General features: G+C 43.2%; 1 protein-coding gene across 1 annotated transcript; it reads left to right on the forward strand.

The window, feature by feature from the left end:
* The first annotated feature begins 8758 nt into the window (after positions 1-8758).
* On the forward strand, positions 8759-94660 carry LOC120915327 (kinesin-like protein KIF18B). Its single transcript, XM_040325732.1, has 16 exons — positions 8759-8918; positions 15674-16027; positions 18161-18318; positions 21943-22047; positions 25143-25253; positions 27500-27697; positions 31308-31484; positions 36018-36092; positions 36178-36290; positions 56322-56457; positions 71861-71949; positions 74958-75202; positions 85133-85727; positions 88031-88141; positions 92385-92488; positions 93056-94660. Exons 2-16 carry the CDS (start codon positions 15706-15708, stop codon positions 93181-93183), a joined length of 2667 nt encoding a protein of 888 aa, XP_040181666.1. The 5' UTR covers positions 8759-8918; positions 15674-15705; the 3' UTR covers positions 93184-94660.
* The last annotated feature ends 49519 nt before the right edge of the window (positions 94661-144179 follow it).

Below are 144179 nucleotides of genomic sequence, written 5' to 3' on the forward strand. Positions count from 1 at the left end.
AACATTACCATGTAATAGTGCTCTGGATCATATTACAAACTGCACTGTATAAGTCTGAACAGCTTTATCAGATTATTTTTTATTCAGTATGATGCGATTTATATGTGTATGGCCACTTGTTCTAAGGGAGAGATTTGAAACATATCAAAGTACCATATTTGCCGGTGTATAAGGCGACCGGGCGTATAAGACGACCCCCTAATTTGACAGTTTTTTACGATTTTTTGCCTGTACTCACCGTATAAGACGGCCCCCTTCCGAGGCTTCTGATGCTTCATATTTTTTCCTTCTGGAGCCATATTCTTCTTCCTTCTTGCTGGAGCCAATCACAGCGAGCGATGTATTCTATTAAAGAATACAAAGCCTGCTTGGATTGGCAGAGGCTGTAACATCATCAGCCCACGCCTCTTTGACTCTCAAAGCCAATCCGAGCAGGCTTCTGTATGTAGCCTGCTCAGATTGGCAGAGGTTGTTACTCCAAGGCTCTGTATTCATTTGAATACAACACTTACCGGGATCGGCTAAGCTACATACAGTATTACTGCACATCCAGCAGGCATCCGAGCAGCTGACCCGGCGTATAAGACGACCCCTGATTTTTGGCCAGTTTTTTTTAGTGTAAAAGGTAGTCTTATACGCCAGCAAATACAGTAGATAGGAAATGTGTAAAGAACGTCTAGGGTATGTGTGTTAACAAGCCAGAAAAACATCAGGAAACTATATTCACACACTGATGCTCTTTCATTAGATAGTTTGTGGCAATTAAGTATTAAAGCGGAGGTCCACCCACTGCTGCAAAAATTAAAAGCCTGCAGCTGCATACCTTTAATAATCGGACACTTACCTGTCCTGGAGTCCAGCACGGCAGCTGATGTTTCCATCAGCTGTCGGGTGCATGCCACCTTCCATTGCGACTAAGAGAATTCGGCGGTGAAGCCTTACGGCTTCACGCCGGGAACCCTACTGTGCATGTGCCCAGCGGCCGGGGAAGGAGGAGGGAGCCCAGGCGGCGACGTCAATAGCTGCGGCTTCTGGAAGTGGGAACGGGATACTTGTGAAAGACAGCTATCCTGCCCCACCTCCCCCCGAAAGGTGCCAAATGTGGCACCGGAGGGGGGAGGAGTACAACGAGTGGAAGTTAAAATTTTGGGTGGACCTCTGCTTTAAGTATAGAAAATCGAATTGCTAGAGTGTACATTTTATGTATAACCCAGAGATTTTTTAGGTTTTGTGTAAAGTACAGATCAGTAAAAGCCTCATCAGGATATCCTTTGCTATCTGTCTCCTGCTGAGCTTTCCATTAATCTTCTGTCTTGGAGATGTAACAGTAAAGGAGAAGAAAGCTCACCACTTGCTCCCTGTCAGAAACCATGAATCAGACCGAGACAGAAATACAGTTAAATCACACTTGTTTAATAATAAAAATTAAAAGGTAAACAGAGTAAGCGTAGTCAAAACAGAGTTCAGTAACCGGATCGGGTAGTTGGCCAAGCCAATGTCAGAGAGCCAGCGATAAATGTAGTAGTACAGCAAGCAGGATCAGTAGCCAGAAGGAACGTCAGCCGAGCAAGTCTTCAACAGGAACGCAGGAGAAAGTCTCTGTGATCTTGACAAAGGCGAAGGCAGAGATGAAGTGAGCTGGAAGGCTTTAAGTAGGCAAGACTGATAAGCAGATCATCAACAGGTGGGTCACTATGGAGAGAAAGGAGCTGGCAATTAGCCGACAGCTGAGCGGCCAGCTCAGAGCAGGAAAAGCTAAGCCCAGCCCTGACACTCCCATGGCAACTCTGAAATCTCCCATTACATTGTGTCTTGGTGACAATGGTATCCAGGACAAATACTGGGGTAAATCTCCCCAGTGGGGGAAAAAAATTCAATGAAAGCTTTTGCCTTTATAAATATGTAGCGGTACCCCCGTGGGGGCTGCTGATAGACACTATATCCCACTGGTTAACTCAACTCTGCAAATCCTCTCTGACACCTTGGGTTCCATTCTAAAACGTTGCGTTAGTAATGAGAAACTCACACAGTATCACTGAACCACTAAGATATGTTTACTGAGAAAAAGAATGAATACAAGAAATATTATAAGTAAAACACAACTAATTTATGTCAGAGAATATTACTTGACACTGATATAGAAAGGTGTGAACCTTAAAACCTCCACAAGACCTTTGTGAACAGGAACACAGAGAGACAAATATCCAACACCTTTAACACATGTATTGGATACCTTTCCTCTGAGGCCTCAGCACACAGACCAGCAAACAGTGTACAGCATATATATATATATATATATATATATATATATATATACATATATATATCTAGCAGGACTTCCTTTTCTGACTAAAGTTCAACTTTAAATACTAACAACGTCATCACCAAATGATAGGGCCTATAACTGATATGAAAAAAAAACTGCTCTGGTTCATTAACTACTTGCTGACTGCTGTATGTATATATACATTGGCAGAATGGCACAGCTGTGCAAAGGGATGTACCTGTAGGTCCTTTTGAATTTGCCGCTGTGCAGGCGTGTGCCCCTGCAGCATGCTCAGTGAGCGTGCCCACGAACACTATATCCACCGGGTGCCAGCGATCGTCTCACGGAGCGGCAGAACGGGGAGATGCCTATGTAAACAAGGCATTTCCCTGTTCTGCCTAGTGACAGGACAGTGATCTACTGCTCACTGTTATGTCACTCGTAGCCCAGCCCCACCACAGTTAGAATCACTGGTTAACCCCTTCCCTGCTAGTGTCATTTACACAGTAACCAGTGCATTTTTATAGCACTGATCGCTGTATAAATGACAATGGTTCCAAAATGGCGTCAAAAGTGCCCGATGTGTCCACCATACTGTCGCAGTCACGTTAAAAATATTAATAAAAATGCCATAAAACTATCCCCTATTTTGTAGACTCTATAACTTTTGCGCAAACCAATCAATATATGCTTATTGCTTTTTTTTTTTTTTTACCAATATGTAGAATACATATCGGCCTAAACTGAGGAAAAACATTTTTTTTTTATATATTTTTTGGGGATATTTATTATAGCAAACAGACAGCCGTTCAGGTGGCACCCCGATCACCTGACTCCACCCAAATAAATAGGCTTTCCCAGCATGCCAAGGGACTAAAAGAAACCCCCGACAATTGGATGAGACACCCCATCCATTTATGATCTCACCTTGCTAAGCCCCTGTCAATCTAATGTCACCAGCACAGTGCCATCTAGTGGCAGTGTTTAGACAGGGTTGTTCCTAAATTTACCTGCCAGGTGTAGTTACCTTGGCTCATTGTTGGGGATCAATTGAGTTCATCCTAAGTCTGGAATTGCTGCACTTCTCTCTTCTGCCACTGGGTGGCCGGGTTCCTGGCCACATTAGATAAGAGAATGGGCAAAGCAAGGACAGATTAGGAGTACTAGGGCAATCTCAGCCAATGGGCAGGGGTTTTCTCAAATCCGTTGGCCTGCTGGGAGAACCTATATATTTGTGTAGAGTCAGGTGATCAATGTTCTGTGCCACCTGGATGGCTGTCTGGGTGGATGTGTGTTGTACTGCCCAGGCTGCTGGGCCTATCCTGGGCACATCTGGCTGTTAGGCTGTGTGAGGGCCTATCCAGAAGCAAGAGAGCAGCGTAGGGTTTGGGATTGTGGCTTGCAGTCCAACCATAAGTGCTGGTTCTGCCGGCCGGAGAACCTGTCGTGGTCAGAGGTAGAGGGGAAGCTGCCGCCACTAATGGACCAACCACCCTATTATTAGGCACCATAGTGAGTAGCTGAGGCAAGTACCAGAGCAGTAATCTTACCAACCGGGGACAGTGAAGAATCAGAATCAGGTACCAAGCCAGGGACCCAGCCAGAGGAAGTGGAGCTTGCAGATCAGCCTTGTGTGTCAAGCCAGGGACTGAGCAGGCCAGTGGGGTGAAGCTTGAGAAGTATCTGGAGTGCCAAGCTAGGGACCCAGCAGAGAAGTGGGGGTGAAGCTTGAGGAACGTACTTAACCACTTGGGATCCGCCTGCCGTCAATTGACGGCTACAGTGCGGATCCCAAAAGCCAACAGGACGTCAATTGACGTCCGCCCCTTTGGGCGGTCCCCGCGCGCGCTCCAGAGCGCGCAGCGGGGAAAATCTGTGTTGGCCGTGTCCCTCGGACACAGCCAATTACAGATCGCCGCGAACGGCCAATTAGAGTGGCCGTTTGCGATGCGATCTGTGCGGCCAATGAGAGATGATCTCATATGTAAACATATGAGATCATCTCTCATTGCCGTTTTACACAGAGACAGCGGTGCTGTCTCTGGAGAGGAGACCGATCTGTGTCTCTTGTACATAGAGACACAGATCGGTCACCTCCCCCAGTCACCCCCCCTCCACCTACAGTTAGAACACTTGATAGGAAACACATTTAACCCCTTCCTCACCCCCTAGTGTTAACCCCTTCAATGCCAGTCACATTTATACTGTAATTAGTGCATATTTATAGCACTGATCGCAGTATAAATGTGAATGGCGCCAAAAATGTGTCCGATGTGTCCGCCATAACGTCGCAGTCCCAATAAAAATCGCAGATCGCCGCCATTTCTAGTAAAAAAATAAATAATAAAAAATAATAATTCTGTCCCCTATTTTGTAAGCGCTATAACTTTTGCGCAAACCAGTCGCTTATTGCGATTTTTTTTTTAACAAAAATATGTAGAAGAATACGTATCGGCCTAAACTGAGAAAACAATTTTTTTTTTTTTTTTAAATTGGGATATTTATTATAGCAAGAAGTAAAAAATATTGTATTTTTTTCAAAATTGTTGCACTTTTTTGTTTATAGCGCAAAAAATAAAAACCGCACAGGCGATCAAATACCACCAAAAGAAAGCTCTACTTGTGGGGAAAAAAGGACGTCAATTTTGTTTGGGAGCCACGTCGCACGACCGCGCAATTGTTAGTTAAAGCGATGCAGTGCCGAAAGCTGAAATTTCACCTGGGCAGGAGGGGGGTATATGTGCCCAGTAAGCAAGTGCTTAAAGGGGTGTTCCAGGCATTTATTTATGTTTATTAAAAGTCAGCAGCTACAAAAAGTGTAGCTGCTGGCTTTTAATAAACAGACACTTACCTGTTCCTCAGTCCAGCGACGTGCCGCTGGGAGCTTCGTTCCGGTCCCCCCCTTCACCGCCGGCGCCTCCACTGCAACTGTGGGCACCCGGCCATGACAGCTTTTGGCTTCACGGCCAGGCACCCACTGCGCATGCGCGAGCGGCACTGCGCCATCTGATTGGACAGGCGATCGCCTACAGGGAGGGGCTGCCAAAAGGCGATTAAGTTATGTAGCCCCTCGGTGGAAGGAGGAAGTGGGACAGGAAGTCCCACTCCTCCTGAAGCCCCCACTCCCCCCCAGAAAAAATTACATGCCAAATGTGGCATGTAAGGGGGCGAGGAGTGGATTAAGTGGAAGTTCAATTTTTGGGTGGAACTCCGCTTTAAGTGAAGATTGGAAGAGCTTAAGGGATTCGGTGGTAGTGAATCAGCAAGTCTAGTGAGAGAGACTGGGAGCTCAGTGGGATGAGAACCTACAAGAAGTGACTGTAGAGAAAGTAAAGGAAATTGTTACAATCTGTGTTAGGAACTGTTCTAAGACTGTTGCCATAGGAGACAGCATTTCTACGCACACAGATGCAGTGTTTTGTTGGATGCCTTTCCCTGCATTGCTGTCTACCGGTAGAAGTCTCAGAGTCTGCCAAATTAACATTGCAACTACCTAAGGGTGTCCTGGCCCTAACCCTCTCTCCCAAAGTTCTGTTCAAGAGAAATAAAATCTCTTTGCATTCAAGAAGTGTCTGGCGCCCATGAATCTACCTTGCATTACACATTATATGCCTTACAAGCCACTCTATACAGAAAGATGTCAGCAGCTCTTGGCTCTGGAGGTTCTTATTAGACTAAAGGAGGCCTGGGATCTTAGTACATATACAGTCCCATTAGTCCCTGCCCTCAAGGAGCATACAGTGTGCATGGCTGAATTTGCATTGCATGTGATCTGCACAGCAATGGCAAACGCAATGTCCGTCATCGCTCAAGTGTGAACCCAGTGTCTAAATAAGGACGTGTGTTCCAGGGCATCTTTGGTGCTTTTAGGTGCATTTTTTGATGTGTTCCTGTACAGAAAAAAAAATGCAGCATGTTCTATCTTTTTCTTGAGCTATAACCGCTTGCACTGGTGTGAACTATGCCATTGAAAACCATTTAGGGCTGGTTCACACCACAAAAACGCACTAGTGCTTATGACTAAGCACTAGTTTCAGTGCGAAACGCATCAGTCCAGGTTTTATTTTGCTGTGACTTGTAGTGCTGTCCTTCTTTTAATAAAAGGCTACAATTTGTGCCGGCTGTCCAGAGACTATCTTTGTTCCTGCTTTGCAAAAACGCACTCCAGATCTGTTCCGGATGTGTTTCTGCATGCACCTTTTTAATACGTTTCCATATGCATTCAGGTGCCTTTTATCTTGTTTTTTTTTTTTCTCACTGTACTGGGGTCCGGTGCATTTTTCTGGGTTCCAGTACAGGAAAAATGCAAGAGGAGCAAGCTTCCCATCTCTAAGAGGGACACGCGTCCCATCGCTATGAGGAACACGCGTCCCATCGCTATGAGGAACACGCGTCCCATCGCTATGACGAACACGCGTCCCATCGCTATGAGGAACACGCGTCCCATCGCTATGAGGAACACGCGTCCCATCGCTATGAGGAACACGCGTCCCATCGCTATGACGAACACGCGTCCCATCGCTATGAGGAACACATCCCCTCACTAAGAGGAACACGCGTCCCTTTGCTAAGAGGAGCAAGCTTCCCATCGCTAAGAGGGGCACGCGTCACCTCGCTATGAGGAACACGCGTCCCACCGCTATGAGGAACACGCGTCCCATCGCTATGAGGAACACGCGTCCCATCGCTATGAGGAACACGCGTCCCATCGCTATGAGGAACACGCGTCCCATCGCTATGAGGAACACGCGTCCCATCGCTATGAGGGACACGCGTCCCATCGCTATGAGGGACGCGCGTCCCATCGCTATGAGGGACACGCGTCCCATCGCTATGAGGAACACGCGTCCCATCGCCATGAGGGACACGCGTCCCACCGCTATGAGGGACACGCGTCCCACCGCTATGAGGAACACGCGTCCCACCGCTATGAGGAACACGCGTCCCATCGCTATGAGGGACACGCGTCCCATCGCTATGAGGAACACGCGTCCCACCGCTATGAGGAACACGCGTCCCACCGCTATGAGGAACACGCGTCCCATCGCTATGAGGGACACGCGTCCCATCGCTATGAGGAACACGCGTCCCATCGCTATGAGGAACACGCGTCCCATCGCTATGAGAAACACGCGTCCCATCGCTATGAGGAACACGCGTCCCACCGCTATGAGGAACACGCGTCCCACCGCTATGAGGAACACGCGTCCCATCGCTATGAGGAACACGCGTCCCACCGCTATGAGGGACACGCGTCCCATCGCTATGAGGAACACGCGTCCCACCGCTATGAGGGACACGCGTCCCACCGCTATGAGGAACACGCGTCCCACCGCTATGAGGAACACGCGTCCCATCGCTATGAGGAACACGCGTCCCACCGCTATGAGGGACACGCGTCCCACCGCTATGAGGAACACGCGTCCCATCGCTATGAGGAACACGCGTCCCATCGCTATGAGGAACACGCGTCCCACCGCTATGAGGAACACGCGTCCCAACGCTATGAGGAACACGCGTCCCACCGCTATGAGGAACACGCGTCCCACCGCTATGAGGAACGCATCCCCTCGCTATGAGGAACACGCGTCCCATCGCTACGAGGAACACGCGTCCCATCGCTATGAGGAACACGCGTCCCATCGCTATGAGGAACACGCGTCCCACCGCTATGAGGAACACGCGTCCCCTCGCTTTGAGAAATAAGGGGGCCCATCGCTATGAGGAACACATCCCCTCGCTAAGAGGAACACGCGTCCCACCGCTATGAGGAACACGCGTCCCACCGCTATGAGGAACACGCGTCCCACCGCTATGAGGAACACGCGTCCCACCGCTATGAGGAACACGCGTCCCATCGCTATGAGGAACACGCGTTCCACCGCTATGAGGAACACGCGTCCCACCGCTATGAGGAACACGCGTCCCCTCGCTATGAGGAACACGCGTCCCCTCGCTTTGAGAAATAAGGGGGCCCATCGCTATGAGGAACACATCCCCTCGCTAAGAGGAACACGCGTCCCATCGCTATGAGGAACACGCGTCCCATCGCTATGAGGGACACGCGTCCCACCGCTATGAGGAACACGCGTCCCATCGCTATGAGGAACACGCGTCCCACCGCTATGAGGAACACGCGTCCCACCGCTATGAGGAACACGTGTCCCATCGCTATGAGGAACACGCGTCCCACCGCTATGAGGAACACGCGTCCCATCGCTATGAGGAACACATCCCCTCGCTAAGAGGCGCAAGCTTCCCATCGCTAAGAGGGGCACGCGTCACCTCGCTATGAGGAACGCATCCCCTCGCTATAAGGAACGCATTCGCATCCCCTCGCTATGAGGAGCATGCGTCCCCTCAGCACAGGAGTCGAGTCGAGTGTCGAGTCACACACACACTATTAAGCCCGCCTCGAACACACAGCTCTCTCCACGCTGCCCTGCCTTACGCCCACCAATTAGAACGGTGAACCTCTGACCAATCAGTTTACACGCTCGGACGTGCCCGCGCGATTTGAACTTAGTCTGGCGGAAGTGTGGGAAGAAGTGGGCGGGGATGGAGGGGATCCTGAGGAATAATGAAAATAATAACAACACGGAGGAATATTAAGCCGTCTTCTTATAGTTCCTGATTGTCATCGGGCCGGCAGGTGAGTGGTCACGTGTCGCGGTGCGGGATTGCAGTGTGAGGAGAATGTACGCCGTGTGCAATGCTGGGGCGGCGTGCTGTACAGGAGAGGTGACCCCGGCATTTGTACCGTACGCTGATAACTGTATACAGTATAACAGTACATAGACTGGGGGCTATACTCTTCATGGGACTACACAGGACCTTCTTTACAATCTCCCCAGCCAATCAGTGTTTCCCTACCATGGCTGGATCCAATACCTTAGTTTATCCCTGAAGTGGAACTAGAGGCAAAGCTTTCCTTTATTTTTAGTTTTGTAGAGGAGTGGAGAGGGATTAGAACCCCCCGTCACCCCCCCTTTTTTTGTACCCCCATTAGGGAGACTCCTCCTCTATATTTGCCCTCTTTACTGTTCTCGTTGAAAGTAGAAAAATCCACATTTGGGTTGACTTGACACCAGAACAGGAATAGAGAGGAAGTCATCCAATGGGGACACTAGTGATTTCCTTTTTTTATTGTAGGGATTTCTTCTCACGTCCTGTTGTGACTATGGGACAGGAAGTGAGGGGAAATCTCAGATGGCAAAAATGAAACCCATTCACTATATCCAAAATTGGTATGCAGCGAGTGTCAATATTAAAGGGTAGCGCCACCTGAAAGCTGAAGAATTGGATCTTTTGAGGAGCGGTTCCCCTGCTTTTGACAGCTACCCAATCCCACTTCCATTCCAACCACCTAGACCAGTGATGGCGAACCTTGTCACCCCAGATGTTTTGGAACTACATTTCCCATGATGCTCCTGTACTCCGCAGTGTAGTTGAGCATCGTGGGAAATGTAATTCCAAAACATCTGGGGTGCCAAGGTTTGCCATCACTGGCCTAGGCAGTCTTAAACAGAAGTTCTCCTCCCTCCCTCCCCCTCACAGTATTCTGGGACACTGACAGATCCCATAAGACTGAATCCATTCATGCTCGCGCATGTGCAGTGGGACTCTCTCTCCTGATTGGCTGACACAGCAGGGGTGCCATTGGCTCCCGCTGCTGCCAATCAAAGTTGGTGAGCCAATAAGAGAGATGGGCCCGGGCTACGGCTCATGGTCTGAATGGACACACAGAGGCTCGGCTGCCCCCATAGCAAGTTGCTTGCTGTGGGGGCACTCAATAGGAGGGAGGGGCCAGGAGCGCCGGTGGGACCTGAGAAGGATTGGGGTTGCTCTGTGCAAAACCAACAGCACAGAGCAGGTAAGTATGACATGTTTGTAATTTTTAAACAAAAGACTTTAGTAACTCTTTCATTTAATGACGCCCCAAATGCAGGTCACAAACGCAATTCCCCCCCCCCAGATTTTGGATAGAGTAAGGAAGGGTTATAACCCCTGTCCACAGTCGTGGTGTCCCCTTGTGGAGATTTCCCTTCACTTTCTGTCCTATAGCCAAACGGGAAGTGAGAGGAAATCCCTGCAATGTAGGGAAATTCCTTAGGGACCCCCAGGTCACCAGAACTAGTGTCCCCATTGAAAGATTTCCCTTCTTATTTTTCTGGGGACAACCCAAAATTTCTGATTTTCTTTTAGTTTCAATGATGATGTTAAACAGGACAAATAGAATCTCCTTAATAGGAGGCGCAGACAGCAATACAAACTGTCAAGCGATCATATCCCACTTCGTGCTATCCAAAATGGCGACAAGAAAGCTTTGCTTTTTGTATGGAGGAGCGGTAAAAACATGACTCAACTGTGTGTTTTTACCACCTCCCCAATCGCAAGTGTAAATGAGCCTTAAAGGGGTTGTAAAGCTTTGCGTTTTTTCACCTAATGCATCCTATTAATTAATAGGGGTGCAACGGATCAAAAAACTCACGGTTCGGATCGTTCTTCGGATCAGGAGTCACGGATCGGATCATTTTTCGGATCGGCAAATAAAAAAATTCCCCCCCACTGTAATATACACATCTCCCCCCCACTGTAATATACACATCTCCCCCCCACTGTAATATACACATCTCCCCCCCACTGTAATATACGCATCTCCCCCCCCCCCCCCCACTGTAATATACACATCTCCCCCCACTGTTCACCTCCCCCCACCAACTATAGTACCCCCTCGGGGCAAGAGACCCCCCCTCCTCTCGGGGCAAGAGACCCCCCCCTCTCCTCTCGGGGCAAGAGACCCCCCTCGGGCAGTACAGACACTCCCAGCGTGTGCTTCTTCCCCACGAGTGTGGGCTCCTCCTCTGTGGGTGTAAACAGAGGAGGGCCGCCGCCAGGTGTACCAAGATGGCCGCGGCTCCGGAGCTAGGCCGAAGCAGCGGCCTTTCCTAATGTTGTTCCTGCGGCTCCGGAGCTAGGCCGAAGCCGCGGCCTTTCCTAGCATTATGGCCGCGGCTCCGGAGGTAGGCCGAAGCCGCGGTCATAACGTTAGGAAAGACAGCAACTTCGACCTAGCTCCGGAGCCGCGGACATAACATTAGGAAAGGCCGCGGCTTCGGCCTAGCCCTGGAGCCACGGCAATCTGCGGATCACAGTGTGTTCAGATCTGAAGGGGGTGACCCGTTCGGATCACGGATCAACTGTGATCCGTTGCACCCCTATGCATTAAGGTGAAAAAACATCCGATGCTTACAGGCCCCAGCCCCCCATTCACTTACCTGAGCCCTTGAAAGTCCCACGTCGTGAACATGCTGGCTTCTCGGCTCTTCATTGGATGATTGATAGCGCAGCCATTGGCTCCCGCTGCTGTCAATCAAATCAATGACACAGCGCGCCGGGGGGCGGGGCCGAGTGATACATAGCCACCGACTGTATCACAGGAGCACACCCACAAGCTAACCCCCTTGGGAGAGTGCTTACCAGAAGGGGGTTAGCTCTTGCGGGGAGGAGCCGAGACAGCCGCAGAGGGACCCCAGAAGACGTGGATCGGGGGGACACTCTGTGCAAAACGAGCTGCACAGTGGAGGTAAGTATGTTTGATATTTAAAAAAAATAAACCTTTACAACCCCTTTAAGCTGAATCCAGGTATGATGTGTATTGTGTGGTTACCATGGTCAAGATTTGCACAATGAGATGCAATATTGAATTGCTATGAGACAATCACCATGGTGATCAGCACTACATATTGTGATAGCTGTGATCTTCCAGGTCCTGTGTTGAGCAACGTCCCCTCTTCACACACAGGAGGTCGCTCACTTGCCACTGCCGGCATTCACAGAACACTGTATTTTTAATGAATGCAAGGATTTCTGTGATTGGACATGGTGGAGTTCATGACACCACCGCCCCTCCTCTCCACCAATCATACATCACATTGTATTGGAAAAAAAGAAGACATTTTGTGAATGGAGACAGTGTCAAGTGAGTGACCTTCTGTGGTTACTAGGCAAAAGGGCAGCCGTTCAGCGCAACGCCTGGATGGTAATGACAACCACTGCAGTGATTGTAAGTTTCCTCAGGTATGAGCTATTCATACTGGCATTGTGCCAGGCTGGACTGACATAAGTGTGCAATATGAATCATACCTGCAGCTTTAACCATTTCAGTACCGGGCACTTTCACCCCCTTCCTGCCTAGGCCAATTTTCAGCACTGTCACACTTTTAATGAGAACTGCACGGTCATGCAACACTGTACCCATACATTCCCTTCCCCCACAAATAGCGCGGGTTTCCTCCAACACTCCAAAGACATGCTGGTAGGTTTATTGTCTTCTGTCTAAATTGGTCCTAGTCATGGGCACAGTGAGGCATGCATATGGACACCCTAGGCTTATACTCGAGTCAATACGTTTCCCCTTTTTCTTTGTGGTAAAATTAGTTGCCTCGGCTTATACTCGAGTATATACGGTAATTAAATAAAATGATTTAGTCCTATAGGAGAGAGTCCACAAAATATGGTCTGTACTTTATATCTGAAAATTGATCAATCATGATGTACTGACTTTCTATCTAATTTCTTGAGACCTAAAATGTCAGGACAGTACAGATAACACCCACATGACCCCTTTTTTGGAAAGTAGACAGTCCAAGGTATTTAGTAAGAGGCATGGAGAGTTTTTTTAAGTTATTATTTGTCACATTTTTGGGGAAAACTTCATAGAATATCATACCAGGGCCAATTTTAAGACAGGAGCCAGTTGACCTACCAGAATGTATTTGGAGTCCTGGCACATGGTGACAATGCTTGTTCTTGGCTTTCTTTGCAGGAGAAGAGTTGTCACCTATCAAGCGCACTCCAGATCTGATCTACAGTCTAATGTGCAGACCCACACAGAGGTTCATTTACTAAAACTGGAGAGTGCAAAATCTGGTGCAGCTGTGCATGGTAGCCAATCGGCTTCCAATTTCAGCATGTTCAATTAGGGCCCGGTTCACACTGGTGCAATGCCAGACATCACGTGTGATTCGCACCGCACTGCTGCGCACATCATATGCGATGCGAAACTGTATGGCTGAAATCGCATTCGCACCAAAATGGTGCAAGATCCTTTTTTTGGTCCGCACTGAAGTTGGATCATGCAATCCGATTCCTGTACGATTTCAGTTTGTACTGCGATCTGTGAACCAGTTTGGAGGTGTCATTAACTTTACATTGACACCCACAGCAGTTTGCAGAGAGCAGTGTGAGATGTGATGCGGGAACCCGCACAGGAAGCACGTGGGTTCCTGCATCGCACCAGTGTGAACCAGGACTAGGCCTTAACAAAAAAACTTAGAAGCTGCTTAATTTCTGCACCAGATTTTGCACTCTCTAGTTTAACCCTTGGTTCACACCTATCTGTTTTTTTTTGGTGCATTTTGCAGAAAACGCACTACAGTCTATTTAACCTAGATCCCATGGTTTTAGTTCACACCTGTCCTTTGAGTCAGTGGGCCGGATTCAGATACAACGGCGTATCTCTGAGTGCGGGCCGTCGTATCTATGCGCCTGATTCAGAGAATCAGTTACGCATAGATTTCCCTAAGATCCGACCGGCGTAAGTGTCTTACACCGTCGTATCTTAGGCTGCATATTTACGCTGGCCGCTAGGTGGCGCTTCCGTATAGTTACGCAAGGAATATGCTAATTAGGTATTTACGCCGATTCAGAAACGTACGTCCGGCCGGCACATTTTTTTACGTCGTTTACGTTAGGCTTTTTCCGGCGTAAAGTTACCACTGCTATATGAGGCGTAGCTAATGTTAAGTATGGACGTCGTTCCCGCGCCGAGTTTTGAAAATTTTACGTTGTTTGCGTAAGTCGTTCGCGAATAGGGCTTTGCGTAAGTTACGTTCACGTCGAAACCAATGAGGCTTTGCGGCGTAATCTGGAGCATGCACACTGGGATTCTTTCACGAACGGCGCATGCGCTGTTCACAAACAACATAAAATATGCGGGGTCATCTTAAATTGTAAATAAAACACGGCCACAGCATCCCCATTTGAATTAGGCGGGCTTACGCCGCCACACATACGTTACGCTGCCGTAACTAATGGCGCAGGTTCTTTCTGCATACGGAACTTGCGCCCAAAGTTACAGCGGCGTACCGTATCTGACATACGTTACGCCGCGCCGGCAGATACTGCAATGTATCTGAATCCGGCCCAGTGTGTTTTGTGGGAAGGGTCAGGAACTTTTCCCCATGCAACAGATTGCTTTTTGCGTGTAATAGACTTCAATGAACCTGCAGCAAAAACACGTTTTGAGTTTTTTTTTTTTTTTTTTTTTTTATGCATTCGCATTTTTTTTTTTTGTCTTATAGGAAAGTATGACCGTTCTGTTCATGGAGGCTGACTTTGATGCTACTTGAGTTTCAGAGGGCCAGATTCTCAAAGGCGTTACGACGGCGCAACACCATTAGCGCCGTCGTAACTCCTCATCTGGCCCCGGGTATCTATGCGACTGATTCTTAGAATCAGTTGCGCATAGATATCCATTAGATCTGACATGCGTAAGGCTGTTGCGCTGTCAGATCTTAAAAGTAATTTTTTTTCCGCTGCTAGGTGTCGCATCGTCGTTTTCCCCGTCGTCTATGCAAATGAGGTAAGTACGTGAGATTCCCGAACCTACGCGTGTCCGACTCTGAGAATTTACGTCGTTTCCGTAGCGTACGTGACGCGTAAGGATGCCCCTGCTATTAGGGGCAACCAATGTTAACTATGGCCGTCGTTCCTGCGTCGAAGTTTAAAAAAAATACGTTGTTTGCGTAAGACGTCCGTGAATGGCGCTGGACGCCATTTACGTAAACGTCTAAGCTAATGACGTCGGGGCGACGTCATTTAGCGCAATGCACGTCGGGTAATTTACCCGACGGAGCATGCGCAGTACGCTCGGCGCGGGACCGCACCTAATTTAAATGGTGCCCGCCCCATTTGAATTGGGCGGGCTTGCGCCAAGCGAATTAACGATACAGGTAAGTGTTCTGAGAATCAGGATGTAAACCTGCGGCGGTGTAGCGTACAGCACATACGTTACGCTGCCCAGGAGCAACGTTAATGTATGAGAATCTGGCCCAGAGTGTGTAAAGTTGCACTTCATGAACAGAAATGTCATACTTTCTTATTAGCCCAAAAAAAACAAAGCATCAAAAACGGTCGAAAATGCAAACTGCTCCGGATAAACTCATCAAGTGCAACCTGCATAGATGTGAATCAACCCCACAGTGTTCCCACAGCTTGTCTTTTCACAGAACACAGTGGCAGAGTAAAGCTGGCTGGCTATACATGTCTTCCAATTAGGAGGCTGCAAAGAGATCCCAAATGATGTCATCAATTTTCTAAAAAGTATTTTATTTCCTTCCACAGAGATCTCGTGCTGTGCATCTTTTTCAGCTGCTATGACTGCTGCAGCAGCCCCTGAAGAGGGCAATGTGTCTGTTGTGGTTCGGGTTCGCCCCCCCAACACACGGGAAGAAGAAGGGAACCAGTATCCCGTTGTACAAGTAGTGGACCACAACATTCTAATATTTGACCCAGATGACGCTGAGACATCAAATGTCTTTTCTGGTTTGCGAGGTCACGAAGGAAACAGACGCAAAGGCAAAGACCTGAAGTTCATTTTTGACCGTGTTTTTGGCGAGGATAGCACGCAACAAGAGGTCTTTGAGCACACGACTAAGCCGATTATTGATGGTGTATTGAATGGCTACAATTGCTCCGGTAAATATGAAAAATAATTACCGTACATTAGTGCCTGTTTTTGAGGTTTCTGAAATTTGTCTTTTACTTTTAAAGTGGTTGTATACCCAGTGAAGTCACCTGACCTTAGGTGATACAAAAAGATGAAACAAATCCTCCTATATAAGTTGTACCTGTTTTAACTGCAGCCCTATTTTTCCTACATCTGAGTACTGAATTTTAAAGCTTGTCCAAGATGTCTTAAAGAAAGGGGGCAGAGAGTTGGAATTACACTCTGCAGAGCAAAGGGCTGACAGCTAATTGGAGGGAAGGGACACCCCCGTCACCATTTTTCTCTTGGTGGCAGGAAGTGATTCATGCTGATGGCAGAGGAAGCAAGCAGACAGAAATTACACTTGGTGCATAGTCCATTCAGACACAGACCTGCAGTTCTGCTTCATACCCCCCTCGTTCCTTATTAGTTTACTCACTTTGACAGCAGTGGCTCCCCACTGCTGTCTCAGCCAATGAGGAGGGAGAGTCCTGGGAAGCAGAGGCTCTCGTATAAATCGAGATGGGGCTTAGGTAAGAAGTATGATGGGGGCTGCTGCACACTAATAGCCAGATTCACGTACGCCGGCGTAACTTTGTGTGGGCGTCATTTACGTTACACCGCCGCAAGTTAGAGAGGCAAGTGCTGTATTCACAAAGCACCTGCATCCTAAGTTACGGCGGCGTAGCGTAAATGTGCTGGCGTAAGCGCGCCTAATTCAAATTGGGAAGAGGTGGGCGTATTTTATGCTAATAAGGCATGACCCCATGTAATTGACGTTTTGAACGTACGGCGCATGCGCCGTCCGTGCACGTAACCCAGTGCGCATGCTCCAAATTACGCCGCAAAGACTCATTGGTTTCGACGTGAACGAAAATTATGGCCAGCCCCATTCACGGACAACTTACGCAAATGACGTAAAAATTTCAAAATTCGACGCGGTTCCGACGTCCATACTTAACATTGGCTGCGCCATCTTTTTGGTGGTTTATCTTTACCCCTTGAAAACGCCTTACGTAAATGGCGTATCTTTACTGCGACGGGCAAGCGTACGTTCATGAATAGGCGTATCTCGCTGATTTACGCATTCTAGGAGTAAATCGGCGTACACGCCCCTAGCGGCCGGCGTAAATAGACAGCTAAGATACGACGGCGCCGGCGGTCGTATCTTGGCTACATTTAAGTGTATCTCAATTTGAGAATACACTTAAATATACGCAGGTGCAGATTCGGAGTTGCTATTGATACAACGTCGTATCTCTACGTGAATCTGGCTATAAGTTTTTTTTTTTTTTATGTTGATGCATAATATGCATTAGGATTAAAAACCTTCTGACTTTAGAACTGCTTTTAAAGCAAACATAAGCTAGCAGGTTATTTCAAGACTTTGTACCTTCAGGGGGTTGCTTCCATAATGTGCAAGTATGAGCAGCATATTTGTACATTATAGCAAACTTGCCTAAGAAATCAATTCTCCACAGCACTGTGATTTCAGCACTCTGCTCTGTCCCCGGAACTCCCTTCTCCCAGCCTCTTGATTGGATGCACACATGAGTTGCTTTGTCTCGGCACCGACTGTACACTGAGCTGAGTATGCATGGCTCGGCGTACATTTTTACAAGACGTTCCGACAGGCAGGTAGAAGCTTCTATGGCAGAAGTGACTAACTGTCTCTTTTGTTATAAAAACCCTACCTAGCATCACTTTTATATAACAAAGGCTTTATTTCCCCTTTAAAGGGGTTGTAAAGGTTCGTCTTTTTTTTTTCTAAATAGGTTCCTTTAAGCTAGTGCATTGTTGGTTCACTTACCTTTTCCTTCCATTTCCCTTCTAAATGTTTTTTTTCTTTGTCTGAATTTCTCACTTCCTGTTTCTCCTCAGTAAGCTTTCCACCATCATCAAACTGACAAATTTACTGCCTGCAGCATATTTGACCCTATATGTGTATGTCCATAGTAAACCATGTTCTGCACCTTGCTAAACATTCAGGCTGTATGGGTAAAAAATGATCTTGCTTTAATCAAATCTACAGCTACAAAACACAATTCTCTTTTAACCCAGTGATGTTTTCCTATTAAGGGCTATCCTTTTCACCATTTTATCTTCTTTCTTCTCATATTTAGTGTTTGCATATGGAGCTACAGGTGCCGGGAAAACGCACACAATGTTGGGAAGTGCAACTGATCCGGGAGTGATGTATCTAACCATGGTGGAGCTTTACCAGCGTATTGAAGCTATCAAAGAAGAGAAGTCATGTGAAGTAGGCATCTCTTATCTTGAGGTGTGTTCTGCTTGGTAATTGCTTGTGCTCAGAAACCAATTCCGTAATCTAGCCTAATAACGTGTACAGTAGTGATTCTGGGCCAGATTCACAAAAAAAATACGACAGCGTATCTCCTGATACGCCGTTGTATCTCTGTGTTAGGGCCGTCCTAACTATGCGACTGATTCATAGCATAGCTAGCCCTAAGATCCGACAGGTGTAATTGAATTACACTGTCGGATCTTAAGGATGCAATTCTAGGCCGTCCGCTATTGTGGCCGGCGTAGAATATGCAAATGAATACTTGCGGCGATCCCCGAACGGCCCGTCGATCTAACTGTACGTCGTTTCCATCTAGTTACGCCGCGTAAAATTAGGGCTGAGCCCTAGTTGTCCTAAGCCATGTTAAGTATGGCCGTCGTTCCCGCGTCGAAATTTAAAAATCAACGTCGTTTGCGTAAGACGTCCATGAATGGCGCTGGACGCCATTTACGTTAACGCCTAAGCAAATGACGTAGGTGCGACGTCATTTAGCGCAATGCACGTCGGGTAATTTACCCGACGGAGCATGCACAGTACGCTCGGCGCGGGAACGCGCCTAATTTAAATGGTATCCGCCCCATTTGAATTGGGCGGGCTTGCGCCGAGCGCATTTACGATACACCGCCGCAAGTTTACAGGTAAGTGTTCTGAGAATCAGGCACTTACGCTATAAACCTGCGGCGGTGTAACGTAAATCACATACGTTACGCTGCCCAGGAGCAACGTAATTATATGTGAATCTGGCCCTCTGTTTTTAACATAAATTTTTATGGCCAATTTGGTTGTTTTGCAGGTTGGCTGGTAAGTGTGTTGGCAAATTGTGATAAACTACAAGTCCCATCTTCCACACTGCAGGAGACGGACTGGTAGTTCCCAATGAGACATGAGTGCGATATTCAGCACACTTGTAGTCCACTGACAGCCAGGACAGCCAGCTGAAGGAAGAGTTTGCAGAAGCCTGACCTTGCACTTGTGATCCATTGATTGCGGGTGTAATGTTCTGCAAAAGCTTCACCTTTTAAAAATGAAAGCCTGGAGTTATTGTTGTTTCAAGTGCCTTGAAAAATGATTTGTACTCCTTTTTAAAATTTTCCACATTTTGTCATGTTACAACCACACATCTATTTTATTGGGATTTTATGTGATCTACCAACACAAAATGTCACATAATTAAGTGAATGGAAAATGATAAATGATTTTCCAATATTTTTACAAATAAATATGTGAAAAGTGTGGCGTGCATTTGTATTTGGCCCCATTTACTCTAATGCCACAGTCCATCTGTGTGTAATTTAATCTCAGTATAAATACTGCTGTTTTGTGAAGCCCTCAGAGGTTTGTTAGAGAATCTTATGCCGCGTACAGACGGACGTTTTTTGTGATGAAATAAAACGTCGTTATTAAAAACGTCATTTAAAATGACCGTGTGTGGGAAAAACGTTGTTTTATGTCTTCTGAAAAACGACAAAAAAAAAAATTCGAGCATGCTTCAATTTTTTATGTCGTTTTTCAAACCGTCGTTTTTTGTGTCATAAAAAATCACTGTGTGTAGCTAAAACGACATTTAAAATAACGTTTTTAAACCCGCGCATGCTCAGAAGCAAGGTATGAAGCGAGCTTCAATGGAAAAGAGTGCTGAACATAACCGCGCTTTGCTAGAGCATTTTGAAAAAACGATGGTGTGTAGGCAACGTCGTTTTTTAAAATTGAAGTTTGAAAAACGTTGTTTTGTTTCATGATATCAAACGTCGTTTTATTTCATCACAAAAAACGACCGTCTGTACGCGGCATTAGTGTACAAACCGCTTTATGAAGGCCAATAAACACACCAGACAGGTAAGGGATATAGTTGTGGAGAAGTTTAAAAAAAAATATCCCAAGCTTTGAGCATCTCACAGAGCACTGTTCAATCCATCATCCAAAAATGGAAAGAGTATGGCACAACTGCAAATCTACCAAGACATGGCTGTCCACCTAAACTGACAGGCCCGGCAAGGAGAGCATTAATCAGAGAAGCAGCCAAGAGGTCCATGGCAACTCTGGAGGAGTTTCAGAGATCCACAGCTCAGGTTGGAGAATCTGTCCACAGGTCAGTCGTAGACTCCACAAATCTGGCAGTTTGCGAGAAGCCATGTGGGGGACACGGCAAACATGTGGAAGAGTGTGCTCTGGTCAGATGAGACCAAAATGTAAATTTCTGGCCTAAAAGTAAAATGCTATGTGTGGCAGAATCATGTGGTTGCAATGCTTTTCTTCAGCAGGGACAAGGAAAGCTGGTCAGAGTTGATGGGAATATAGATGGAGCCAAATACAGGGCAATCTTAGAAGAAAACCTGTTATAATCTGCAAAAGACTTGAGACTGGGGCGGAGGGTCACCTTCCAGCAGGACAACGGCCCTATACATACAGCCAGAGCTACAATGGAATGGTTTAGATCAGAGAATATTCATGTGTTAGAATGGCCCAGTCAAAGTCCAGACTTAAATCCAATTGAGAATCTGTGGCAAGCCTTGAAAATTGCTCTTCACATACTCTCTCCATCCAATCTGACAGAGCTTGAGCTATTTTGCAAAAAAGAATGGGCAAAAATGTCACTCTGTAGATGTGCAAAGCTGGTAGAGACATCCCCAAAAAGACTTGCAGCTGTAATTGCAGTGAAAGGCGGTTCTACAAAGTATTGACTCCGGGGGGCTGAATACAAATGAACACAACACTTTTCACATATTTATTTGTAAAACAATTTGAAAAACATTTATCATTTCCTTCCACTTCACACTTTGTGTTGATCTATCACCTAAAATCCCAATAAAATACATTTACGTTTTGGTTGTAACATGACAGGGTATGTTATACTTTTTCAAGGCACTGTAGGTACACGACTTAATTTTCAGTGAAACTTACATTTGTTGAAGCCTTTTATCAAGTATTGGAGGTTCAAGATGGAGACTTTCTGACCATTTTAAGGGAACCATAGATTTGAAAGACATGTTTGCATATTCACTTTTCTCCAGACCAGTAGAGATATTTGGTTATTTCTGTAAGTCAGTTTGTACTATATCCACTTTGTCTTTGCCCTTCGGCCCCTGCAGTTCCTCACCTGTACATTGTTGGGCTGGTGGCACCCATGGTCATGGTGCAGAAGTGTATCCTATCTGTATCCTACTTTGAAAGTTTTTTTTTTTTTGGTAATGGCTAATGCATCTTCTCTTATGCCACTTTGCTCGGGGTTCTTTTCTACCCAATGGGAAGTATCAAACTGTGAGAAATGTGATATTGCGCTTTTTATATTGGTTGTTTTTTGAGGGACAGCACAGAGTGGTTAGAAGTCGGGGTTCACTGGAACTCTAGGCAAAGAATTAAAGCGCAAGGGGAGTGTGTTTTGTTGCCATAAATGATCCCATCCAGACGTGTTTGCATACTGTAGAGTTAAAAGAAAATACAAACACTTGGTTTTAAGTATATTCAACAATTTTTATAAGATGCATCATTTTTTAATTCATAATTGTTATTGCGTTTATTGCAGTATATTATTACTAACCGTCAAAAGATTTATGTATGCTCCATGTTGTGCATCATATTATAATTTTTTTTTGTCATTAGGTGTACAATGAACAGATTCAGGATTTGTTGGAACCCAAAGGTTCTCTTGCAATCAGAGAAGATCCTCAAAAGGGAGTTGTCGTTCAGGGTATCTCTTTTCATCAAGTAAGTTAAAATGCTGTTCAGCCTCATGTAATGACCTGCATGGCAACACTCAGACTGGGTAAATGAGGACAAATACTGGTGGATAATTTGATATTAAATGTTGTGTTTATTATATAGATTGATACCTGGGTTCCAGGCATGATGAGCACCGTTTTCCACTTCCTAGTCTCTATCTGGCACCATATGGTACAGTTATAGTGAAGCAGACTGGGAGAAGTCAATATTGAAAGCCCCTGTATATCTATCAGTACATGTTTAAAGCCGTATTAAAACCAAAAATGTAATACATTGTAGCTTAACAATCATTAGATGTGGTGGCTGTATTGGCTTTCTTTTTTTTTTTTGCCCCCCCCCCCCCACCCTGTATTCACCTGGTGATCTGGCCACTAATGCATCTCCTGTATTAGTGCCCCTACTCTGGATGAAGGAGCACAGAATGAGTGTACTTCTCTCCACCCCTCCCCAAATGATTGTTTACCTCAATTCCAAAGCCTCCGATGTATTTATATCCTATAGCAAAAATACCTGCACATTAGCTTCCCATAGGCCAGTGGTGGTGAACCTTGGCATCCCAGATGTTTTGGAACTACATTTCCCATGGTGCTCATGCACTCTGCAGTGTAGTGGAGCATCATGGGAAATGTAGTTCCAAAACATCTGGGGTGCCAAGGTTCGCCATCACTGCCATAGGCTTTCATGGGTCTGCCTGATTATACACAAAGCTAAATTACCCTGAGGTGGCACAAAGCTAAATTATCCTGAGGTGGCACCATCTCAGTCAATCTCTGCAGGCTGTCAACAAGCCGTGTGTATTTGTTTTTATATATTAGAAAGCTCAGATGCTTTACCAAATAAGTGCTTCAAAGGCTTTTGCAGGCGCTATTTTGAGCGTTATAGCACCTGCCAAGCACCTCAGTTTGAAAGTAGCCTTAACTATAAAATGTATCTAAAACCATTCGTTTCTCTTTAATATAATAGAAAACTGATATAAAACATTGGTCTATAAACTTGTAAAGTTTCAGACAAAAATATATTCTGAAATCTACCACAAGCCATTATACTTTTTCCTTTTTAAGACCCCTTTTTTGTGAGCCTTATCAAAGATAATTTTGGAAATAATGGCATGGTATGGGTGTTTTTCTAAGTCCTAGTACCCTACAGCTATCCTGAACCGAATTACCATAGATTTATCCACTGTGAAAATGTCCTTTTTCTTTATCTAGTATGGAACATAATTTATGCAATCAGATATCTTCCTGTAAACAAGTCTCATTCTGTAATTATTTATACACCATCTGCTTCAGTTCCTCCATGCCAGTTACACACTGCATTTATCTTCCTGTTGTGATTGGTTCTGCTCAGATGTATATCTATGAAGGCTTCATGGTAACTTCATATAGAGGAACACAGGAGGTTTTGCCCCTGGTCTTGTTCCATCTTATCATTGTGCTTCGATTCGTAGCCTCACTGCGACCTGTCAGATCCTCTTAAAGGGTCAGGCTAGCTAAAACTTGAATATGTGAATGAATGAGCTTGTCAAGGCCAGACAAACTACAGCCCTCAGGAGCGGTCTGATAAACTTGATATGCCAGTTGTTGGTAGATTCCGCAGCAGTTCTTACTAGATTTTCTCATGAGTAGGGGTGAGCCTGATGTTCGACTCAAACATCGGGTGTTTGCCGAATACCGAACAATATGGGGCGTTCGTGGAAAGTTTGAGCGCCCGCGAAACGCGCCATAATGAGCGGCATTGACGGCTGCTGATTGGTCAAAGCATGCACCTGACCTGCATGCTTTGGCCAATCACAGCACGCTCTGCTGTGAGAGCCATGATTGGCCAAAGGCAGGGAGGCTCGGGGAGTCCCCGCTTACATAGCAGCCATACATAGTTTTATGAATGAGAGCAGCAAAATGACATTTGTTAAAGAAAAAATGTAATGTATTGCCGGATCCCCGGAAATATAGATAAAAATCATTGGGGGGGGGGGGGAACGGCATGATTTTCGGACCAGAATGAATATTCAAACGAAAAATCTTTTTACTCGCTGAATGTAAGAGTGTAGTTTGAAAATTTCACTTGCTTTTAACATTCAGTTTTAAAATTAATCTAATTTCTGAACGAAAACCACACACTGTCTGAAAATTCCTTTGACCAAGACGTTTTCTATTCCGCTCCTTTTGAATTTTCCCGTCGATGTGATCGAAAATGAACGTCAATTTGACCCCACTAATGATTAGAAAATCGAATGAACGTTCTTACAATGAAAATAGTTTTGAAGGAAGACATTGTTTTTGTATGGACAACATAAGTGACGGCAGGCGCAGGGAGCTTTTATCAAGCCACCTGCCTATGACAAGGGAGTCTGTCATAAATAATATATTACAGTTCTGTCTGAATCGGCAAAACAGTCTTCAAATTTTTATTTTTCTCTTTTAAATTTGTTCTGAATCTGATATTTACCTTTTAATAGCATATATACAGTATATCTCTTCTGTCTGTTCTCAGTGGATTAGAGATTTTGCTCCCTAACCCAGTGTTTCTCAACTCCAGTCCTCAAGGCGCCCCAACGGGTCATGTTTTCAGGCTTTCCATTATTTTGCACAGGGGATTTAATCAGTTTCACTGCCTTAGTAATTACCACAGCCATTTCATCTGAGGGAAATCCTGAAAACATGACCTGTTGGTGCGCCTTGAGCACTAGAGTTGAGAAACACTGCCCTAACCATACAGTTATTTATATTTACCATTGCATACACATATTTAACTAATTTCATTTTGTTTTTTAAGTTTACGTATTAACTAAATTATACACCACACCTTTTTATTGAATATATGTTTTGCCTTTTATTTCTATTTTAAACTGAATGGTTTTTTTTTACAAAGTGAGGCTTTATATCTACATTAACTTCATCTCTATTTTCAAAGCAATACATAGTTGGCACAAGGTCTGGTATTTTATTAGTAGTTGCCCAAACAGATGTTACAAAAATACATTTATAGGAAGATAACGCATATTAATACGAACTTAGAATTTGCTAGAGATGCCAAATCTGAGATTTACCGGTATATCTTTTTTTTTTTTTATTATCATGAAGCCCAAATCTGCAGAACAGCTACTCCAAATGTTGGCAAATGGGAACCTTAACCGCACTCAGCATCCAACAGATGCCAACGCTTCATCGTCTCGATCACATGCTGTTTTTCAGGTAACATGCTTGTTTGGTTGTCCATGTGATGTTTTGACTGCAGACCAAATGCATTCTTCTTCTTTTTTTTTTTTTTTTTTTTTTTTTGTCTTTTTACAACAGTTTGGAGTACAGGTAGCCTATTGAGCTGATGGGTATGGTTTAATTCCTGTAAGCACATATTTCTAGTTCTAACAACGCTCACCTGTATTTTGATAGCCCACCCCCTCTGTTGCTGATACTTGCCTTCATGTTCCGCCTGTTTTTTTGGCAACAAAGCACTGGGTGCAGCCATTCGCCAGCCTGAGCACCCTCAGTGAAGGTTCTTGGCTATATGTAAGTTCCAACCATGACTGGAAACATGGCTTTTTCTCACTGCTTCAGTGGATAACTGAATGAGTGTCTGGAATGATGTATTAGTGGGGATGGGTTTTCAAGTGTATGTGTATATGTATATGTATATATATATATATATATATAAAATTTCTTTTAATCAAGGTTTTCTTTTGGCGATTGTTGTCTTACAAGAATGGTTTTGTGTTCTATGTATTTGATTGTAACCCTTTCCTTTCTCCAAACATACAGTTTGTGTTTTTCCTTGTGATGGTTCACCCTACATGTGCATGAATTTGTTAATTTTTAAAGAGATTATTTGCATTATCTGCATATTCTTCCTGGAAAAGGTGGACTTTTCTTCAAGAAACATGTTGGATGGAATAAATGTCTCCATATTTAGTGTTTATACTCACTAATTACACTGGATACCTAAAGGTGTTGCAAAGGCAGAAGGTTTTTTAGCTTAATGCATTCTATGCATTAAGCTAAAAAGCCTTCTGTGTGCAGTATCCCCCCTAACATTTACCCGAGGTCCCTCTCTGTCCATTGATGTCCACGAGTGTCTCAGCCGTCTAAAATTCTCCCTCCTGATTGGCTGAGACACAGCAGAGGCGTCATTGGCTGCTGTCAATCCGATTGGCTAGCCGACTTTGAAGAGAGTTGGGGTGGGACCGGGTCAGAGCTCTGTGTCTGAATAGACTCAGCTCGGGTGCCCCCATAGAAAGCTGCTTGCTGTGGGGGCTCTCAACAGGAGGGAGGGGCACAGATCATAGAGCGACCTGAGAATAGGAGCGTCCGGGTTGCTCTGTGCAAATCCACTGAGGTAAATATGTCACGTTATTTTTTATAGGAAAACAAGACTTTACAATCACTTTAAGCCTGGTATTCACTATATATGTTTTTATTTTGTTCAACCCAGGGGGCTGAATGAAAATATAACTTGCAGATCTCTGTACTAGCACATGTGATGTTAATGCAGCAATCTCCCCCTTGCTGAGCTATGGTGTTCCATCAGGGGGACTGCCAGTGCTAATTGGATACTGGCTTTCCAGCATGCTCGTTTAACCACTTCCCATCCCGCCTACAGTCAAATGACATCCACAAAGTGGCTCTGCCATCCTGGGTGAACGTCATATTGGGCCTCCCAATGTGCATGCCTGGCGGGCGCGATGCCTGCCAGGTGCCCGCGATCGGCAATGACAGAGCAGGGACGTGGATCTCTGTGTGTAAACACAGAGCTCCACGTCCTGTCAGGGAAAGAGGACACCGATGGTGTGTCACTTGTACATAGGGACTCCGATCGGTCACCTCCCCCAGTCAGTCCCCCCCCCCACAGTAAGAATCACTCCCTAGGGCACACATTTAACCCCTTAAACGCCCCCTAGTGTTAACGTCTTCCCTGCCAGTCACTTTTATACAGTAATCGGTGCATATTTATTTTATAACACTGTTCGCTGTATGAATGTAAATGGTCCCAAAATAGTGTCAAAAGTGTCCGATCTGTCTGACGCAATATCGCAGTCCTGACAAAAATTTCAGATCACTGTCATTACTAGTAAAAAAAAAAAAAAAAAATGTCATAAATCTATCCCCTATTTTGTAGGCGCTATAACGTTTGTGCAAACAAAAAAATTGCAATAAGCGTATATTGATTTTTTTTTTTTTTTTACCAAAAATATGTAGCAGAATACACATTGGCCCAAACCTGAAAAAAATTATATATATATATATATATATATATATATATATATTTATTATATATAAATTTTGTTTGGGAGCCACGTCGCATAACCGCCCATTGTCATTCAAAGTGTGACAGCGCTGAAAATTGTCCTGGGCAGGAAGGGGGTGAAAATGCCCAGTATTGAAGTGGTTAAAGAGCTCGAGAAATTCTATGAGCACCAACTACATTGCTTTGTCATCTCTTGCAGATCTATGTAAAACAACAAGACCGCACAGCAAGCATCAGTCAGGACATCCGCATTGCTAAGATGAGCCTTATTGACCTGGCTGGATCTGAAAGAGCTTCTTCCACAAATGCCAAAGGAGAGCGCCTCAGGGAAGGTGCCAACATCAATCGTTCTCTTCTCGCTCTCATAAACGTCATTAATGCGCTAGCTGATGCCAAGGTACCTTCTGTCCCCTGCACATACATGGCCGTACTGATTGTTGTCATATGGGTTGCATGTTTAATTAGTATCTTGTTATTTTGGGGCTTTATGAAAGGCCTCAAGTGTCTGTTCTGTGTTCATTTAATCTACGGTCCCTGGGCAAAAAGCAAACGCAAAATGATGTTTTCCTTGCCTGGGTTGCTCGGACACTGGGCACAGTCTAATTGTGTTTACGTTTCACAATAGTTTACAAACTTGGGATGTTCCACCAGAGCGGGCTTAAAGGACAGAATAACTTCCACTAAGACATGTGTTTTCTATTTTGAGATTTTTTTTTTTGTACAGTTTCAGGAAGAATGTCCTGATTTAAAAATGTCACTTATAAACTATAATCATGATATACTGGAGTTCTTCCTACAAGGATTTGCAGTAATTTTAGCTAGCAAAAAGCTAGTTTGATGCTGAAATCCAGGCAGATATTAAAGTGACGATAAACACACAATGTTTAATTTACATTGTCCCTTCTATCTCTGTATGTGGATGACATTGTAATTTTTTTTTAATAAAAAAAAAAACTAGCTTTTTTATTAATCGATATATAGCTGTCGCATGACCCAGATCTTCCCCAGCCTGTCTGCAGGGTGCTTGGGGCCAGTGCAGCACTTAGTGACGGAAATGGTTTGCTTGAATCGGCTTGGTCCAAAAAGTTTAGTGCCGGTTCACACTGATGCATTGTCAGAAATCGCATGTGATTCGCAGCACATTGCTGTGCAGCTCACATGCGATGTGATTTCAGCCATACAGACTGTATGGCTAAAATCGCATTGCATTTGGACCAAAATTGTGCAGGACCCTTCTTTTGGTTCGCACTGGAATCTAATCGCATGGCTGTTCACACCTATGCGATCTGATTCCTGCACCATTTCCCAGTTTGCACTGTGATCTGCGAACCAGTGTTAATTTTGGCAGCAACTTTCGAGTCTTGGGACTAAAATGGCTTTTTTGTTTTAGTCTCATTTTAGTCTTCTGAGATTTGTTTTACTCCTATTTAGTCGACTAAATCTCCAGTACGTTTTAGTTGACTAAAATCGAATGTGTTTCGTTTAAATAATGCATTATCCAAGCATTTTCTAGAATTCCATTATACAGTCCTGGAGTAATGTTTTTTTATATATATATATATATATATATATATATATATATATATATATATATATATATATATATATATATATATATATATATATATATAATTTTATATATGTATGGTATTAAGGTTTGAAATCACAGATTCAGATTTGGCCACTCTGGACGGTCTGAGGAGGCCTGTAATGCTGCATTGTAGAGCTGCACAATTAATTGTTTTTTCCTTCTCGGTCTTCAAAAAAGCATTTCACAAATCTTTCTAACAAGTGCAGAAAGTTCTCACAGCTGAAAAAAAAAAAAAAAATCCAGGCAGCCTGCCAAGTTTTATCACAGCATAGTGGAAAGGTATAAATAAAGTAACATCTCTTCTTAGATCAATGGAAGGAACTTCTGCCTGTATATGAAGGAAGTTTAACCACTTAAAAGACTTAGGCCCCTTTCACACGGGGCGGATCAGTTATGATCCGCCCCGTGAACCTCCGCTTGCTCAGCGGGGATCGCTCCATTGATCCCCGCTGAGCCGGCGGATGACAGGGCGGTCCCTGCACACTGTGCAGGGACCGCCCTGTCTTTACTCCGCTCTCCCCTATGGGGGGGATCGGATGAACACAGACCGTCTGTCAGTGTTCACCCGATCCGCCAGACGGATTGAAAAGTAGGGTTTTCCTCCGTCACACGTTGGCGGGTCGGATGTCACCGCTGACATCCGCGGCTCCATAGAGGAGCACGGAGCGCCCATTCAGGTCCGCCTAACAAAATGGCAGGCGGACCTGAACGGGCCGCTCGTGTGAAAGAGCCCTAAACCTTTTTCTGGCACTTGCTGCTTACAAGTTAAAATCAATTGCCTAGATTCAAGTACGTTGCCGCAACTTTGCGGAGGCGTAGCTTAAGGCATTTAAGCTACGCCGCCGTAAGTTAACGAGGCAAGTACATGATTTACAATGTACTTGCCTGCTATTTTACGGCGGCGTAGCCTAAAGCGGGCGGGCCTAATTCAAATCTGTGTAAGGGGGCGTGTTTTATGTCAATGGGGCTTGACCTTACGTTTTTGACTTTTTTTTTTTTACTGCGCATGCGCTGGGCACCTACATTTCCCAGTGTGCATTGTGGCTAAGTACGCCGCACGGGCCTATTGATTTCGACGTGGACGTAAATCCCGATTCACGGACGACTTGCGCAAACAACGTAAAAATTTCAGTACAGCGGCCATATTTAACTTTACTATTCCAACTAGGGCCTAGCTCTAACTTTAGGCGGCCTATCTCCAACGTAAACGGCGTAAAAGTACTGCGTCGGCCGGGCGTACGTTCGTGAATCGGCGTATCTACTAATTTACATATTCTACGCCGACCGCAATGGAAGCGCCACCTAGCGGCCATCCGAAATATTGCAACCTAAGATAGGACGGCGCAAGCCGTCGTATCTTAGATATGTTTAAGTGTATCTCTGAAAATTACTCAGAACCCCCAGATAGATAGATCAGTGTTTCTCAACTCCAGTCCTCGGGGCGCACCAACAGGTCATGTTTTCAGGATTTCCCTCAGATCAAACTGCTGTGGTAATTACTAAGGCAGTGAAACTGATAAAATCACCTGTGCACAATAATGGAAAGCCTGAAAACATGACCTGTTGGTGCGCCCCGAGGACTGGAGTTGAGAAACACTGAGATAGATAGATAGATAGATAGATAGATAGATAGATAGATAGATAGATAGATAGATAGATAGATAGATAGATAGATAGATAGATAGATAGATAGATAGATAGATAGATAGATAGATTGATTGTTTTTTTTTTTTCAGCAGAGACCCTAGAGAATTAAACGGTGGTTTTTGCAATATTTTATGTCACACTGTATTTGCGCAGCGGCCTTTAGCACACAATTTATTTTACACTTTAATGAATACAAAATAAATAAATGAAATGGTAGTTAGCCCAATTTTTTTTGGCATAACATGAAATATAATGTTACGCCACGAGAATCGTGCACTTTATTCTGAGCAAAAACAAAATTGTGAAAACTGCAGTCATTCTTTTGAAAGCTGAAAATTACTGAGTGTGTCACTTTATAGCTGACTTTCATTGAGAATCTCAGGATATCTGTAATATACGTTATGTAAATCCTGTCCTGGCAACTGTATAGCAAAGAAACTGTCAGCGGAGCGATTAGGTGATCTATCTTCTCTCCACGTCCATGGAAAGTGCAGAACAAAGCAAATGAGCTCTAGATTGGCTCACAGCACTAACCCCCTCGCTCTCCCAGTTAGTGCTGCTCCGCAGGGATTACAGGAGGCTGATATTGACACCCATTCCATCACTTCTTGTTTTTTGTAAAACCTGTTGTTGAATTTGTAAAACATAACTGGATTAGATTGTGATTAACATGACTTGTGTTAATTTTTAAGCTCTAGGTGGCAGTGCATGAACAAGCCAGGTGATTAAAAATGTCTTGACTTTTCTCTTTTTTTTTTTGCAAAACTAGAGCAAAAAGGCTCACATTCCCTACAGAGACAGTAAACTGACGCGGCTCCTTAAAGACTCCATTGGAGGAAACTGCAGGACGGTCATGATTGCTGCTATCAGCCCATCATCTCTGGGTTATGATGATACTTACAATACACTTAAATATGCCAATCGTGCCAAAGATATTAAACTTTCGGTGAGTAGCTATCAGGTCTATATAAAAAACACTGTTGCTTGTATAATAATTGCTGAATTGATTGAAACGCTAATAGTATCTTGTGAACTACCATATTTTCCGGCATATAAGACGACCTTTTGGATGCAAAAAAATGCATCCAAAGTCGGGGGTACGCTGGGACCTTTCTCCGTCAGGCTGCGGAACACTAATTTTCCCAGCAGGGCCTCTGTTCACGGATGTCCTCTCGTCCGAGGATTAGAAGGCATCAGTGATTGGCGGAACACTGAACAGAGGCCCTGCTGGGAAAATGAGTGTTCGCCTATCACGGAACAGTCTGAGGAGGAGGCGCGGCTTTTGAATCATGGATGCCCGCAGCCTGGAAGCTAAAATCTGAAAAGAAAGTAAGGTAGTGAGATCGTCTTGGCCGGCACAGTGGAGGCATGTGGTGGCACAGTGGAGGCATGTGGTGGCACAGTGAGGAATGTAATGTAATGGCACAGTGAGATCTGAAAAAAGCCTGTTTCTGTCAGCGGTTGTTCCGGCTACCCCTCCGCTTCCAGAAAGACTAGTAGGAAGGGGGTAGTCTTATACCGCGAGTATATCCCAAAACCAACATTTTCCTGTCTTATACGCCGGCAAATACGGTAAAAGACATATTTCCTTATTGGTGAAAGGTCGCCAGAATCATTTAATAAAGAGTTGTAGTTCCTCAATCCTGCCAGAAACCCATTAAATTCAAATAAACTGCATAAGCTCAGATCTACTTCACGGTAAACTATATTGCTACAATCATCAGATCTAGAAGAATAAAATACTGACATTTTTTGGTATATCTTGACTATGTAACAACTTAAAGTGTTTGTTAACCCCCCAAAAAATACAGATTCTGGTCCCTTAAAGTGGATTGCACAGCGCTTGTGCTATGTAATCTGCCCCCCTGAATCTGCCACTTCCTGTATGCCCTCTCTGTACATGCCACGATAACCAGGGCTACTCCGCATCACCATGGTCAAAGTGCGTCACTCTGTCCTACTCTTTCTTCCCCTGCCGCTACTATTAAAAATAAAAGTGTACAATGATGCATTCACAACTGAGCGTTTTGTCGCCTGAAGCGTGAAGCTCCAAAACGCTAAAGGGGGGAAAAAATACATTATTCTCAATGGAGATGGTTCACAGCTCCACTCCAAAACGCCTGACGCCGAACGCCTGAAGCTCAAACAAGTTCTGGACCCTTTTTTGTCGCTCGAATTGAGCGTATTTGGGTGTTTTTTTGTTTTTTAACATTGATGACCCTAGACCTGTGCAAAATTGCAGTAAAAAACGTTGCGACAAATCGCGGTAAAAAAACGCTGCAAAATCGTGGCAAAACGCTACGCTCAGGTGTAAATGCAGCCTTAGAGCTGTCTACAGGCCGGTCACATGACTCGCGGCTGCTTTACAATTAAGAGACGGAGCTTCTGTGGAGGAGACGAGCAGCCACATGGTCTCCCCGGCTGACGTCAGAGGGAGGTCATGGCTCCTCCCGCAGAAGACATCCATCGGATCTGTAAAGTGGCCGCGAGTCATGTGACCAGCCTGAAGACGGCTCAAATTCGGTATTTAGTTTTTTAAAACTACTTGCATAGTGTGCTATGCCAGCCTCTAATGGAGGGGCTGACTTAGTCTTATATAAATGGGTTAACAAACCCTTTAAACTTTGCTCCTCCTCTTTGTTTTCTGAACCTCCCTATTGGTGGTATAATTTGTTGCCTGGACGGTTCTAAGTGAACCTGTACTAGGAAAATCTGCCAGTTGCCCGACTGTCCAAAGATTGAAGTATAAAGACTTCCAGTATTTGAAGTAATTGACCCAGACCAAATATGCTGGTCAGACTTTTTGCTTGCTTGTTTTTGCACAGTAATTCAGATAGTCTGAGACAGAAATCTGATCACTGGTTCCCACAAAATGTTAGTGTGTGATTGTCTGCCGCAATATAGCAGTCATGCTATAAGTCACTGATCACATCCATTTATTAGTAAAAAAAATTCCAGTATACAGTGCCTTGAAAATATTAATTTCCCTTGACATTTTCCACATTTTGTCATGCTACAACCAAAAACATAAATGTATTTTATGTGACAGACCAACACAAAGTGGTACATAATTGAAGTGGAAGGAAAATGAGAAATGGTTTTAATTTTTTTTTACAAATATCTGAAAAGTGTGGCGTAGAGGTCAACCGATATGGGTTTTTCTCTGGCTAATGCCGATATTTAGAAATCGGGGAGGCCTATGGCCGATATATGATGCCAATTTTCACGGCCGATATTTTAGGCCTTTTTTTTTTTTTTGGCAGGTGGCACTGGCTTGTGGCACTGATTGGCAGGTTGCACTGGATGGCACTAATTGGCACTGAAAGATGGCACTGATTGGCAGGTGGCACTTATTGGCACTGGCAGGTTGCACTGGATGGTACTGAAAGATGGCACTGATTGGCACTGGCAGGTGACACTAATTGGCACTGGCAGGTGGCACTGATTGGCACTGGCAGATGGCACTGATTGGCAGGTGGCACTGGTTGGCACTGACTGGCAGGTGGTACTGGATGGCTTTATATATACGCAAAAAAAATCACTAGCGCTCTATGGGAAAGGACTAATATCCCAAAGTGTCAGCATAGAAGACTCTTATGTGGGGTATATCCACAATAATAAATCACCAAAAATAGTATTGAGGTAAAAAATAGTATTGAGATAAAAAAATATATATATATATATATATATATAATAAAAAAATGTTGAGAAAACAATCCTTTTTATTTAAGGTCAACTTCAGTATAACAGTATGCAGTCTAGAAACGATGAGATAGCAGACTTAGCAGGCTTGCATACATTAGGTATGGATTTCACCAGCAGCCCCCAACAGTTATATGGGATCAGAGCTCACGGGTTCAGTTATCATACCATCCGCAGATGGAACTCTCACAGTACCTTACGAGGGAGATGGAAAACGAGGCAATGGTGAGGGGATGGTCGTCACCCTGTCAGCAGGGACCTAATAGCAGAAGATCCGTGTTGCCTGTATGTGTCACTGCGGGCAGATGAACGCCGGATTCTCTGAAGAATCCAGCAGCCGGGGACACTGCTCAGTAAGGTCAGTGAGAGCGGGTGCTTGCTCCGTACGAGCGCGCTGACGTCACACGTCTGAGACGCCGCTCAGCATCGAGACTGATAAGCAGGAAAGTGTTGAGTGCCCTCTGGTGGGGAATCCGTAAGCTGCACGCTCCCATACACTACAATCGAAACTGCCAGTAAGAAGTAATTAAAAAATGAAGTTGATATGAACAAAAATTTAAAATAAGGATAGAACTTCCATAAATAAGGGGATGGAGGGATGTCTTTGACGACGCGTTTCGCGCTTTAAATCGCTTTTTCAAGGACTTTGAAAAAGCGCTTTGAAGCGCGAAACGCGTCGTCAAAGACATCCCTCCATCCCCTTATTTATGGAAGTTCTATCCTTATTTTAAATTTTTGTTCATATCAACTTCATTTTTTAATTACTTCTTACTGGCAGTTTCGATTGTAGTGTATGGGAGCGTGCAGCTTACGGATTCCCCACCAGAGGGCACTCAACCCTTTCCTGCTTATCAGTCTCGATGCTGAGCGGCGTCTCAGACGTGTGACGTCAGCGCGCTCGTACGGAGCAAGCACACGCTCTCACTGACCTTACTGAGCAGTGTCCCCGGCTGCTGGATTCGTCGGAGAATCCGGCGTTCATCTGCCCGCAGTGACACATACAGGCAACACGGATCTTCTGCTGTTAGGTCCCTGCTGACAGGGTGACGACCATCCCCTCACCATTGCCTCACCAGTGAATACAAATGCATGCCACATTTTTCATATATTTATTTGTAAAAAAAAAAATAGAAAACCATTCATTATTTTCCTTTCACTTCACAATTATGTGCAACTTTGTGTTGGTATATTACATAAAATCCCAATAAAATACATGTATGTTTTTGGATGTAACTTGACAAAATGTGGAAAATTTCAGGGGGGTATGAATACTTTTTCAAGGCCCTGTATATCCCATAGTTTGTAGGCACTATAACTTTTGCACATTGGGATTTTTTTTACCAAAAATATGTAGTAGAATTGGCCTAAATTTATGAAGACATTAGATTTATAAAACAAAAACATTGTATTGGATACATTTTATAGCAGACAATAACAATTATTATTTATTTTCAAAATTGGCAGTCTTTGTTTATAACCAAGTGGTGCTCAAATACCACCAAAAGAAAACTCTATTTGTGTAAAATAATAATAAAAATGTTGTTTGGGTACAGTACATGACTGCACAATTGTCAGTTAAAGTAATGCAGTGCTGTATCGCAAGAAATGGCCTGGTCATGAAGGGGGGGTAAATCTCCTGGAGGTCAAGTGGTTATTGCAGTTCAGTATGTATGGTTGGCCGAAATTTTTTTGGATGGAGTAGGGAAGAGTTGGCATCTTGGTGAAAGTTTTTATAACCATTTTCATTCCCACTGGGTAAATATTTGATTCTTTGTAGATGAAGAGCAACGTGATCAACCTAGACTGCCATATTGGCAAATATGCAGCAGTGTGCGAGGAGCTGAAAGCCGAGGTAAGTGTGTGTGGGTGGGTTTTTTTTTTTTTTTTTTTATTCTCTGAGGACTTTCATCAACATACTGTAGTTTTTCTCTAATTAGGTGGCTGAACTTAGAGCTAAACTACAATTTTATGAGAATAAGGAGTCCACACTGGAGCAAACCGATTCGTTACCTTTGTGTGAGAGCCCTGAGCGGAGGACGTCCTCATCCAGGTAACGGTTTTGATTTTTCTTCTCAAAGACATCTAACTTTTTTTTTTTTGCCTGTTTATAAACATTACATATCAAGATATAAAAAATTCCCCATTTATTGCATTATAGGTATTCAATACATTTTAAATTCACTTTTCAGTACTACTGGTATAAGCCAAAGTATATATTGGCTTCCTTGATCTGCTTCACAGCAATGTTGCGAACAGAGAGCAGAATCTAATGCCGCGTACACACGACCATTTTTCATGTCATGGGGAAAAAAACTATTTTTTTCTTGATGTGATTCCTCTCAAGCCTGCCTTGCATACACAGAATCGTGATAAAAAATGCTCGAGCAAAGCGCGGTGACGTACAATGGCACTATAAAGGGGACGTTTCATTCGAATGGCGCCACCCTTTGGTCTGATTATACTAATTTCCCATCTCATAACTTCTGAGGATGCGCGTTTTTTTCCCCGCAATAGAGCATGTTCATTCTTTTTGTTGTGAAAAATGCTCTGGAGGCTACACACGACCGTTTTTAACGACCAATTTAAAAAATGGCATTTTTCTCATCATGAAAAATGGTTGTGTGTCTACGCGGCATTACACTTAGAACTTGTTGATAGGAGGGGAGAGCAGAGTGATAATATGATTTAGGACCGGGGTCTCCAAACATTCTAAACAGGCTGGTTTATTGTCCTTCAGACTCTTGGAGGGCCAGACTTTGGCCAGCGGGGGGTGAAAATTTTCCTGGGGGTTATTGGCTACGTTGCCATGCTAACTTCCCTGAAGAAATGTGATGTAAATTTGTGTGCTGGGGGGGGGTTCAGTCAATTTTGTTATTTTGAAAGTTATCCCCTTGAATATTTGCAAAAAAGACAACCTTTCCTCAAACCTTATATTTTATGAAAGTATAGAATTGCTACATTCCATGACATGTTCCTTCCTTTCTTTTATAAAAAAAAAAAAAGATGTTTGGATAAAAATTCACTGAAACCTTTAGTAGCTCGTAGAAGCACAACAAAATGTAGGAGATGAAATTGGAATCAAACATTGAGTCCTGCTCCGTTTTGGTGCGCATGCGATGCAAATTTAGCCATACAATCTGTATGGCTGAATTTGCATCGCACAGACATCGCAGGTGATGTCTATCGTCGCGCAAGTGTGATACCATCCTGAAAGCATATTTTATTTTATTGTATGTATTTTACAATGAAATCATTTATTGCTCAATATATTTTGTATTGTACAAAAGGTGACCCTAAAATGTATTCCTAAATGTCTGACAGGTGTTGGAAAATGTATAGCACAATGGGGGGCTTACCCATGCTTGTGCCTCTTAAGTAGGGGGGGGGAGGTGTATATCGGTATACATTTTTCAAGACAGCGGGGACTTCGTTTTTTCCCTGATGTCTCTCCTGTACGTTTGCAGGAGATCAGCCGCAATTGCCTTTTCACCTGGTTCTGCAGGAAGTATATGAACCTGGAAGTGCTCAGAACTGAACATTTTCAGGTTCACAGATTTGTAAATATCAGTCTCTTGACTCCCTGCTTAACATCTGAGCACCAAGAATGGAGAAACTAGTGAGATCAGTCTTGTTAGAGAGGTTGTAAACCTCCATTTTCAAGTTGTGGCTATAATAATGCTTACCTATCGGTACAGTAAATATCTTCTAAACATGCACCGTTTAGAAGATATTTACTTTGTACTGTGCCGATGATTTCATTGGTGCATGCACTGTGAAGAAACGGCCCTCCATGCCATTTCTTTTCCAGTGAGTGCCGTGACTGGCAGCTCTTGCGGCCCCAGAAGAAAGAGGGGGTGAACATTGATGCGGGGACAGTGCGGGCTTCGCTTACAGGTAAGTGTTGCATAATGTGCTAGTATCCCCTCTGTACCATAATAACAAGTGTCCCTGTGTTATGTAAAAAAAAATCCGATATGTACCGAATATGAGCTCGGCGCTCAGCTGATTCCTTGGCTCCCCGTCTCGCAGCTCCAGTGGGCGGGGCCGAGCACTCCCGCTGACGTCAGTCGGGAAGGAGGGGAAGAGAGGAGAGAGCCGACAAGCAGCTAAACGCAGGGAGCAGAGCTCATATAGGTACAGATTGAAATGTTTTTTACATAGCACAGGGACTATTGTTATGGTACAGAGGGGAGAAGACGATTTAGTTGCAGTTATGAGAGCAGTAAGAATTAGTGGGCACTGTGCCTGTGTTAAGTAAAAAATCTTACGATCTGTACCTCTAATGAGCGGGTACTGGTACGAGCAGACAGGTAAAGGGGTAGAGGAAAGGAGACACGGGAGACCGATAGCAGGGCTGTGGATGACGGAATTGTGTAAACTGACCACGGTGTCAGGGCTCAGCAGCCAAGATAAACAGTGGTCAGTTTGCAGAGGGGAGGGCATAGCCAGGCAGGCTCAGCCAGGTATTTTAAGTGATACAGAGGTTCAAATGACACAGCACAAGCACTGTGCTGTATAACATGCTATAGAACATGCTTTAACCACTTCCCGCCTGCAGTACGTCATATGACATCCTTGACTTTCAGGGGGGATATCTGAATGATGACAAAGTTTGGCGCCATTCCATGAGTGTGCGCAATTTTAAAGCATGACATGTTGGGTATCTACTCTGCGTAACATCATCTTTCACATTATACAAAAAAAATGGGCTAACTTTACTTTAAGATTTATACATGTAGGAGAGGAGTGCCAAAATAGGCCCGGTATGGAAGTGGTTGAGGGAGCAGGATTTCTTTTTACTTTTTTGGGGGTTAACAAACACTTTAAGCACTCATTGGTTGAGTATGTAGACATAGTGCAAAGGCCACGGAATAAATCAATTTGATTTAAAAAAAAATCTGTATCCCTACTGAGGAGGACACCGGTTTCAAATACAAATTTCCTATATAAAACTAAAAAAACAAGGAAAAAAAACTTTTAAATGGAGTTGAAGTGGTTGTAAACCCTTACACACCACTTTTACCTACAGGTTAACCGATAATAAGGCTTACATGTAGGTACTGGAAATCTATCCTAAACCTGCTCGGTTTAGGAGATGTTTACCATATATGTTTGCGCTAATGTCATCCACGCATGCACACTATAGAAAGGGCACGATCGTGCCGTTTTTATAGGGCCCGTGCTGTGACAGCCGGCATGCACTGGAGTGACGACGTGCGACTTCGGCCAGTCACAGAGCCAGAGTCCGCAGCTCCAGTGTGAAGATGGATGTGGGTACATCGTGGGCTTCGTTGACAGGTAGGTGCAACACAATGGGCTAGTATGCGATCAGGGTTTACTTCCTCTTCAACTTGGGTAAGGAACACCCTCAAGGGTAAGGGGATAATGCTGTTTGTGTCAAGGCACCCACTAGCTGTCTAGATGGTTAAAAAAAATAAAAATAAACTTGGTGGACCATTTTTATTCCTTTACTACAAATTTAATGGTTACCGACATTTGTAGCATCGGTATAGTGGCCACTGTATTGACCACCATTTAATACAAAAGCCGCTGAAATACCATGCATTATGTTTCTATGTTTAAAGCCGGTGCTGAACTCCAATGCGTTATTCTTAATGACAATAACAGTCCATCCAGAGTAGCTGGGACCATTTAGCCTAAATGTGTTACATATGCACAAGCTGCAGAGCTTGGGGAAAAAAAAATTCCTTCAAGTTATGCGCCCCCCTTCACTTTTTATTCCTTGCTATTAAGATTGGATCTGGAACATGTAAAACAAAATACATAAAATAAAAATCACAGGGTAAGCAGAGGATGCTTAGCATTTTGCTTTGTTCTTCTAAAATGTTTCATTTTAGTTTGGCGTTTTTTTATTTATTTTTATTATGTTTACCATACGGAAAAATGGATTTCCAGCTGAGTAATATGTCTTGCCCCTTTTATGCCCTGCTTAAGTGTTGGCAAATTTATTTTCCTTCTTTTTTGAAGTTTGTTTTATAATGTCCACACATTGCGTTGTTTACGCTATTTCTTGGATGTTGCTTAACCTAATATTATTGCAGCATACAGTTCCCCCAAGGCATTTGTACTTAGATTAACGTTTGCTGCAGAAATATTCTCTCTTAGTTTGCAGTAATAGGACAAATGTACAACATAGAAACCTACTATGCAGATTTGGAGTTTGCATGATACAAGTGTTTTTGTTACAGCTCAACTCCTGGCAAAAACCTGAATATATTGAATTGAGATATGCGTACTGTCCTACACGTGCGCTGTCAGTTAAAATATATCAATAGTGACCACAGTTATAGTTAAATCAACAGTGAAATATCTTACTGAAACTAGCAAATTAGTAACGGTGAATAAAAAAAAAAAAATAATTCAACGAACATATGTCAACCACATAAAATGTGTCACTTCGTTTCCATATTGTTCATTACTCAAAGTCTACTGTGCAATATGTCTCAAAGAACCAATGTGATATATCAACATAAATGTCCAAAAACTAATTCCCCCCCAAAAAATGTGTCCAAACAATAAAAAAAAAAAAAGACAAACCGATGAGTAAAGGTGCACTGCTCCCACTTTTCCTTAAAGGGGGGGTTCACTCTATAAATGGGCATTCCTATCCAGAGGGAAGATGATTGACGGCCGGCTCTGGCGCGTCACGCTTCTCCGGAAATAGCCAAAATAGGACTTGGCTCTTCACGGCGCCTGCGCCTAGTCTGTGCGCAGGCGCCGTATAGTGCCGTGAAGAGCCGAGACCTACTCCGGCTATCTTCGGGGAGCGTGACGTGCCATAGCCGGCCTTCAATCATCTTCCCTCTGGATAGGAATGCCCATTCCCCGCGGGGAGTCTGAATCTTCACTATAGGATTAAACAGTGAGTACGGGGCAAAAAAAATAAATAAAGGCATACTGTAGCTCGCGCTACTAATTTAATGCTAGAATGTTGTTATTGAGGGTGAACCCCCCTAGACATCCAATAAAGTGCTTCTGTGTTCCACCAGTTCTCAAAATAGTAGCAACAGTGCCCTCTTCTCCAAATCTCCATGTTCTCCAGATTTTATGTGATTGACGTTTGTATGTTTACATTGTTGTTTTTTTTTTTTTTTTTTATATTATTATTATTCATTTTTTTTTTTTTTTTTTTTTAATTCACTGTTACTAATTTTGCTAATTTGAGCAAGATATTTCACTACATTGACTTTCACTACATTGATTTGACTATCACTGTGCTCACTATTGATAGAGTTTGATATCTTTTAACTGAAGGCACACTTTTTTTGATTTTTTTAATTCTTTCTATTTTTGCCTACTTTCCAGTATTCAGGAAATTTTTAGATGCAGCAGTTTGTTATTCAGTTGAACCTCAGATTACGAGCATAGTCCATTCCAGGAGTATGCCCGTGATCCAAAGTACTCGCATATCAAAGCGAGTTTTCCCATTGAAGTCAATGGAAACGAAAATAATTTGTTTCGCATTGACTTCAATGGCATGCAATGCCGAATGCGGCCAGAGGTGGGGGTGCGCCAGAGCGCCGAAAACGGCCAAAAAAGACTCGGGAACACTTCGGCTTGTTTCCTGCTCCCCCGTACCTCAGGCCAAATGAGGTACTGCAGGCCAATGTTCGGCTTTTCTCGGGTCCTGCGCCCTGTACCTCAGGCCAAATGAGGTACTGCAGGCCTATTTAGCTTGAATTCTGCTCGTCTTGCGAGTCAACACTCGCAAACGGTAAGAATAAAAAAAAAAAGTTGCTCGCAAATCAAAATGCTCTCAAACCAAGTTACTCTTAAACCGAGGTTCCACTGTAAATTATTTTAGCGCAAGGTTGTTCTTGTATATATTTTGTACTGTCTTACACGCCAAATAATTTTGTTCTGCCAATCTTGTGATTAGACAGGCAGCACATGTAGGTCCTGTGCGCTCTGTGACCTCTCCCTGCACTACTGCAGAGCAATTCAGCTTGGTCTACATTGATAAGGTGCTTGCTCTTTTTTCTCTCTGTCAGACAACACTTTGTCTTGAGTCAGGGCCAGTTCACACCATAGAAGCGCAGTCCGGATGCATTTATGCATGCACTTTTTTGACACATTTTTTATGCTTTCCAGTGCATTTTCCCCCTCCTTTTTTCTTCACCTTAAAGCGGAGCTCCACCCTAAAGTGGAACTTCCGCTGATCGGTACCCTCCCGTCCCCCCCGTTGTGTTCTGGAAACACTCGGCTCCCAGTACACAGCAGGAGCCAATCGGCAGGTGTAGCGCGACTCACGCATGCGCCGTAGGGAACCGGGCAGTGAAGCCGGAGCGCTTCACTTCCTGGTTCCCTCACCGAGGATGGCGGGGGGGGGGGGGCAGCAGAGTGACGAGCGATCGCTCGTCCTCTGCTGCCGACGGCGCTGGACTCCAGAACAGGTAAGTGTCCTACTATTAAAAGTTAAAAGTTTAATATTAATATTAAAAGTCAGCATCTGCAGTATTTGTAGCTGCTGGCTTTTAATATTTTTTTTTCAGCGGACATCCGCTTTAAATGGTGACGTGCGTTTTGGTGTATTCCAGTGCATTTTTTCATTTTCCAGTACAGTTCTACTTTTTTTTTTTCTTGGAATTGGAACTGACCACACTGGTGTGAACTATGCCATTGGAAACCATATAACCTACTTTCCGTACGTTTCTGATGCAAAAAAAAAAAAACACACTGGACTGCATGTGGTGTGAACCGGCCATCACCACCGCTCAGCAAGTACCAGGACTTGTTTCTGCTTATAGAGCCTGGGGAGGGTTTTTTTTTTTTTTTTTTTTTCTATGCATCCCCACTATTCCTGTTTGGTCATTTGAAAGCCCCAACACATTTAGGCTCCATGCACACTGAAGCTGATAAAAACTATAAAAAAACGCCAGTAGCTTTGCAGGGAGCCTTTCAACGTTTTTAGCGTCTTTGCAATAGCTTTAATCAGCGTTTTTCAGTGTTGCTTTTTTATTTATTTTTTTATTTTTCAATGGATTGAAAAACGCTGGCACCGGCGTTTTGCGTTTTTCAGCGTTTTTTCCCGCCAAGAAACGGCACTTTGAACGCAAATTTCGGGCGTTCAGAAAAAAGCCAATAAACTCCAAAGCTCATTAACACTAAAAAACGCCCAGGTGTGCATGGGCACATAGGCTAACATAGAGTTCAGCCAAAACGCCAATAAACTGCAGTTTATCAGCTTCAGTGTGCATGGAGCCTTAATCTGTTGCAAACACTATGTTGGTGCAGCAACACATTTAAAACTAAAGGGCTTCTTGCTGTGGCTGCGACAGCGACACACTGGGGGTTATTTACAAAAGGCAAATCCACTTTGCACTACAAGTGCAAAGTGCACTTGGAAGTGCAGTCGCTGTAAATCTGAGGGGTAGATCTGAAATGAGGGGATGCTCTGTTGAATTTATCATCCAATCATGTGCAAGCTAAAATTCTGCTTTTTATTTTCCTTGCATGTCCCCCTCAGATCTACAGCGACTGCACTTCCAAGTGCACTTTCAGTGCACTTGTAGTTTGCACTTGTAGTGCAAAGTGGATTTGCCTTTAATAAATAACCCCCACTGGGTGGTAGTCTAACCACGCTTCGTGCTGCAACATATTGCAGCTTTCGTGAGATTTTGAATGCAAACCTCCTCCCATCAGCAAAGGCATTAAAGATGAAACGTGGCTGGGTCTTTCAGCATGACAACGATCCCAAACGCACACCCCGGGCAACGAAGGAGTGGCTTCGTAAGAAGCAAATTTTAAGGTCCTGGAGTGGCCTAGCCAGTCTCCAGATCTCAACACCATAGAAAACCTTTGGAGGGAGTTGAAAGTATGTGTTGCCCAGCGACAGCCCCAAATCATCACTTCTCTAGAGGAGATCTGCATGGGGGAACGGGCCAACATACCAGCAACAGTGTGTGACAACCTTGTAAAGACTTACAGAAACGTTTGACCTCTGTCATTGCCAACAAAGGATATATAACAAAGTTTTGAGATGAACTTTTGATATTGACCAAATACCTATTTTCCACCATAATTTGCAAATAAATTCTTTCCAAATCAGACAATGTGATTGTCTGGATTTGTTTGTCTCTCATAGTTGAGGTATACCTACGATGACAATTACAGGCCTCTCTCATCTTTTTAAGTGGGAAAACTTGCACAATTGGTGGCTGACTAAATACTTTTTTGCCCCACTGTACATATAACACCAATACATCTGTATTTTTGTATCTGTGTACTAACTCTTGCATATCACTGGAGATTATATAGTATGATATAATATACTGTAATCATCTTGTAATGTTACAGGAGGCATATGGTGGTTCAGTTCACCAGAGGTTCTCTGAAAACTGGGCCCATTTATATATAAATAAATTGGCATCCCGCAATCTGTGAGCACGTCTTTGGTTTTTCAGCATCGGGCACCTGTTTCGCAGATATGTAATGCTGCAACCTAGTCCTCAGTTTACACCTTCTCCTAAGTCTGCCAAGTGGAAGTTTCTGCCTTATCTGATACCAGCTTCTGGCAACTGGTCCTGAAAACTGCTCTTTAGCCGCATGTATATGTACGTCCACAGAATGGCACGTACAGGCATATGGGCGTACATGTACGTCCCTGCCTTTCCTGGGGTCGGGGGTCCGATCGGGACCCCCCCGGTACATGTGGCGGTCGTAAACCTGCGGGGAGCGATCCGAGACGAGGCTATTTGTTTATAGCCGCCCCCTCGTGATCGCTCGCCGGAGCTGAAGAACAGGGAGAGCCGTATGTAAACACGGCTTCCCCGTGCTTCACTGTGGCGGCTGCATCGATCGAGTCATCCCTTTTATAGGGAGACTCGATCTATGACGTCAGACCTACAGCCACACCCCCCTAATGTTGTAAACACACACTAGGTCTACCCCAACTCCTTCAGCGCCCCCTGTGGTTAACTCCCAAACGGCAACTGTCATTTTCACAATAAACAATGCAATTGAAAGGCATTTTTTGCTGTGAAAATGACAATGGTCCCAAAAATGTGTCAAAATTGCTCCGAAGTGTCGACCATAGTGTAGCAGTCACGAAAAAAATCGCTGATCGCCGCCATTAGTAGTAAAAAAAATAAAATAATAAAACTATCCCCTATTTTGTAAACGCTATAAATTTTGCGCAAACCAATCGATAAACGCTTATTGCGTTTTTTTTTTTACCAAAAATAGGTAGAAGAATACGTATCGGCCTAAACTATGGGATTTTTTTTATATATATATATATATATATATATATATATATATATATATATATATATATATATATATATATATATATATATATATATGTGTTTTGGGGGATATTTCTTATAGCAAAAAGTAAAAAATATTGAATTTTTTTCAAAATTGTCGCTCTATTTTTGTTTATAGCGCAAAAAATAAAAACCGCAGAGGTGATCAAATACCACCAAAAGAAAGCTCTATTTGTGGGGGGAAAAAAGGACGTAAATTTTGTTTGGGAGCCACGTCGCATGTGCGCGCAATTGTCTGTTAAAGCGACGCAGTGCCAAATCGCAAAACCTGGCCTGGGCCTTTAGCTGCATAAAGGTCCGGGGCTTAAGTGGTTAAGCAGCAGGCTGCCCCCATTTCTTGTTTACATAGGGCCTGTCAGCATTTTGTTTGCTGTTGCCTACCCAGTTGGAGTTAGACTCCTGTGTCCCTCAATACACGAGACAGAAAATAAGGATTTTTTTGTAATCTCAGAAAAATCTTTTTTTTTTTTCCCCATCAAGGGACAACGGTTCCACACCACTGTGTTTTATGATCCTGCTCTCCTTACTGCTTTTCTACAGAACCAGAGGCATGCTGGCAGTGGGAGGGGTTATTTCCTGAGCTGATCTACAGGTTTTTTTTTTATTATTATTTATTTTTTGTCAGTGTCCAATCCTTCTATAGGTGGTAGTATAATCAAAAGGTTCTTTCTGTGTCCTTCATTGGACTCCAACAAAAGGATTTTGTGTTGAGCACAAAAAAACATTAATCAACCCAGATTGAAATCCATTTTTTTTATTTTTTTTTAGCAGGTACATTAACGCTGTTTTATCAGGTGCAGGCCATTTCTATAATTCCGCTAAAATATAGAGAAGCATATGGAGAGAAACATACACATCTGCTACAGTTCTGTAATATAAAATTCTGTAATAATAAAGGACAATTCTAAACCCATTCAATGCATATTATTGGGAAAGTGGACCATGGGGGTGCACAGAGGTGGCTGGAATTTATACATTTCACTCCTCCTCTCCTCTTTTGAATCGGCCATTGCATAGTTGCCCTGAAAGCTATGGAATATAATTTATTTTCTATGTTCTGAATTTTCCTGAAACTGATGCTTTTACATGGAATAATGCAAGATATGAATGTAAAAGTAAACTACCACTTGAGAGCCATTTGTTCAGTGATGTTGCCCTCCTCACTTTCTGTCCTCCTTTTTCTCTGTATAATAAACTATATGTTTGTACATTTGTTTGGTGCTACCACAAATAAAACCAGAATCAGATGGGCAAGGATAAAGACATTTGCTTTTTATCTGAATGGAGTCCCATAGTTTTATTTATTTGCATTGCTAAGGGAGATTTTAAACAGTTTCAATTATGGATTAAATGTGTCAGGAGGTGTCTTGGGAGTTCCAGCACTGCAGTGCCATTTTAGGGCTATGGTGCCACTGCATTTTGGATCTTCCTGTAAACCTTCGTTGTCAGTTCCTCTAACCCCTTCTTAAATGCTACAACAAATGACCATCTAATGCTGGCCATACAAACGGCTAACCACATTTTGTAAAACCAATTATTTAAAGTTTTTTTATAATCAGGAAAAGTTTGTGGTTAAAAGCGGATTGATTGGCATTAGTGATCTAAGGCTAGGTGGATTAACCACTTCAATACCAGGCCCTTTCGCACCCCTTCCTGCTCAGGACAATTTTCAGCTTATAGTGCTGCCGCATTTTGAATGACAATTCCGTGGTCATGCAACACTGTACCCAAACTCAATTTTTATCATTTTTTCCCCCACAAATAGAGCTTTCTTTTGGTGGTATTTGATCACCACTGGGGTTTAAGTTTTTCTTTGTTTCGGTTATAAAATGTTGTTTTCCCAGAGCGTCTTTCAGGACAGCACCTCGAGAGATAGTGGCTCCTCCCTCTCCAACAGGAAACACCTTCATTCCAAACTTTAAAGGGAGGCTCCTCCCAGCACACTTCAGTTTTTGTGTTTCCTCCGACCCGGAGGGAACATCTTCAAGGGAGTTCTTAGAGGCCAGGGAAGCCCTGGATTACTCCCGTTTTTTCATACCTTTTTCAGGCCAAGAGCCTGGGAGACTCCGCTCCCCGAGCTACCCGTTCGGCGACGGTAGTAGCCGGGCTTTCCCCTTCCAGGTATCCGGGGTCCGGGTGCTACAGGCAGGCGAGGTGTGCTCAGTGGAGCCGCAAACAGCAGGGGATGGCGTCCGGCGGCCGCGCGCGCGATTCGCGCCATTCTGTTTACAGCGCGGGCGCCGGCCGATGCGTCATTTCCGGCGCGCCGGCCAGGAAGGGGCGGAGCGGGAGCTGGTGCCGATTTCCGCTTCCGGTCCGGCGCAACGGCGCTATAGGTCTCCGGAAGCCGGTCAGTGAAGCCACGAGTGAAGCGCTGGTATTCTGCGATGGAGACAGCAGAGAATCCAGCGGTGGGGACAGGCACAGGCACCAGCAAGACCTCGGCGGGAAGCAGCACAGTGAGTGTTTTTCCTTCCTTATGAGTTCTGCCTGTTTTTTCCTTTTTTTACTGTCAGGTGGATGGTCAGTCTCAAAATCCTTTTTTCTCCCCCCCAGTGGTTTGGGGGCCTGTCGGGGCACTGGTTGGTCTTTATTTCTTTCCTAGTGCACCTATTATGGGGGTCCATAAGTGTGAACAGGGTTTCTCACTAAGGTCTCCCTGCCTTCCCTTCCCTGTTGTTTTTTTCCTTGCAGGCTAAGTCTGACTCTAAAAAGAGATGCCCATCATGTAAAACTAAGATGAGTGACAGCTGGAAGAAGGCACTTTGTAAACCATGCATTGATTCTTTGATACAGGAGGAGTCAGCCGCTATGCGGGATGAACTGATTTCCTCAGCAAAGAAAGAACTACTGTCCACATTTCAGTCCTTACGTGAGTCATTAGTTCCGCCTACCACCCCTCTAGCCTCCACTTCCCAATCCTCTCAGGATTCAGTGTCAGTACCGGAACTGATTTTGGGAGCAGGTGAAGCAGGTCCCGGGGAAGGGGGCTCTCAGGTACCAGACAGCGAGGACTCAGAGGAGTCAGAAGGGGAGTCTGTGGGGCACCCCTCAAAATTTAAACTATCCCTGGAGGAAGTGGACGGCTTAATCAGGGCTATTCATTTAACTCTAGGCCTGAGTGAGGAAAAAAGGGATCTAACCTTGCATGACCGCATGTATGCGGGTCTGGGTGAGTCAAAGGGGCGGGTCATTCCGGTCCATTCAGTGATTTCTGAGACCATAGTTAGAGAATGGCAGGACCCAGAGAAAAAACCCTTTTTCCCTAAAGCACATAAGAGGCGCTTTCCCTTTGAGGAGGATCAAACAGCAGTTTGGAATAAAGTTCCAAAACTCGATGCGGCTTTTTCGCAAGTATCTAGGTCCACGGACCTAGCCTTTGAGGACATGGGCGTTCTAAGGGACCCCATGGATAAGCGCATGGATCTCCTCCTCAAAAGATCTTGGCAGTCAATCATGAATGGTTTAAAGCCCGCCATGGCCACAACCTGTGTTGCCCGGAATCTAGAATTCTGGACAAATCAGCTGAAGAATCATATTTCGGCTGATTCGTCGAAGGAGGAGATTCTGGAATCGTTTTCTACTCTGACCGCGGCAGTAGCCTACATTGCAGATGCCTCAGTGGAGGCCATTAAAATGTCAGCAAGGTCAGCGGCCCTGGCTAATTCGGCCAGGAGGGCGCTTTGGCTAAAGACCTGGCCAGGGGATGCCGCATCAAAGAACAAACTTTGCGGTATCCCTTTCTCAGGAGATCTCTTATTTGGTCCAGACTTAGATAATATCCTGGACAGGACCGCAGATAGAAAGAAATCTTTCCCGGTCAAAAGGAAAAGGCAGCCCCCTAGACGTTTTTTTCGTCAGCAAAGGGCACAAGATAAGGGTAACAAACCCCAAGGGGACAGGAGAGGTTGGGCACAGAAAGCCAAAGAAAAGAAGGGAATCCTTTTCAATCCTCCTGCACAGCCCCAAAAAACGCAATGACTCGGCGTCCCGGGTTGGCGGAAGATTACAAAGGTTTCTTCCGCGATGGTCAGAGATAACCACCAATCAGTACATTCTGACCACCCTGTCCTGGGGTTACGAGATAGAGTTTTCAGAAACTCCACCCCAAAGATTTCTGGTGACAAATTTCCCGAAGGATCCAGCAAAATCCCTGGCCATGAAATCCTCTTTAAAGGAGTTGAGGCAGCAGGGGGTAATAATAGAGGTACCTCAGGCAGAACAAGGCCTGGGTTTCTACTCCCATATTTTCCTGGTAAGGAAACCGACAGGGAAATTCAGGATGATCTTAAACCTGAAACCCCTAAACAGGTCAGTCAGGTACAGGAGGTTCAAAATGGACTCTATTTTCTCGGTCCGAAATTTATTGACGCCAGGTTGCTTCATGGCGTCGATAGATTTAAGGGACGCCTACCTGCACATCCCGATCTCTCCGCAATCCCAAAGATACCTCAGGTTTGCGGTAAGGAGAGGGGGGATAGTTCAGCATCTGCAGTACAGGGCTCTGCCTTTCGGGCTCTCATCCTCACCCCGGGTGTTTACCAAGGTGATGGCGGAAGCCTTGGCCCCGCTGCGGTTACAGGGAGTAGCAGTGGTCCCATATCTAGACGACCTGCTATTTTTTGCCCCGTCAAGGGAAAAATTACTGATAGACGTGGCCACGGCTCAGACTCACCTGGAGTCCCTGGGATGGATCCTGAACCTCCAGAAATCCTCATTGGTACCTGCTCAGGATATTCTGTTTCTAGGATTTCAGGTGAACTCGCTGAGCCAAAGTATATTTCTGCCCCAAGAAAAAAAGATCAAGGTCCACGAGACAATCTCTCGACTTCAGTCCTATCAACCCATATCCATAAGGCAAATAATGGCGGCGTTAGGACTATTAACCTCAACCATGCCTGCAATCCAGTGGGCAAGGCTGCATTTTCGGTGCCTACAAAGTTTTCTGTTAAAGTCATGGGATCACAACCTCAATTCCCTGGACAGTCTAGTAAAGATTCCATCTCGGGTAAAAAGATCCCTATATTGGTGGAAGGACCAAAGGGTGCTCTCGAGAGGTCTGAGTTGGTCCTTTCCGGTGGGGGAAAGGATAACGACAGATGCCAGTGCCTGGGGATGGGGAGCCCATTTGGGAAAGAACTTTGTTCAGGGCCGATGGTCAAAGGAGGAATCAGCCCGATCCTCGAACTGGAGGGAGTTGAGAGCAGTCTCATTAGCTCTAGAGAGGTTTGCTCCGGGTCTTCTAGACCAACATGTCCAGGTGTTGACGGACAACGCTACGGCCGTAGCGTATTTGAACAGGCAGGGGGGCACCAGAAGCAAGTCCCTGCTGATGTTGGCCGAAAGCACTCTATTATGGGCAGAAAAAAATCTGCGATCCCTCTCGGCAATACACCTGAAGGGATCCCTGAATGGGGTGGCAGATTTTCTGAGCAGGCGTCAGGTTCAGGAGTCGGAGTGGTCTCTAAACCCCGAAGTCTTTGCAGAAATAGTCAGCAAGTGGGGTCAACCAGAGGTGGACTTATTTGCTTCGAGAGAAAACTCCCAGGTACCTCTGTTTTTTTCCCTAAACAGACTGGAGGGCTCCTTAGGGGTGGATGCCCTGGCGCATCCCTGGGGATTTCATCTCTCCTTCGCTTTCCCCCCGTTCCAACTGATTCCACTGGTCCTGAGAAAGATTCAGAAGGAAGGAGTCCCAGTAATCCTGATTGCTCCGTTTTGGCCCAAGAGACCATGGTTCTCGACACTCCTAAGCATGGCTACAAGACCATGTTGGCACCTACCTTGCAGGTCAGATCTTCTGAGTCAGGGTCCAGTGTGTCATCCGGACGTATCCAGGCTCTCCCTTTCAGCTTGGTTTCTGAAAGAAAGATCCTAGAGGATAAGGGGTTTTCGGATCGGTTAGTGTCTACCCTATTAAATAGCAGGAAGAAGGTCACAAGAGCCATCTACGCTAAAGTTTGGAGAGTATTTACGTCCTGGTGTCACACTGCTAACATGGAACCTAGCAGTTTGAGGGCCATTCTAGAATTTTTGCAAAACGGAGCAGATATGGGGTTAGCGGTCAGCACTCTGAAAGTGCAGGTATCCGCCTTAGCAGTCTTCCTAGAAAGATCAATAGCCTCCGAACCGTTGGTATCAAGGTTCTTTAGAGCCCTCTCGAGGGCTAGGCCGCCACAGGTCAGGGGTTTCCCGAAGTGGGATTTGTCAATTGTTTTGAAAGCTTTAGCTGGAAAGCCTTTTGAACCTTTGGGTGATGCTTCTCTTAGAGATGCTACCTTAAAGGTTCTTTTTTTGGTCGCTATCACCTCAGCCCGTAGGGTGAGCGAACTACAGGCCCTGTCAATAAGGGAACCGTATTTTTCTTTATTTTCGGATAGGGTTGTGCTTAGAACAGACCCAAAATTCTTACCCAAGGTAGCCTCAGCGGCCAATCGAGCTCAAGAGATTGTGCTACCTACGTTTTGTTCAAACCCCTCGGGGGAAAAAGAATCGTTTTTTCACATGCTAGATGTGAGAAGGGCTCTGGTATGCTACCTTAAAATAACAGAGTCCTTCAGACAATCAGATTCACTGTTTGTTTTATTTGGGGGCAAAAGAAGGGGCCATCCAGCCTCAAAGGGCACGATAGCCAGATGGTTAAAGCTAGCCGTCAGGGAGGCCTATTTGCATGCGAAGATTGTCCCACCAGATGGGATCTGTGCCCACTCTACAAGAGCGCTTGCGACCTCATGGGCAGAGAGAGCTGGTGCCACCCCGGAACAAATCTGCAGGGCGGCGACGTGGTCAAGCTTTAACACGTTTATACGGCATTATAGATTGGACCTGATTTCTGCCAAGGACCAAGCATTTGGCAGAAAGGTCCTACAAGCTGTTGTCCCGCCCTAAGGTGGTAAGTCTCTGGTATCCTCTCGAGGTGCTGTCCTGAAAGACGCTCTGGGAAAAAGCAAGTTAGGCTTACCGGTAACTTGTTTTCCAGAAGTCTTTCAGGACAGCAGCAACCCGCCCGTTTGAGATACTTGTTAAATGTGCCATGCTGTGACTAACCTATGTGTTTATATGTTCCAGCCGGGGCCGGAGGTTTCTCGGTAACAACTGAAGTGTGCTGGGAGGAGCCTCCCTTTAAAGTTTGGAATGAAGGTGTTTCCTGTTGGAGAGGGAGGAGCCACTATCTCTCGAGGTGCTGTCCTGAAAGACTTCTGGAAAACAAGTTACCGGTAAGCCTAACTTGCTTTTTCTCCTTCACTGATGGGCACTGATGAGTTGGCACTAATAAGGTGGCACGATAGGCAACACTGGGCACCAATAGGCAGGACTGACAGGCGGCTGTGGTGGGCACTGACAGGTGGCACTGAAGTTTTGACAGGTGTTACTGTAAGGCACTGATTGACAATGTGGTGGGCACTGACTGGCACTAATTGGCACTTGGGCACTGATAGGCCATCCTGAGGGGGCACTGACTGGGTAACTTTTTGGCACATCTGATGGGGCTGTGCAGATTATCAGCACAGACCCCCCCTCTGACAGGGAGAGCCGCCAATCGGCTCTCCCTGTCAGTGCGAACCGAGGAATGCCATTTACCAGCACTTGCTGGTTCACACGATGATCAGTTGTGAGTGGTCACAGATGATCATGTGGTAAGAAGCCTCTGACAGAGGCTTCTTTTCAAGATCAGAGATGTGGTCGCTGCGCGCCCTCTCAGACGTGCAACGGCATCTTGTCCTGCTGGACGTCATATGACGCCCAGTCAGGATAACGGAAACATTAAATTTAGATCAGATCTCGACAAACTTTAGGTTTCCATGGTGACAAGAGGTTTCGTCCTAGTGCCTGGACTGTTGCTAGATTTGCTCTTGTTGATCCGTGTGACGTCACTTTGGGTGCTAGTTTCCACGTTGACCGTTTTCCCGGCTATCAAGGAAAAGAATGTAATGCAGTGTGATGTGCACCAATTTAACTTTCAGGCCCCATTCACATCTAGCATAGTGGGAGCACACATTTTGTGTTTCGTTTTTCCTGTGACACGCATAGGGCAGCCTGTTGATTTCAATTGGCTGCACTACATGTGGTTAATGGGACATTTTTGTGGGTTGTGTAATTACTGTGCGTTTTGCAGCACTTACCCCTCATTTTTTCACATGGCAAAATGTGTGTTTGCTTCTGTGTTTGGTGTGTTAAGAATTAATGGCATTTAAAGCACAGCTAGAATCTTTAGGTGCATAAATGTGGCCATAAAATATGCAATTTGATTGTATATTGTGTATTTAGTGAAAAGGGTGATCACTGATTAAATGCATTTCATTTAAAAAACGTGCACCTGGGGGTGGGAGGGTGGGTGATGCAGTGTGTGTGTGTGTGCTAATGAGGTCAGCTGGTCAACTTCTTCCTTTGTCATGACCTAAAATCTGTTTAGAATGAGAACATTACTTAAGCGCCACCCACTTGTGGGGACCACGACTAAGATATGATCAGACCTTTTTACCCAGCTCCCCGACCTCCAGAGATTGCCCTCTTAGACCCATCATCGGACACCCACTCTTTGGCCCGGGCCTGCAAGATAGGAGGTTTCTGGACCTCGGGAAAGCAGGCCTGTATCAGGCCTCACACTTTAGTTCAGGGGGACGGTGGAAGTCAGCAACTGAACTAACAGACCCGGAGGGTATTTTCAGCCTTGACTTCCTGAGGGCAAACCAGCTGACTCATTTTTTGAACTCCATACCGGCCCCCTCAGGCGGACAGGCACCATTGACAGAGCTGGAGGTGCTGTGTGGAGACACGGGAGTGCTCCCACACGCTCTATCCTTGATGTACGCTATGCTGATCGCCCCCCCTGAGGGATATCAGATCCCGGCACTGGCAAAATGGGAGAGAGACCTGAACATACAGTTCTCGCCCACTAAAAAACAGACCATACTCCGCTTCGCGCACAAGTCATCTCTGTGCGCGAGAACTCAGGAGACGAACTATAAGGTTTTTACCCGCTGGTACAGAACCCCAGACCTCCTGCACAGACTATTCCCCCACACTACTGACACCTGCTGGAGATGCCAGCAGGACAAGGGCACCCTACTGCATGTGTTTTGGTCCTGCCCGCAGATCAGGGGCTTCTGGGGAGAGGTACGCCGGATCACCCAAAAGTTTACGGGGTATGCGGTACCGGATGACCCGGCGTATTTCCTCCTTCAGGCAACCAATATACCACCTGGAACTTATAAAAAGTCGGTGGTGCGTCACCTCCTGGATGCAGCCAAGGCCTGCGTGCCTCTCCGCTGGAAGTCCCCTCACCCCCCGACCGTAGCCCTGTGGCTGAATAGGGTAGATGAGATCAGTCGAATGGAAGACTTGATCCTCTCCAATCAACAGCGCCAGGAGACATACTCGGAGACATGGCAGCTGTACAATGTCTTCAAGTACTCAGAAGAAGGCCAAAAGCTCAGAGAGACCGATGGCCAAACGCTTACTCAGACACAGGTTTAATACCTGCTCTCCCTGGTAATTGGTATACCCGGACCTAGAAAAGTAATACCCCACGCCCGTTTAGGGCGCTTTATAATGACCTTGCTCGTGCAGCCCCCCCCCCCCACCTACTTTCCACTAAGCTTCTTCCTACTCTTTCTTACACTGCTCTTTAACCTTTGTTCTATCTTTCCTTACTATGCAAACGGAAAACGGATATGGAAGCCAGGCTGACCGGGCCCCACCACCGCGACATGAGACGCTAACTGGGGCCCCAGAGGGACACACCCGCACCGGGGCCTAGATGTACTTTAACCAGCAATGATGGAATGTGTTTGTGACAATAGTCTCATATATGCTGTCATACCTGCACACGAGAGCTGTTGTATCTACTGCTATGTTCTGTATGTTGAAGGTCCGGAAGGACTGGCTTTGTTTTTGGTGATAAATAATAAAAAAAAAAGAATGAGAACATTACTAATGGAAACGTGGATTAGGACACAAAGTAAGTGCCTGTAGATTTAATAAAAAGCTTTGAGATTTTTGCAAAAAAAAGTACTATGCTATATTGATGCATAGGGGAGCTGGACTTTAGAAAATAAAAAAAGTTTAAACGTGTGCAGAAAAATGCAAAAATGTCTCTGGCTGTGAAAGGGTTAAAGGATAAGTTCACCTTCAGGAACATATTACCTGTTCTACCCGTAAGCTTTGTTGGTTAAAATAAACTGGCTCCTAACTTTTTTAGCTGGCTCCTAGAATCAAAGAAAATGTTGTCAAGCCCTGATTTAGATTCACTGACTGTGTTTAACTTCTTGCTAAACGCCCCACGTACATTTACTGCACGGCGGTGACTCCACTGTGCAAAATCACGTACCTTTGACCCGCTCCCAATAACTAAAAATTCCATAAAAACATCCCAAAGTTTGTAGAAGCTATAACTTTTGCGCAAACCAATCAATATACAATTATTGGGATTTTACCAAAAATATGTAACAGAATACATATTGGCCAAAATTGATGACAAAATTTGATTTGTTTACATTTTTATGTTTTATAGCAGAAAGTAAAAAATATATATTTATTTATTGTATTTATTTATTTATTATGGTGGACAATCCAATAAAAGGTTCAAGGCACAGAAACACTCATTTTCTCCTGTACTTGGATTTATTTAATCTACAATCTTTCCCAGATAGGAATGTTTTAGGGAAACCGGGAAGCCTGTTAAGGGTTCAAACCCTGTCTTGCTCCACCCAGAAGAGAGAAATTCTGTTTTGGCATTTCTGTTCTATAAAGGTTATCTTGCAAACGTTCTTTCTTTGATTTTTTTTTTCCAGTTGCAACAGCCTAGATAAGCCCTTGGACACTTCCAGTCCTGAGCAAGGCACCAAGACTCATCTACAGTCATTGAACCGGCTGAGTTCTGGGCACCTAAATCACAAGCAGCCTTCTAAGAAGAACAGAGAGAAAGAGGTAAGTTTATGTACTATATGACTGTCAGATAGCAAGGCTACATTGACTAATGCCCTTGTGAAATGACGTGTCACTGTTGTTACAAATATTGTAGCAAATTTTATATCCAAGACTGGCCAGTAAGTCTCTTTCTCTTTTTTTTTTTTTTTTTTTTTTTTTTGATTTAAAAAATGTAAACACTTAATACATGGTGCACCCTTGATGCGGGATCCACAAAACATTATGGTTTTCCTTAAGAGAGCATAGCAGAAGATGCCTTTTTTGAAGACTCCTCTGATTGGAAAGTATGTAGGTTATGTTCTACCAAGCTTGTGCTATTGAACTTCTTAACCAGGCAAGTCTTTTCAGGGCAGCTAAGAACAGGAAAAATCTTTGTAGACCTAGCAAAATGAGAGCATAGGGGGATGCTAGCCCCTCTAGATGCCTGGAAGCCCATTTCATTTAGTTTCTGATCGGGTGTACAAAATGCATTTCAGGATATAAATTGAAACTCAACTCTGGCCAACAGGGAAGGGCTAGAGCCTCTGTCAGGTTTTTGTCATCCATATCCCTATTGGGGAGACGCTTCAGTGGGGCCACAGACAAAATAAAAGCACATTTTTAATAGAGGAGGGAAGAGTTAGAATCTCTGACAATGTCTAACAATTCCCCAATGAGCACTTTTTTACCCTGACAATAGAGGGTAAACTGTACCTGCGTGTTATATGCAGGGGGCTGTGGAAAGTTCCCCCCCCCCCCCCCCCGAAACTTCCCTCTTAAAATTAGGGTGCGTGTTATACGCTGATAAATACGGTAGTCATTTTAATCCTTGCCCACTCTATTCTCAACAACCAAAAATTCTGCTGGGGAAAAGGAGAAGTACAGCCAAAGCTAGTTTTAACTGTACTTCTGTGGAACACAGTAGTGAAGTTCCTGGCACCCGCCCCCCCGCGAGTGCCCCCATAGCAAGCCACTAGCTATGGGGAAATTCGTGCAGGCTCCATCACACCCACCTGCTCTATTCTCACTGACTGTGATGGACAGCAGTGGGAGCCAATGGTGAGAGAGTGAGGAGAGAGATAGCTACTGCTCTCGGGCACAGCGTTGGACCAAGATCGGGGCTCAGCAAAGTATATGGGGAGAGCCGCACTAGCTTAATGCAGAGCATTAAGGGAATAAAACTACTACCTTTTTAGAACCACTTTAAATATGGTTTAGTAATATTTCAGGTTTTTTTAAGATATGATTTATGACCTACAATATTGGTTCCGGCAGAGAAGGAAGTAAAGATAAAATATTTGTAACCTGGACAAAGCAGGGGTTGACTGTTTCCCTCCATTCCAGAGGAATCTCGATGTACGGATAGCATGTTGCTTTGACATATTTAAAATCTGTCTGCTTTACAAATTGTGCGCACAAATTACAAAGGCAGGTGGTGTCAGCCATCAAGGAATGTTTCTAAACGTGTGGATACATTTATGCTGTGTGTTAGGAGACTTCAGTCTACCTAGATTTGCAGAACCTATTGTAATTTATAGGGCTGAAGAATCCCTGAGTATTCTCTGAATGGCAGTCAATGTCTTTATCACAGCAACTACCTTGGACAGATCTTAATGTTTTACATATGATAAAAAGTTATGTACTCTGCATCACATGGATTACAATGTCAAAATCAATTTCTTTGTGTTGGGAATATATAGTGCATGAATAAATACAGCATCTTTTGGCCAGCCCAAACCTCACGTGGGGCTGAAATATTCCTCCATGACAGATTACAGATATGGTTCACTTAGTGTTATTGGCACATTGACTTAAGGGAAACCTGTAGTGATGGAAACACAGAGGCCGCCATTACTGTCATACTTCTAAGAGAATGTTGGTTGCCTTTTAGATGTTAGGCTCTCACAAGCAGGTCCCTCCTAATCCTCTTGTATTGAATTTTATTGTAACTGTACTGCCTCCTTTCACTTTGTAAAGCACTGCACAAGCGGTTGGCGCAATATAAACCATGTAGTATACTGTCCGAGTCAATCACCTGGAAAAGAAGCATGCAAATTAGAAGTCAGAGGTGTGTGCTTTCCTCAGGTTAGTGCCTCCAAAAGACCGAAGCTGCTGGATCAGCATGACAAGCAGGCAGTTGGCATTTTCAGGATGCAAGGTCAGAAATGGCACCTCAAAGTTCTCTTGTTGCACCTTTTTTTTTTTTTTATTCAGAAAGCTATGGCTTGTTTACGCCTTTTTGCCGCTGTTTAATAGATGTCCCCACCCCATTCTATCAGGCACACTGTGTCCCGGATCTGCTTTGACTTGGTACAGGGGGGGCATCAGGGATTCAAAGTTTGTTGCCGTTGCATGGGGGGGGCATAATTTGAAGCGTTGACATATTTCATATTTATTTACTTGACTTAACTTTGATAGTAGTGTTGGTATTAAATTCTCGTTGATCTTAAAAAGATTGCTTTTTTTCATTTGATACACCACAAAGTAAAGTTGTGAAAACATTCTTACAAGATTGTAAAGGAAAAGTTGAGGCCCCAGAAGATGGCCTAAACAATTGTTTCATTTATCACTTGATGTATTTAGCATCTGTGAGTTCTATTGGGTTTTTGAAGAAGTCATGTTTTCAGGGCCTCGTATTTTTTTTTTGTTCCTTTCTTGGGTACCTTTTTGGTACATGTGACTGTGATGAATTTAGGTAACTTGCAGATCTCAAATTATTTTTATCCCAAAACCATTGTTGGCCATTGTCCATATAAGAAGAAAAAACTGACTAGTGACATTAAGGCACTGTGACAGCCCAGACTTCAGAGATCAGTATTAACTATGCTGATCACCCGAGACAGACTTAACACCATGGCTGCTGGGGAATAAGTGTCAAAAAAAGTTTGGCTATAAAACTTGCTAAGAATTGAGAGACAAGAGGTTAATTGAGATTATATCAGGATTAATCAGGGTTAAATGTGAAAGCAACTATTTAAAGCCATATTTCCAATTTTTAAATGTGTAAGATTTATTTTTAAATATAGATGTAACTGATCATATTGTCTCACAGTAATGTTAAAAGAAACTTGTCGTTCTCTTGGATATTTATAGCTCCCAATGTACTTGTAACCCTCTCTGGGTCTCATAATCCCCAGCACTGGTGCTGTGTCTTTCCCCCCCTGTCTCTCCAATAGCAGGCAAAAAATTTCAAAACCCAGAAAAGTCACCACATGTTTACAATATTATTTTATAAAAGTCTTAGGCCCCATACACACCATAGAATCTATCCGCAGATAAATCCCATCAAATGGGTTTCAGCGGATAGATCCTATGGTGTGTACACGCCAGCGGATATTTATCCGCGGATAAATCTCCCCTGGGATGGATTTCCAGCAGATGGATATTCGCTGACATGCAGAACAAATCCATCTGCTGGAATCCATCCCAATGGATGGATCCGCTCGTCTGTACAGACTCACCGGATCCATCCGTCCAAAGGGATTCCCCGCACGCGTCGTAATGATTTGACGCATGCGTGGAATTCCTTATATGACAGCGTCGCGCCAGAGGATTTCCGCGCGGATTTTAATGCGATGGTGAGTACACTCCATCGCATAGAAATCTGCGGAAATCTTTGAGAGGATTTATCCGTGGAAACGGTCCGCTGGACCGTATCCGCGGATAAATTCTCTCGTGTGTATGGGGCCTTACAGGGGTTTTACCCTATGCACAACAGATATATATATATATAAATGAAAACAATATACATATACTAGTAGAATACAATATATATTCTTGCATATCTTCTTCACACCAACATAAGGAGAGGAAGAGGAAAAAAGAAACCAAGGGGTGCTACTCTTTAGCTTATAGTGCCGGTCGGGTGGCTATCCAGGCAAATAGAGGAAAAAAAAAAAAAAAACTTTCAAAAAAAGGAAGGGGAAAAAATTGCGATAATATTAATAATTATAATCGCTCCAACATGGCTAAACAATGGTAGGGTTCCCGTTAACCCATATTAGAAACTCGGCTGATTGTCTAAACTTGGACCAAACTGACCAAGTTCGGGAGAACTGTTCTTCTCTTCCCAGTTCCCGTGCCAACAGGCCTTCTAAAGTCCATTTCAATTGCCCATTCCTCCAGTGTCGTGGGATAACTGCTCTAGCTGCAGCGAGGAAGTGTCTAAGCACATCCTCCTTTGCTTTCTTTAAAGATCCTGGAATCATGGTTAAGAGAGCCACTCTGAGTGATGCGTGGATATTTATATCCACTAGTTTTCCATATAAATTAAAGATATGTTTCCAAAACCCTCTCACCGGGGGACACGCCCACCAGATATGGAACATATTTCCCTTTGACTCATGACAGCGCCAGCAGATATCGGATATATCCTGATTCATTTGATGGATAGTAGAGGGACACTTGTACCATCTGCTCATCAGTTTATATGCCTTCTCTTGCGTTCTTGTAGCTATCAACATTTTATGAGTCAAAATAAAGCTTTTTTGCCAATCCGATAAAGTTACAGTCTCTTGGAGGTCTTTTTCCCATTTACGTGTATACGGAGAGAGATCTGAATGGATTGATAGTAGAAGAATAGAGTATAATACAGAAATCGAATGTGATATTGGTTCTTCTTGCAGGAGCAAGGATTCAAATGCAGTTGGGTTAGCACAAATATCTTGTTTTGATGGGATCGATCGTATATAACATAAAGCTTGATGTCTCTGTAGCCACTGCGCAGGGTTATGAGAGATCATTGTAGATGAGGAGTCTACCATTAAAAATGAATCTGACTGGAGGACTTGAGCAATTCTTCGATGCTCCTGTTTGTATCAGGGGCCGAACGTAGTTGAGTGTAAGGCTAGTAAGAAGTCGGGCGTTCTAAAGAAGGGAGTCATGGGGCTCAATTGTTTTGATATCTTATAAATGTGTATCATACGATCCCATATGTGTAATGTTTGCCTAGTGAGATCTGCTGGAATTGAAAGGCCCTTTCGTAAAATAGGCGAAGTCCAAGGAAGGGCACAAAGATCTATAGGGTTTATGTGACCTTCCAGTTGTACCCATAACTTGGATGAGGAATGGTGGAACCAGTCAGTAATACGTGTTAGTATAGTTGCTTTATGATGGATGGAAACATCTGGTACCCCTACTCCTCCTTTGTTTTTCGGAAGGAATAATGTCCCAAAGCTAATTCTAGACTGGGCTGAGTTCCATATAAACTTAGAAACTAGCTGATGGATTTTACGAAAGTACACTGCCAGGAGATGTATTGGGATCGTTTGAAATGAGTATAAAAGACGAGGGAGTATATCCATCTTAAGGGTATTAATTCTACCAAATCATGAAAGTCTCTTAAATGTATAAGATGTCAAAGTCGTTTGGATTTTATGAAGCATCGGGAGAAAATTTTGAGAATATAATTGTGATGTTGAGACTGGGATGGTAATCCCTAAGTATCGAATCGACTCCGAACAGGTCCTAAAAGAAAAGTTCTTCGATATTTGCTTCAAATTTGTTTGCGCTAAAGATATATTAAGTTCTGATTTACTGTAATTAACTTTAAAATTGCGAACTTCATTAAATCTCTGGAATTCTAGGAGTATAGAAGGAAGTATCTGGTTTCGTTACAAATAATAGCAAATCATCTGCAAAAAGAGCCAATTTTGCATGTAGTTTTGTCGCAATGCGTTTGCCAGATGTTCCATCGTAATAACATAAAACAAGGGTGATAAGGGACAACCCTGCCGTGTTCCATTAAAAATGGAAAAAGCGGGGTATTAGGGATCCATTCATCCTAATTCTAGCTGATTGTGATAGATACAAGGACATAATCCGTGCTATTATATAGGGACCTATGCCTATCTGTTGGAGAGAGGATCGTAAAAACTTCCAACTAACACGGTCAAAAGCCTTTTAGCCAACCGTTAGCAGGCAAAGAGAGATATCTTGAGTACGGGCATAATCTGTCAGCAGGAGGGCTTTAATCACATTGGGCCAGATTCAGGTACAAATACGGCGGCGTAACGTATCGTCTTTACGTTACACCGCTGCAAGTTTTCCTCGTAAGTGCTTGATTCACAAAGCACTTGAGTATAAACTTGTGGCGGAGTAACGTACAGACGTCCGGCGCAAGCCCGCCTAATTCAAATGGGGCGTGTACCATTTAAATTAGGAGCGCTCCCGCGCCGAACATTCTGCGCATGCTCCGTTAGAAAATTTCCCGACGTGCTTTGCACAAAATTACGGTGCCCCGACGTGAAATGGCGACGTGCGTAACGTACTTACGCCGAAAAAAAATATTTAAAATTCGACGCGGGAACGACGGCCATACTTTAACATGGCTGGTGTAAAGTTAAGCCATGAAAAAGCAGGCTTAACTTTGCGACGGCAAAAAAACGACGTAACGCACGCGAGTAGCTTCGTGGATCGCCGTAAAAGCTAATTTGCATACCCGATGCTGGAAAATGACACAAACTCCACCCAGCGGCGGCCGAAGTATTGCAGCCTAAGATCCGAAGGCGTACGAAGCCGTAAGCCTGTCGGATCTTAGCCAAATGCCGTCGTATCTTGTTTGTGAATCACAAATTAAGATACAACGCTGCAAATTTGAAAATACGCCGGAGTATCAGTAGATACTCCGGCGTATTTCTTCTGTGGATCTGGCCCATTGTCTCTAGCCTCTCGCCTCTTGACCGCTGACAAAGCCAGCCTGGTCTAGATGTATTAATTGAGGCAATAATGGTTGTAGGCGACTAGCTAAAATCTTAGAATTTTTTTTTTACATCGACCCCAATTAAAGATATAGGTCTATAGTTTGCACATAACGAAAGATCTTTGTCTGGATTCGGAATGAGTGAGATATGTGCTTCTATCGTTTGTGTAGGAAAGGTAGACCCATTTGCTATAGAATTAAATACCTGGGTCAGAAAGGGAGTAAGAAGAGAGGCAAAATGCTTATAAAATTTAGGCGTAAGGGCCAGGACTTTTACCCTCCGGGGTGTTAGCGATAGCCTTGGCGACCTCTTCCTCAGCAATTGGGGTTTCTAATTCTTCTACCGTATCTTCATCCAAAGTAGGTAACGAAGTATCTGCTATATAGGATGCCACATTATCCTCTTCAGTATCGGGTGAGCTTAGAGATTGGTATGGAGGTACATTATATAGAGACTGGTAGAAATCGCTGAATGTTTTTATGATTAGAGAGGGTGAGGATATAATTTCTCCATTTGGTCCCTGAAGCTGTGAAATAAAAGTAGGGGTCTGATGTGGATTTAGGGACCTTGCCAACGACTTCCCACATTTATCACTAAATTTGTACTGATGCAGTGCCAATTTACCCGTATATGAGCGAGCCGAAGATTCATATAGATTGCGCAGGCATGTCCGGGATGAGTGTATATAGAGTTCAAATTCACCTTGCCTTACATGTCCGGGATGAGGCAACCTCCAGTAGAGTTTCTGTCGTATTTGAGAGCTTATGTTCTGTTTCTAAGGTTCTAAGCTTTTGGACCGCTGTTGTAATGGCTGCTAATTGCTTCTTTTTCAAGCGGGCACCTAGTTAGATAAAAGACCCTCTCAAGACTGCTTTCAGAGCCTCCCATTGAGTGGGAAGTGTAGTAGAGTCTAAAGCATGGTCTGCCAAAAAGTTTGAAATAGTTTCCGCCAAATATAAGTAGAGCATTCTGGATTTACCAATAAAGCATCATTCAGACGCCACGTCCATTCTCTGAATGGAACCGAAGGGATTTTAAACGTCAAAAAAAGAGGTGCTTGGTCTGACCAAACCATAGTGCCAATGTCACATATTGGTGACCCGAACAAGACCATTATGGTCCACAAAAAAATAGTCAATTCGACTATAAGATTGGTGGACCATAGAAAAGTAAGTGTAATCTCTTAATTTAGGATGCAATATCCTCCAGACATCTATTAAGTGATGGTTGTAAAGAATGCGCTTCAACATCTTCAACCTAGATAATGAGACCTCAGTTCTTGATGAAGAAGTATCCAACTGCGAGTCCATTGCAAGATTGAAGTCACCCCCCCATAATGAGTCTCCCTTCCATGAAACCAAACAGTGTTTCCAGATATCTCATCGCTGTTTGACTTTGATTAGTATTTGGCAGATATAGGTTAGCCACTGTAAATTTAATTCCCCACAAGGAAAACTTGACAAACGTACCTTCCCTGGGGGTCTGCTATACAGTCAATTAAATCAATAGGTAAGGTTTTGTGAAAAGCAATATAAACTCCTTTAGCCTTCTGGTCAGGATTAGTACTGTTCAGGATTCGTACTATGAGACCACCGATTAAAGTGTCTGGTAGGGCAGGTGGTAAGAGAATCAGCCTGGAAAGTGAGTTTCTTGTAAGAGAAGTAAATTAACTTTATATTTGTGCATTTGATATAGAATTTGCCCTCTCTTGGGAAGCTATATTTAAACCTTTGACATTATAGGAGCATATATTCAAGAGTGGTTGAGTCACCATTGTAGTAGCCATAGTGGAGAGAATAGGAACAAAAGAGGAAAAAAAAATTGAAGGGAAGAGGGAGGACACTCCAGAAAAAAAAAAAAAAAAAGATATATATATACTAGCTGAATACCCGGCGTTGCCCGGTCTTCCTATCTTAACCTTTTGGGGAGGAAAATCATAGTAATATAAATATACCCATCTTTTATATAAGGGTGTAGGTAAGGGTTAATTTAACTGTCATATATTTTTATTTGGCATATAAGTAATTATGTGTACCAGGTATTATTGAAATATCTCCAGGCGTACAGAAGTTATGTGGGAACATACATTTCCCATTGATTTGCATGGGACTTTAAACAAAAACCCTGACCCTCACAAATGGGGGTAGTTAAGGGATAAATTAACTATCCTATAGTTTAAGTGGACATATAAGTAACATGTGACCAAGTGTTATCGAAATATCTACAGCCGTTTGGAAGTTATGAAGTAACATGTATTTCCCATAGAGTTGAATGGGACTTTAAAGAAAAACCCTGACCATGGCAAATGGGGGTGGGTAAGGGTTAAACCACCTATCCTATGTTTGTTGCTGACATATAAGTAACATGTGGGCCAAGTTTCATGTTAATATCTTTAGCCGTTTGGACATGATGCTGGAACATACATACATACACACACACACGTTGAGTTTTTTATATATATATATATATATATATATATATATATATATATATATATATATATATATATATATATATATATATATATATATATATATATATATATATATATATAGTAAAAGAGTGTCACTAGGGGACCCTAATCTACCTGCAAAACGCAGTACACTGTGTGATACGTCACACAATAGGCACCAACTGTGCCTGTCCTAAGTAGGGGGTGAACAAAAAAATACAAAAACACAACAAACAAGGGGAAAAAAAGAGACAAAAAAACAGAAATTAACGGGACCACGAGATGTGTTCCCTGCAACACAACAGATATAGCAGCCTCATTAATTAATTAAAAAGTCACCACATGACTTCAGCATGCCCAATCATGCTGAAGTGTGTAGTAGCCAATCCTGTGAGAGCTGTAGAAGAAAGGAGGGGGATGAGAATTACACATAGTGCCTCTCTAATGGCCCGTACATACGATCCGAATATCGTTCGAAAACTGACGTCCGAGGAAGAATCGTACGATAATCAGATCGTTGGTACAAAGCTTTTCGAAAGCCGATCACGACATCCGATATTATTCAATTGGACAAGCGCAAACATTTTCCTTGTACGGTACCAGATCCTATGATTTTCGTTTAGTGAGTACAGTTGTCGTCGGAAAATACAATACAAATACATTACAACACATGACATGAATTCCGATATTTTTTTTTTTCCTGTCGTACAAGAATTTTCGGGACTTTAGTAACCTATTTAATTTGTACTTGAGACTATTACATGAAAAAAGTTGTACGATCTGTCGTACGATATGTGGATCATGTGTATGGGCCATTAGGCTCTTGCATGAGATGTAAATCACCTGTCACTCACCGCATGGGGGAAGAGCTGACTGATATTTCTGTGTCTGTCAGTTTTTATCTCACTGAAAAAACATAAGAGGATTGCTCAGAGCTGGAATAACTCTTTGTGGCAAGACTGGGCAAAGATGATATGAAAGTCCCCGGCTTCCCCGGCTTCGGCCTAGCTCCGGAGCGGCGGCCAGTCTGCTGCCAGAGCCCAGCGTGACACGCCTCCCCGGGGAGGCGTGTCACGCTGTGCACTGGGCTCTGGCAAGCCGACAAGGAGAGGGAATATTAGCAGAGAAGCACTGGTGTGAGAGGAGGGGGGGGGGGGGGGAGAGCACATTTCAGGGGTGGATTAAAGAGGAAGCAGGTGAGGCTGTTTGGGACTTGTTAAAAGTACAATCTTGATGTTTTTACAGAAAATATATATATATATATATATATAGCTGTAAAAACATCAAGATTGTACTTTTAACAAGTCCCAAACAGCCTCACCTGCTTCCTCTTTAATCCACCCCTGAAATGTATGTGTGTGTATATATATATATATATATATATATATATATATATATATAAATACATACATACATACATACATACATACATACATACATACATACATACATACATACATACATACATACATACATACATACACACACACACACACACACACACACACACACACACACACACACACACACACACATTTCAGGGGTGGATTAAAGAGGAAGCAGGTGAGGCTGTTTGGGACTTGTTAAAAGTACAATCTTGATGTTTTTACAGCTATATATATATATATATATCACACACATTTTTTTTTTTTTTTTTTGGACCAATGAAAACACCCTTTTTTTTTTTTTTTTTGCGCTCATCCGAAAATGATCCGATCCGTGACTCCTGATCCGAGGATCGATCCGATCCGTGAGTTTTTTGATCCGTTGCACCCCTAGTTTACATCCACTTTAAATCTATATACAGAGTTAAGAGATCTACTTGATCTTCATCTATACAGCCTTCATCTCTGAGCTGTGGAAATGCCTGACTGGTGTGGTAGGTGTGGAATGTTCAGCATAAATCTGCAATAAAAGAACACTCTGGCAACAGCATCTCAACACTTTTTTAGAGCAGAGTATCTTGGTACAGAAAAGATCAGTATGCAAGCAAAGATTGAACTGTAGGTATGTTTTATGCAAAGTTACACTGATCCAGCCTGGACCAATGCAAGTATGCATATTGTTCATACCTGTGAGGCATCACTGTAGTAGTCGGCTTTACTACAGTGATTGCAAGGGTCACTCACTCCATCACCACTATTCTTCTTTTTCTTTTTCCAAATAGGTGTTGTCTGATTGGATGAGGTGGGGATTGTGATGTCGCCACCCTGCCTTTCTGCTTCCATCTTCTGTGAATGGCATCCATGCCAAGCTTGGCACAGGTCCCAGAAGACCACTGTGATCACTGTAGTACAGGGATCGACAAATCCCGGTCGCCATGGCGACTAGAAATGGGGTCCTGGCGACTTGGCTTGGCGCCATCTGGTGGTGAGCCGTTGGTATTACAAGTTAAGCATTACAAGTTAAACAGCAATTCTAATGTAATTTTTCACTATTTTCACTGCCATCTTCTTCCCTCTAATTAGAACCCCCAAACAATTATATATATTTTTTATCCTAACACCCTAGAGAATAAAATGGCGATCGTTGCAATACTTTCTGTCACGCCGTATTTGCGCAGCGCTCTTACAAGCGCACTTTTTTGGGAAAAAATTACATTTTTTTTAATGTAAAAAATAAGACAACAGTAAAGTTATCCCCATTTTTTTTTTAATATTATGAAAGATAATGTTACGCCGAGTAAATTCATATTCAACATGTCACGCTTCAAAATTGCATCCGCTCGTGGAATGCCGACAAACTTTTACCCTTTAAAATCCCTTTTTACCCTTTAAAATCTCACGTATGTGTTTGCTTCTGCACGCAAGCTCGTCGGGACGGGGCGCGTTTTCTGGCTCCTAACTTTTTTTTAGCTGGCTCCTAGATTCCAAGCAAATTTGTCAAACCCTGCTGTAGTAGCACCGAAAGCTACAGTGATTTAATACCTAGAGCTCTTCATTGATCTTTGTGGTGAAAAATGAATGTCACAGAAAAGGAAAAATTTACACTTTGGCATGAAGGGCTTAAAAGAAACAGATTTTGCTTTAATTGGTTGTAGTGTCCATTAGGCGAGGCCTAAATTCCTTTTTTTGTTTGTTTTTTTGGAATATAATTATATGATTATAAATTCTATTTTTAATTCGTTTATGTAAATGTCTTCCTTGAAAATGAGAAAAACAATGCAATTAATAACCCATAAAACATCAAACTGGACCATGTTCTGAAGGTTTGGGATTTCCTTGTTATTTCAGACTTCTTTTGAAAAACGATTTGTTTAGCCTTTTTACACATGGGACCAATCATTGTGTATATAGTCAGCGATGTTTTAGCAGTAGGTGATCAACATGTTTTCTTTTAATTCTTTCAAAATCATAGGCCTCCTATGCAACCCCAAACAAATGATTCAATGGCAAAAAAAAAGCCCCCAAAAACTGGTGAAGGAGTTGTATGTTTAAAGATCATCCTTACATGCACTAAAACCTTTACCCCTGGAGGACCACATACTGCATCTACCTGTTTTCCATCACAGCAATTATGTATAGGGATTGTTAAGGGCCCCTTTACATCTGGCTTTGCAGTGCACACATGTAAACCTGCTGTATTTTTCATATTAACGTGTTGCGTTAAGACAGTCCTTTGTTTTATGGGCTGCCAACACACAGCAACAGGCTTTTTTTTTTTTTTCTTTCCTTTTTTCTTTTTTTTTTTCTATGAAGCAAAGCATATTGTGGTGTGCTGCAGTGAGGATTTGTCTGTGCTTCACTTGACTTTCATATTCATCTCTATAGGGCCTGTACATATGTCTGGTACAACAATCAGGAAGTAAGAAGTAAACACTACGCAGCAACATGCTGCATCAGACCCCTGTCATAACACAATAGCACAGCAGGGGACTAACATTGGATTTGTAGTACAGCGTCTCCCACCTAAACTGTCCAAGCCTAGTGGTGTGTACTAGGCTTTAGAGCCATCAACACAATAAAGATGCAGACGGTGCAGTAGGTGAATGGTAGGAAGATGATTGGAGCCACTTAATGGATAGGCTGACTCCCCATAGTTTGTATTTTTATATTTTACCAGAATGTACTTTTTAAACTCATTCCCCTTTGGCAATTGGCAGTACAATAAAGTTGTTCCACAGAAATAATCACAGAGGCGTGATCCAATCTCCAATTAAATTTTTTAGAACTTTTTTTTTTTTTTTTTTTTAATTCGTGGCAATCAAAAAGGATTTTATGTTTCAATCAAAAATGCCTCTTAATCATTGCTACAATTACAAGTTGTATTTTCTGGAAACACAATATCCTTTTGATTTTTTTTTTTTTTCTTCTGTTTTTCTTTTTAATTTACAAGTAAAGATTCAATTTAATTGCTATTGGATGCCATGTCTGCCTGCTGGATTTTTGTTTACTGGGAAGTGTGCTGCATTACCTATAGCAACCTACAAGACTCTAGCAGTAATTTTTATTTTATTTTTTTAACCCTTCTGCAATTTGGCATTCACAAAAACGCAGCTCTGTCACTTTCCACTCTGTAAAGCTAACCTGTCACTTATGAATAAACAGTGTTTTTTTTTTTTAAGCAAGTTGTAAGAGTGTAGGCGTTGTTTTGCTATTGTCTAAAAAGAAGCAGATTATGATTGGTTAGAAAAAAGTTCCAAATGCTACAGACAATTATTAAAACTGGTCACACCCAACGCTTTTGGTTAACAGGAGTGCACTTACTTGAGCTCTCCTGTGATCCAGAATCAGCCAACAGCTGCCTAAAGTCCGCTGTAGGCTCATGTCACAGAGGCACTCAAGGCTTCAGAAGGATCCTGACCATATTGTCAGGATCTACCCAGAGCCCTGATTTGCCAGCTGGTTTCAAAGTTGAGAGCCGAAGCCAGCTGCACCTGCCTCCCTCTCCAGCCTGGTCCTCCAGACAGGGAGAGTGGTGCCAGTCACTGCTCTCTGCTCAGAGGTGACCAACAACTGAGCAAACGGCCGTTATGACGCTCAATTCTCCCCCTTTTTTAATTTTTTTTTTACCCTAAACACTAGGCAAAGACCAGGCCTTTTGGAAGAAATTACTGGGTACTGGTGAATACATATGGAAGACAGCATGTCCCAAGCAATGGATAAAAACAAGAAATGGAGGGTTAGGGATGGACCTAGACAAAGCACTGATTTTGAAACCCATTCAAATGTTGGGGGGGGGGGGGGGCGGGGACTAGAATTGTGCATCGGGTGAGCAAATGTTACATGGCTGCCAACCATGTCATAGACAAGTGGGCAGCTATGTAAATGTTATAATGTAAATATTGCCAAATTCTGAAGCCAAGGCTTTGCATACTTTTTCCATATCGCACCATTACACCAATTATATACTGTATATATTCATTGTATTTTTAATCCTTGATTAGCAGTTGGAGGATGTCCGCCCACCCCTACAAAAATATAAAGCCAGCAGCTACACATGCTGCAGCTGCTGACTTTTAATAGGACACTTGCCTGTCCTGGAGTCCCGCAACGTCGACACCGCAGCTGATGTTTCCATCAGCTGTTGGGTGCTGTCGCCATTGTGGGTAAGGGAACCCAGCAGTGTAGCATTACGGCTTCATGCCAGGTCTCTACTGCGCATCGGAGGGGGGAGGAGACAAATGAGCGGAGGTTCCACTTTTGGGTGGAACGCTGCTTTAAGTTGGAACTAGACCGCTCGTGAATTGCCTTCCCCCCACCCCTCCTCTGCACTGCCGTTTAAGAAAAAAAACTTGCGTATGCATGTCTGGAATATTATTAGCATTTGTGTGAGAGACACAATAAGAAAACTGTTTTGAGTTTTGATCCGATTTTAAGAAAACCCCTCCTACAGACTCCTGGGATGTACAGTATGACCTAATTTGCCTAGGCTTGGAAAACCGAAGCGAAGAAATGCTATATAGTGGAACTTTACTCTCTGAATCAACATTGACCAATTTTAATCCTTATGCTGCTAGCATTGGTAAATACTGTAGATGGAAAAATATAATATATAATATATATATATATATATATATATATATATATATATATATATATATATATATATATATATATATATATATATATTATATTTTTCCATCTACAGTATTTACCAATGCTAGCAGCATAAGGATTAAAATTGGTCAATGTTGATTCAGAGAGTAAAGTTCCACTTTAAGACTACCGTTTACAAGAATGAGCCCATGTGAACCTATCGTGGCCTTAAGTCTGTATTTTTTATAACTATTTCTTGACATGACTTGCTGATTGCTCTCTTTCCAATGCAGGGTTCTCTATCGAACAGTTTTGAAAGGGAATCAGGAGAAGAGAACAGCCTGAGTATATTAAGTGCTCCACAAAACTACAGCACCAACAAGTAAGTGTTTTTGATATTTGTCTGTAGTTATGGAATATCTTAAAATTAAGACTACGGAGGGTGGTGCCTAAAGAAGGTGCAGTGTGAAAACAGAACTTTTTATAAATCTTAGCAATTCATAGAATATCTGTACTGAACTACCAATTAAAGGATAGTGTCACCTTTTTAACCCGTTCGCGCCAGCTCCTCCTGGCCCTTTAAGGGGTTTCAGATGCCATGGGGTTGGGGTATTTGGTCATGTGATTGCTATCACATAATCAGAAGGCTCCTGATCACAAGTAGAGATCGGGAGCTTTCCATTGGCCGACTGCAACTGTGCTCTGTTTTAAAGGCCCACCCGCCGAGAGGTTGCATATATGCATATGGCCCGTGGGAAGGAGTTAAAAAAAGAGTTTTTTTTATTGCAGGTAAAAAAAAGTGCCTTTTGTTTATTTTTATTAGGAGCCTGTTAAAAGGGTTGTAAAGGTAAAAAATGTGTTTCCTAAATAGCTTCATTTACCTTAGTGCAGTCCTCCTTTACTTACCTCATCCTTCGATTTTGATTTTAAATGTCCTTATTTCTTCTGAGAAATCCTCACTTCCTGTTCTTCTGTCTGTAACTCCACACAGTAATACAAGGCTTTCTCCCTGGTGTGGAGTGTCATGCTCGACCCCCTCCCCTGGAATACAGGAGAGTCAGGACGCTCTCTACGTTGCAGATAGACAAAGGAGCTGTGTGTTAGTGGGCTTCTTGACTCTCCTGTATTCCAGGGGAGGGGGTGAGCACGACACTCCACACCTGGGAGAAAACCTTGCATTACGGTGTGTAGTTACAGACAGAAGGACAGGAAGTGAGGTATTTCTCAGAAATAAGGACACTTAAAAGCAAAATCGAAGGATGAGGTAAGTGAAGGAAGACTGCAAAGGAAGCTATTTAGGATTTTTTTTTTTTTTTTACCTTTACAACCCCTTTAAGCATTTCACCCATGATCAGCAGATCACAGGTCGAATTTCAGGCTCCTGCAGACTGTCGGTGTAGCTGCCTGCCCATACCTCGAATGGGCAGGCAGTTACTAAATGACAGGAAAGCTCAATGAACTACTAAGAGTGCTCATCAGCGCTAATTCACAGAACTCATGGTGAGTGGAGCTTCTCCAAGGCTGCCTTTTTATTAAATTGTGACAGCGGGTGCAGGGAGAAGTCACAGCCCCCACTGCATGGGAGAAAAACCTTGCAGGTGAATCCATTTAACTGCTTGCTGACCACCTCACATATATATACACGTCAGCAGAATGGCACGCGCAGGCAAAGAAACGTGTGTATATATACGTTGCTTTGAACCTGCCCCCTAACGGACGCTCGCTCGCCTGCCCGCCATGGTCTTTGTGACCATGCCCGCGGGATCCGCAGATTCGATGTCCGCCAGCAATCTGCGATCGGGTCACGGAACGGCAGAACGGGGGGATGCCTTTTGTAAACAAGGAATCTCCCTGTTCTGCCTGGTGACACAGCACTGATCGTCTGCTTAATCTCATCAGAAGCAGCAATCGGTGATGTGTCACAGTAAGCCACGCCCCTAAAAGTTAGAATCACTCCCTAGGACGCACTTAACCCCTTCCTCGCCCCCTACTGGTTAACCCCTTCACTGCCAGTCACATTTATACAGTAATCAGTGCATTTTTATAGCACTGATCACTGTATAAATGTGAATGGTCTCAAAATAGTGTCCGATGTGTCCACCATAATGTCGCAATCACGAAAAAAAATGCAGATTGCTGCCATAACAAGTAAAAAAGAAATTTTATAATAAAAATGCCATAAAACTACCCCCTATTTTGTAGATGCTATAACTTTTGCGCAAACCAATCAATATGTATTCTTATAATCAATAAGCGTATATCGACCTGAACTGAAAAAAATTTGCTTTTAGAAAAATAAATAAAAAATTGATGATATTTATTATAGCAAAAAGTACAAAATATTGCTTTTTTTCAATTTTGTTTGGGAGCCATGTCGCACGACCGCGCAATTGTCCGTTAAAGCGACGTAGTGCCAAACGCAAAAAGTGGCCCGGTCATTTGGCAGCCAAATGGTCCGGGGCTGAAGTGGTCTAAAAGTGGTCTAAAAAAATGTTGTCCAATTCCTAAACAATGATTGCAGGGATTTATGAAATGGATAGTTCTTGGATGACTAAGAAAATTGGCATGCTTATATTCTGAAGAATTGATGTTCTCTAAAAAGATTTGTCTCATTTGAAGCAAATTATGAATAAATCATCTCAGCTGGGGAAGACCTTTAGGCAGAAAATCTTGGGCATGGGCTAAGATTAGAGGTCAACCGATATATCGGCCGATACTTGGCCATTTTGAAGAAATCTGCATCTGCGGATTATTGGCCAAATTAGGCCGATATTGAACAATGGCCCCACCTCTGCTAGCGTGGAGAAGGAACATATATGGGGTTCCTCTTTCCTTCTCCACACTCTGTTGGTAGAGCAGTGCCACAGTGTGTGAAACTGTATGGAGAGAAAGAGGAGCTGCCAAAATTGAGCCAATGTGATGGGATCTGGGCGGGCTGCTACGTGTATGTGACCCCACCCCTTTCTTAATCATTGGCTGGATAGATGCTGGGTCCTGCCCACCCCGGGTCTCGCCGGCCTCTGACATCACGCTGAATCTCAATCTCTCTCATCGGCTGTAGTGCCTGCCAGTGCCTCCTGCTGAAAGAAAAAAAAATCTGCCTAAAATATCGGTCGCAAAAATCAGCATCGTATATCGATTTCTAAATATCGGCATCAGCCTGGGACAAACCCATATCAATCGACCTCTAGACAAGATGCAAGATAAGGTTTCAAACATGGAGTCTCAATAAACAATAAAATGTATAGCATGGGGGACACTGATGGTATTGTGTGCTGATTGCATTTAAAGAGATTTAACTTTTGCAATGCATTAAATATACGTTTTACTTTTTAATAGTGTTCCTCCTTAAGATATTATTATATATATATTATTATTATTTTTTTTTAGGCTGGTTAGTGCTCTCCTCCGCATCGTGCAGAAGCAATATGCAATTCTAAAACTAGCTAATCTTCACACACCAGAGATAGATGCTGAAGTACAAGCAGTGGAGCTGCTGGCACAGGGAAGCCACAACACCCCTAATACGAGTCAGGATGGGTCAGGCTCTGATAAAGGAGAGAAGACTGAAGTTAGTGAGGCCAATACCAGTAAGAGCATGAAAGGAGAAGACGGTCAACTGTCATCAATGGAAGGTAAGTCTGTGTTCTAAAAGCCTGCTTTACCTTCAAGCTGTTACTCTGTGGTTCTTGGGGAGATAAAAGATGATGTGACTAGCAGATGCAGTCACATAAAGTCATAAATGAGAGGGGTCCCTCTCAGATTCTAGGAAAATGCTATGCAAAGTGCCACAGAAGACTGAGAGCAGACATGTACAGTATCTCACAAAAATGAGTGCACCCCTCACATTTTTGTAAATATTTTATTATATCTTTTGATGTGATAACACTGAAGAAATGACACTTTGCTACAATGTAAAGTAGTGAGTGTACTGCTTGTAGAACAGTGTACATTTGCTGTAACCTCAAAATAACTCAACACACAGCTATTAATGTATAAACCGCTGGCAACAAAAGTGAGTACACCCCTAAGTAAAAATGTCCTAATTGGGCCAGATTGGCTTTTTTCCCTCCCCAGTGTCATGTGACTCATTAGTATTACAAGATCTTAGGTGTTAATGGGGAGAAGGTGTGTTAAATTTGGTGTTATCGCTCTTAACTCTTACTAGTCACTGGAAGTTTAACATGGCACCTCATGGCAAAGAACTCTGAGGATCTGAAAAAAAGAATTGTTGCTCTACATAAAGATGGCATAGAATATAAGAAGTTGTCCGAGTTCCTGAAACTGAGCTGCAGCAGGGTGGCTGAGACTATACAGCAGTTTAATGGGACCAGTTACACTCAGAACAGGCGTCGCCATGGTCGACTAAAGAAGTTGAGTGCATGTGCTCGGCATCGTATCCACAGGTTGTATTTGTGAAATAAACGTATGAGTGCTGCCAGCATTGCTGCAGAGATTGAAGGGGTTGGGGGTCAGCCTGTCAGTGCTCAGACCATACGCCGCACAATGCATCAAATTGTTCTGCATGGCTGTTGTCCCAGAAGGAAGCCTCTTCTAAAGATGATGCACAAGAATCAAGCCTGCAAACAGTTTGCTGAAGACAAGCAGACTAAGGACATGGATTACTGGAACCATGTCCTGTGGTCCGATGAGACCAAGATGAACTTATTTGGTTCAGATGGTGTCAAGTGTGTGTGTGGCGGCAACCAGGTGAGGAGTACAAAGACAGGTGTGTCTTGCCCGGTGATGGGAGTGTCATAGTCTGGGGCTGCATGAGTGCTGCCAGCACTGGGGACCTACACTTCATTAGGGGAACCATGAATGCCAACATGTACTGTGACATACTGAAGCAGAGCATGATCCTCTCCCTTCAGAGACTGGGCCGCAGGGCAGTATTCCAACATAATGACCCCAAACACACCTTGAAGCGACCACTGTCTTGCTAAAGAAGCTGAGGGTAAAGGTGATGGACTGGCCAAGGATGTCTCCAAACCTAAACCCTATTGAACATCTGTGGGGTATTCTCAAACGGAAGGTGGAGGAGCGCTAGGTCTCCCAACATCCACCAGCTCTGTGACATCATCATGAAGGAGTGAAAGAGGACTGGCAACCTGTGAAGCTCTTCTTTTTTTTTTTTTTTTTTGCTTAGAATAAAGATCACGATTCTAAGAACGAAAAGTTACAATGTTTAGGCCTCATGCACACTGGACGTTTTTTCAGCAGCTGTTTTTGGCTGTAGACATTTTTTCTACAGTCCTTAAAGCGGCGGTTCACCATATTAATAAAAAAAAAACATTTTTTTTTCTTCTAGCATAACATGAGGCATAGTAGCGCGAGCTACAGTATGCCTGTCTTTATTTTTTTAGTCCCGTACTCACAGTGTAATCGTAGAGACAAGATTCCGACTCCCCGCGGGGAATGGGCGTTCCTATGGAGAGGCAGCATGATTGAGGGCCGGCTATGGCACGTCACGCTTCTCCGGAAATACCCGAAATAGGACTTGGCGCCTGCGCATAATCTGTGCGCAGGCGTCGTGAAGAGCCGAGACCTGTTCCGGCTGTCTTCGGGGAGCGTGACGTGCCAGAGCCGGCCGTCAATCACCTTCCCTCTCCATAGGAACGCCCAGTCGGAATCTTGTCTCTACGATTACACTGTTAGTACGGGACTAAAAAAATAAAGACAGGCATACTGTAGCTCGCACTACTATGCCTCATGTTATGCTAAAAAGATGTTAATAAGGGTGAACCACCGCTTTAAACTCTCCATGTTATCCTATGTCCATGCACACATAGGCTGTTATCAGCAGTTTTGGGCAGTGGCATTTTTGAGCAGTAAAAAAAAAAAAAAAAACTAGTGGGTTCTGAGAGATGTTTTTCAGCTGATAAACGCAGATAAATGCTCAAAAACTTTGCTCACCTTTGTTTTTTAGCATTTTTGATCCATTGAAAAAAAAGGAAAAACGTTAAACGCTATTGCAAAAACATTGAAAAACTCACTGCGTTATTTTAACATCCAGTGTGCATGAGGCTTTTTCATTTAGGGGTGTACTCACTTTTGTTGGCAGCAGTGTGCTGAGGTATTGAGGGGACAGCACATTTACACTGTTATACAAGCTGTACATTCACTACTTTACATTGTAGCAAAGTGTCATTTCTTCAGTGTTGTCACATGAAAAGAGATAAATATTTAAAAAAAATCTGGGGGGTGTACTTCTGTGAGATACTGTAGGTGTCTTTTTTATTGCATGTCTCTTCTGCAATAAATAGTCTGCCTACTTTTTTTTTTTTAATGCATTTTTAGTTCTGCTTTGACTATTGCTATGTCTTTCAGCAGCTGGCCATAGTGGCCTTAGTCATTAAAGCACAAAGTTCTCATTAGTAGCCCTGCTATGCCCCCAAAAGTGGAACCCAGCTTCCCCTGTGCTCTGTGGACATTGATTTACTAACGTCGGTATTCTATCATGTGATGGCAAAGCACGAAGGAAACTGTCCTACTTCCAGGCAGTGCACACTAGTCATCTGTACAAGCAGGACGTCTGTCTGGGAATTTTTATGATCAATGACTACTGATATGTCTGACTGGTGTAAAGCAATATTCATTAGACATAAAAATGTCACTTCACAAAGCTTATACATGAGGAGCAGGAGCCTTTTTTTCACTATAACTTAATATTTTTTTAGTTCCATTAAGATTTACCATGGTCATAGGACCGGAAAATTATTCTTTAGAGGTGGGAGGGAGGGGTTGGAATAGAACTGTATGTATGGCCACTGTGTGAATGGGGATACTGTATGTATTCTGTGCCAGGTGGTAACTGAATATGCGTACGATATGGGAGTTTTATAAGAAAAGGGCATATATTTTATTTTATTTTTTTAGATGGAGAGATAATATACAGATAAATATCTCCATCCATCTCTCTCTTTAGACATATATACTCACCAGCCACTTTATTGGGTAAACCTGTTCAATTGCTTGGTAACACATATTGCTAATCCGCCGATCACATCGCAGCAACTCAATGCATCTAGATGTAGTAAAGACGACTTGCTGAGGTTCATACCGAGCATCAGAATGTGGAAGAAAGGGGATTTAAGTGACTTTAAACGTGGTATTGTTGGTACCAGATGGGCTGGTCTGATTATTTCAAAAACTACTGATCTACTGGAATTTTCAAATGTAACCATCTCTGTGGTTTACAGAGAATGGTCTGAAAAAGATATCCAGTGAGTTGCAGTTGTGTGGACAAAAATGCCTTGTTGATGTCGGAGGAGAATGGGCAGACTGGTTATAGATGATAGAAAGGCAACAGTAACACAAATAAACACTCATTTACAACCAAGGTGTGCAGAATACCATCTCTGAACACCCAATACATCGAACCTTGAAGCAGATGGGCTACAGCAGCCGAAGACCACACCGGGTGCCACTCCTGTCAGCTTAGAACAGGAAACTGTGGCTACAATTGGCACAGAATCTCCAAAATTGAACAAAAGAAGATTGGAAAAATGTTGCGTGGTCTGATGAGTCTTAATTTTAGCTGTCACATTCAGATGGTAGGGGCAGAATTTGGTGTAAACATGAAGGCATGGATCCATGGGTCAGGCTAATGGTGTGGGGCATATTTTCTTGGCACACTTTGGGCTCCTTGGTACCAATTGAGCATTGTTTAAACACGACGGCCTACCTGAGTATTGTTGCTGACCATGTCTACCCCTTTATGACTACATTGTACCCATCCTCTGATGGCTCCTTCCAGCAGGATAATGCACCATTTCACAAAGCTAAATCGTCTCGCCACTGTTTTTTTTTTTTTTACATGACAATGAGTTCACTGTACTCCAATGTCCTCCACAGTTACTAGATCTCAATCCAATAGAGCACCTCTGGATTGTGGTGGAATGGGAGATTTACATCAAAGACATGCAGTCGACCAATCTGCAGCAACTGCCTGATGCTATCCTGTCAATATGGACCAAAATCTCTGAGGAATGTTTCCTACATCTTGTTGAATCTATGCCATAAAGAATTAAGGCAGTTCTGAAGGCAAAAGGGGTACAACCCGAAAATAGCAAGGTGTACCCAATAATAAAGTGGCCAGTGTGTGTGTGTGTGTGTGTGTGTGTGTGTGTGTGTGTGTGTGTATGTGTGTGTATATATATATATATATATATATAATTATATTTGAAATAAAATCTTTATTTTGTGGAAATAACATTGTTTGTTTTGGCCTGTGTCTTAGAATAACACGGAGGTGAAGCCTCCATTAATCTACATGTAATATCCCACCCCTATTGTGTTTAGCTGGTTAGTGGGCATGGAGGAGAGAGGGGGTGGGCGGTTATTTACCACTGTGTATACACCCACATGTGTTACTCTAATCATATGGTCTGCTCAGATGTCATGGGGAGGAAATGCTCAGCATAGAAACTCACTGAAAACTGAGCATGTGCAGAGTTGTAACCACAGCTGTAAAATCCCTGGCTGGATTGGGGACCTGAACAGAAAGTGGAGATGGAGAGCATCAGGATCAACCAGTTTTTTTGTAGAATGCAGAAAACGAATCTCGTAGTACTGAGTATGAAGAGCATATACACAAGACACAGGGCAGCTCTGAATTTCTGTCCAGGTCAACTGTTTTTTGTTTTCTGGAATTCTAAAACATATAAGAATGTTTTCAATGTTCAACAGCCCAAAAGGGAGCAACAAGAGTTAAATTATGGGATTTAGATGTTCAGTTCCTGAACTGTAAATGCTGAACCTCTGTCGATCTTTCCGTGTTTGTGTCATTGAATTACTATTGTCACAGGAATTGTCATTGTTGCTCAGTGTAATGTATTGTAAAGTGTGAGATTAATGTTGCTGTGGTAGTTTAAGACCGAGAATAAGCTGCTGAGAGATTGTTGCGTAAAATCACTGAATCGTGTGTTTGGGAATCCAGACAGGGAATCGGAGATGATGGATGGGGAGGAGATTAACCCGCAGCCATTCCTGGACATTTATAACCATTTCATAACATGCATAGTCGTTTTTTTGGGGGGCCATTGATCCTTTCTGTGCTATGGGGAGCTAAAAACCTGACATCACAAATTCTGTACACTGTAATGTAGCTGTATCTATTGTCTATATCTGATTTACATTGCATTCCTTCCAGGACATTTTGTTTACCTTGGTGCATTTCCTGCATTAATGTAAATAATTTTCCCAGTGGTTGTATCACCCCCTCCTTTTTATGCTTGCCCTGGTCCTATCTCGATCCAGCACTGTGCCCGAGTGCAGTGGAACTTCTCTCTGTTCCTCCCCTTACAGCAGGGGTTGACAAATTTGCTTGGAATCTAGGAGCCAGCTAAAAAAGTTAGGAGCCAGAAAACGCGCCCCGTCGCGACGAGCTTGCGCGCAGAAGCGAACACATACATGAGAAGCGACCGCATATGTAAACGGTGTTCAAACCACACATGTGAGGTATCGCCGCGATTGGTAGAGCGAGAGGAATAATTCTAGCCCTAGACCTCCTCTAACTCAAAACATGCAACCTGTAGAGTTTTTTTAAACGTCGCCTATGGAGATTTTAAAGGGTAAAAGTTTGTCGCCATTCCACGAGCGGACGTAATTTTGAAGCGTGACATGTTGGGTATCAATTTACTCGACGTAACATTATCTTTCATATTATAAAAAAAAATGGGTATAATTTTACTGTTGTCTTATTTTTTAATTAAAAAAAGTGTAATTTTTTCCCAAAAAATGTGCGCTTGCAAGACCGCTGCGCAAATACGGCATGACAGAAAGTATTGCAACGATCGCCATTTTATTCTCTAGGGTGGATAAAAAATATATATGTTTGGGGGTTCTAATAGAGGGAAGAATATGGCAGTGAAAATAGTGAAAAATTACATTAGAATTGCTGTTTAACTTGTAATGCTTAACTTGTAATACCAACGGCTCACCACCAGATGGTGCCAGCTCACCAAAAAAAATTTTTTTTTTTTTTGCCCCCCCTTCCAAGCCAAGTTGCCAGGACCCTATTTCTAGTCGCCATGGCGACCTGGCGCCCGGCATTTGTCGACCCCTGCCTTACAGGATTCTGTGAAAGCTGCGGGAGCCATTGGCTTCTGCTGCGGCCAATCAAATTCTGTGAGCGGGGGCGAGGCTTAGCTTCACTGTGTGTCCATGGTGCCCCACGTGTGCCCCCATTAGGAAACGGCTTCCTATGGTGATGCACAGAAAAGGACGAGCTTAGAGAATCGGTAGGAGACCCCATAAGAGGTTTGGGGTCGCACTGTGCAATACCATTGCAAAGAGCAGGTAAGCATATAACAGGTTTGTTATTTTACAAAAGAAAATAAGTCTTCACAATACTTTAACCACTTAAGGACCGCCTCCTGCACATTTACATTGGCAGAATGGCACAGCTGGGCACAGGCACGTACCTGTACGTTGCCTTTAAGAGCCCAGCCGTGGCTCCGAAGCTCCGTGACCGGACCCGCGGACCCGATCGCCGCCAGTGTCCCGCGATTGGTCACAGGAGCTGAAGAACGGGGAGAGGTGTGTGTAAACATACCTTCCCCGTTCTTTACTGTGACAGTGACAATGATCATCTGTTCCCTGATATAGGGAATGACGATCAGTGACGTGACGCCTACAACCACACCCCCCTACAGTAAGAATCACTCCCTTAGGGCACACATAGCCCCTTTAGTGCCCTCTAGTGGTTAACCACTTCACTGCCATTGTCATTTTCACAGTAATCGGTGCATTTTTATAGCACTTTTCGTTGTGAAAATGACAATGGTCCCAAAAATGTGTCAAAAGTGTCCGATGTGTCTGCCATAATGTCGCAGTCACGAAAAAAATCGTAGATCACCGCCATTAGCAGTAAAAAAAAAAAAATTATTAATAAAAATGCCAAAAACTATCCCCTATTTTGTAAACGCTATAATGTTTGCACAAACATAAACGCTTTTTTTTTTTTTTTAATACCAAAAATAGATAGAATATGTATCGGCCTAAACTGAGGAAAAATAGTTTTTTTTTTTTTATATCTTTTTTGGGGGATATTTATTATAGCAAAAAGTAAAAAATATTGCATTTTTTTTTCTTCAAAATTGTCGCTCTATTTTTGTTTATAGCGCAAAAAATAAAAACCGCAGAGGTGATCAAATACCACCAAAAGAAAGCTCTATTTGTGGGAAAAAAGGACGCCAATTTTGTTTGGGAGCCACGTCGCACGACCGCGCAATTGTCAGTTAAAGCGACGCAGTGCCGAATCGCAAAAAGGGGCAAGGTCCTTAACCTGCATAATGGTCCGGGTCTTAAGTGGTTAATTGGCTTTTCATGCCACTGCACTGTGATATTTTTCTTCTTGCCTTTCCTTAAAATAAAATGTGTAATAAATTGCAGTGAAGGGGTTAGGGGTTAAATGGCGACCGGCTTTAAAGCATATTTCCACTTTTGCAGCCCAAATGGGATAACACCAACTTTATATTTGTTATATGTTCCCATTCACATAGCATAACAAAATACCTAAAGCCCAACTCCCAGGCAGAGAAAACGTATACCACGCAATGGGGTGCCAACTAGGGTTGTCCCGATACCACTTTTTTTAGGACCGAGTACAAGTACCGATACTTCTTTTCATGTACTCGCCGATACCGATTATCAGCCTTCTGCTCTGCCCCTCCAGCACTCACTGCAGCATGGGGCTGGAGAGGGATGGGTGCAGCCGGCTTCAGCTCTTAGTTGTGTTCTGGGATCTGGAGCCATTTGCCAATCAGGAAGCTGGGTAGATCCCAACAACATGGTTGGGATTCTTCCAGAACCTGAAACAGCTCCGACAGCAGCCTACAGTGGAGTTCAGCCATCTGTTCTAAAAATAGATCCAACAGTTCAGAGCAGGATCTAAAAATAGATCCAACAGTTCAGAGCAGGATCTAAAAATAGTTCCAACAGTTCAGAGCAGGATCTAAAAATAGTTCCAACAGTTCAGAGCAGGATCTAAAAATAGTTCCAACAGTTCAGAGCAGGATCTAAAAATAGTTCCAACAGTTCAGAGCAGGATCTAAAAATAGATCCAACAGTTCAGAGCAGGATCTAGAAGGATCCTGACCTCTCACACAGAAGCACAGTGAGGGTAAGGAGCATCCATAAAGCATTGAGGGCCGGTATAAACAATGTGCACCCCCTTCTCCATGTGCACAACATATCTCCATGATATGGAGCACACTGTAGGCCGCCCTGCCTCCCCCCCCGTGATATGGCGCACACCGCCCCCCAGTAGTGCAGGCCGCCCTCACCTCTCCTATCCTCCGCCTCCCGCTTTATTCTCCTCGCCGCGCTCATCTTTCTCTACACAACGGTACTGCGTACCGAGCCTCGCTATGGCTAGAACCCCGCCCCTTCTGGGACACAGCTACTGATTGGTGGCCGCGCCACAAGAACGAGGCTTCACTCGAAATCATGACTGTGATTGGGGGGGCGCTCTGTGAAAGGCTTGGTTCACAAGTAACCAATCACCAGGAAGACTGGTGGCCGCAACCAATCACCGCCAGGTGTGTGTGCCGCCTCGTAGCCAATTAACGAGTGCGGTATGGGACACGGGAGCGAATCACGGGAGGCGGACACTTGGAGACGCGGGGGGGAGTGGTAGCATGGAGGAGGAAGCGGAGCTGCGGGCCACTCTCGGCGGGGGGGGTGTATCGGGGGAAGCATCGGGAGCATTTGCACGAGTACAAGTACTTGTGCAAATGCTCAGTATCGGTCCCGATACCGATACTAGTATCGGTACAACCCTAGTGCCAACACTTCAAGGGTAATGACTTGTTTTGTCCAAGGAAGAGGAGAAACTGTTTTACTTACCAGCGCAAAGTGCATGAAAAGCAAATTGCTATGCGTTCTGAATTTTCTTACATAAATATACTGCAGATGGACAATGGCTACAACTTATTTACAGAATTTGAGGATTTCTTTTAGGGTACATTCACATGTGAGTTTGTCATGATGCAAATCCCAGCTACAGGAATCCATTGATTTCTGCTTCTGGGTTTGGCAGCTACAAGTATTTTCCGCAGCTATAGGCTTTGGCCTCAGATATTCGGCAAGCAAAGCATGACTGGACACACACTGCAGATAATCACTGGCTGTGTAAACCGCCACAAGTAGCTGCGGCAGCTGACAGCCTGTCATTACAGTGTATGGGCTCAGAGGCCACAGGTAGCCGCTCGCAGCTGTGGAACCCAGCAACAGGATCTATAGATTCCTGCCACTAGGATTCACACTGTGGCAAACGCCCATGCGAATGTACCCATGAACTTGGGCAACTTAGACTAAAGAGATGAAACACTCACGTAAGTGCATGCACCTGTGTACTATCCTATATCTGTGGCTCTTTCTTATATAAAAGCAATTTGTAAAAGTTTAAAAAGGGGGGAAAATAAAAAGTCACAAGAAAAACAAAATGCCTTTTTATGTTGAACATTGATCGTTCTTTTCCACCATATTAATATTGAACAAATCTACACAAGCTTCAAATGAATAAATGTAAATTCATTTAAGTGCTTTCTCTCTCTTAGATATTATTACAGATTTTCAAGAGGAGGAGCCTATAACCCAAGCCCCACCTTCCAAGAAAAGAAAGCCACTAAAACGCTGCAGGAGAGAGCTTCTGCCAGATATCAGCCCCAGCCTTCGTAGTCCAGTAGTGCCAGTAAAGAGAAGAAGGCAAGCTAACACACCATGTAAAGCAGAAGAAGTCATTCCTAACACCCCAGAGGTCCATGTCAAGAGGCCCAGAAAATCTTCCATTCCCAGCCGACCAAACCTGCGTTCTGCCGTGAATCTCTTTTCTCACAAAAGCACCGAATCATCTGCTTTTTCTCATCCACCAAAACGATTTTCTCTGTGCACTCCCAAGAAGGTCGCAAAGACGGCATCAAACCCAATATCTCAGACTGTGACAAAAAGCAGATTCCCGCTGGGGACCTCTGCTCTCCAGAACAATGCCTCTCTCCTGGCTCCAGCTGTCAGGGACATGAATACCACATTTGACCTTTCAGAGGAGGCCTGGCTGATGTCAGAAATGGACAAAACTGTCACTTTTGGTTCCTCTGATTATCCTGGCTGGGAAAATGTGGGTGTACCACAGATTGATTGCACTTTCGTAAAAAGGTTGGTAACCCCACCGTGCTTGTAAACCAGAGATATAGTTCTCCATGCATTAAGTATTGTAGCACGGACTGTGTTTATAATGTCGTTAATGACATTTTCTTGCTTGCAATCTGATTATCTAACTCATTTAGAAAAAAAATGGGGTAGCCTCGATGGACTACTTGGCTTTTTTTTTTTTTTTTCTGTCACTCTTCTATGTTTCAGCAGTCACTGAGACTCTGGGGGTAATTTACAAAAGGCAAATCCACTTTGCACTACAAGTGCACTTGAAAGTGCATTTGGAAGTGCAGTCGCTGTAGATCCAAAGGAGACATGCAAGGAAAATAAAAAACAACATTTTAGCTTGCACATGATTGGATGATAAAATTAGCAGAGCTTCTCCTCATTTCAGATCTACCCTGCAGATTTACAGCGACTGCACATTTAAGTGCACTGCCAGTGCACTTTCAAGTGCACTTGTAGTGCAAAGTGCATTTGCCTTTCGTAAATAACCCCCTCTGTTCTATGATAAAAAAAATACATTCCGATTGGCTGCAGTTTAATATATATTGCTTTTATTGGGGGTTATTTTAAAGCAGACCTGTACTCAAATTTTTATATAGGCTGCAAAAATAGTTTTGTGTTGATGGATAACTGAAGATTGATGGGCTGAATTACTTTTCCTGGAGAATTTTCTGCTCATGCTCCTTTCAGTGGCGTAAAAGCCTGGACACTTACAGGATCTCAGCTGAAGGAGTGATTGTTCAGCATATATCCCATGTCTAAGTGGTTTCATTGGGAATTTTCACTAATTTAAGTTAAAGGGTTTGTAAAGGAATTTTTTTATTTCTTTTAAAATAACAAACATGTTATACTTGCCTCCACTGTGCAGCTCGTCTTGCACAGTGTGGCCTCGATCCATTCTGGGGTCCCTCGGCGGCTGTCTCTGGTCCTCCCCGCAAGAACTTCACAGATTCATGTGAGAGAGCTTGCATGGGGTGGAGTACTTGTGGGCGCACTCCCGCCCCCCGGCTCACTGCGTCATTAGCTGTGATTGACAGCAGCGCAAGTCAATGGCCGCGCTGCTTCTATCGACTAATGAATGAGCTGGGAAGCCGGCCAAGATGCCAGCGTGTTCACGGCGTGGGACTTTCGAGGGGTCAGGTAAGTAAGGGGGGGGGGCTGGGAAGGCCGGTATTGTCGACGTTTTTTTAACTTAAAGCGGAGGTTCCACGGTCCCTCGTGTTTGTACTCGCGTGTTTGGCGCTTTTAATCATCCCCTGTCTGATTTCTTAGTAAATAATACGTTTTAAAAAACGATGCAGGAATTTGCCATTTTGCCTGTAGGCATTGTGAAGCCCACAAGCGCATACATCTGGGAAGCGGTGAATGCCCTCATCACGTGACCCGCTTGAGTCGCTCGGCGAGTGAAATCCCACAAGATTTCGATGGTCGGCGTTGCGACTTGTCTCCTGGGAAGCATGACACTGTGCTCCCAGGAGACATTGCGGACACCTCCCAGCAAACACTGGGGCGAAAAACGAATCCTGCAAGAGAAAGGCATAGCATACTAGCATAGCATACAGGCATGCATAGCATACTAGCTCATTATGTGTCACTTACCTGAAATCAAAGCCCCCGAAGTTTTCCTCGTTCCCCGCCGCTGCTCTGTCCCCTCGCAGATCAAAGCACTTGGCACTTACCTGAAATCAAAGCCCCCGAAGTTTTCCTCTTTCCCCGCCACCGCCATGTCCCCTTGCAGATTCTTCCTGTTTTTCGTCTCTCTGATGCTGTGATTGGCCGGAGCGGCAATGAAGTCACTCCCGCGCATGCGCGTGGGACCGGCAGATCCCCCACGCATGCGCGAGAATACGCCATTAACCCCAATTATGCCGTTCACTAAAACGGCACGCTCAGTAGACATCGGCGCCTGTCATTATTGTAAATATCTCCTAAACCGTGCAGGTTTGAGATATTTCTTGCACCTACAGGTAAGCCTTAATCTAGGCTTACCTGTAGGTGCAAGTTGTGTGGTTGGGTTTACAACCACTTTAACACAATAACAAGAGGGGGGTGTGGGATGCAGCTGATATAGGGAGTTTCATTACATTATCCCAATACCATTTTGTCCAGATCAGCTACTTAAAGTGACACTATGCCTATGTGTATGATGGCACTGTAATTATTAAAAATAAATAAAAAATCTAGTTATCTTTTTACTAATCGATATACAGCTGTCACATGACCCAGATCTTTCCCAGCCTGTCTGCAGAGAAACGAGCAGGAGGAGGAAACTGATAAAGGTTTTGCATTTCTCTCCCCAGTTCCGTGGTTCCTGTATTCACCACAAGTGGCCTTTCTGAGAGGGTTCCAAATACTGCTTCAGTTACCAAATCTACAAAAGCCTACTCTCAGCGCAGAAGACGCTCTATAAGGTAAGGCCGTAGCCTAGGCATTCAGGAACTGAGTTGGGGCTCTTTGTACAGATTTTTTACATTTTAGAATCACACTTTTTTTTACCTAACTTTATATTCGCTGTGTTGGCATTGCCTGGGCAAGTATAAATAGTCGCTTTAGGTAAAAAATCTTTAAAAATGCAATACCTATAAAATACCGTAAGTGTACACGCTTACTTTTCTGCTGCCTGTGCTTCTTAATGCCTTGCTGACTCTGGGTAACTTTCTGAAGTCCGCAAGGTAGCAGACCGCTCCCCAGGTCTCTTGGGTTTGGCAGCAGGCAAGATAAATATATACAGTCTTCTTTTTCTTTTTTTTTTTTACATTTTACTATAAGGAAAGGGTTACTTTAAGTTTGTGATCAGAATTTTTCTAAAGAGCATGCACAGAAAACTTCCTAATACTTCCTTGCAATGCTGATATCCTGGGATCATTTCCCATCCTATGCCTGAAAGTTGAACTCAGGAATAAGACACAATTTACCCTTGCAGTGACAACCCCCCCCCCTTTCTTCCTGCACTGCAAGGGCTAAATGATTGTTAAACCTGGGGGTGCGGAGAGAAGGTGTCTTGGCTACATTATTCCAGGTATCTGTGGTGTCCCTCAATTCATGCAATCGGTTCCTTACAGCCTCCTCTCCGAAGCACCGTGGGCCGCGCTCTCAGGCTTGCCTCCTCATTTGCAATGCAGGGTTAATAGCTGAGGGACAGCCCAGAAGAACAAAGTAAGTAATGCAGCTAATCCCCGCACCCCTAGACGAAACCAGTATTTCAGATGCTCAGCTTTTTGCGTTTGCCTTATATTATTTGTGTGTATTTTGTCTCAAAATGTAAAATATATGTGAAGATTGACTAGTGTGTGTGTGTATGGTATGTATTCCTCAGGGTGGATACAAATCTATTTAAAAAAAAATATCAAGAGGCAATAGCGGGGGGGGCGAGACTGACGGGGGACCGCCATTCCCTGTTGTATCATTACAGAAGGGTGTGGAGTGTGGTTTCAGACAGGCTGGGCATCTCGACCCCGCACGTTTACACCTCCCTGTGGCACAACACTGCCCTACCGGAGCTAGAGCGCATTCGCAACACTGAAATGTGGAGTTCTAGGGGGATATACTACCTGTCACACGTCCCCAGAGGTGGAAAACTTAAACCCTTTAATATACTGCAAGTTGAGTACGACCTGCCCGACCATATGCTATTCCGCTACGTCCAACTGCGACACGCCTTTCGGGCTCAGTTTCCGCAGGACGACCTGGCTCTGGCCGACAATCCCCTGATGGCCGCAATTAAGTACCAAAAAATTAATCACCCAATTTCACACCATGATCACGCTCCCGAGCGCGACGGTGTCTGCCTACGCCCTGAAGTCCAGGTGAGTGGGTCCAATGGAAGATGATGAATGGAGCGATGCCCTAGATGCATGCAAACTGGTTTCCCCTAAGCTGACAGACCGCCTCACACAAACCTTCATTCTGAACAGAGCCTATCTTACACCCCTCAGAATCTCTAAATACAGAAGGGACTTGCCCAATGTGTGCCCGGGATACGGGTACTTTCTTCCATTTGATATGGCAGTGCGTTAAGATCCAGGCCTTCTGGGAACAGGTGGTGAAGTTCCTACATAACAAGATGGGATCCCCCATAACTTTGCAGCCAAAACCATGCCTGCTGGGTATATTCCCAGATGCAGAGATGAATAAGTTTCTAAAGATATTCCTGCATGAGACACTCTTTACAGCTAGAAAGGTTATAGCACGGGTGTGGATGCGTTCGGACCCCCCAGAGTTCTCCCACTGGCTGGCAGAGGTCAACAGTGTACTACCGTATAAAAAAACTGGTCTATTCCCACAGGGGCTGCCCGGCCAAATATGAAAAGATATGGGACAAGTGGCTGAATTCATCCTTAACCTGTTCCTAGACATCTAAGTATATTCATTGCTGCATGTCATGCTCCTTCTTACTGTATGGCCCATTTTTTGCATTCTATTACCACCTGATGCTTACTGTACCTGAACGCTTTTTGTATACCATGTGAATTGTTGTTTTGCTCAATAAAAGCTTTTTTGATGGGGAAAAAAAAAAAAAAATATCAAAACAATCTAACTTTTTTTTTTTTTTTTTTTTTTTTTTTAATCAAATTTATTTTTATAAAATGCTTTGGGAGTAAAAATCTGTCAAATATAGTTTTCTATTTAAGATGCATTAATAATTTAGTTTATTCAGCATGAAATGGAGCTTAGTTATGTAGCATGGAGCTGTATATTCTGCAATATTTACATTTTTGGTAAACTCATTCAAGCTGAAGTAACATGCACTGCATTGATGCATTCACACAATTTCACAGTAACCATGAGATAAAACAAAGTTCAGGAATATTCCTTCCATTGTTTTTTCCAAATCTGTGTACACCACAAACTGTATGATTAAATCGGTTCTGATTTTGCTGTTTTACTAACCTGACAGCTTTTTTTTTTTTTCTCTAAATTGGAAACCTTTATTTTGTTTGCAAATATTGAGTCTAACTACCAGCAAGAATGAGTCCTTACATTTAAAGAGCACCTGTCATTTCAGGATCCCACATGGCAGTGCCCGTTAGCGGACATCCACTTACTACCGCCATGTCCCTCGCCTTATTGTGTCACTGCTGAATCACCAAGCGTCCCATTATAGTGAATAGGACTGTCGGTGAGTGAACAGCGGGTCAGAGGAGGAGCCGCTGCGGGACAGATGACAGTTGCTCTTTAAAAATTATGATTTAAATCATGATTTAACCACTTGCCGACCAGTCGCCGGCATTGTACTGTGGCAAGTTGGCTCTATTGCGCAAATCACCGTAGCTGTACATCGGTGCGTGCAATAAATACAGTGGGCTCGCACCCGAAGCCGATGCGCGTGGCCACCCGCGATCGCTCCACATTAATCTGCAACGGTCAATTTAAACAAACAGATCCCCGTTCTGATGGAAGTAGAGAGAGATCGTCAGGATCGTCTCCTCCAGTCAGTACAACCGGGAACACATTTAACCCCTTGATCACCACTAGTGTTAACCCCTTCCCTGCCAATGTCATTTATACAGTAATCTCTGCATTTTTATAGCACTGATCACTGTATTAATGTCACTGGTCCCAAAAAAGTGTCCAATCTGGCCACCGCAATGTTGTAGTCACGTTAAAAAATCGCAGATCACCGCTATTGCTAGTTTAAAAAAAAAAAATCATAAATCTATTTCCTATTTTGTAGAAACTCTAACTTGCACAAACCAATAAATATACAGTTTATTGTTTTGTTTTGTTTTTTAAAACCAAAAAGATGTAGAAGAATGCATATTGGCCTAAACTGAGGAACACTATTATATTTATATATATATATATATATATATATATATATATATATATATATATATATATATATATATATATATATATATATATTATAAATTTTTTGAGGATATTTAGAAAAAAAGGTTAAAAATATTTCGCTTTTTTTGTTTATAGCGCAAAAAATAAAAACTGCAGAGGTGATCAAATACCACCAAAAGAAAGCTCTATTTATGGGGAAAAAATACATAAATATTGTTTGGGTACAATGTTGCACGATTGTCAGTTAAATTGACAGAGTGCCGTATTGCAAAAAATGGCCTGGTCATTAAGAGGGCAAATCCTTCCAAGGCTGAAGTGGTTAAATCACGATATAAATTGACTTGATTTAAAACAAATACACCCTGGTATTCCTGCAGTGAGAATATTATGTTGGAAGATCCTCTGGGACAGGACCAGTGTGAATGACGACATGTGCTCTGTATAGCTCTGTGGAATGTGACTGTATTCAGATCTGGAAATACATAAAATAATTTGTCACGGCCTTTTTACACTAGATTTTTATTTTATTTTTTTATAAAAATTGATGGCATCTTAAAGTTGCCAGTAGGGATGAGGTCCGGCGTGTTCGCACAGTCCACGTGCAGAGCCTGCCAGGAAGTCTGCATGGCGCTGTGCTAACCACAGGCAGGGAGACATTGTCTGCAGAGACCGGGAAATGTCTCCCTGCCTGTGATTAGCGCAGCGCCATGCAGACTTCCTGGCGGGCTCTGCACATGAACTGTGCGAACACACCTGAGCTCATCCCTAGTTACCAGTATTTATATTGGATTGATTGTTTTTGTGGGAAGCTAAATGAAGCTGTACCTCATATTTGACCCCTGTTTTCTTCTACTCCTCCAGTTCATCCTCATCACGTGTGGGAAGTGGTACAGCCAGCCAAAGCAGAATTGGCAGGTTACAGCTCAGCACAGCAAAAAAGCTACAGCGTCCACCTACCATTTCAGGTAAGTTGCACTAGGGCTGAATTTGTACTTTCAGAATTACAAGTAGTAAAGGTGTGTTTAATATCCTGCAATAACGAGACTGTGATTTACAATAATAGCAGCACTCTGGACCTAGCATACTCCATAAAAGACAACTTGATTCACTTGTGATCTACCAAAAAAAAAAAAAAAAAAAAAATTGCATTTATGATCATATTCTTGGCACTGCTTATCTAAAAAAAATAAAAAAAAATAAAAAAAAATAAAGCAGCATGCTAGTAGTGGGGAGGGGGTTATACCTTGGGCTGGGCTACATTTTCTTTTTGTTTGCCTGTGCCCAATCGTTCTGTAGATGACGGTATAAACTGGAGGTTTAGGATTTCCTGTGTCCATCAATAAACTGCAAGGAAAAAATGTTATTGTGAGTACAAATATTCTATGTTTAATGAATTAGAAGTCCGCAATAGCAGCCTCCATGCCGCTTTTAAAGCTCCTACAGTTGGCTGGTTGCACTTGAGCATGGACGTCTATAATTTTGCTGCATCAGCTTTTGAATGGATCTTCTGATTTTACATGCTTTGTCCTCAGAAAACAATCCCAGCAGCCCGAGGGGGCAGAGCACGAAGAAGACAGGAAGAGGGACAATGGTAACTGGCAGGTCATTTGGAGGAGCTCCGGTCACCCAATTAATGCGTCTTGCAGCAACCAAGTCTTGACGTGGCTCCAGGTACCTTGGTGCTTGGACTTTTCTCTCTGCCACCGTCTTCAGTTCTAAACCCACCCACCTGGAGCTGGATCTTCATATCTTCCTGCAGGATCACTTGTACTCTATATTGACGTTCATGCTGACATTTTCTGTAAAATTTTGTAGTAGTATATATAATGCACTGTTATTACATTAATGGCAGTATAGTCCGTACATTCCTGACTGGACAAAATTACGTTTTGTTTGCTTGGCAGGGTTTTGCTTTTATGAGAAGTGTGAATCTGGTCCATTTACCCACCAGTGTTTCCCCAATGGGAACCTCAGAACTACAGACAGTAAAGCCAAATTAGTCACAATTTTTTCTCTTTAAGTCCTCAATTGCTGTACATTTTTATTTGTAACTGATTTTTAATTTTTTAAATGCTTTTAAATACTGGCTTGCCATTAGTGGAAATATCCTCCTTGCCCTCTGCTGGCATAGATGAGTACAACAAAACCCCTCAACCCAGTGTCCTTTCACAGCTTTATGATGCTGAGTAATCCATGCCCATTGTGCCATTCCTATGAGACCCCCCTTCTCACGGGTGGATAGAATTCAGCTTTTAGCTGCGGATAGATAGTTATCTACCACAGCTAAACTTACACAATGCTTTCCTATGACCCCATTCACGCACTGCATTTAGTAACGGTTTTGTTACATGGGGTTTGGTGCTGTTAGAAAAAACACATTTTGACGGCGTCCAGGACCGATTTATTGCAGCTATCTGTACAGAACTGCATGTAATCGCAGTGTACTATTTCACCTGCAGATAGCAGCAAAGAAAGTAAAATAGGAAGCACATCAGAAATGGCAAGAATGTTCCAATGCAGCCGCATGTAATCGCAATGTACAACTGCAAGTGATCGCTGTGCCTTGAGTCTTGGAATTTTAAAATAACAAAACCTGCTTTTAACAGCAGAACAGCCGCCCGTGTGAAAGGGGCCTAAGAAAAAAAAAAAAAGAAAGGGGCCTAAGAGAAATGTGGGGGTGGGGGGGTATCTCTGACTGAACATGTATTTCTGTGACTTCACTTGAGCAAGAAAACTGAACTCCAGACAGATATAACGTACATAGGTTAGTGCAGCTTTATATTCATTACTACATAATTATATTTTTATTTATTTTATATCTTTTTTTTTTTTCAAACAGTAACCTCCCTGAATTTAACATAATATCAGCCTCTTGCAATCCCCTGTACAGTAAAGCTCAGACTGGAAGAGAAAGAAGCTGCACAATTTGCCAATAACTTTTTAGCTGTTGTGGTTATGAGCCAATGAAGAGCATGCTGATAGGAGGAGAAAAAGTGACAGATGAGCTCATCAGTTTGCTGCTTCTCCTTACAATGTAGTCATAGTGTGAGGAGGGGGAAGGCCTGAAAGTGTCGCCAAATTGCAAAAGAGAAAAATGAGTTTGCCTGTCCAGCCAGGCAGGTCTATGCTGTGAGATAGAGCTGTGTAAATCTTATCTCGATCTCTAATCTTTTTTTACCTTAATGCATTTTTTGCATTAAAGTGATATAATAAAATCTTTTTTTTTTTTTGTTTAAAAATGACAAACACGTTATACTTACCTGCTCTGTGTAGTGGTTTTGCACAGAGCAGCCCCGATCCTCCTCTTCTCAGGGTCCTCGCTGGTGCTCCTAGCCCCTCCCTCCTGCCGAGTCCCCCCCACAGCAAGCGGCTTGCTATGGGGGTACCCAAGTCGCTGTTCTGTGTTTATTCAGACATGGATCCGCGTCTTGGCCCTCGCCCCCTCTCATCTCATTGGCTCACTGACTTTGACAGCAGCGGGAGCCAATGCCGCCTCCTGCTGTGTCTCAGCCAGTCAGGAGGGAGGGTCCCAGGATTTCATGGCTCTCGTGCAACATCGCTGGATCGAGATGGGGCTCAAGTAAGGATGAGGGAGGCTGCTGCACACTGAAGGTTTTTTATCTCATACAAAATGCATGAGAGCGGCAGCTCTCTCCCTCATTGGCTCAGAAACAGCAGCCATTGGGACTCCAGAAGAGGAGAATCAGGACTGCTCTGTGCAATACAGGTAAATATGACACGTTTGCTATTTAAAAAAAAAAAAATCTTTAGGTATCTTTCCTAGAGTTCAGCTTTAAATATGCAACATCTAGCCTGCTGAAGTGCATGCAACTACTTGGCCTTTATAAAGTAAACCTCTCCCAAAAACCGATTAGTAGATTCAGAAGTAAAGGCAGCTGAAGGTATATGCACATTTTGCTCTTCCATGTTCCTCCTCCTATTGAATGAATGAATGAAAAACTTATATAGCGCGGCACATGCGAACTGAATCGCCTCTGGGCGCCTATTGGTCCTTTTTATGTGATGAGCAGCCTTGCCCAATAAATAGAGACTGGAGCTGGGGAAAATAAGCAACGCAAGATTTGCATAGACTCCCTTTAGCAGCTTTTTTCAAGTTCAAGGAAAGTTTATTTTAAGCTCAAGACTGCTAGTCTGCATTGGGGACAAGTGACACCTTCATGTTGAAAACGCCATTTCTGTCATTTTCCCCACCAAGGTCTAACCATACCACAGATCTTTATTAGTAAAATGATTGGTCACTTCTGGAAGACCTTTTATTTAGGCAGCTCATCTTTTATTAAGAGATTTGAAAACGTATGTTTATATGCTATAATGAATGTGTTCAAGGTTCCTTTTTAAATGTATTTTCTTTTTGTAAACAATGTTTATGGACAATATTCTCTTTTAAGCCCAAAACCAACATTTGTATATATTGCAGCTTACCAATCATTAGATGTGGCGGCTGCATTTGTGCCAATTACACGTCTCCTGTATCTCTGGATGAAGGAGAACAGGCACACCTTTGGACAACAGCACAGTCTGTCTGGGGAGAGGCTTGTGTTAAATGTACTAGCAGATTTACATACACTAACAAATTGAAGCCAAACTCTTCACATGTAGCCTCCCTTTTTTCTAAACTATCAGTTTGGGGTGCATGTAGCCTCCTTTAGAAAACAAGATCATAAGAGTGTTTTATAGATAAAATTCAATGAATAGGATTCTATCATTTAGTAACCACTATCTGTACTTCTGCTGTATAACACCACATGGACAAATCACTTCTTTTAAGTAGCATCGTGTTCCCAATAATATTGGGAAACACTGTGTGTTGGAGGAATCCAGGCAGCATCTTATGGTCAGAAGCCTACTTGTCTGACATGCTTTCATTAGTAGAATATCTAAAGAATGTGGTGTACTATTTAATTAAGACAGTGTAGAGTTTAAAGTCAAGATGAGAATATTGGTCTCGTCTGACTTTTGAACCAGTTAACACATGATTTCTATACAATTTCTGGTATGTTCAAATTGAGGTATCTGTCACAATTCAATCATCTCTAGATATAATGGACCTGTGTCCAATTATATGTTTCTGTGTCTGTGCCAGAATAATCTGCTTAAATGGCTCTTGCATGAATTGCATATCAAAGAAATTAAAGTGGATGTAAAGCCACTCTCATCCTTTCTAAACTACTGCCATAGTGCTGATCTATAAGGATATAGATGCCTCCTGCATGTATCCTTACTTGTCAAATGTTTCCCCTCGATCTGTTATAAGAACTGAAAAACTGCAGATTCTGTGGGTGGATCTGTTGTCTGGAGCTCGGTGGGTGGAGTCGTGATGTCAGTACACTCTCCGCCCTCCTCTACACTCCCCTTGTCAACATGCATTTTTTCCTGTGTATTCCTTGCACTAAATTCTGCTATGATCACTAACGTCCAGTCAAAATCCAGAAAAGTAGCCACATGACTTCAGAAAAGGAGTGGGGGTGGAAATGAAAAAATAATGCCTGTCTCCAGGCTAGTGCATGAGATATGTAAATAACCTGTCATTCACACCAAGGGGGTGGAACGGACTAAGGTTTTTCTCTGTAAGTCCGTTTTCTTTCACTGAACCATAAAAGAGGATTTCTCAGAGCTGGATTAACTCTGTGTGGCAAGACTGGGCACAGATGATAGGAAATCTTATACTCTACATTGTGACCTCAAAAAATAAATTAAAAAAAACACCTTTCCCTTTACATTCACTTTAAAGTGGATGCAAACCTGAATTTTTTTTTGTTTGTTCCCCCCCCCCCCCCCTACAAAAACATGTTGTTGTACTTGCCTGCTTTGTGCATTGTTTTTCTCAGTGTATTCTGGCGATGAGGAAGCCCCATGTCGGAATACAGTGACACACCTGTTAGGATAGGGAAATTCAGTTGTGTGTTTTTTATTCTTAATTTTTGTTCAGACAGAAAAAAACGAATAATGTACATTTAAAAATTGTGATTAAGTAGGGCTTTGCCATCCTAGTGAGCAAACAGGCCTTAGAAGGAGAATCCATCGTGTTTGCCCATGTCCAGTACTGCAGGCTGACTCTTCTGAACTCTAGGCTAGAAAGGCCAAAAAGCTGATCTGACCATTTTCATCTCAGATCAAGTGTTTTAACAAGAAAGCTTCTCTTTCCATGCATGCTTGGCTACAGTGATCTTCATCTCGTTTGCCTTACTTGTGGCATGACGTTAGTTTGGGACCAGACACACACACAGTTATCTGGGCAATTTGCCAGCATGACCAGCTTAGGTCAGCATGTTTGTAGTAAACTATATACAGAAATATAATTGAGAATGTTGGTAATTATTTCCTAGTGATTGCAGCAAAGTATCCCATGTATTTGTAATGGTGATACTTCAAAACGGATCACAATGTTTAGGCCTGGAGCTTATATAATCACTGTTCAAGAAGTAGTGTTACACAGGAGAGCAGACTGATAAATGAAAGCTGAATTCTGATTGGTGGATATATATTACTTACATCCTCCTATATAGCCACGATTTTAAAGGGTTTACCATACTATCTGGCACCCTGGTACCTCTTCTGAACAATTGAGCTTAGTCTGTTTTCAGAAGGCTGTGATTTGCTCACCTATATTAAAACGTGATTTTTTTTTTTTTTTTACGGAGGCGTTAAAATAGTGCAAAGTAACTTGATCAAATCCATCTACTACAAAGACAGACTGGCCTTGTTTAGTGAAAATAAATACCAAAATATATTTTTTGTGTTTGTTTTTGCATCCTTAACAATCTGTGTTTTGGCTGTGGTTTTGATTAATTCAAAATCTGGCCCAATTGTAGGCCTTGCGGATGTGTAATCACAGCAGTGACCATTACAATTTTTAGGGTGAATTCTCATTAAAGGTGGTAGCAGGAAAAAAAATGTTTCCTGTGTATTCCTGCAATAAATGTTGTACACTTCAAATAAAGTTTGTGCAAAATAAAAAAGGAGCCATGTGATGCACTGAATCATGCACCACACTGCCCCCTACCACAGCTGGAAACTAAAGAGCTTTCAGTAAAGCGCTGCGGCAGCTCTCTGTTGTATGGGGATTTAGCCTTAAGGAATTTCTTGCAAAATATTGTAATACATTTGGACTAAAAGCCCCCTAGGTAGGGTCTTGGGATGCGGGAGCAAAAATTTCAGGTTTTAAATGTGTTTTTTTTTTTTAATATCATTACAAATAGTAAATCCTTTTCTATGTCTGGAACCCCAGTCTGCTGGGCTATGAATCAATTGGCGCTCTTAAAGCAGGAAAGTCAGCAGTATTGCACTGTGTTGAGTTGCGCAAATGGAAATTCGTGGCAGTGGCTTTAATATTCCTATTTTGACTTAAAAGCTTCCTTCGTAGGGCTGAAACATGAAAAGACTTTAGTGCTAAATGGTGAAGAAAACGCGCTGCCAAAAACAAATACAACTATTAAAGATGGTAAAAAAAGCTGCTGGCAGCAAAACAGACACACTGTAAAAAACGAATTCATAAAGGCGATGCAGCGCTTAAATTGAACAAATAAAGAAAAAAAGTTTGCAACAAGAAAATTATGAAAAAAGTCCAAGCAGACAAAAAGATGAATTATAATAACCAGAGAAATGGTTCATAAAATTGTGAAGAATCCAAATATTCAGAATATGCACAAATTCCACCACCTAGTGCAAAATTGACTTTTGTCAGAAATGTAGGACTCTATTACGGAGTCCGATGCGTTCAATGTTGTATATCAGCGTGATGCCAACATTGCATGTCACACATTGGCATGAAGTATCTAGAGCTTTCAGTATAACTCAGTGGATATAGAGAAGATGCTGTGCATCGTGGATATAAATGAAAAAACATCCATATAGTGTCAATCCGTACATATGCTCATTACTTTTTATGGAATGGGAGTACCTTTTTTGACATGCGAGTTTTAATCAATCCAAGGAAGATAATCCATGCATGGTAACAAACAGGTTTGTGTATACAAGAGAAACAGCGTGGCGACGGCATGTACGTAGGCTCCACCCGTGTGGAGCCTACGTATGTGCCATTGCCGTGTAATGGAATCCTAGTAAGAGTCCATTGTGCACTAGATGGTGGATCATGTGGTGGAATTTGTATAACTTCATAATGTTTTTTGATTTTTCACTATTTTATGAACTGTTTCTCTGGTTATAATTCATCTTTTTGGATATCTGCTTGGACTTTTTTCATAATTTTTTTTTTTTTTTTTTTTTAAACATGTTCTCTTTATTTATGGTCTTTATTTGTTCAATTTAAGCGCTGCATCATCTTTATATGAAGACTTTAGTACCTGATCAGAAATGTTACCATGCTGCTAAACCATTACAAGCATTGGGCAAAGGCTATAATGAACATTGTTTACTGTGTCTGTCCCAAGAAAACCAGCCAATCCACTTGGTATTCCTGGAAGAATCTCTAGTTATGGACAAGCAACATTTCTTTTAAGACAACCCTTTATACATAAGGCCAGGTTGCTTTATGACTCTTAATGTAAATATTTCAGGGATGAAAGAGTATGTTCACCTAAAGCTAGTATTTTAAATTTGCCGGCCAGAAGATTCATCATCATCTTGTAGCTCATGATTCGGCTACTCAAAATTTTCAAGCACTAGTCCCCCACCACTCAAATAAGTCTGATTCTCCTGGCTGGTTTCTTAATTTTTTCATTGTGTTTACATTTGACAGTGTAACAGGAATGAGATTTCCCTGCATCCCAACTGTCAGTGTTGAAGGTTCAGGATTATGGTAGGGCCTGCAAAGAACTCTAGGGTGTTATGAGGTTCATTTGGGATTTAGCTTGTGGAGGTCTATTTAAAACTCAACTATCACTTTTATGAAGAACTGTCCTGTAAATTTCTGCCTTAAAAGCAGATGTGTGTGTGTGTGTGTGTGTGTGTGTGTGTGTAATATAATACAGATATAGACAATACCACTTTTAGATATGTACAGTTTGTTTTATATGACTAAAAGAAAGATATTTCTAATTTTATTGATGCTTTGTTGCTTTACTTCTGTCTCAGATGTGCATTAATGCATTGTATGTTTTTATAAAGTATCTGTTTAGTAAAAGAAAACCATGTACCGAAGATAAATCTGCGCTTGTTTTTATACCCTGTGGTGTGTGTGTGGTTTATTTATTTTATTTTATTTTTAATTTACATTTTATTTTAATCTGCTCTGAAAACCTGTAAATATGTTGTTGGTCACTCATGGCTGATTTTTATGAAAACTTTTTTTTGTTTTATATATGTTTGTACACTAGTTCATATCGTTTTGTCAATCTATCTTGTTTTTGAGGATTCTTAGAAGCATGATTTATTGTGAAAATACCAAATTATTGTTGAAGCAATGAGTTTGAGAGAGCTGATTTTAAAAATACAATATAGTTCTTTTTTTTTTTAATGAATTCTTACAAGTTCAACCTATTTGGAGACAACCCTGTGAAATTTGCACTGTGTCAGACAGTTTGAAAAGTTTTTACCTAAAGAAGCCGCAGTAGCTAAACACTTGACACAAATATCATTTCTGCCTCGTCTGCATGTACAGTCTGAAAAAAAACACTGCAAAGTAGCTCATGGGGCATTTTTGGTGCATTGTGGTTTGCTAATTTTTTACTTTTTGCTTTCTTTGTGTTTTTTGCACTTGAGAAAATGTGCCTTTGCTTACGCTTTTGGAATGCCGTTAACAAGGACACAAAGAAAGAAAGCGCAACTAGTTAATTTTGTAAAAAGGTAACCATACACTCTACACTTTGATTTTTACAATCTCCTTTAGACTTACCAAAACAATATCGGGATGTACTGATCTATTCAATCACCATGTAAGCAGTCTGTTCTACATAGTTGATAGTAGATCCAAGGGAGATTTTACAATTGTGACAGAAAGCTGGGCATCTCGATTGGGTGCTCCCGACAAACGGTGCCTCCTGCCCTCCAAAACCTTTCAGCAGACCTAGAGCTAATACCAGCCTTTTTACCCCAAGCATCATACACAGACAATATGTTTGGATAAGAACCAAAGGGCTGATGGTTAATTAAACAAATACAAGTTTCTTTATCGTTACATCACGGGACACAGAGCGGCATTCATTACTATATGGGTTATATGGAGTACCTTCAGGTGTAGACACTGGCAATCTTCAAACAGGAAATGCCCCTCCCTATATAACCCCCTCCCATAGGAGGAGTACCTCAGTTTTTACGCCAGTGTCTTAGGTGTTAGTCATGGTTTAGCTTGCCTCCGCATCCTTGGGATTAGGTGAGCTACCGGTTCTGTCCAAAAAAGCCTGCGCGCTAAAGTGGTCAGTAACTGGACCCCAAACCCTTGGGGTATAGCCCATAATGCTTTCTTTTTAAGAGAGCTGGACCCTGGGCCCAGAACTTAGAAAACCTTTGGGGCGCCTAATGTTTTCTGTTTGCCAGGGTGCTGTATGGGCCCAGGACAGTGGATCCTTCATGGAAGAAGAAGGTTCCCAGGGCCTGAAGGTCTAGACATCCCCACGGAGATGGGGGAAGATTGGACCTCTTGCTTGGCAAAGTCCTGCGGCATGGAGCAGGTAAGTAAGGGGAAAAAACCTGCGGGGCTTGGCTCTTAGCAAGTTTTTTCTGGGAGGTCACAGGGGACATGCCTAAAGGTTATGCATTGCATCTGGCAAACCAGTCACATATCATGAAGATAGGATGGCTCTATATGTTATATTTCCCCATAAAAAGTGACCTCCCTGGTAGTGTTGCAAAAGCTGTGAGTGGGGCCTTTTATGTACAAGTGTATGTGTGTGTCAGAGAGCTATGCTTACCTGCAAGCCTCCAGGCGATGCTCTATCCAGTCCTCTCCCTCATGCCTGCAAGGCAGGCAAAACGCTGACCTCCTCGTGTGTTCCAGGCCTGCGGCTGCAGGAACAGAGAGGCCCTTCCTCCAACCCCCCCCCCCCCCGTCGGCGGGCGCGCGCGCGGTGCGCGTGCACGTGTTATAGACGCATTTGGCGCCGTTTTAGCTGGGGGGGAAGGGCGGGTCAGTGGTTTAAAGGAAGGGGCGGCCCTTCCTTAGATGCCACAGCTCATTCATTTCTCTGGCTTAAGGGAGGAAGGACTGGAGTGAAGCACGGGGCGCTGAGGACACACAGTGGCCAGAAAGAATACTACAGTCTTCAGAAGATTGTGGTTTAGCCTAGGAATAGGCTGGTTTTCTTTTCCATCTCATAGTCTTTTCTTTGGCAATACTACTCAGGGGGATAGAATGTTTTTTCTTGCCTAGATTGAAAAAAAAAAAAAAAAAAAGAAGAAAAGTTTTTCTTTGAAAAAAAAAAAAAAAAGAAGGTGTCATCTAGGGTAGAGGAAACATTTTTTATTCCCCAAACAGGTGTTTGGGCATTTAACTATTATAAGTCCCAGGTACCAATAAGTAGCAGGTGTACCTCGGTATTGTACCATGGCATCAAGAGCAGAGGGTACAAAAGGTGGGGATTCCCCCGCAGAATCTGAGGTCTCGGATAGAGCTATGCCGCTGCTTTCCCCACAGGGAGCCTTTGGGCCATCGGGGTCTGGGGCTAGAGCTGACGCGAGTCAACCCAACCCTAAGGTGGTCACGGAGGAGGTGTTACTCGCCTCTTTAAATGAGATGCGGAGAAGCATGGGAGAAATGATAGCCGCAGCCATGCGGGGTAGTAAGCGGAATAGATCTCCGTCACCCGTGCGCGGACCCTCGGAAGAGGAGGTCCTTTCCTCTGGGGAATTGGACCTCTTGGACAGAGACCAGGTAGGTTCAGGGATCGAAGATCCGGATACAGAGGAGTCTGGGGCAGTCTCCCTGAGGGAGAGCTGGTGGATTCAGGGCTTGACGGACTTGGTCCATAAGGCATTCAACCTACCTGTACCAGATCTCCAGGTATCCACGGTTTCAGCTTTGGGCTCACTGAGGGCGCCTCAAAGCAGTGCTGTGTTTCCGATCCATCCTCTATTGGAGGAAGTCTTGTTCCAAGAGTGGAACAAACCAGACAAGGTTTTCTTTCCACCTAAGAAATTTTCTGTCTTATATCCTATGGAAGAAAAGTTTTCCAAGAGATGGGCTTCTCCTGCAGTAGACGCAGCCATCTCATGTGTTAACAAATCGTTAACATGTCCTGTAGAAAACGTACAGGTTTTCAAAGATCCAGTTGATAGACGCTTGGAAGCCCTACTTAAGAACTCCTTCACTTCTGCAGGGGCAGTAGTACAGCCAGCCGTGGCTGCGATTGGAGTCGCTCAAGCTTTATCGGATCAATTTAAGCAAATGCTTGAACTTATTCCTGCCGAGCAGGCAGAAGAATTTTCGGATGTCCCTAAGGCCATATGTTTTACGGTAGACGCAATCAAGGATTCTATCCAACAAGCGTCACGTTTATCATTATCCCTTATCCATATGAGAAGACTCTTATGGTTAAAAAGCTGGGAGGCTGAGCCCCCATGCAAGAAGCTCCTGGCAGGGTTTCCCTTCCATGGAGGACGGCTCTTCGGAGAGGACTTAGATAAATACATTCAGACCATTTCAAGCGGCAAGAGTACTCTCTTGCCAACTAAGAAGAGGGTTCAGGGACCTGCGTTTAAACGACAGTCCTCCCCTGGGCAGGGGCCCTCTAATGCCAAGCAGTATCGACGGCCTCCTGCAAGAACAAACTTCGGCTTCAACAGCAGATCACGAGGACAGGCTGTTAGGGGCAAGAGGCAGTGGTTTCGCAAGCCAGCAAAACCAGCCCCCAAGTCTACCTCATGAAGGGGCGCCCCCACCCACGAAGGTGGGGGAAGGCTGCGACTCTTTTCGGAGATTTGGGAAGCCAACATTCCCGACGAGTGGGTACGGTCTTCCGTGGCCACAGGCTACAAGCTAGAGTTCCTAAGGTTTCCTCCTCCTCATTTCCAGGAGTCGAGGATTCCAAACGATCTGGAGAAAAGAGCCGCATTAAGGTCGGCTCTAGATCATCTACTTTCCCAGGAAGTAATAGTAGAGGTACCAGTCCTGGAACAGGGGCTGGGTTTCTACTCCAACCTATTCATCATCCTAAAGCCCAATGGAGATGTCAGGCCAATTTTGGACCTAAAGATGGTAAATGCATACTTAAAGGTCCGCTCATTTCGGATGGAATCCGTGCGGTCAGCAGCTGCCACACTCCAAAAGGACGACTTCATGGCGTCCATAGACATAAAGGATGCCTACCTTCATGTTCCAATTTATCAGCCACATCAAAGATATCTACGCTTTATGGTGGCTTCGCGTCATTTCCAATTCGTGGCGCTTCCCTTCGGGTTGGCTACGGCCCCCCGGGTGTTCACGAAGGTTCTAGCTCCAATCCTAGCCAAGCTAAGGATCCAAGGGGTCACGATCCTAGCATACCTGGACGACCTCCTAGTCATAGACCACTCATCTCCCGGCTTGGAACGAGCAGTGGCCCTCACGGTCCAATACCTCGAGAGGTTCGGCTGGGTCCTAAATCAAGAAAAGTCAACATTCCAGCCCACAAGGCAGTTGGAATATCTCGGCATGAGATTAGACACGGAACAACAAGGGGTGTTCCTACCTCTGAGGAAGGTCAAAGCCATCAAGGAATTAATCCTACTGGTTCTAAGCAAGAAAAAACCGACTATTCGCCTATGTATGAGATTACTAGGCAAGATGGTGGCTACTTTCGAGGCGGTGCCATACGCCCAGAGCCACACTCGCATCCTGCAGGCAGCCATCCTGTCAGCATGGAGCAGAAGGCCACAGGCCTTGGATATCCCGTTGCCTCTCTCATCAAGAGTCCGGCAAAGTCTGTGTTGGTGGTTAGACCCTCAGAATCTACTGAAGGGAAAATCTTTCAGCCCAGTGGCTTGGAAGATAGTGACCACAGACGCCAGCCTGACGGGCTGGGGAGCGATTGTGGATGGTTCCACTCGCCAAGGTATTTGGGCAAAGCCAGAGAAGCTTTTACCCATCAACATCTTGGAGCTCAGAGCTGTTCGACTAGCCCTCAGGGCTTGGACGTCGAAATTGCAGGGGCTCCCGGTGAGAATTCAATCAGACAATGCCACGGCAGTGGCATACATAAATCACCAAGGGGGGACCAGGAGTCAGGCCGCTCAGAGAGAAGTGAGCTTGATTCTCTTATGGGCAGAGGCTCATGTGCCCTGCATATCGGCAGTATTCATTCCCGGAGTGGACAACTTTCAGGCGGACTTCTTAAGCCGCCAGACTCTATGGCCGGGGGAATGGTCTCTGCATCCACAAGTCTTTCAAGCACTCTGCCAAAGATGGGGAGTGCCGGACGTGGATATCATGGCATCGAGACTCAACAAGAAGCTAGACAGGTTCATGTCCCGCTCAAGGGATCCGATGGCCTGCGGAACCGATGCTCTGGTTTGCCCTTGGCATCAGTTCAAGCTTCTTTATGCGTTTCCCCCGCTCCAGTTACTACCCCGCCTGCTGCGCAGGATCCGGGTGGAGCACATACCAGTTATCCTGGTAGCTCCAGCATGGCCCAGAAGGGCTTGGTACTCACTAATCCTAAGGATGGTAGTGGGAAACCCTTGGACTCTGCCTCTAAGGCCAGACCTGCTATCGCAAGGTCCGATCCTCCACCCTGCCTTACGGCATCTAAATTTGACGGCCTGGAAGCTGAATCCTTGATTCTCAGGGGTAGAGGTCTGTCTCAGAAGGTAATCTCTACCCTAATCAGAGCCAGGAAACCGGTCTCTAGGGTGATTTATCACAGGGTCTGGAAGGCCTATATAGGCTGGTGCGAGTCCAAGCTATGGCTTCCTCGCAAGTTCACCATAGATAGAGTTTTAAGTTTTCTCCAGCTAGGAGTGGATAAAGGATTGGCATTAAGCACAATCAAAGGACAGATTTCTGCCCTGTCAGTGTGGTTTCAGCGGCCACTGGCCACCCACTCGCTGGTTAAGACCTTCCTTCAAGGGGTCTTACGTATTAAACCTCCAGTTAAATCCCCGCTTTGTCCGTGGGATTTAAATCTTGTTCTGTCGAGTTTACAGAAACAACCGTTTGAGCCGTTGGCTGAAGTTCCTTTGGTTCTACTGACAAGGAAGTTGGTGTTTTTGGTTGCCATAGTTTCCGCAAGAAGAGTTTCGGAACTGGCAGCCTTATCCTGTAAGGAACCATATCTTATATTTCATAAGGACAAGGTCGTTCTCCGCCCTCATCCTTCCTTCTTACCGAAGGTCATATCCAGTTTTCATTTGAACCAGGATTTGGTATTACCATCCTTCTTCCCTAAACCTACTTCCAGAAAGGAAGGGTTGCTGCATACCTTGGATATTGTCAGGGCCATGAAGGCCTATCTTAAAGCTACAGAGAAGATCCGGAAAACAGATGTCCTGTTTATTCTACCGGATGGGCCCAAGAAGGGGCAGGCAGCTGCAAAGTCCACCATTTCTAGGTGGATTAAGCAATTGATCACTCAGGCCTACGGCTTGAAAGGGTTGCCTCCTCCAGTATCATTAAGGGCTCATTCTACTAGAGCCATGGGCGCCTCCTGGGCAGCGCACCACCAGATCTCTATGGCTCAAGTTTGCAAGGCGGCAACCTGGTCTTCTGTCCACACATTTACAAAATTCTACAAGTTGGACGTAAGAAGGAATACTGATACTGCCTTCGGGCAGGCAGTGCTGCAGGCTGCAGTTTGAGACCCTCGGATTCCGGGGGCTCCTCTTTTTTTGAGTTAAATTTAAAATTTAAGATTATTTTTCTCAAATAAGTTGGATTTATTATGATTTGAGTATATCTCTAAATTAAATCCTTTTGTCTTGGAGATGTTCTCCCTCCCCTCATTGTAAACATTGCTTTGGGACATCCCATATAGTAATGAATGCCGCTCTGTGTCCCGTGATGTAACGATAAAGAAAAAGAGATTTTTAATACAGCTTACCTGTAAAATCTTTTTCTTGGAGTACATCACGGGACACAGAGCTCCCACCCCTCTTTTGAGGACCATTTTGGGAGGCATACTGCTTGCTACAAAACTGAGGTACTCCTCCTATGGGAGGGGGTTATATAGGGAGGGGCATTTCCTGTTTGAAGATTGCCAGTGTCTACACCTGAAGGTACTCCATATAACCCATATAGTAATGAATGCCGCTCTGTGTCCCGTGATGTACTCCAAGAAAAAGATTTTACAGGTAAGCTGTATTAAAAATCTCTTTTTTTGTACACTTCAAAAAGTCGGTCAGTCACCACATGAACAATAAAACCAAATGGTACCCAACATCACACAATATTTAGATAACAAGGTAGAGTTGACACAAGGCTAATCCCATCATAAAGAACCTCCTAGAGTTGGTCAAATTAGCCAACAGGCAGAAACAATAGGTGACTCCATCGACAATGGGAATACACAAATAGGAGGCATACAATGGGAGAGACACACTTGTGTATTCTGTCCACTAGACAAATCAACCGAAAACGAACAATGTTCCGGCAGTCTGATAAAGTGGAATTAATTTATCTTCATAGATTTCTTGAGGGATCTTGTTAATAAATATTTCTGTCCTAAGTGAAGGAGCCTCTCCAACCCAGTCTGGAGGGTCACTATATTCCCTCTTGGCCATTAACCTGTGCAAGATTAATGTTACACCTTTCCATCCACTTCAGAAGGGAAGCTTTATTGCCATTATTTAGAGAAGTAATCCAAGTCTCGCTCTCTGCATCCATTGTGGAGATTGCGCTTTACTTCCAGGCTCTCGAAAATTAAACTGGAGTTTTGAAGAAATCTAAAAAAAAAGAAAATGTTCCTATTGGAAGATTTTAGCTCAGCTCCTGCTCTGGTTGCAATAGATGGGTGAAACTCTTGACCATTCTGTCCAAAGCTAGAAAATAAATGAGCTTGCTATATATAATATATATATATATATATATATATATATATTACACACAATTGATATTTTTTCTCTATTATAAAATGTGCTGCATATTTAGTCAGTTGTAAGTCATAACTTCTAATGTGATTGTAAAAAGAAAGACTTATAAAGTAAAACCTTGGATTGCGAGCATAATTCGTGTCGGAAGCATGCTTGTAATCCAAAGCACAAATTTTCCCATAAGAAATAATGGAAACTCGGATGATTCGTTCCACAACCATTTATTCATAAATCCTTCAGTTCATAGTCCATATAAAAAGATTATAGCAATGTGACCAGGTTGTGTAACCATAAAATGTCAATCTACAAGGGGATTAGAAGCAAAATGCAGCAGGAGCTACAGAGTATAAAAGAGAAGAGAGGCGTCTCCAAGTGTAGCAATATGGTTACTTTTAATGAAGGTACAACATTTAGCAACTCACATGGCTGATGATTAAAAGAGGAACATCTAAGTATGCAGGCATCCGGGGTAAAGCTGTCTACATAGACCGCCCTCCATACTGCTGGCTCTCACTGCTGTCATTCTACCATCATGACCGGGAAGATTACCCTGCAGTAGAGCAATCTGAAAGCGAGACTTGAACCACTCATGGAGCGCAGTGTGGAAGGGATGGCGTTGATGGCGGTGTGATGGATGGTCATTGTGGACAGCTTTACCCTAAATACCTGCATACGTAGATGTGCCTATGTTAGCCATCAACCATGTGAGTTATTAAATGTTGTACCTTCATGAAATGTCACCATATTACTACACTTGGAGGCACCTCTCTTTTTTTCTTTTTTTTTTTTTTTATACAGTTGTGACTTAATGCTACTCTTATATCAAGACATTGCCTGTATATCAAGGCAAAATGTTGCTTGTCTTGCAAAATGCTCTCAAACCAAGGTTTTACTACTGTACTTCAACCCATATCAGCTGCTAGGGAACAGGCTAAAGATCAGCATACTGCATGAATCAAATATTCAAGGCATAAGTAAATTATTTTTCCATTTACATTTGCATGCTCTTTTGTGTTCAGTGTTGATTGGAATTTTAATCTTGATGTGTTTAACATGGGAAAAGAGGGTACATTTTTGTCAGACCCTTTGGCATAACCTGTAACAGATTTCCCTTCATTAAATACTTGTTTGCCTCATGTTCGGCCTCAAATTTGATTTTACAGCGGCAGGTACACTCAAGCTAAATTGGCTAATACGCTCACATGGGTCTGGACGTGCCTGCCCCTTCCCTTTCCAGAGCTGCTGGCATTAATATTGCCATCTGGGTTTGTGAACTGTGGAGCAGTGTCTTCCATTATGACCTGCCTTACATTCATAACCAAAGTGTGATTTCTGTTTTATCAAAAGTCAAATTAAACAGGACAATGTCTGTGTGGGGTTGTTCAATAATGTTACGTGCTGCTGTATTTCTCAAATGGTTTTATGTCTGTTCCTAGTTTCCCCCAACGGTATCTCTGTAATGCTCTAATGCAAAACAGCTGTTGGTGATTGCAAGACATTTTTAGACCTAGTTTTGGGCTGGTTTATTCCCAGCGTGCATTTCTTATTTATCATGGGAACTGCTGCATGAGATGCATGTTCACATCTTTTACAGGCCTTACTACAAAAATATATTGGTTGTTTCAGCCTTTAGGGTTTCTTGATGGCTCTTACTCAAATTTAATGTTGCATCACAAAACCTTGGCTGGATTCTTTTTTTGTAGGTTTTATAGTTTACTATTAAGAGTATAATTGAATAAGGTGTACAGCCTAGTATATTTTACTGGGAGACCTGTAACCATATCACTTGGCTAACTTGCCTAGAGTCTAGAACCAGGTACACACTGGCCAAAAATGGTTGCATCTGCAATTGAGAAGGCATTTTTGTGTTCTTAAACTGAGCAAAACTGAATCTAACTATTGTGCAATGGCATTTTCAATCACGATTCGGGAAAGTACCTCCAACCAGAAAATCTACAGTATATTTTAAGCCTTTGGTTAATGCCACTGTTGCAGGATGACAGTGACAACTTTATTCTCCAATTGGATGGTGCACCGCCTCACTGATCAGGCAATGTGTGAGATTACCGCTATGAACATCTTCCTCACCAATGGATTGGACGAGCCGCGGACTACAACATGCCACTGACAAAATGAGCACCCAGAAGTCCTGACTTAACACCTTGGGGGTACATAACGCACAAGGTATTTGTCCGTCCCCTTCCTGTTGATCTAGCGCAGCTGAAACAGCCTATCACGCCCACTATCTCTGCACTTTAATCAAATATGTTAACTTGTGTTTGAGCGGAAATAGACTACCATCTCCATGTGTGTTGTGTGACTAATGCTGGCTATACACTATACGAAAATTCGTCCGAAATTCGGTCGTTCAGACAGTTCTTTCGTTTTTCGACCAGTTAATGGGCACAAAATCGATAATCGTTGGGATTTATCGGTCATTACATGATGGTACTATCGTTTCCTCTCACGACCGAATGTTCGTTTTTCGAAAGTTCGTTCGGACGATTTTTTGTGGAGTGTATGGCCAGCATTAGGGTGCACACATAGAATGTCTGTGACTGTCTCTAAAAAAACTTGAAATATTCCCCTACATTTCTGTAACAGGTAACATAAAATATCTTATATTGTTCTTGTTTTATAGTGCGTTGAAACTATACTTCCTTATGAATCACCCTGTGTATTTATTGGCATTTTAACATTTATATAACAACAGGTTCAAAAGAATTAGATTCTGATGAGACCCGTGCCTGCAGATCCCCACAACCACCACTCATGGTTGTGGCAAAGAGGCCCTTGTCCTTATCAATATGGGGACAAGGTGCCTTTACATTAAGCTGTCAGTGGGGAAAAGCTGATGAGTCATCTCTTGTTAAGGATGCAGCGGCCGGCTTTCTGGCCAGCTCCTTGACAACATCACAGAATTTGAATCAGTCTATCAATTTTCAACCAATTCAAATTCAAATAATTCTGAAAATTTGGAATTAGTTAGAAAATATTCTAGTGACATTGTGGAGCACAAACAAAAGTATCACAAAGTCGTAACAAAGTCGCACACATCCAAAGCGACAAAGGGTAACGTCGCACTGGAAATCGAACAATCTAAGTGTGAATGCAGCCTTAAGCTGGATACACAATATACAATTTTCTTTTGATTTTCTTCTTTTTTTTTTTCTTTTAGATTTGCCAAAACCATATAATATGAGGTCAAACCTAAACACTTTCAATTTGTATGCAATCAGGTAGGCCCTTGCACTACATAGTTGAAGGTAACTCTAAAGGAAATCGAACAACAAAAGTTGTATAGGTTGTATCCAGTCTTTCGGAATAAAAGGGTTTGTTGAGTGAGATCTGGTAACAATCCTCCACTGCTACCAAGGTCAGGAGGGACTGGTGTGATGTGACCCCTCTGTAGCAGGAAGAGAGTAGAGTGAGAAAAAAGTCTGTGAAGACAAATTCTCTTGGACCATCTTTGATCCCTGGGCTGCAGAGGAGCAGGTTGTTTGAGTAACAAAAAAATTAAATTTTACCTGCTTTGGCTCTGGAAGGAGTTTCATGTTGGTTGCGCACTTTTACTGGAGGTCCATGTGAGTTGGGCAGATGAGGGGGTACAGGGATTGGAGCTGAGCCCAAAAGCTGCTCACTGTGCCATAGCAAGCCACTCCTCCTCGTGTTCATACAGTTTAAATTTGAGGTAAATAGTGATGTATTTTCTGGAGGCCTGTGCTGTGTAGCCTCATTTCTCTCTATATGCCTATACATAACCGATAACAACCAAGCTTCCATGGTAAGCTTCAATATGGTTTGTGGGCCTTAAACAGTTTAGTATATTTGTGTGTGAGAGACAGAAAGAAAGGAGTTCCAGCATCACTAAGGCCTTGTACACACGACCGAACATGTCCGCTGAAACTGATCCATCGGACCAGTTTCCGCGGACATGTCCGACCGTGTGTAGAGCCTACCGGACAGTTTTCCAGCCTAGCGGACAGGTTTCCAGAGGACAAAAGTTTCTTAGCATGCTAAGAAACTTGTCCGCTTGAAGCCTGTCCGTTGGACATGTCCGATGGTTAGTACGACTCATCGGACATGTCCGCTGGCCCGAAATCCCGCGCATGCGTCGAATTGATTCGACGCATGCGTGGAAGCATTGAACTTCCTGGGTCGCGCACGTCGCCGCGTCATCACCGCGTTTTCTGTCCGCAGGGAATTTGGTCTGATGGTGTGTACACACATCAGACCAAATCCTCCCAGCAGACATGTCGGATCGTTTTCATTGGACATGTCTGGCCGTGTTTACAAGGCCTAACAGGTGTTTTCAGGGTCACCAGACTTTAGACAAAATAGTGTACTGGCGCAGATAGCAATGCCTGGATGAAAAAAAAAAGTGTGAAGGCTGGTTTCTCGCTATGCATCTTTAAGTTATCTATATATTGTTGACTAGAGTGTAGTTTTAATCAACTGTGTTTTTTTTTTATTATAACGTGCAAGGCATGATGGAGGGAAGAGCTAAATAATTATTGGGCTCTTTAACAATGGCATGTCAAATAAAATTCTATAGTTTCAAGGCTGCTGAAGGAAAGGTGTGTTTCTGTCCAATCCCGGTGGTGCATGAATGAAATTGCTGCCCTACAGACCTCACACTCTTACTTCAGACACATTTGCTCTTACTTGTAGAGCAATGTGTGAAAAAGCCCTCTAGCAGCTAGGGATTAGAGAAGAAAATGCTACAAAGTTTTCTTTGCTAAATGCTGCTTAGCTAAGAAATACACTGCCCAGACTTATAAAGAATGTATAAGGTAGCAATAATAATCATAACAAACCTAAACAGAGCTGGATTTCAGCTAGTATCTTTACACCAAGGATATGACCACAGCCTAGTTGCCAATACATTACTACAACTTCCAGACATATACTGTACTTCAGTAACTGCATCTAGGCTTGTCGCACACAACGCTGTTGCCTAGGACCACAAGTCATCAAAAACACCCTACCGATTTTTTTTTTTCCTTTTTACAATTTAAATATTAATGTTTTTTATTGCATCCAGCGGTACTCTTCTACATACAGTAATCTAACGTAATAGCCCACATTTGGATAATTCATAATGTTGATTATCGAATGGGGATAAAACACCCTTAAAAACACCTCTATCTTTTAGTTAGCAATGAAGCATTCTTAAAGATAGAATTTTACCTTCGCTATATTGTTCCGTACCACCCCCATTAAAAAGAAAAGAGTTACATCTCAGATGACAAGTTTGCTTGAGCAGGGGGACTGAGTGAATGCGGTTTCTCTGACATTTTCGGGTCTGCACCTTGATGGCAGGGGGGTGAAGCAGAGGCACTGATGGGTCCGACTGGAGAGCCAAGGGGAAGAGGCAGGTGTAAAGTAATCCACTATAATTTTGAGTTTTTTACAAGGCGCATATGGAGGAAAGCAGAAAATTAAGCCATTGCAGGTGCAGACAAGATGATGGCAACTCAAAGATATGAGGGGGATCAGGCTGCAATATTTATTACCCCATTGATTTCTAGGTTTGATTCAGCTGATGTGGCAAACTAGATAGAAGTCCCGTACTCCCACACGGCTCCATGTGCATCCCTCCCAAAACTCCACTCTTGGTTGAAGAGGATAGCCATCCCTGGTAGATGAAGCACTAATCTTCAGTCAAGTGTTTACGAGTAGCTGCGCTCCCCTGGTAGAGCCTCCAAACAAGATCCAAGGTCCCATTTTAGGCAAAAGTAGTCCAGGCTCCTCCAGGCTTTTTCACTGGAAAATTGGGGATCAGTGGAGAACTCCCTTACACTGGTGGTCAGTAGGGATGGGATCTCTTACAGGGCTGGATCTAGCCTGTCTGATGTGGGGGTGCAGTGACAAAAATGCCAGGTGGGCAGAGGATAGGGTGAGCAGTTTGTAGGCCCGTGTACCAGGGCTATTCGTTTTTTTTAGGACAGCATACAGGGTCAGCTGGGCAGTGTACAGTGGGTCACCTGAGGAGTGTACTGGGAATCGGTAACTCAAAGGACAGGGGTCACCGCTGGTAGTAGAGGGGGCAGGGGTCACCGCTGAAAAGAAAAAGAGGACAGGGGTCACAGCTGGAAGGATAGAGAACAGGGGTCACCGATGACAGGGCACTCAGTATAGCTCCCATTCCTGCACTATACATACACAGCCTGATCACAGGCAGCAAGATCTCCTCTGCTCTTCCCCACACAACCCAGAGCTAAAATCTGATTCTCTTTCACACAGCTACGATCTGCACTGTGTGTAGCTGGTGACTATGTTGCACTTCTGACCTGTGAAATCCCCTGATCAGAACAGCACTGCGGCTGTAGTAACCAGCTGCACACAGTGCAGCTCGTAGCTGTGTGAAATAAAATTCAGCTGTGTTGTGTGGGGAACAGCCGAGGAGGAATTCTTGCTGTCTGTGTATGTACAGTGTGGGGATGGGAGATGGCCAGGCACAGCATCAGCTGTGAGTGGGAAGATTTACAGGGGGGGGTGCAGCTGAAATCTGAGGGGACACAGCCCAGCACCCCCTTAGATCCAGCCATGATCCCTTATATCAGTGCTCAGAAGAGAAGGTTTTCTAACACAAGATCCGTGGAGAAGGACCCTTTAAACTTGGTGCTTTATGGTCAGCTGGATGGAATTAATAAACAGTGGCGAAAGTGTGCAAATCAATAATTTAAAGAGTAAGGTCTTGAGGTGAAGCATTGCGAAATACCTGGATGATCAGTCATTCTGGCACAGGCAGGTACAAAAGTAACAAATGCTGCTGCTCTGGTAAGAGTTGTTTCCAAGCAATCTGTAGCAATCCAATAACATAGTGTAACGAGTAAAAAAACACAAGTGAGTTCAAGGTGATCATTGTAAGCCATCTTGTCAGTGGCAAATGGTTTGTCTCAACCCGGTAACTGCTACTGCTGCAGGGTAGCTTGTTCTGTTGAAAAAACAACAGATCTACTGGTTAGATCTCCGGATGACAATAGAAGAAAAAAAGCCTAAAAAGAAAATGAATGTAGCCATCACATCTAAAAATTCTCTCTTTAATATAATAAATATTAGATTTTGGGTTTAATATTAGCAGGGACATATAAAACTAGAATATGAAATAAAAGATGAAGGAATTAAAGGGGTTGTAAAGGTTTGTGTTTTTTATTTTCTAAATAGGTTTCTTTAAGCTAGTGCATTGTTGGTTCACTTACCTTTTCCTTCAATTTCCCTTCTAAATGTTTTTTTTTTGTCTGAATTTCTCACTTCCTGTTTCTCCTCAGTAAGCTTGCCACCATCATCCGAGCGGTGGGTTGTCAGCCAGAACAGCTTACTGAGGAGGAACAGGAAGTGAGAAATTCAGACAAAGAAAACAAAGAAAAAAAACATTTGGAAGGGAAATGGAAGGAAAAGGTAAGTGAACCAACAATGCACTAGCTTAAAGGAACCTATTTAGAAAATAAAAAACAAACCTTTACAACCCTTTTAATGTTTCCTTTCTCTTTGATGTCAAAGGGCCTTGTCCTGCTGCAGCTTGCTTAGCCCTGCAATTGTTATGCTGTAGGCATCAGTCTGTTTGACTTCTCCACATATATCTAAAGCCTTTAGTAAACATTTTTATGATAGTGGTTCTTACATTAGTTTTCACTTCTAGAATTTCTCATCATCTTTTATCAAACAATCTCTATATATCAATAATGCACCCCACCCACCCAGAGATAGAGAGCAAGCTTGGTTAGCCAATACCACCACGTGTATCTGTGGATGAGTCTACAGTGTGTGATTTGTGCCAGTCTGGAATGCTAATAATCATAGTAGGAATTACTAAGTTACGGGTGCTGCCCAAAGGCTGTTTGGCAATCATCCAGTTTTCAGCAATATGGCAACAAAACCTGTAATTAATCTGTTCTTTTTAAACACCACAAAGTATGGGAAAAATTGTGTGCTTAAGGCAATATGGATTCACAGAGGTTTAAGTTTTTTATATTAGATAACATTTCCACTTTGTGATTTTTATGTGTATACTTTGCTCACTGGCGGTAGTATTAGCCATTAGGTGGGTCAAACAAACATGTCCTTGAATTTGTAGATGGTAAGAATGGCCCTTTTTTCCCCTCCAGGGAACAGTTTTCATCCAAGACCATTAGACAGTGAAGTGGGTCCTGCATGGTCTGCTGAGGATAATTGAGAGACATTGATTAAAGTGGTTGTTAACCCATATAAGTAAGTCTATGCCAGCCCCTCTATTAGACCCTGGTATAGCACACTGTGTAAGTCTTCTATAAAAACAAGGGGGCAGATCCACAGAGATCTGCACCCGCGCAGCGTATCAGAGATGCGCTACGCCGCCGTACCTTACCTGGCTTTAGTTTGAATCCTGGAAGAATTTGCGCCGTAAGTTACGGCGGCGTAGTCTATCTCTGGTGGATTAGGGGGCGTGTTTCATTTAAATGAAGGGCGTCCCCGCGCCGAATGAACTGCGCATGCGCCGCCCCTAAATTTCCCACCGTGCATTACGCTAAATGACGTCACAAAGACGTCATTTTTTTTAACATAGACGTGAATTACGTCCATCCCGATTCACGGACGACTTACGCAAAAAAAAATAAAAAATTCAAAATAAACGTGGGAACGACGGCCATACTTAACATGGCAAGTCTAACTATACGCCGCAAAACACCAGCCAGAAAAAAGCCGACTGGAGACGACGTAAGAGAATGCGACGGCCGCGCATAAGTTCGTGGATCGTCGGAAATAGCTAATTTGCATACTCGATGAGGAAAACGACATGAACTCCACCCAGCGGACGCCGAAGTATTGCATCTTAGATCCGAAGGCGTACGAAGCCATACGCCTGTCGGATCTAACCCAGATGCCGTCGTATCTTGGTTTGAGGATTCAAACTAAAGATACGACGCGGGTAATTTGAAAGTACGCCGGCGTATCAGCAGATACGCCGGCGTACTCGCTCTGTGGATCTGCCCCAAGGCTTGTAAATACCTGTTTACAGCTGTGAGTGAGTGAGTGCGTGAGAAACTTATATAGCACAACACATGCGAACTGAATCGCCTCTGGGCGCTTAGTATCCTTTCCCTACTGTACTTTTGCCCTCAGAAAAGAAGAGCTGTCTTCAGGCCGGTCACATGGTTGGCTACCGCTGTACAGCTCCAATAGATGGCTTCTGCAGGAGGGGCCAAGATCTCCCTCTGATGATCAGGTCTATATTGGAGCTCTCCTGTGTTCTGTGTTACCCCAAGAAGGCTGTTTGCTTGCTTCTATCTAGTAAGGTTACTTTGCAGTATAAGCAAGGAATCAGAGACCCCTGCAGTGTATAAATGTACTGTTACTAAACAAAAATGCTGTACATAGAAAACTATTTCAATATTAGGAATTCCATACAAGACTGACAGATACAGTATATGAAACAAGATTCTTAGCAAATAAGCAGAAACTATGGTCTGTAAACAGTAGAAATACACTTAAAAGTTACTTAAAGCGGAAGTAAACCCATCCATAAAACAGTTTTATTTATGGCACGTGCCGAAAACGTAACACCCCCATTGGTTGTGCTCTCAACCAAACTGTCAAACCATCCAATGGCTGGTGTCATAACTGATCACATGTGCAGCATCATGGCAGGTGTAGATTAAACAGAGGTAAAGATGGCAGCTTCCTGGGCTGAAAAACTGATAGGGGGGTTTACTGACACTTAGGTTACTAAGTAACTAACTTTGTCTCCATAGCCAATGAGGGCTCTATAATGCCTTAACATCAAGGAAGGTCTGTACCAGCCAGAACCTGAAGATGCTTTAACCTGATCTCCAGCAACTGCTTAGAAGCCTGAGTTAAAGCGGAGTTCCCCCCCCCCCCCCCCCCCCCTCCAGAAAAAAATTACTGTTCCAGCTGACCTTTGATATTAGGACACTTACCTGCCCTGTAATCCAGCCATGTTTCCATCGGCTCTTGGTGTTAAGAGCCGATGGAATGGTAAGGGAAATCTGAATGGTAAGGGAAACCGGCAGTGAAGCCTTATGGCTTCACAGCCAGTTTTCTACTGCTCATGTGCCAAGCGCACTGCGCTTTCTGAATGGCACGGCAGCGGGAGGAAGGAGGACTGGGGCCAAACTTCTGAGTATTCTTGCCACGGTGGGGATGGGTACTTGTCAAAAACATGTACCCGCTCTAAAAGGTGGCAAATGTGGCACCGGAAGGGGGGAGGAGGCAGATAAGCAGAGCTTCCACTTTTGGGTGGAACTCCACTTTAAGTAACATTTCAGCCTATTTCTACTGTTTACAGACCATAGTTCCTGCTCATTTGCTAGGCATCTTGCTTGATATATCTGTCAGTCTTGTATTGTACTCCTAATATTGTAATAGTTTTGTATGTACAGCATTTTTGTTTAGTAAATGCACATTTATACACTGCAGAGGTCTGGGCTTCCTTGCTTATACCGCAAAGTAACCTTACTAGAAACAAAGGCTTTCTACTCATCCAAGTTAAAGAATAACTAAAGGCAAAACTTTTTTTGTTTTGGATAGAGTGGAGAGAGATTGGAACACCTGCCAGGTTCTTATTGCTGTCTATATCCCAGTTGGGTAGATTCCCCCCCCCCTTATTTGCCCTGTTTACCGTTATCATCAAAAGTGAAAGAAAATCCCACATTTTGGATGTCCCCAGAAAAGTAATACAGGGGAAATTTTCCAATGGGGACACTAGTTCTGATGACATGGGGGTCCCCAAGGAATTCCCTTAAAGCGGTAGTTCACCCCCCCGACACGATTTTACCATCGAGACAGGCATTGTAGCGCGAGCTACAGTATGCCTGTCCCGATTTTTTTAACCCCGGACTCACCTTGTAATCGGACATCGTAGATTTCGGCTCCCGCGGGGAATGGGCGTGCCTATGGAGAGGGAGGATGATTGACGGCCGGCCCTGGCACGTCACTCTCCCCGAAGACAGCCGGAGTAGGTCTCGGCTCTTTACGGCGCCTGCGCACAGGCTATGCGCACGCGTCGTGAAGACCAAGCCTATTTCGGCTATTTCCGGAGAAGCGTGACGCGCCAGAGCCGGCCGTCAATCATCCTCCGTCTCCATAGGCACGCCCATTCCCCGGTATCTTCGATCTACGCGTACAAGGTGAGTACGGGGGTAAAAAATTCGGGACAGGCATACTGTAGCTCGCGCTACAATGCCTGATTTTATGGTAAAAGAAAAAAAAAAATTTTTTTTTTCGTCGATAGGGTGAACCCCCGCTTTAATTTGTAGGGAGTATCTCTCACTTCTTGTTTGGCTTTGAGACAAGAAGTGAAGGGAAATCTACCCAATGGGACACAGATGGCAAAAGTTTTTACTGACAAGGGTTATAACCTTTCCTTACTCTATCCAAAATGGAAAAAAGAATGACTACAGAATGATTAGTGTCTTTATTGTAGAGAATAGAATAGGGGGAGGGTCCTGGACAGAAACCTGGACAGGGCCAGTGTTGCCAACCTACCAGATTGAAATTTACTGGCACGACACCCGAAATTTACTGGCGCTGCCACATTTTTACTGGCATTTCACAAAAGTTACAAAATTACATTTTTAGGTGCAAATTTCAGTATTTAGGCTACAAACAAGTATGCTAGGCAAATAGCAATGTGATTTAAGAAAGATATTAAGGTAAAAAAACATATTTTTGTTATTTTCGATATAATAAGGGCAAATTATTTAGTCACATCACCCCATGCCTCCATCCCCCTCTGCCACCAACACCCTCTGCCTTCATCCCCCTCTGCGGTGCCGCAATCTGCCCCTGCCTCCAATCTCCCCTGCCTCTAATCTCCCTCTGCTTCCAATCTCCCCCAGGCCCCCTGCCTCCATCGTCCCCTGCCTCCATCCCCCTCTGCGGTGCCACCAACAACCCCTGTCTCCATCCCCCACCCTCTGCCGTGTCACCATCCCCCTCTGTGGTGCCACTAACACCCCCTGCCACTAACACCCCCTGCCTCCAATCTCCCCCTGCCTCCATTGCCCCCTGCCTCCATCCCCCTCTGCGGTGCCACAGCAGCCACCATCACCCCCTGCCTCCAATCACCCCCTGCCTCGAATCTCTATGCGCAGTTCCAAGCCAAACCGATCTCGGCTATTTTTACTGGCACATTCCCGCAACCACGGACATTTACGAACGGGGGGAAAAAGTGCCCGTTTTTACGAAATGTCTGTAAAAATACGGACGGTTGGCAACACTGGACAGGGCTGATACCACTTAGTTTACAAAAATGCAATGTTGTCAGCCCTTAACAGCAATTAGGAGCAGAGCATGCACTATAGGGGTAAACAACCACTATAAATAACAGTTTTATTGTGATTGAATGATTCACACGTAGAAGCAAAAAGAACAGCGCCCTCTTCTGTATGTGAACATTCTAAAACTCTGCTCTCCAGTATTTGGAAGCCCTGGCACATTCTTTGTTCATCAAATAAATGGTTGGGTCTTATATATGATTGTTGGGTATTAGCTGTGATTATGGGGTATTAGGTATGAGTCCTACAGTAGCTGTTATAAAAGAGTGACATACAGTATGTGTCTATGGAATATGCCCCTGTGGCTTTTGGATTAACATGTTATTTAGCTGTAAAACAAGCATTAAAGGTATTAGACAAGGTGTTACATGTAGTACTTATCTAGGTTACATTGTGTAAAACAAGATATTGTAATTCAGTGGTATGGGTAACAGGGGAAGAGAAAACGCACATTTAGAGACGAATGCAAGCATACACACCCATTATATGAACACAGAAAGATTGAATAAAAAGTAGTTCCTCAGTCATCTAGTCCCGAACAGGTGAGAATATTTTAATGCATTAAACAGAGATAATTAAAAAAACATCTTCATTATGTATATACATTTTTCTACATAGTTACTCGATACCTGGATACTTTTTTGTCAGTGATAAACAAGTTGATAGAAGTAGAAGTCTACAGCGATACAGTGATTCAGCAACCATGTCCTCACAGCATTTTCAGCAGATTCATAAAATACAGTACATAGTAAATTTAATTTAGGTATTCTTTTAAAAGCAGAAAGCAAAAGCTCCATGCACACAGAAGCTGATAAACTGCAGTTTATTTTCTTTTTTTTAAAAAGCCCATAAAACTCTATGTTAGCCTATGTGCACACATGGGCGTTTTTTAGTGTTAATGAGCTTTGGAGTTTATTGGCTTTTTTCTGAACGCCCAAAATTTGCTTTCAAAGTTCCGTTTTCGGCGGGAAAAAACGCAAAACGCTGAAAAACGCAAAAAAAGCTCAAAAAATATACACTGAAAAAAACGCTAATAAACGATATTGCAAAAACGCTTAAACGTTGAAAGGCTCCCGGCAAAGCTACTGGCGTTTTTAATAGCTTTTTTTTTTTAGCTTCTGTGTGCATGGAGCTTTAAACTCAAAACCCCAAATTTTATATAATGCAGCTTTCATTAGATGTGGTGGCTGATTTCTTTTTTTCTTTTTTTTTTGTGTGTGTTTTTTCCCTCTGTATTTCTCTGGTGATTTAGCCTGTAACACACCAACTGTATTAGAGTGCCCCCACTCTGGAGGAATGAGCACAGGGGACACCTTTGGACTGCAGCATTGTAAGGCTGGTGGAGGGGAGTGTGAGGCCTCGTACAGACGACCGGATCTATCCGCTGGGATTGATCCGCGGATCAGTTCTAGCAGATAGATCCGGTCGTGTGTACGTCCGAGCGGACATTTCCCAGCGGATAAAAATTTTGTAGCATGCTACAAAATCTATCCGCTGGAATCCAGTCCAGCGGACTGATCCGGTCGTCTGTACAGACTCACCGGATCAGTCCATCCGCTCCCCTCCCTCGCATGCGTCGTAATGATTTGACGCATGAGTGGAAGTATTTACCTTCCAGCGTCGCGCACGTCGCCGCGGATGTATTCCTCGCGGATTTCGATCTGATGGTATGTACAGCCATCAGATCCAAATCCGCCAGAGGATTTATCCGCTGGAAACGGTCCGGCGGACCGTTTCCAGCGGATATCCTCTCGTGTGTACGGGGCCTTAGATGTACAGTACTAGCAGATTTAAATACACATAAACAAACTGAAGTCAAACCCCAGCTAATACTTTATAAGCATGTAGCACCCTCTAGTGTGCTAGAAGTGTATAGAGATTGTAAGAGTAGGTAAACCAACTGAAGTTGACCAAACCAGGGAACTATACTTCCACCATTATTGAGGGATTGAACCCGGGAAGGATTTGTGTGCTCTGCCTTCTTTCAGTACTGCAGCATTAAGTGCTGTTGCTAATCACCAACCAGCAGGAGCTGCCTGTCAAGTTATTGCTACCTTCTTACCCAGTTGCCCCAACAATTCAGTAATTACTTTACCATGTGCTGTCACCCGTGGCAACCACGGTTGCCTATCGCGCCCATGGATTACAAATATGTCCAGCGACCTGCAAATGCTGGACATCTTGGACTTTTACTTCAAACTCCTGCTTTAAACAGTAAAGGGTGCCTGGAGATGTCTACTGTTGCCTGGGGTGATCAGAGTGTGCCTGCGGGCCTGGACTGTGCTAACAATATTTCTTTCAGTGAGACATGGGCAATTTTTCTTATTGTTGCTACCGGCAACCACTGGAAAAGTCAGCGGACATTTGCTCTCAGTTGCTCTGGCACAGTCAGTGTTGAGCAACATGCCCAAAACAAATTGCACTCCTGTGACCCAAAGAAGAAGCCCAGCCTAAAAAGCCCAGGCTGGAATTCTCCTTTAAATGTTGGAAAAAATATAGATGTCTGGACTGTGTGGTGAATGCAGTAGGGTGGTAAGATTGAGCCTTTCGCTTGCTTCGTTAAAGTGATATTGAAGGGCAATTTTTTTTAATAAAAAACATGTTATACTTAGCTGTGTTTTGTAATGGTTTTGCACAGAGCAGCCCTGATCCTCCTTTTCTCTGGTTCCCCGATGGCTCTTCTGGCCCCTCCCTCCGGCCGAGTGTACCCATAGAAAGCAGACAGTTTTGGTACATCACTGCCTTCTCCCGGGTTAAGGGCGCTGGACAGTGGGAGCCTGTCGGCAGATCTCAGCCAATGATTCATGGTCAGGACCTGCTTATTGGCTATGTCCAATCACGTCCCAGGGCCATGTGTTGGCAATCAGGGATCGATCTCTTCGTTTCTTTAGTAAAAAGCAGCAAACATTACACATTGTTAGACACATTTGCGCACATTAGTACAGTGGCAGGGTATAGTATTATCACTGATCACTGCATTATTGTCACTGGCGATGTCAGTGGCAGTTAGTGTCAGATTGTCCACCGCACTATCCCAGACCCTTTATAAGTCGCTGATCACTGCCATTATTAGTATACCATATAAAAAATCCAATATATATACGCTAGGTTGTAGCTGCTCTAAATTTCATGCAAACCAATCAATATACACTTTTTAGGATTTTGTTTACCAAAATCATGTAGCAGAATACATTTGGCCAAAAGTTATGAAGAAATTTAATTTTTACATTTTTTTATTTGATATGTTTTATAACAGAAACTATTGTTTTTTTCTCAAAGTATTTGGTATTTTTTCGTTTATTTAACCACTTACCCACCGCCGGCCGTCATATGACCTCCTTGACTTTGTGTGGGTATATCTGAATAATGCCTGCAGCTACAGACATCATTCAGATATTGTCTTTTTCACCTGGAAATTCCCTGCACCAAAAGAATGATCATAGCAGCTGGTCAGTCGCTTGACGTCCCCTCTCCCACCGCCCTCTGGTGCTTCTACCAACTCACCGATGCAATCGGTGAGTGGAAGAATGGATCCGCCTGCCCCAGATGTTTACTATAGAGATTTCCGGTGGACCAGATGTTTGCCGGAGTCTCTATGATCGTTCGGAGGCCGGGCAGGATGTTATGACGTCACGCCCGGCCCTCTGCATTCAAACAAACGGCGCTGCCTCGGCTGGGAAGATGAGATCGCCGCGCAGTGAAGCCAAGATCGGCGTGCAGCGCGCCCCTGCGGCCGCACGACTGCATTTTATCCTGCTGGATGTCATATGACGCCCAGTCAGGATAACTGAACCACTGCCCTGCCATCATTCTGATATAGGCTGGGCGGGAAGTGGTTAATAAAAAAAAAACAGTGGTGATCAAATACCACCAAAAGAAAGCTCTATTTGTGTGAAAACAATGATATAAATTTCACTTGGGTACAGCTTTCCATGACCACACAATTACCAGTTAAATTAGCACAGTGCTAATTGGCAAGAAATGCCATGGTCATGAAGGGGGTAAAACCTTCCAGAGATGAAGTGGTTAAGCTTTGACAAAAAAAACTTGAAGCCGATTGGTTTCTATGCAGAGCTACGCCAGTGCATGCACTCACATGCCTAACCCCACTCTCGTTCATTGATGTACATTTCTTTGTTCGCCACCTGCATATAAGGTGTTCTCTGATTGGACAAGGGGTGCCTGAATGTCACCCTTTGTCCAATCATAGAACGCCATATATTCTTTAAACAGAATACAAGCCATTTTATGAATGAAGGAGCTCTAGAGTGAGCAACGCACTGTGATTGGTGTTTTTCAGCTCTGATTGTCAGGTTCAGCACTTAGATGGCTGTCTGGGGGTGCATGAACAGTTTTCAGGAATGAGGCAGTAACCACATCATTAGAGGTACGTCATTAGTACTTAGCTAATGCCCCGATATTGTTTTTGCCCAGAGTTCAGTTTTCATTCATTTAGAATGGAATTCCTCCCCATGACATTGTGCTTAGCCCTCATGGGTTTAGTTAAACTACTGGATTTAAATTACCAACTTAAAAAATTGTGATATTGGATTTGAAGGAACTTACCATTTTATCCAATTTATCTCTGAAGCTTCCGTCGCAGACAGAGACATTTGCAAGAACCTTTAAAGACAAGGCAAGTCACCACCCTCTAATTTTACAGAGCATCAGGTATTCCAGGAAAAGCAGATTTTACAGGTAACATAGTTGTTTAAAATGAAACTGGGCATGAATTATAGAATGGGCTTGGCTAAGAGAGCTATGAAACTTGTCCTTTTCTGGCAAGTAGTACAAGGAAACTGGAGAATGCCTACCTAAGTGCTCCATCATATCAATAATACAGCAGCTTTTTAAATAATGAATTCTCTGGCTGGCCGGTTAACGAGCGTCTGGCTGGAGGCCGCTCAGGAAGAGCGTAGCAGTGAGTCTCTGGACCCGACCTGTATTCTGATAAGGCCATAGGGTCAGTGATTCTCTACAAGTTCAATGGTGTGGTACAACTCAAGCCCTCCTAGACATAGTCTGGCTACCTATCTAAACTGGGAAAGAAAAAAAAGAAACCTGCAAAACCAATTTACCTGTAAGCAACCCGAACACTTTTTTTTTTAACTATTAAATGTCCGTCTGCTGTTCCTTGTCCTCCAGCACTGTCTTGCTATGTGGATTGTGCACTGTTGTGGCCCACAGTTGTTGCCGACCAATTCATTATCTGTTGCCTTTCTAATTCAGAAAAGTTGAAGCCACAGCCTTGTTCAAAGCACAATAAGGGGAACTCTCACCTCTCCTTATATTTATTTTTCTGCTGCATCTTCATGGCAATGTGTTATGGCTCCGCCACCCCAACCTTATAGGACTGGTTAACTATAAATCAAAGACAGGCCTGGTTCTCAGCATTCTCTAACTCTCACCATTTGGGTGGTCTATATGCTGCCATAAGGATGCACCAGGAAAGGAAAATTACAGAAAGAGGAGAATACAATTTTACGTTTTCCTGGCGCATCATGTCAGCATACAATGGGAACTGACTCACCATATGGGAGTGTGAAAGAAAAATGTACGGTAGTAATGGTCAGTAGCATAAGTATGCACAACAAATTTTCCAAATTTTACTGTCGTTAGGTGGGCCAGCTTCACCTAATAAAGTGTAATGAAGGTGTCCTGGGAGGACCATATTGCTTACTTGCCAATAACCTCAGGAGAAAATGTAACAAGGTAACAGGGCCACAGAATAATCTTGATCTAAAGTGAGCGTGATTTCCTAGTGTCGGGTAGGCACTCAGAACATGTGAGTGAAATGTTTATAACTTTTCATAAAGCCTGTTGATACATTTTTACACTAGGGGAGCCTCCTTCCTTCTTTTTATCTTTTACATTGGACGTTATGACTTGTTAGATGGGATTCTGATCGATGCCTATAAAGAGAAAGAAATATATTTGATGATCACTGGGAGAGATTGGGCTTATTTGCTGGTTTATAATTTTACCAGCTGATTGATCTGGTGAGTTAGATTTAGTGAGAGTGGTGAAGGACTCACACTGTGGTGGAGCACTTTGGTGGGAATTCATCATTATAATGGACATTTCTTTGAACACTATTACTATAATTGTTTTTTGAACACTATTCACGTTTTCTAATATTTTTCATATATTTTTCATTTTTGTTTTTGGAGTCTATGGACTACTATATAAGCACTTGAGCAATGGTATTGTAAATTTTGCACAAATGTCTCTGCATGAACAATTTTGCATTATTTGCACAAATATTATTTTTATGTATTATATGCAACTGGTTTAAGTGTGTATATCATTTTTTATTTGATTCACTTGCAGATATATTGTCACTTTAGATTCAGATTGGTGTGTGGACATGCGCTACTCTTTCCATAATAACTTCAGGAGACACTCTGTCCACAGAGCTGGCATTGTCCTGTTTGAATGTGCTCTTACATTTTCCGGAACAGAAAGGTCTTGTGAAGAGTAGGCTCTTTTAATTATCTAACAATCTAGAAAGTGACTATTATGCCGCGTAAACACGATCGGTCAAACCAATGAGAATGGTCTGATGGACCAGTTTCATCAGACCAAACCGATCGTGTGTAGGCCCCATCGGTTATTTATCCATCGGTTAAAAAAATTCAATCTTGTTTTAAATTTAACCGATGGATACCTAACTGATAGAAAAAAAACGATTGTTTGTAGGCACGTCCATCGGTTAAAAATACACGCCTGCTCAGACTAATTTAGGGGACGGGAGCACTCGTTCTGGTAAAACTAGCGTTCATCACGCTGTAACAGACAGAAAAGCGCGAATCGGCTCTAACCAAACTTTTACTAACATGCGGTAACACGGAATCAGCAAAAGCAGCCTCAAGGGTGGCGCCATTGGATTTGAACTTCCCCTTTATAGTGCTGTCGTATGTGGTTTACGTGACCGCGTTCTGACACAATCGTTTTTTTAACCGATGGTGTGTAGGCACGACTGACCATCAGTCAGCTTCATCGGTTAACCGATTGAAAAATCCATCAGACCGTTTTCATCGGATAGACCGATTGTGTGTACGCGGCATAAGTGTTAATGCTGACTGACCCTGTCTTAAGCCATCCTGAAACCAAGCACAGATTTCAAATTTCCTGAATGAAAAGGTAGCTGCCAAGCAGGCTTTTAGAGTTAGATCAACATCCAGGGGATGTGGTTCTCCCGCTTCACCAAAGAAAGACGGTAAATTGACTTCTTGGTTAAAGTGGAAGGAGAAAGACACCTTAGAGGTAAAAGTGGTCTGAGGGTTTTAGGACTCTTCTGTCAGGGTAGAATGTTAGGTGAGGCTTCTTGAGTACAAAGCCTTCAGCTATGATACCCTTGTCACAGAAGTTGCAGCAACCACAAATACAGTCTTCAGGGTGAGATTGCAGAGTGTAGCCAATTCTGTAGGAAAGAAATGAGGCCTTGATAAAGCTAAGGACCATAAGCAAGTCCCAGGGAACAATGGTTTCCGGGCAAGTTTTTAACTTCATGCAAGCCTTTTAAGTAATGCATTACTTAAGGGTTAAGGGCTCCTTAAACCCCTGTAAGTATGGATAAAGCTGAACTTTGAATCTTATTATATTTGAACCTATGCCCCTGTCCAGCCCCAGTTGTAAGAACTGCAGAACTCTGGCTGGTTTTGGTGGTAAAGGATTCCAGCTTTTGCTGTGTGAGATCTGCAAATTTTACCCATATGCTCTGTTAAGTTTTATTCATGGAGACCTCTCTGGCTTGACACAAGGTAGCCACTACCTGCAATGAGCACCCTTGACTTGGTAGCCTCCGTTTCTCAACTTCCATGCCATTGCCATCAAAGTAGTCTCTTGGGGAAAAACTGGCCATGAGAGTGCAGATCCATTGTCACTGGCAGAGGCAGTGGTGACTCAACTGTAAGAGAAACATATGCCAGAGCCTTCTCTGCCAAAATGGTATAATTGCAATTATCGATAATGGAACTTATCTGACAGCAAAATAATTCTACCCTTCCACTGCTTTCTACACACAGTACAACTCTTGTTGTAGTGAAGGCCAGAAGGGCTTTGAACACTGCTCCCAGTTCGAGAGCATTTAATACTGTGCCTCGTAAGCTAAAAATAATTTTAAATGTGTCCCCCAACCTGTCTGGTTGGAGTCTCATGTGATAATGTTCCATTTGGAAAAAAATGGTCAATTAAGAAGAACCAAGGTTACTCAGGCACTGTTCTGCTGAAAGATCCCAAAGCACCTTTGACTTTCTCTATCAGAGGACGGATCTTCACTCATGAAAGTTCTACTGAATTTCTCTGTGCATCCAAAAATGCCCACAAGAACCTCATTCTTTGGGCTGGGCAGAGCCGAGGAAGCTCTTCTTCCAATTAATTCGCTATCAAAATTATGTAAATTGTGTAGCGGAGCATTCTGATGCTGGATAAGCATCTCCTAATTGCTGGCTAGAAGAAGGATAGCATCCAAGTAGTAGTGTATTCTCATTCCCCTTGCTACTGCAGACAGTAGAACCTTTGTGAATGTCTTGGTGAAGGTAGACAGCTGAAGGGGAGACACCAAAGCTGGCAGTGGAACTGAAATGCAGGATGAATTTGAAAAATTTGAGGTTCTCTATCTTGCACAACTCCAACTTTCTGTGCTTGTTGAGTTGTTTCAAGTATAGCACTGGGCACAATTCGTCTAATTTTGAGTTGCTTTTTTTACAAGGAACTAAGGTTAGCTGAATGTCTCACTGATGAAGCTGCTATGGCCCACTAATCCTGAATATTTTCCATCCGGGTGTGTGCACAATGCTTCATCTGGCTCCCACAGGCACTCCCTGGATGAGTGCACCCTTAAAGAACTTCTGCTGTTCTCCCAAGACAGGTGCCTTAGATTTTTAAGGCTTCAACAATGAAGATTGGGTACTTTTCCAGTTCACTCTGTAATCTTTTCCCGATCTGTAGGATTTAGCCTCTTCGTATCTTCCTGGGAGATGCCACCTGTATGCTGGACCTTTTTCTGGTTTTGTGAGATGATATCTGTCTTGACCTTCCAGTGGTCATCCCTGAGATGGCTGCCAAAAAGATTGGAGCCATTTCCTGGTATCTTGCACCAGTTTGATTTTAAGGTGGGTTATGCCAACCATGGGTTAAGCCATAAGATGAGACCAAAATTGAGCTTTGTGGCCACAACCATAAACACTACATTTGGAGTGGAGTCATCAAGGCCTATGATGAAATGTACACCATTCCTACTGTGAAACATGGAGGTGGATTGCTGATGTTTTGGGGATGTGTGAGCTACAAAGGCACAGGAAATTTGGTCAAAATTGATGGCAAGATGAATGCAGTATGTTATCAAAAAATACCAGAGGAACATTTGCATTCATCAGCCAGAAAGCTGCGCATGGGACCTACTTGGACATTCTAACATGACAATGATCCAAAACACAAAGCTAAGTCAACCTGTCATTGGCTACAGCAGAATAAAGTGAAGGTTCTGGAGTGGCCATCTCAGTCTCCTGACCTCAATATCATTGAGCCACTCTGGGGAGATCTCAGATGTGCAGTTCATGCAAGACAGCCCAAGAATTTACAGGAACTGAAATCTTTTTGCCAAGAGGAATGGGCAGCTGTACCATCTTGGAAGATAAAGAGCCTCATCCACAAATACCACAAAAGACTTCAAGCTGTCATTGATGTTAAAGGGGGCAATATATGGTATTAGTAACTGGGGTATGTAAACTTTTGATCAGGGTCATTTGGGTAGTTTCTGTTGCCATTATGATTTAAAAAGAGTAAACACAGTTGATCGATAATAAATGGCATCAGACAAACACTAACCATGAGTGAAAGAACACTTGGCCAAGAAATCATAAATTCTGCCAGGGTATGTAAACTTATGAGCACAACTGTACTTTTGCTGATAGGTGTTCCTCCTTCCCATCTCAAAAAACTGAGAGGTATGCTCTTCCTAGGTCCAGACAAATTTCAGCAAATTTTGGATGGTAACTTGATGCCATCTGTGAAAAAGCTGAAGTTAAAGAGAGGATGGCTTCTACAAATGGATACAGATCCTAATCACACCTCAAAATTCACGGGGGTTTACATCAAGAGGCGTAAAATGAAGGTTTTGCCATGGCCTTCACAATCTCCTGATCTCAACATAATTGAAAATCTATGGATAGACCTTAAAAGAGCAGTGCGTGACAGACAGCCCAGAAATCTCAAAGAACTGGAAGACTTTTGTAAGGAAGAATGGGCAAAGATACCTCAAACAAGAACTGAAAGACTCTTGGCTGGCTACAAAAAGCGTTTACAGACTGTGATACTTGCCAAAGGGGGCAGTACAAGATATTAACTCTGCAGGGTGCCCAAACTTTTGCAGACGCCATTTTTTTGTTTTCTGTCATTTTGAAAGTGTAAATGATGGAAATAAAATCTAACTTTTTTTGACATATTATAAGAATGTCTAATCTGTAATTTGATGCCTTTTGGAGATTTTTCCATCTTTCCTTGGCTTCATTATGCACATTAATGCAAATTTTTACCTGGGGTGCCCAAACTTTCGATCCCCACTGTATGATGCCATCATTCACATACACAAAGAGAAGGGATTGCTTGCAACAATCAAACAGTGCAAGGATGAACGTATATGCACTAGCAAGCAACCAAAGTGCTTACTGTATATCACTAGTAGACTTACAGACATGTTGGGAAACTTTAACAAATCTCTTTTTATTATAAAAAAAAAAGAAAGGATTCCTTTAACACTGTGCCTGTGGGCATCCCTACACAAGCAAGATAACTACCTAATTGCTTACTACAAGTTGCCAGTCAAAAAACAATTGGATATCAAATGTTTTAAAGTCCCTAAACTCAAAGCAATTATGTGTAGATTTTATCACTTCCATAGAACTCATAACAAGGCTAAAAAAAGCATTTAACTTCCCTGCTGGCTATATATGATCAAGCACATACCTTCACGAGAAGCACAAATTCAAAGAACACTGTTTACACATAGTATATGATTTAAGATACTTACACAAGAGCAACAACTCCCTCACCTATCTTTATGAATTCCTCATTTTATAACAAGGCAGAAGGAAGTTTGCTTATGTAGGGACCCTGCTGTAAGCTGGAGTGTCCCTTGATAACCAAACAGAGCTTTGTTTATATTTTTTGTGCTTGGTAAGCTTCTCCTAAGCTTGGAACATTAATTATTTCTTCTTACTGTTGAGTTTTCTGCATTAATTTGTGTGAGTTATGAATTTGTATCTACCTCCGCAGCTTAGGGGTTTGGTCCATTAGGGTGGGCTGAGAAAAGCTGATAAATGTTTGGCAAAAACCTTCCCGAAAAGTCTATTTTCTGGGCCTTGCCCCAGTTTAGAGCCTGTGCTAAAGTCTGGGAATATCAGCTGTCATACTGAAAGGTATAGGAAGAAAGCTGGCCGTTGCAATACAATCTCACTACTTATCGACTAAGGTACCTGTGATTGCCCACATAGGATCAAGGGCCTAGGACAGGGATGCCCAACTTTTGAGGAGTGAGGGCCACTTAAGCGACTTGGTAAACGGTTGTGGGCCACAATGAGCAGAGCAGGCAGAGTACAGGCCCATGTCCACTCCGCATATGCAGAGAAGACGGGACACAGCCCACTGTACTCTATAGGCCCTCCAATCCGATCTTCCCAGGTGGAAGGGGACGGGTCTCTCCCCCACTGTTTTTTGTGTGGATCAAATTAGAGGTAGGTGTGTGTAAACGGCCACAAATCTGTTTACATCAATAGAGGTGAACGAAGGGTCCCATTGGGTCAGACTGATCGTGTCAAAGGGGCCTAAGGCTGCTTTCACACTGATGCAGCGCAGTGCACCTGTGACTTTCCTGCGGGTTAGCTGCACTTTGCCATAGACTTCTATTATATCCTGCAAGTGTGGTGCACTTTCTGAGGTGCACCAACCCACAGGTTATAACAGAATTTTATGGCACCTGTGAATCAGTTTGAAAGCAGCCCAGTAACCACTGCAGAACAGATATGCCCATATACTGTAATTTTAGTATTAAAAGTACCTTTAATGACAGTCTTCTATTCAGGTATCGCCAGCTGTTGCTGTCCCAGGCAATTTGGTATCACGCCACCCGTGACAGGAGTTGGCGCCATACATGTAGTATCAGCTTATGCCAACCCGCTATTCCAGAGCAGGAGGACGCGGGCCACATCAGAGGGCTTCGCGGGCCACATGTGGCCCCCGGGCCACTGGTTGGGCACCCCTGGCCTAGGATCTACTTAGAGAAAGAGGAAGATCTATCGACCTTTCACAACAGACAGTAACTGCTTCCCGAGTCAGAGATCTAAGACTCATTCCAATCTGCTTGACTGATCTGAAAGGGCCAACAACAACCTTAAAGGGGTTGTAAAGGAAAAAAATGTTTTCCCTAAATAGCTTCCTCTACCTTAGTGCAATCCTCCTTCACTTACCTCATCCTTCCATTTTGCTTTTAAATGTCCTTATTTCTTCTGAGAAATCCTCTCTTCCTGTTCTTCTGTCTGTAACTCCACACAGTAATGCAAGGCTTTCTCCCTGGTGTGGAGAAAGCCTCTTGAGGCGGGAGGGTGAGAGCAGGAGGGTCAGGACGCCCACCAAACACACAGCTCCTTTCTCTATCTGCAAAGTAGAGAGTGTCCTGACTTGCCTGCTCGCCCCCTCCCCCCTCAAGAGGCTTTCTCCACACCAGGGAGAAAGCCTTGCATTACTGTGTGTAGTTACAGACAGAAGAACAGGAAGTGAGGATTTCTCAGAAGAAATAAGGACATTTAAAAGCAAAATGGAAGGATGAGGTAAGTGAAGGAAGACTGCACTAAGGTAAAGGAAGCTATTTAGGGAAAAAAAATGTTTCCTTTACAACCCCTTTAACTGCTACTAGAAGACCTATCTTGTTATTTTTAGTTATCTCTCTCCTTTCAAAGTTTACAGAGCATTTAAAGCCAAAAAAATACTTTTGTTTTCTCCATCCCTAATTTCCCCCCCTCTTCTCCCCCGTCCCCGTTCTCCCGCCTTTTTTTGTTTGTTCTCCCTCTCTTATTTTCCGTTGACTGTATTTAATTCTATGTGTTTGGTAGGTTTTGGCCCCCTCACTCATAATTCTTGTATACACACGACTATGTGATCTGCTGGATATATACAAACCTCTTTAATATTGTTCTGATCGCTAGTACTAGTCAAGCTTTTTTGCACCATGTGGTGAGTATATAGCACACCATTTTTCTTTTTTTCTTTTTCTTTTTTTTGTAGTCTACACTATGGGCCAGATTCACAGAACAGATACGACGGTGTATCTCCTGATACACCGTCGTATCTCTTGTCCTATCTATGCGGCTGATTCATAGAATCAGTTCCGCATAGATAGCCCTAAGATCCGACAGGTGTAATTGACTTACACTGTCGGATCTTAGGATGCAATACTAAGACGGCTGTAGTGTCAGCAGCTCACCTCATATTGACTGGGAATTTTCCCATGTAAGTACTCTCTTCCTTGGACGCTTCCCAGCAAGCCTCCTAGTCCCCTTTATCCTCTCCCATATGACGCTTTCCTACACCCTTTATGTCCCTAATTCCCATTATTATTTTTCTCATACCTCTAGCTACTGAGCTCTCTACTGACCTCTCTGGCCATTTTTCAAAACTCACCTTCCATCACAGGTATGTCTTCCTTTTATATATAGTTCTCTGGTTCAGCTTTTTTTAGCAATTTTTTTGCTTTATACCTATTATATTATCTTGTCCTTTTATCTTTGGGACAGGTAAAAAATAAAATAACAAAAAACTTTTTACGCTGTGACACTTCTGGCCAAAGGTCTTGCTACACTGCGATTTAATATAGGATGCCAGTCTCCACTCCTCTCTTCACCATCTGAGGTTTTTGCTGCGTCCTGCCCGCAATGTCCTACCAAGGGGTGTGCAGAGCTGTATAAACGTCCTGGGTGGTATGATGCTTTTTAATCTGTGACATTTGATATATATATTGCTATTTTCTCCATTGCATGTTACCATTTTCAACATATATGTTATTTTGTTTGTTTTTTCTAGACAATTTGTTAAATAGACTTTTGACTCCACACATACTTCGGCCCCTGAAGAAGGAAACCCGAAACGCGTAGGGCCCTGTATTCATATTGTGGACTCTCTACTCTTTTCAATTGACACCCCCTTATGTGTTGTTTTTAAACTACTATGTCATATATGTATATATTTTCTGTCCATTATTAAACGATTATATTTTTGTATTAATCCTGACTACTCTAACTACTGTTGCCTCAAAAGCCCCACCTTGGGGGATTCTCCACTTTTTCCTAGGATGCAATACTTCGGCCGCCGCTGGGTGGAGTTTGCGTCGTTTTCCTGCGTCCGGTATGCTAATGAGCATTTACGGCGATCCACAACGGTTTTCGCGTTCGTTACGTCGTCGCTAGTAATTTTTTCCCGTCGCAAAGTTACACCTGCTTTAATATGGCTTAACTTTAGTCGAGCCATGTTAAAGTATGGCCGTCGTTCCCGGGTCGAATTTCAATTTTTTTTTGTTTTGGCGTAAGAAGTCCGGGAATACGAATGGACGCTACGCACGTCGCCGTTCTAAAAAATGACGTCACATCGCGCAAAGCACGGCGGGAATTTCTAAACTGAGCATGCGCAGTATGTCCCGCGTGGGAGCGCGCCTAATTTAAATGTTAGACGCCCCATTTGAATTGGGCGGGCTTGCGCCGGACGTGTTTACGATACACCGCCGCAAGTTTACAGGTAAGTGCTTTGTGGATCAGGCACTTACACTGAAAACTTGCGGCAGTGTAACGTAAACGGGTTACGTTGCGCCGCCGCAATTGTACGAGAATCTGGCCCTATGTTCCTATTTTCTGATAGTATGTAATTCTTTGATTGGGTCTTTTTTTTTTTGGTTGTGTCTTTTATTTCATTGAGAGTCTATTGAGGGCCATATTGTTGTCACCTTGGTCAGCATAATTAGTGTAGATCGGTCTGACTTGTCATTCTCCTTCTCGCGCCTATGTCCATCCTCAAGAACTATGGGCTAGATTCACATACAATTGCAGGGGCGTAACGTATCGCCTTTACGTTACACCGCCGCAAGTTTTCAGCGCAAGTGCCTGATTCACAAAGCACTGCCTGTAAACTTGCGGCGGTGTAACGTAAAGCCGTCCGGCGCAAGCCCGCCTAATTCAAATGGGGCGTGTATCATTTAAATTAGGCGCGCTCCCGCGCCGAACGTACTGCGCATGCTCCGTTTTGAAATTTCCCGCTGACGTCGCACCAACGTAATTTTTTGAACGGCGACGTGCGTTACGTCCTTTCCTATTCCCGGACATCTTACGCAAAAAAAAAAAAAAATTAAAATACGACGCAGGAACGACGGCCATACTTTAACATGGCCTGTCTATTTTTACACCACCTAAATAGGACTCTCAACTTTACGACGGGAAAAGCCGACTAGCGACGACGTATAAGAATGCGACGAGCGCGCGTACCTTCGTGGATTGCCGTAAACAGCTAATTAGCATACCCGACGCAGAAAACAACGCAAACTCCACCCAGCGGGCGCCGAAGTATTGCATCTTAAGATCCCAAGGCGTACGAAGCCGTACGCCTGTCTGATCTTAGCCAAATGCTATCTTTGTTTGAGAATTCAAAATAAAGATACGACGCGGCAAATTTGAAAGTACGCCGGAGTATCAGCAGATACTCCGGCGTACTTTGTCTGTGAATCTGGCCCTATGTTTGCAAATGGTCCACAAGGTGATGGTGCTCCATTTAAGCATCCAATACAGTGTTGTGATATGTACAGAAATTTTTTTTGTTTTATTTTGAATATTATTTGTATTTTGAATATTGTCTAGTACATATTGTTTATTGTATTTAGTACAACGGATAACCCAACTTGTCCTAAAGATGCTATATCACATTTGGGCACCTCTTTCAAACAATATTTTTTAAGTACATTTTCAAAGATTATATGTTAATATTTGGGTAGCCTGAGTCCATTCCAGGGTTGGGGTTTGTCTTTGCAACAAATGCGATTCACCTTTGGGATTTCTTGACTTTTAGATTCACATTATATTTTAATGTTTCTAATGAAAGAGTTCCTTTGATTTTACCCTTTGTCTGCCTCCTGTTTTTTCTCTTGCGCTTCGGATTTGGAGCAGTCAAAGTTTTTAATCTTTGCAGAAAGTGACTGGAGTCCAACCTTTGTTTCTGTACCACACCATAAATATCTTATAATGAAATGCTATTCTGCCATGCCGCCTTGGGGGTCATCCTCAGCCACTGGAGAGGAGGAGTGCTGTCCTGAACATTATATCAGAGGTACTCTACTGTATGTTTTATATACAAATAGATTTTGCCCCTTCTTTTGAAATGTTATGTTCAGCTTAAAGCGTAACCCCACTTTTGTTGAGAAAAAAACATTCCCCCTGGGCGATCTATGTACATTGCAAGGATTACAGCAAACTTTGTTGCAGATTCTTACTTTTTGTTATTCTGAAGAAATCCACGGGTGTTTGTCTGTGCCTCTGTCCTGAGTGGGTCTAATGGGAGGGGTTTCATAATTAACTGTCAGGTGTGGAGCTGCGCAGCACTAATAAGGAAATCTGTTGGGCCTGCATCCCTTTAGACGTGTTCCTATTGAAATTACCTCTCCAAAAATTATATTTTTGTTGCAGGGGATACCTGAAATCTGATTTGTATCTTAGGCAGACTTCTGGGAAAATTGGTGAGCCAACAACACAAGCAGGAAATTATGTTTCTAGGGAGTGGTCCGTACACATTCTGTGTACAGAAAAACTCCAGGTAGCCATATTGCAATGTATTCTCAGAAAAGTACATTGGCTGCAGATTAAAAAGAAAAGATAATTTTTAATAACATTTAATTACAATATGATTAGTGTCGCAATTATATGCGCTATATACATTTTTCTTTATTTGCTTTTTTTTTCCCCACGAAAGTAGAGTTCCCCATTAGGTTACAAAAGGCTAGATACACATATGGGCTGTTTTATATAAAAAAAATTCTCTTGAGCTGATCTTGTGTTTCACACATCCCATAAGAACGCATGGGGGCCTGCTATGTGTGTGGCAGGACTCCATTCTGTTACTGGGATTGGGGTAACAGAGGTACACTGGACTGGTGGAGTGGGCAATGGCTCTGCATGTCTGTCCGAATGCAACATATACAGTACATGAGTTGTGTGTAGTGATATGGGACGAAACACCTTAAGGAGGAACTCTGCAATTTTACAGAACACAAGTGTCAAATTTCTGAGGCGGGGACTGCCTTAATATAGTTTCTTTACATGACCACAGCCTCCGCCTGGTCCCGGTCATTGGTGAGCACACCTTTGGCCGAGGTGTTACCGCAAGGGTGCGGTAGACCCCGCCCACACACTGGTCAGCATGTCTCACTTTCGAAAACGTTTGAATCCCAATTCTTCTATGTAACGTTAGATGGCCATCTGATTTGAGAATTGCTTAACAAATGGACTATGCACATGCAATAACAAGTGTGCCCAGTCATCACTTGCAATTGTAATCACACGAACATAAAGCTTTTGGTGCGCATGCTGAAAAATGTCATTGCATCTAAGCTTCAAATGCTATCTTTCCTATAAAGAAGAGGGAGTGAAGTTTCTTATGTTTGATGCCTGTTTGATGATCTGTTGGCTAAATCACAAATCAGATCACAAAGGTTTGTGCAAGTAGTTGAGAACAGAAACTGTCTCATCTCTTACCATTCTCACTGAGAAATCTACCCTTCTATGTCTGTCTTTAGATATGCTGGTGAACTGGTGATCACCATGTCAGTTTGCTTTTGTTTTCTGGGAGGTAGCACCATGCTTGAATGCCAAATGTCATAAAAATGACCAGTTAATGTTTTGAGGAGAAGAGAACTTTGTGTGAAGTGGACTCTTGCAACCTCTTTATGGCCTCTTATCCTTTCTAATAATGAAATCAAGCTGTGTGGAATGTATACATGTTCTATATTGGGTGTCTGGACATGTAATGAATTCATTACCCAATGACTACCCAGGATTACAGATATTTCACACATTTTGCTAGAAGCAAAGGATTTGTACTTAATTTTCCTTTTCAGCATAGAGAGTTATGTGTCATACCAAATTTTTATTATCTATCTCATTATGCTCTTAAAGGAATACTGTGATATAAATATGGAAGCTGTCATTGCTGAATCTTATTATTTTTTTTCCATAATTTTTATTGTTTTCTGAATAATTCGTACAAAGAGGTTATCATACAGAATGTGTCAAATAACGCCTATATTGGAAGAATGGTAAATACAGTATGTGCTGTTCATCTGATAATAATAATTTGTATGCGTAACATAATAGTAATTGTTAAGCATGGATGAACAGTTGGACCATTTTACACTTTAATATTTTAACAATTCTAAATTCCTTGTCAAAAACCCATTCTAACGGAGTAATTTAGATTATTTTAGAGTATGATAAAGTGTAATAGAATTTGATATACTATAGGAATAAAAAAAAAGCAAAAATATAAAAATAAAAAACAAAAAATATAAAAATAAAAGGGAAGTCATTCCTTTACGTTTTGCTGAATATTAATACTAGAAGGCGTAATGATTTTTGTTTGAATTGTATTTTAATTTATATATACATTTCTTTTTTATTCATCCATAGTTATTTCAGCCTGTGCTGCTTAACTTTCATTCTGAGATTTTTGCATCACCAATCACATTTACATTTTCAGGACAGATTTGAAGCTAAAATCCTGGATAAGCAAATATTGTCTAAACACAAGAGGAATATGTAATTTTTTATATATACAAATAAAGGCATGTGCATTCTTAGCTGAATCTTGGCATGCTTTGCGTATTTCTTCCAGAACCCTGCATGAAACTTATCATTAGAGCACAAGCTTCCTGTAATCAAGACTAAGTATGAGCTAAAGTTTGAGTCGAACTCAGGTTGGCCCCAACCTGCAGGAACTTGTTACATAATAGCAAGCTGCTGGCCCATTCAACTGTGGCCGAGGTCAATGGCCATGTGTCCTTATTAGGTCAATGATGTCATCAGCACCCCTGCCCCTTTGTTACATGATTTTTTTTTATTTTTTTTTCAAATAACAATTTTTTATTTGTATAAAACATTTTACAGGTATAAGTACCACATATGCATTAAAAGTTCAGTACAAACGCAATCAGGTGCCAGGAAGTGCCCAAACTGTTCCCACCATGTGTGGGATTGGGGTGGTTGGCCCAAAGGTCAACGTAGTGTGACTTCAAGGGGGACAGAAAAAATAATCTATGTATAAATACAAAAAGGAGGGTAATTCAATACAGAACTGGTCCCTCAAATAGTCATGTCTATCACCCTGGCACAGTGAGTCGTGGCACACAGATAATAACGCAGGCTTTACTGCAACAGTAGTCAATTAGAAGTAGAGAGAGAAAGGGAGGAGGGAAAGGGGAAAGAAAAGAAGGAAGAGATATAGAGTAAAAGTAGGTTCTAAGTTACTGTATCCGCCCCCGCAATCAGGCGTGTCCTCCCGCCGATGCCACTCCCTCCAGACCTCATCATGGTCGTCCAGACCATCACGCATCATGGCCGCCATCCTCCTCATCAGTTCCACATCCTTTACCCTGGCGTAGAGAGCTTCCTGAGATGGGGGTGTGGTTTCCTTCCAATTGAGGGCTATCAGGCACTGTGCTGCAGTCAGAATGTGCCTAAGTAATTTTTTATATGGTTTGGCGAGTTTAGGCTGAGAGATGCCCAGCAGAAATAATTTGGGGGTCAACGGGATTGGCGTCTCAAAGAGACGGTTGAGCAATTGTTGTGTAGAGGGCCAGAACGGGGTAATAAGAGGGCATGCCCAGTAGATGTGAAAGAGGGAGCCCCTGTCCCGATGGCATCGCCAGCAGCGATCAGAGACAGAAGGGTAAATTTTGTGCAGAATATCTGGGGTCTGATACCAGAAAAAAAGGATCTTGTATGTGTTTTCTTTGTACAGGGTGCACGTGGAGCTTTTGGCTGCTTGTCTCTAGACGGTGTTACATGATTTTTACCGACTCCCATAGATTTCAATGGGGTTGGCTAGTTCGGGTTAGAACATTTCCCCTGTTGGGGAGTTCTGCTGTGAACCTTAACAGGGGGGTGTTCTGCCCATACTTACTTTGCAGTAATGTTGAGATCAGCAATTGCAGCTTAAAAGGTTCATACTAGCACATTATGCCAATAACTTGCGGGGGGGACTGCAATTTTTTTTTTATTTCAGGACTTAACTACTGATTTAAGTCTAGCAAGACAATAATATTGTGGGAAATGCTCTGGAGTGCCTACAATAAATAATTTCAGGGTGATTTTTAAGTTCAAACAATATGCTTTCATTTTAACTTTCACATTGACAGACGCAGTTATTAACTGAGGCCAGGTAGGAATTTTGCCTCTAACAAACTAATTCTCGTTATAAAATAATTTATAGTGCAGTTAAATAGAAAGGTGACCGATCGAAAGGTCAGGGAAATATTATAATTCAGCTCCCTTTATACGTGAGATGACATATTTATTGCTCCTTACTATTTCTTTGTCTCTTTATTGCTAGTCATAAGGTTATGTAAACTAGCACCCAGTGGTTATTTCCTAGCTAGACCATGCCTTACAGCTGACTCTGGAAAAATGTCTTACTGCAATGTTATAATGTATGTGTGTGTGTATATAATATATATACAGTATCTCACAAAAGTGAGTACACCCCTTACATTTTTGTAAATATTTTATTATATCTTTTCATATGACAACACTGAAGAAATGACACTTTGCTACGATTTAAAGTAGTGGGTGTACAGCTTGTATAACAGTGTAAATTTGCTGTCCCCTCAAAATAAGTCAATACACAGTCGTTAATGTCTAAACCGCTGGCAAGAAACGTGAATACACCCTTAAGTATAAATGTCCAAATTGAGCCCAAAGTGTCAATATTTTGTGTGGCCACCAATATTTTCCAGCACTGCCTTAACCCTTTTGTGCTGCGTGCATAGAGTTCATCAGAGCTTCACATGTTGCCACTTTAGTCTTTTTCCACTCCTCCATGATGACATCACAGAGCTGCTGCTCATAGACCTTGCGCTCCTCCACTTTCCGTTTGAGGTTGCCCCACAGATCATCAATAGGGTTTAGGTCTGGAGACATGCTTGGCCAGTCCATCAGCTTTACCCTTGGTTTCTTTAGCAAGGCAGTGGTCGTCTTGAAGGTGTGTTTGGGGTCATTATCATGTTAGGATACTGCCCTGCGGCCCAGACTCCGAAGGGAGGGGATCATGCTCTGCTTCAGTATGTCACAGTGCATGTTGCCATTCATGGTTTCCTCAATGAACTGTAGCTCCCCAGTCGCGGCAGCACTCATGCAGCCCCAGACCATGACACTCCCACCATCATGCTTGACTGTAGACAAGACACGCTTGTCTTTGTACTGCTCACCTGGTTGCTGCCACTCACACTTGATACCATCTGAACCAAATATGTTTATCTTGGTCTTATCAGACCACAGGACATGGTTCCAGTAATCCATGTCCTTAGTCTACTTGTCTTCAGCAAACTGTTTGCAGACTTTCTTTTGCATCAGCTATAGAATAGGCTTCCTTCTGGGATGACAGCCTTGCAGATCAACTTGATGCAGTGTGCGGCGTATGGTCTGAGCACAGACAGGCTGACCCCCCACCACTTCAACCTCTGCAGCAATGCTGGCAGCACTCATACGTCTATTTCCCAAACATAACCTATGTATATGACGCTGAGCACGTGCACTCAACCTCTTTGGTCGACCATGGCGAAGTCTGTTCTTGGTGGAACCTGTCCTGTTAAAATGCTGTATGGTCTTGGCTACTGTGCTGCAGCTCAGTTTCCGGGTCTTGGAAATCTTCTTATAGGCTAGGCCATCTTTATGTAGAGCAACAATTCTTTTTTTCAGATCCTCAGAAAGTTCTTTGTCATGAGGTGCCATGTTGAACTTACAATTACCAGTATGAGAAACCAAATATAACACACCTGCTCCCCATTCACACCTAACGAGTCACATGACACAGGGGAGGGCAAATGGCTAATTGGGCCCAATTTGGACATTTTCACTTAGGGGTGTACTCTCTTTTGTTGCCAGCGGTTTAGACATTAATGGCTGTGTGTTGACTTATTTTGAGGGGACAGCAAATTTACAATCATATACAAGCTGTACACTCACTACTTTACATTGTAGCAAACTATCATTTCTTCAGTGTTGTTACCTGAAAATATATAATAAAATATTTACAAAAATGTGAGGGGTGTACTCACTTTTGTGAGATAATGTGTATATATATATATATATATATATATATATATATATATATATGTGTGTGTATGTATTGCACACACACCAAAATGTTGTAGTTCTGGGTCAGTTCTGGGATATTGGAGACTGTCCAAATCCTGCAAGATCCAAGACAGTTCACAGAGTTTCATCTTATCCTACTCCCATATATTTCTATTGACTAGTAAGAATATCCATCATGATTCTCAACTTGCACAAGGTGGGAGGGTGTGATTTCACCTATTGATACTAACAGGGCCGTCTTAATAGCATCATGGGCCCCTGGGCAAAGTAATGCTCTGGGGCCCCTACAATGGAGACAGTGCAGGTAAACAGACACCACATAGGTAGGAGGTACCTTTTGGGTGGAGCTCCGCATTAACTACATGAACAATCATTCTGTACAGCAAAGAAACAGTGGGTGAAATACTACATACATAAAGTAACAAAGCTGTCCCGTGCATGTAATATATCTGCTAGATTGATGCCTCCCCAGCACTATGACCCCTCTACACCCCCAGATATCCCCTCATCACTCTCAGTGCCATCATGGGGCCCCCAATTCCTCAAGGACCAGCTGCTTTGGGGAAAGTGCAGGGGTCCCCCATGCAGCTGGGGCCCCTGGGCAGTGCCCAGGTGTGCCCTCTCATTAAGACAGCCCTGGATACTAACACTACCCACAAATCTGCTTTTAACATCAATCAGTCCTTTGTAATGATTCAAGCCGGATATTTAATTGTCTACATTCTTTCTAAATAATGACACTTACTCTGGCCTCCTCCATTTGGACTCCTAGATTATACTGTACAGGTTAATTCTATAACCTTACACACTTGGCACCAAGTTTACTCAGCATCTCCATGACATGCCTCCAAATTGGAGCAGCTCTCATTAAAGATTGCTCCATTACCTAATGAGTTTGTCTTGGTTTGTTGCACACAAGATCTATTCTTTAACGGCCCCATTTCTGCAGTAGGTCAGGTAAGGTCTCTTAGGGCTTACCTTTCTAGGGCAGTGGAAAAATCATCATTATTATTAATTTATTTTTCACCAGCACTGCTTTTTCAAATTGCCCTTTGCTGCGTTGTTTG

The sequence above is a fragment of the Rana temporaria genome, chromosome 10 (genome assembly GCF_905171775.1).
Source record: "Rana temporaria chromosome 10, aRanTem1.1, whole genome shotgun sequence".
Taxonomy (NCBI): Eukaryota; Metazoa; Chordata; class Amphibia; order Anura; family Ranidae; genus Rana; species Rana temporaria.

Coding starts and splice junctions, on each gene's coding strand:
- LOC120915327 (XM_040325732.1), top strand. CDS start 15,706: ATGACTGCTGCAGCAGCCCCTGAAGAGGGCAATGTGTCTGTTGTGGTT. Junction 16,028..18,160: donor GAATGGCTACAATTGCTCCG/GTAAATATGAAA, acceptor TCTCATATTTAG/TGTTTGCATATGGAGCTACA. Junction 18,319..21,942: donor TAGGCATCTCTTATCTTGAG/GTGTGTTCTGCT, acceptor TTTTGTCATTAG/GTGTACAATGAACAGATTCA.